The 144,179-nt window shown below is 37.3% G+C and overlaps 2 protein-coding genes and 3 pseudogenes across 2 annotated transcripts; all 5 read right to left on the bottom strand.

Annotated features, from left to right (window-relative positions):
- Positions 1–16,797: 16,797 nt before the first annotated feature.
- LOC116248876 (uncharacterized) lies at positions 16,798–23,109 on the bottom strand. The gene is made up of 4 exons (XM_031621899.2): positions 22,911–23,109; positions 21,583–21,637; positions 17,487–19,025; positions 16,798–16,908 (listed from the first exon to the last, which is right to left on the bottom strand). The coding sequence occupies exons 1-4, from the start codon at positions 23,081–23,083 to the stop codon at positions 16,798–16,800; spliced, it is 1,878 nt and encodes a 625-aa protein (XP_031477759.2). The 5' UTR covers positions 23,084–23,109.
- A 15,189-nt stretch (positions 23,110–38,298) lies between these two features.
- Positions 38,299–40,806, bottom strand: LOC126409762 (uncharacterized; annotated as a pseudogene).
- Positions 40,807–52,562: 11,756 nt separating this feature from the next.
- LOC116247519 (alcohol dehydrogenase 1-like) lies at positions 52,563–87,788 on the bottom strand (annotated as a pseudogene).
- A 5,294-nt stretch (positions 87,789–93,082) lies between these two features.
- Positions 93,083–98,314, bottom strand: LOC116247518 (uncharacterized). Its single transcript, XM_050076140.1, has 3 exons — positions 98,125–98,314; positions 96,985–97,039; positions 93,083–94,764 (listed from the first exon to the last, which is right to left on the bottom strand). The coding sequence occupies exons 1-3, from the start codon at positions 98,301–98,303 to the stop codon at positions 93,205–93,207; spliced, it is 1,794 nt and encodes a 597-aa protein (XP_049932097.1). The 5' UTR covers positions 98,304–98,314; the 3' UTR covers positions 93,083–93,204.
- A 28,828-nt stretch (positions 98,315–127,142) lies between these two features.
- On the bottom strand, positions 127,143–130,000 carry LOC116247517 (uncharacterized; annotated as a pseudogene).
- Positions 130,001–144,179: the final 14,179 nt, after the last annotated feature.

The raw sequence follows: 144,179 nt of genomic DNA, 5'->3' as shown, positions 1-144,179 counted from the left end.
CTGCTTCTGTTGTAGATAGTGAATCTATCGGTTGTTTCTGACTGCACCATGAAATTGCACCACTTCCAAGTCTGAAAGTATATCCAGTGGTCGATCTACGAGTTGATCAGTTTTCAACATAATCCGCATGACAATGACCAACAACTTGACAGTTAGTCTTTTTTCATAAAGTATACCAAAGTTAGAAGTTCCTTTGACATACCTTAATATTCTTTTCACTGCTTCTAAATGTGGTTTTCTTGAAATTTGCATGAATTTGTTCACAATACCAACTGCATAGGCAATGTCTGGTCTTGACAATGTTAAGTAAATTAAACTTCCAACCAATTGTTGATACATAGTGACATCTTTTAGCTTGTCTCCTTCATCAATTCTAAGCTTTGCATTTATCTCAATTGGTGTTGAGATAGGTTTTCAACCGAGCATACCATACTTATGTAGTAGGTCGTGAGCATATTTTGTTTGACTTAAAAATACTCCTTTAGATTCATAATCAATTTCCAATCCAAGAAAGTGTCGTAACTCCCCTAGCTCTTTCAGTTCGAATCTCACCGTGAGATGTTCACAAATGAGATTAATTTCTTCTTTGTCATCTCCAATAATAATTAAATCATCAACATAAATTAATAAAATAGTAAGCTTCATACCTCTTGTCTTGACGAAGAGACTTGAATATGCTGAGGCAACTTGAAATCCACTAAACACAAAAAATTCAGCTATTTTTTCGTACCATGCTCTGGGTGCTTACTTTAATCCATAGAGTGCTTTTCTTATCTTGCAGACGTAGTTTGGCTTGTTTGGAGATTTGAATTCTTCAAGTTGCTTTATATAGATTTCATGATCGAAATCTCCATATAAGAAAACATTTTTCACATTCATTTGCCAAAGCTTCCAAGATTTGCTTGCAGCAATGGCTATCAGAATACCTACAGATGTGATCTTTGCAACAAGACTAAAAGTTTCTTCAAAGTCAATATTATGTTATTGTGAAAATCCTCTCGCGACAATTCGAGCCTTATGTCTATCGACTGAGCCATCTGCCTTTCTTTTTGTTTTGTAAACCCACTTACAAGTAATGAGCTTTACTCCTACAGGTTTTGGTACGAGTTCCCAGGTCTCGTTATGCTCCAATGCCTTCATTTATTCTTTAATTGTAGTTTGTCATTTTTCAACATCTTTTTCTTCTTCAAAAGAAGCTGGCTGGATCTCCTCTATGATGACACAGTTTGCATTTGCATACTTGGGATTTGGTTTTGGTATTCTTGTTGATCTTTTTAATATTATAGATGCTCCTTCTAGCTCTTCAAGTTGTGATGGTCTATCTTCTTCTATGCTTCGTTGTTGAAGAGCACTAACTCCTGTTCTCCATGGATCTGCTCGTTCTACTTGTCTTAGGCTATGTTTAGACATTTGAACTTATTTATTTGATCGTCTTGCTTCTATGTCTTCCAGCTGAGGCTCTCCTTGATTCATCTCAAATTGTATTTTGTTTCGAACATCTCTCTCAAAAATTGGAGAGTCTGGAAGCGCTTCTTTTTTTCTGACAACCATAATGATGCTTCATCAAGGATGACACCACGAGAAACATGAATTTGTCATGTGCTAGGATTAACATATCTTCATCTCTTTCGATATGGATTGTATCCAACAAAGACACACCTCTATGCCTTCTTATTGAATTTAGTTCTGTGTTGTTCGGATAGAAAGACATAACATACACAATCAGATACTCTAAAATAACTCATAGATGACTTCTTTTTTATGGAGCATTTCATATGGTGACTTAAAATTAAATCTCGGCAGTGGTAATCAATTAATTACGTGTACAACAGTGCTGACACACTCGACCCAAAATCTTGGTGGCATGTTCTTTTCATGCATCATGCTTCGGTATATTTCTACTATGTGACAATTCTTCCGTTCTGCCACTCCATTTTACTATGGCATATAGGAACATGTAATTTGCCTTCGAATACCATGTTGCTTCATGTATGTCATAAACAAGTCAAATGTATATTCACCACCAGACATCGAATTCTATACCTAAGTTCTTTTCTCACCATCTGGTGAAATTTCTTAAACATTTCAAGTGCTTCAGACTTTTCTTTCATGAAATAAACCCAAGTATATCTCAAAAAATCATCAATAAATGCGATAAAATACCACTTACCTCCAACTGATGGGTTTAAGACTTTACCGAATACATTTGAATGCACAAGCTCGAATGGTGCTTTAGCTCTATACTTCGATTCTTTGAATGGCCTTTTGTGCGCCTTTCCATATTGACATCATGGGCATACTTTGTTTGTTCGTACTTCAAGCTTTGGTAGGCCAATCAACTGCTCTTTATTAGACATCTCTCGGAGTTTGTTTTATCCAAAATGAAAGAGTCTCTCATGCCAGATATTTGAAGTGTCATGCTTCCTTGTTTTGTCAATATATGCTACTTCTACTGACGAGACATATATTGACTCAACTTTCTTCCTTCAAATATTGGGGTTCCTTGAACATCTACATTTTTATAAACTTTCACATCATTTGGGTCGAATAATACATAGTGACCTAAAGCTGCACGTTGTGGCACAGACAATAAGTTTTTTGTCATTTTTAGAACATGATAAATGTTTCGTAAAATACGGTCTTTACCAAGGTTGGCTACAACCTCTGCTTCTCCAATATGTGCAATTGGGAGCTTTATGTTGTTAGCAGTAACAACAACTCGATTTTCATCATATTCTTTCATACTTAAGAACTTGCTCTCATCACTAATCATATGATTTGAGCATCCAGAATCAATTATCCAATCAGTTTGATAATTGATCTTCTCTTTTTTTTCTTTTATAGGTTTTATGTGAACATCTTTCTTGTTTAATATCCTCCATTGAGTATAGAAACAAACTTTTTTGTACAGTCTCATTACCTCCCCCATGTAGCTTATTTGTTGTGACTGTATTTCCTTCATCAATTTTGATTCTGCAGTCATGAGAAAAATGACCCAATTTTCCACATCTAAAACACATCTTCTTTGGTCTCAACTGATGTGTAGTTTTTGTTGTCTTCTTTTCTATATTTTTCTTTTTCTTTTCGTCAATGCTCCTACTTGGAGTCATAATGACTGGCTTAGCTGGCCATCGTGATCTCTGACCCTTACTAAACAAGGTTTCCTCATTATTTACTTTGAGTGGAAACCCAGCCATTTGCTTCGCTAATGTTTCTTGATTGATCAAAAGATTCTCTAATTCCAACAAAGTTGGTTGAACTGACCAGCCTTGAACACCAATTACAAAACTATAAATTCTAGACGAAGTTCGCAAACAAGAATTCTCCACATACGGGTCTCATTAATCTTAGACTCATGGTCAATTTGAGAAATTTCTCTACAAATATTTTTAACCTTCATAAAATATTCTACTATCATCATGTTTTCCTGAGCTAATGTAGCTAACTCATTTTTCTATCAGTTGTAGGCGGGTGTCATTAGCTCAAGAAAATAGCGTTCTAAAAGCATCCCATGCTTCTTTAGGAGTCTGAACATCATGTGTATGCTCTAGTAAATCCTTCTTAATTGACACCTTAATTGCAAATATAATTTTCCTTGCTTTGATGATCTATTTCTTCTTAGCTTCCTAGTTGACAAAAATATTTGTGTTGATCCCAATACTATATCTAATAATTCCTGCCCTAAAAAATACGACTTCATGCAACATTTTCAATAGCCATAATTGCAATTGTTAAGCTTTTCAATATTATTTAATGCAACCGCTAATGCCGCCATAATTTTAAATTATAATTAGCCCAATTAATCTCATTATTAAATTGGCCCTTAGACTGAACCTTGCTTTGATACCAATTGTAGGGAAAAAATGTGGACCTTAGATAAAACCTAGATCCAAACCTGAATTTATATGGAGAAAAACCGACAGAGTTTCAACGTCCAAAATAATTCTCAATAATAAACTTAACAAAGTATACTTAGTAGGAACTTAATAACAAAACAAAGTTCACAAAATGAACTTAACCAAGCAACAACTTAAAGTATGAACCAACTACACTTCAAACAATACATTTCTATTGTTTGTCAAAATGAAACATATAAAAGTGAGGTACAAGAACTCACCTCAACAAGCTCATGTAGTGAGCTAACATCCAAGCACCCAACGCTCTTGCACTTAAGTACACACTTGAAACTCTCATACACCAGCTCACAAAGTGAGCACACAAACTCATTGCTCAACTCTAGCTCAAAGATTTGAGACTCAACCCAACTCATTGGGTAACACAATGATAGCACCCCTTTTTATAGGGAAGAAGAAGACGGTGGTGGATGCTTCCACCAAATTCTACAATTTTTATTTTATTTTTTTCTTTTCTTTTACTCATTACATGCACCGAATTTTAAAAGAGAGGCTCATTGCCTCTTGAGTCTTCTCGACTCTTCCAAGAGTCGGCGATGACTCTTTACACACCAATCATGCGGCCTTGCTCGATGCACATAGAAGCGCTCATGCAATTTATGACAAGCAGATTGCCATTGCTGTGGCTCAGGCGTACCACCCAGTGGGATCCAGGCATCTGAAGAAGGGAGGATCTAATGCTACGTGGATGTTGATATTAGCAATGCCATCCACCATTACGCTGCGTGCAAAGCAACATACATCAGCAAGCGAGAAGATGCTGCCTTGGATACTTCATTCAAGAAAATGGCCTAACTCGAGAAAGTAGTCAGCAAAGCGACGGACATCACACTTCGTGTTAAGTCCAAGCTTTTGGAGGTAGTGATCTATGGCAGAAGCATTGAGATCCCGTGACAACTCCATCAACTGTTTGTTGAACAGATGGTCTGCTTTGTAAGAAAACTTCCATGGCCGAAACCATGGCACACCTTGACTCTGAAGGTTGTAAACCCATGCCATCAGAATGAGGAAGACGAGACATCGAGTAGAAAAAGGGCCAGCCGAGAGACTACACACACACACACACACACACACACACACACACACACACACATATATATATATATATATATAAAATGTAGAGAGAGAGAGAGAGAGAGAGAGAGAGAGAGAGAGAGATTGACTTATAATCTAAAGTTCATTGTCTAAAATCTGAAATCCAAAAACCAAGACCCCAGATCCACGGTCCGAAATCTAAGTTTTGAGATCCAAATTTGATATCCTTAATCTGAGATCCAAGTTTTAGAATCTGATATCTGAAATCCAAAATCTAAAATTTGAGATCCAAATCTGATATCCAAAATTTGTGATCTAAGATCCATAATTCGAGACCCAAAATCCAAAATTGTAATTCATGAGATCTTAATGCAAACTCTTTGTTTAAGGGCAGATCAAGTGTGATCAAAATTTAATATGTAAATGACTAAGGCTAGGCCGGTCAAAAGGCAAACCTGGTTATATCCTCTACCTTTGTGTATGTAATTTCGTGCATAATTTTAATTATGCCAAAAAAGCACATGATTAATACAAAAAGAAACTTTTTGGAGGGATAAAAATGAAAATCGTAAGAAGAAGATTTGAGAATTCAATAAAGATAAAATTTGTCAGTCCGTATATACATATCGTTATGACCAATATACCCTTTTAAGCAGTTTAAAAAAGATCATTTTTTTTTGTTTCGCTTATACCATTATCTCATTATCTTATAAATATTTTATTATCTCATACTTATGTTTAGTATTATTTCATGCAGAAGGCATTACAATTTATAAACTTCTAGAAAATAATTGAAGAAGAAATCTATAATTCATACTGCAAGTGATCTTTTCTCATACAATATACCATATGGGCTCATTAGCAAGGTTTATGCTCAGCAAGAGATGTAATACTAATTTTTGGATAATATAAAGTTTTAGCATAAGTAGCAATTTCAAACATTTATAGGATTAGCAAACGGAAATGGTAATAATAAGCACCACTATTAAAAAACAATTGCAATGTTATATATCTTAGGAAGAAACTAAAAATCCAAAAAAATGTTTTGATACTTACAACACTTCCAATGCGGTCATACTCCCTAGCTCCTTCAAGATCCTCCCAAGACATGATTCCCCGTCAAGTTTCTAAAATAGTTGAATAGGTAAAGACTAAAATCAGAAGCATGTCAATAACAATGGTGTCTAGAGCTGTTATTGCTCAATTCAGTAACCAATCACGCACACCTTATTCTTTACACCAAATCCGTGTCTTGTTTTTTACAACGAGAAAAGCTCATTTTGTTTCTTGTTTTATACACCAAATTGGTTGAAAGAAACGAGAAGGTGGGTTGGCTAGCAACCAATTACAGGAATAAAAAAAGAAAGGTATAGGACAAGATCAAGAGCCCATACTTGGTTTAGCCCTTCATGGCTGAAGCAGCTATGCATCAATGAAGGAATTGTCCCTTTTTAATGCTTACATGCTTGATATTATCTTTTTCTTCTTGAAAGTAAAAATACTCAACATGTTCCCAGATGAAGGGATAACAAGTAAGATGGTACAATTTTTCATGTGACTAGTGAGATATTTAACCTGGGGATCTTATTTTATAGTGCCAATGGAAGTTAAGCTCTTGTTAGAAGGATTCATTAAGTTCATTTTTGAAATTGTGGATCAAAAGGTGGTCGCTTGAATGGAAATTTAGCTTGTTTAAGTCAAGGAAAACATCCACCATGAATGGTGATGCATTGGTTGGCTTCAAGCAGGTAGAGTTACTTTAGAGCTTTAGGGATGAAAATACACGAGTGTGGCTCAAATTTCTGATTCCTTTTACCTTGACCACATTTTCAAGATGCCTTCAGTTTTTTTATTGTTTTCATTTTAATTTTCTCTGTGCAAGTTGAGTCAAGGATGATCTGTAATTACTGTATGCCTGAATTGCTTTGCAATGAGTAGCTTGTACAAGACTTTAGGGATACTTATTTATTTTTTAAGAATTGTAAAATTAAGCCATTGTTGAACACTGAACAATCATAGTTTGGGTAAACTTGTGTAATGTTGGCTTCAAGGTTATCTACGTTACCTTGAACAATAATAGACATTGAAATGTGTGTTTGCTATTCTATCTGCATCATAATGTTAACTGCAGGTCAACTGATAATTCTTGATGTTCTGTGAAATTTTTTCTCACTTTTTGTTGATACAATACATACTTTTGTGTTTTTAATGCTGGATAAGGGCATGGTACCAATACAATTCTATGCAGATTTGGTTTTATACTATGTCAATGGGGGATGAGATTCTTGTTTCATTTGATGGATATAATGGTCATTAGAGAAATGAGATAAGCTAATGGCATAAGATATCTTAATGGACTTGTTTCATTTGGGGGAACAAAAAATAATGACCCTCTGTTTGTTTCAAATCAAAGAAGAAAAAGTACAAATAATCCAAAGGTGCCCAAATAGTATCAATGTCAGTGTTTGGAGTGTCCGACACAAACATTTGATGCTAATTTGATCAATATCATATTTACACAACCCAAATTTGTTTTCCATATGATATTGGAGAGGTCTAACCAACAAAAGGACTTATATTTTAATCCAATAAAATTTTTATTTATACGGTGCATGTGTGTGTGTGCGGTTGGGGATGGGGTGTGCGGAATGACCAACATCAATTAATATTCTTCTTTAGTATAAGATTATACTTATGAACTCAAATGTAGGCATAAATTAGGACACATATATGGTTTTTTCAGCTACTTCAGTTAAAATGATATGGGATTTGTGATACTTTATCTAATGAATACTTGAAATCTCCTCTCACAAACTTGTCAAATTAAGTTCCCAGACTTTTGAGTTCTCATCTTAGCTTTTCCTCTCCATATATTTATTTGACTGATGTGCTCGCTATGAAATATTATCAGGCTTGAACTCGACAAGTTGCTGGAATCAACAAATGTGACTACTAAGCTCGTGGAGGAGCTCTTGGAGAAAATGCAGATTTGATAAAGCATGATGGCCTGAACTAGATTGCTGATGATTTTGTAAATCATGGATTTGTATTGTAAATCTTGTTACATATTTAGATGTGACAAATTCTTTCATTCAATGATACTGATATTTATATTGCAAGGAATAAAACTTTCTTTTTAGTGTATTTAACACTCTATGCAGTAGTAACTAAAAATATTTAATGACTTTTCTAATTGGCTTTTAATGGTGTTCAAAAGTTATCATAAAATGTCAATAATGACATTTTGTAATTGCCATTGAACACCTTTTAATGACATTGCAACAAAATCATATACCATAGGTGAAGCGCCATAAAAGAAATTTGTAGTGGCATTTTTGGGATAACATAGTAGTCTAATAGCTGAAATCAAAGAACACCACTGAAAGCTCCTCCCTACCTTTACCAACACATTAAAACATCTACTATGGCATAAATGCAATGTCACTGAAACCTCTTCAATGGCATCAAAAAAACACCACAGAATGTGTCCAATTATGATTTCTAACAAAACTTTATGGTCTAATCACCAATTCGTCTACTGCTAAAATATTTAATCATTTACTAAAGCTACCAAACAAAAAATTTATGACGTTCTAAAAAAATTATTAGATCTAATGTCACACTCAGTAAAGATTTATGATACATGTATAGGGTGTACCCAATGCGTACGAGCGTGTCCTACAGATGTCCTAGAAATGACACCCTCGGATGGATGTAAAGCTAAGCAAATTGCTTCTGCACCAAGGACGGAGGACTGTGTAGATTGTAAGAGATGTGAATATGCTTGTCCAATGGATTTCTTAAGTATATGGGTTTATTTATGGGGTGAGACAACCCATAACATGGGTCTATCTTATTAATACGTTACAAAAAACTCCCCTTGAATCCATTTAATTCCTCTTTACCGACAAAAACCCATACTCGATAAAAGAAAAAAAATCCAAGCATGGTTTTTCTGGTCAAATCAAAGTGTATTTTTTCTTTACTATGAGTGATTTTTATTGGTGAACAATTATTGTTGTTTTGCCTATATCCGCGGGTTCCTTAATTGCTCTTTTCTAGACCATGATTATGGTCTAATTATCTCTAAATCTGCAGCTGAAATCATGTTACAGCTTGCAAGAAAAGATAAAAATGAATAAAACAGAACTGAACATTGCACAATTATTTTTCCTTGCTGTTAGCCTGTTACTGCATGATTCTAAGTTTCTAACATAATAAAAGTATAAAACAGAGCTAGCTTACGTCTCAACACCATTGATGCTCGACTAACCAACAAACAAACAAATTATAAATTTAACATAATAAAAGTGTAAACAGAGCTAGCTGAACCATTGATGCTCGACTCCCATCGGCCTCTGGCGACTCCTGTCAATGCTCGACTACCATCAGTCTCCGGCCATTCCTGTCGATGGTTGACTCACATCAACCTCCAGTGACTCCTGTTGACACCTCTCACCATTCGTCCGTCTGGTGACTCCCCTCTCAGCTTCAAAGCCCGTCGGCCTCTGGCGACTCCTGTCAATGCTTGACTACCATCAGTCTCCGGCCATTCTTGTCGATGGTTGACTCACATCAACCTCCAGCGACTCCTGTTGACCCCTCTCACCATTCGTCCGTCTGGTGACTCCCCTCTCAACTTCAAAGTTCACTTTCAAGTTTCAGCCGAATGAGAAAACAAGAACGAGGATTTCCATTTTAACCTAAGCCCTCTTTTTCTACCTAAAAGTACATTTTTGCCAATCAAGTTTAAAATAAACCATATTTTCTTCAATATTACATGTGGTGCCATTATTTTAAAAACACATCTCGCACTTTTAAAAAAAATTGTGCGATATCTTAAAAATGCGAAAGACGGGAATAATACGCGTTTTTCATTTTTTGACGTTTTTTAACAAAAAAGCACGTCTTATTGCCGTTTTATTCGCCAGATTGCTTTTTGGCATATAATACATTTTTTGTGTGATTAGTACACGTTTTCTGTGACACTGATTTTAGCCCACCAAAGCTCCACTTCACACATTCAATGAAGGGCTAAGCAATCTCCTTTCAATTATCTTTCTGCCCTAATTACCTCACCGGGTGTGCCTCTTCAACTTCTTTATCTTTAAAAAGAAATTTACAGGTTCCTGGAGTGAGCGTTTTGATGGCATGGAGTTTGACGAATGTTAGAATCAAAATTCCTATATTTTTGATCAAGTATGAATGATCGAAACAAACACTGAATTTTAATTCCACAATTAATCCTCGTTTCCAAAATCAAAATTCCTGAATCAAAATTCGACCATAAGAGTTGGAATCTAGAATCAAATTCCGTGTCAAAGTGCTGGAGACAAATTTTAGGCCCTTGAAGGAAGAAACAAATTAGAATGAGTCATTTCAATTCCAGTTTGAGATGAAATTTTGATTCCAGAATCAAAATTATGGACCATCAAATGCCTCTTGAAAGAATAGAAACACCTTTTTTTTTTAGATTTTGTTGTTTGGAAAGATATTTGGTAAATCACATATTGGTCCTAACTATTTCCAGAAAATTTGGAAAACATATTAAAAAAGGCATGCATTTTAAAACATGAAAGCATAAAAAATATAAAAAGTACGCTTCGAATTGAAAATTAATTTCCTTTTTCACACTATATAACTCCACAAACACTATTTACGGAGTAGCAGAATTAAGTGATCAACCCATTAACTGAAGGTGGGGATGCACACCTCATCATGATCGGCCTCTTCCTTTGCACGAAACAATTAAACTGTAAAAACACATGAAACAAGTAAAAATAAATTACACAAGTAGAATGTAAATTATGGGGTATTAGTAGACCTCACACACACACACACACATACTCTCCCTCGCTCTCTTTCTATATACACACACACACACACACACACACACACACACACACACACACACACATATATATATATATATATATATATATATATATATATATATATATATATCATAGTTGAAAAACTCAAGACTCGGATTGGCTGGAGGCCGGGTCACCGGGTTAGTGAGTTGACTTGTCAACTCGGTTGAGTTTTAAAATAACCTGAATCGGGCGACTCAGGGTCGAGTTCTGGCCAAGTTAGGAGGAGTCGGGTCCGAGTCAGGAACGAGTCGGACCATCCTTGACTTGTGACCAGGTTTTCTAGTGATTTGAGTTGACTTGGGCAATTCCCGAGCCAACTCGACGAGTCAGCCAATTATATATATATATAGTGGACAAAAACCAGACCCATTAAAACTAATTATTGAAGTATTTTCCTTTAATTTAACCTTATACATATGATTTTAAGAGTGACTAATTTATGCAGAAACATAATTAAATTAGTCATTTTTTTACTTTCATAATGCTTTTACTCTTCAACTGATGGCCCGTTGTGTTTACATTCTTTTGCATGGTCAAGTAGGTGGAAGGGACAGAACATGAATCTGATGTTTTCCTGCTACCTTCTTTTGCTTTTAACATTGCATATTTTTTTCATCATTTGCTTGTTGCCACTGAATTTAATTAATTGAATTATATAGTGTGTATCGACTTTCTTTCCCTTACGTGTGGCTTTTTCATTCTCTATCATATCATTATTCCCGCAGATGAGGAAATGTCTCAGTCTTGACATGAACATATGGTGTTTGACTTCTTGTACAGAGATGTTGAAAGATCTTCCACTGGCTTCCCCATCAACACATGTTATTTGTGCCCATGTTAATTTTTTTTAACCTCTTGAAGGAGTTGTAATTTTTTTCTGTTAGTCCTTGTCTTTGCTAGGGGGAATGAGGGTAGAATTATTGATGAATGAAAATATTTGTAACTCCTAGCAGGCAACTCAGAGTTGTCCTTACCTATGAAGATGAGGAAGTACACTGGAAGCTTGTTGGAGATGCACCAGGGGAATAACGAACTGAATCCAAGATATATATCTCCAATTCAATTAGCAAACTTCATTTATAATCAACATTTGTTGATCATATTGTTTCCTCTCTTTAGTGCAGTATGTTGTAAGTACTATAAGAAAGCCTAAAATCATGAGAACATCATCCCGTATAGTCTGCTTTTAAAGTCGAGCTTCAATGACATTTCATCCTTTCTCTGGTTATGTACCAGCTTGAGTTGGGTTCCTAGCTGCACTAGTCTCCTTGAGTTCATTTACCCAATAGCTTCTGCTATTGTAATTCTAAAGAAAGGAAGACCTTATTCTCTTTGTTACATGTGGAAACACTGGGTACAATAGAGTAAATAAATTGTTTCTTCATTTTGTTAAAGGAGTAAGATTTGAGCCCAACCTAACAAATGAAGATTCTTTTTTATGAGCTTCACTGAATTATTTTAATAGACTAGCTACTTGAAAAGTTGTTTTACTCCTTGGTGTGATCACTCCCATGTCAACCAACTAGGGCTAATAATGATCTAGACTACTAACCAAGAATGCAATTGAACTACCTTGGATGGGTGTTTTATGTTATAAATGGATGATCCAGGCTCTAACATTTTATCTTACATGGGCATGACTAGACATGCTTTGTAACAACCCGACCCACTCCTGGGCTCGAGCCTCTGGTTCGACGGATCCCAACCCGCCCCCCTAGCAGCTTCGGCTCCAACCTCAAAAAGACTAGAAACCAGGACAATCATCTCATTAATGGCCTTCCTTTATAAGTCCTTGAAGATCCCTCACAATCTTTGATACAGGACTAAACTTCTGGGGTGGTACAATCCACCCCCCTTAAGGCACACGCGTCTGCGTGTGTGGGACCCCAAGTCCGAGTGTTGAACCGACTCTGATACCACTGTAACAACCCGACCCACTCCTGGGCTCGAGCCCCTGGTTCGACGGATCCCAACCCGCCTCCTAGCAGCTTCAGCTCCAGCCTCAAAAAGGCTAGGAACTAGGACAATCATCTCATTAATGACATTCCTTTATAAGTCCTTGAAGATCCCTCACAATCTTCGATACAAGACTAAACTTTTGGGGTGTTACATGCTTAGTCATGTATTTTGTTTGTCATTTATGGAACTGATTTGTACGTGCAATATGGTTTTCTTGTGGTCATGCTGATTATATCAGTACATGATGTTGGGTAAGATGCTTTGATTTGGTGTTCTTATACTCATGGTCTTGTCAATAGAAAATTTCGAGGAGGCAATTTTTGTAACTTATTGCAAGGCACTTGATTTATGTACATCCTCCTTGTTTGATTGTTGTTGTCTAATATTATCAAATACCATGGTTGCAACCTTGAGTCTTTTTTTGTTGGTTAGCATATATATCTTGAGAAAGATGATAAAAAGGCCTCTTACATTTGTCAAAAGATAATAAAGAGGCCTCTTAAGTTTGACAACTTTGATGAAATATAGGAAGCCATTGGACCCACTTGTATGTGTTTTTATTAGATGCATATATGTTGGAATCCATGAACCAAAACTCATTAATTGGCTGGCTGTTGGTGGTTATGTCACATAGGCGTGGGGTGCGGGTGCCAGAGTGGCACATGTCAAAAAATTTAGGTGCGGTGGTGCGGCAAGGATAATTTTTATTATTATTGTAATTTATTAAAATATATATATGTATATATACATATATGACAAAAATTGTCTATAAACTAAAAAAATTATCAAATAACAAATTCAAAATTGCAAATCATGATATCAATTATCAATTCAACAAAAAACATACTCTAGTTTGGAGTTCATAGTTTATACTTCCTCCATCATCAATCAGAGTGACGCATTGATGTTCCAGTTCCACCAATATCTTGATTTTCTTCAATGCTTTCAACGGTATTATCATCAAACTCCTCATAAAGAATAACAAGATCAACTAAACCCATGTTAGCATTATATAAATTACATTTTCCATCAAAATCAAATTCATTTAGATTTACATCCCAATATTGAGATGATTCACAACTGCATTTTATTAAAGAGGAAAATTAAACAATAAAAAATATTGGCTAAAAAAATATAACAAATTTAATACAACATAAGAAAATGAGTAAAACAAAACAACATAATAAAGAAATACATGTATTATTTTTCTTTCCTTGAAAGAAAAGGCAAACTAGAATGCAAATAGACCAAGTCCTCTGCATGTTGGCTAGTGAGTTTATTCCTTTTAATGTTATGCATATGACCATATATGTTCCAATTTCTTTCACAACATGATGATGTAAGAGGCTATTGTAGTAATCTCAATGCAAGTTTATGAAGCACATGCATTTCTGATCCATAGGATGCCCACCAATCAAAAGAACTTATGCCATCACCTTCTCTTGTTGCTGCTGCATCTTCAGAACTAAATTATACTAAAGAAAACTTTGAATATTCACAATCAACTTGTCTTCTGGTATAAGAATCTGCAAAAGTCGTTCTATACATGATATTCTATTATTAGACAACTCATTATCTAGATTTGGAGTGATGCGTCAAGGAGCTCCTTCAATCAATTTTTTAGTGTAATATTGAAATTTAAAGAATGAGCTATGCAATGCAAGGGAGTATTGCTCTAATCTCATCTTTCAACTAATATTGTATGTATGCGATCAAAGAAATCTAATTTATCAAGTGCAATGTCTTTCTTCTCTTTCTAAAAAACTATACATTGAATTTGTTCAATCATAGTGACCTACATTTCATAAACTTTATGAAGCATAGGCTCATTCTTGAATCCATGATAATAGCTCATGTCCCAAAATCTGTTTTTGATTTGGAGGATTGCATATTTCCTTCAGTGCTAAAATCAAAATATATGCAACACATGAGGTTCAAAAGATATATGAAAAATCATACATCACACTCAGTCCAGTACTTTTGCATTTAGCAGCATTGTCTGTAATGAGCTCACCACTTTATCAGGACCAACCTCCTTGATGGCTTCTATAAATAATTGCTTTAAATATTTGGTGTCTTTATATTCTTCAGAAGCATCGATTTCTTTCAAACATATTGGTTCATCACATGCAATGGCAATAAAATTAATTAGTGGACGTTTTTGAATGTCTGTCTATCCATCAGAAACAATTGGTATCCAGTTGTGTTCTATTTCATTTTTTTTCTTTCTAAAATTTGCTCAACCTCGATCTTTTCATCCTTAAGAAGTGATGTTTGCAACCTTTCTAAACTGTGATGTACATATATTGATAATTTACCATTTGCAAGCATAGTAATATGCTTCTTCCAATATGGATTTCTAACTACATTGAGAGGAATGTAGCTAGAATAGAAAAACTTAGCAGCCACTTTATCTAATTTTGCTCTTCCATAAGAATCAAAACATGTCTTCATAGTCTTTTTTTTTTGTCAATACTATTAGGAGTCATGCTAGTATTTGTTATAATAGTACTTGTTTTTTTCTTGTTGTGGATTGTATAAGCACGATCTTGCAACTTGCTCAAGTTATGCTCGAATTCCAAACTATAGCAACTTCAACAGATGTGCCTTAACTCTTGTGTAAGATCCCACAAATGTAACTTGACAATGTCCACATACAAAATGCACATTTTCACCACCACTGCCTACATCTTTCGTGACCAGTTTCATTTCTTTGCATAATGGCTGTTCTTCATTTGCATATGCTTCACCAGATTGCGAAGAAGATTTTGAAGCATTAATATCAATAACACTAGATGAAGAACCTGTTGCAGAAGAATCTGAAACACCTTCTTTTCCTTTCCTTCTGTCTACCATCTTTTACCTTCAAAATGAAAATTTTCAAATATAATGTTTAAGAGCTTATAAATTATAACTCTCTTGAATCTGATGTACAAAAAAAGAAAATTTTAAAATGCAATAACAACTACAAAATCTGATGCACAAAACAAAATAATCGTACCAAATCTAAGTTGCATATAGACTATTATGAAGAAAGTAAAACCAAACAAAATGAAATAGTTAAAAATACTAATAAACTAATCAAGTAATACTGCGGAAATGCTAAACAGGTAAAAAAACATGCTAACTAAACAAGTTACACTGTAAAACAGTAAAAGTCTGCAGGCTGCAATAAAAATGAAATCACACACCTACCATCTAGCTGAATCTTGATGACAAAAACCAAAAAAATAGAAATAGAAAACACATGTTGTCTGCCTGAGTCAAGGAGACGATAAATATGACGAAATTTTTGGACTAAGAGTTGGAAAGTACATGCATCAAGAGTGCTTGCGAGAATGGAATTACCTCTTTGATCAAAATTATCAAAATTATTAGCAAAGCTAAGCCCATGGTGTACTTGAGGACAGGTACAAACAAAACCCTCACCTGATTACGGATAAATTAAGAGCATGCGAGCAGCTTCTCTCATCTTAAAGATTATGGAGATTAAGGAGGTCAGTTTTATGGGGTGGAGGAGCTTCCTTGTTGGAGACGAAGGTCATCAAGCATCGAAGTAGACAGATTCTCAGTGACAGTGATGTGATAAATATAAAAGCTACTGCCACCTCTGATTGGGTAGATATAAGCTAATATCTGACAATCACCTAGCTAAAACAGGTCCGTCATCGCATAGCATCCTCTGTAAGTCTAGCTGAGTCTTGACGATAGAAACCAAAAAATATAAACAGAAAATGCCTGCTGTCTGGCTGAGTCTTGACGACAGAAACTCAAAAACGAAATCACACACCTGCTGTTTGGCTGAGTCTTGACAACAGAAACAAAAAAATAGAAACAGAAAACAAACGAATAGAAAGTCCACTTGCCGTCTGCCGTAACATCTAATGAAAAAACAAAGAACAAATGTAGAAATGAAATCAAACACCAGCCGAAGGAACAACACACCTGCCATCTGCCGACCGTATGGTTGTAGTCGCCGCTGGAGGAACAAGCTCTGCCGCCGGCCATCGAAATCACAGGCATCGGTCACCGGTGGGTGCTTCAATCCAAGAGGGAGAAAGCATAGGAAAGTAGAGAGGAGCCGGAAGGGGCATGAGTAGTCGGTGCCGGAGGAACAAGCTCTGCTGCCGGCCATCCAAAACACAAGCGTCAGAGCTTCAATGCAAGAGGGAGAAGGAAGAAGACAGAGGAAGATAGAGAGGAGTAGGAAGGGGCGTGAACACAATCATCTGTAAATCGTTTTTAAGGAAATAAAAATTAAAAAATCAAAAAATGGATAAAAAGGTCCATGACACGGTTTGACCACACCTGACTCACATCAAACGCAAGTTGGGTGCATGTCCAAATATGACAAAAATGGTCGGATGTGGCTGACAGCACCCGACTCTCCTTGGCTGCGGATGAGTGCGAATCTGGGTTGCACCCGCATCCGCACCTGCACCCACCACGCAACGATGCTGGTGCATTAACAAAAATGAAGCGTCCGTGTGACTTATGCTGGTTGCTAAATCTATCTGTACATTTGAAAGCTCAATGACATAGAGGGCTAGTTTGTTGAATGCGTCTGCTCTTATATCGATGATGCACAGTGCGCTGTGTAACTTAGATTAAAGATTTGAAGTAGGGAAAAGAGGACAGTGTATGTGACTTGATTCATTCAAAAAAAAAAGTACAATAAAGTGGAACTTCAGGTATCACATACAACTACAGAATGAAGATGAGAATCAGCTGCTCCACTAATCACAGCACCTCCATCTCTTGCATTTATAAGATAAGAGAGAGCATTTTGAGTTATAACCTCTCCTGGAATCAACGCCGGGATCCCAGGAGGGAAGGTGCATATAAGCTCCCCACATATCTCGCCAAGGCTTTCCTCAACATTAATCCTCCTTTTGTTTGCAAAGAAGGCCTCCCTTGGACTCAGTTTTATGCTAATCTCTCCAAAAGGTGCACACTCATAATGGTTGATCATGGCTCGGCCTGAGTTGTATAATCCATGCACAGCAGCCACATCCTTTATGCCATGCACAACCCTTTGAATATGCTCTCTGCACGTGCCTAAGCTGACTGCAAATGTTAATGATTTCTGTGATCGCAATTCAGGGATGATGTCATATTCCTCACGTAGGATCATATATGCATCATATCCAGGGACTCCTAGTTTCCATGTATCAATTGTCACACGCAATGGATCCTTCTTGGGCATGCCTTCAAAATCAGCTGACTCCAACACTGAAGCATTGGGCATCAATGTTCGAACTTCATCTGCCAATTGGTGAGCCAAATGGATTGCTGTATCGAAAATGGTATATGGGTTCTTACTAAGCTGTGCTCTTGTAGCATCTAGAGAGGCAAGAAGCAGGTAACTGGGACTGGTGCTCTGAAGTGTCTGTAGGCATCTAGATATTCTCTCCCTGTCTACCATGCTACCTGATAAGTGCAACATTGATGACTGTGAAAGGGAGCACAGAACCTTGTGGGTGGATTGGATGACAAGATCTGCCCCTTGCTCTAGTGCAGTGCTCGGAAGTCGGCAGTCGAACTTGAAATGAGCACCATGAGCTTCATCAATGATCACTGGAATCTGTTGCTTGTGACATAGATCAATGATTTTCTCCAAATCACTGCATATCCCATGGTAGGTGGGGGATGTGATCAAAACTGCAGCTGGTTCTTTGCCTTCCTCAAGCAATTCATCAATTGCCTTCATCACCTGATGCAGTTTGATCCGATCTGCAATTCCCCATGAGGTGTTGTACTCAGGAATCATGTACTTCGGCAAAGCACCTGATAAAACCATGCCAGATATTGCTGATATATGGGAATTCCGGGGAAGAATGAGTGTATCCCCCGGCGAACATGTGGACATGATTGACGCTTCCACACCACATGTTGTTCCTCCAACAAGAAACCATGTCTCTGTTGCTCCAAACAGTTCTGCAGCTTTCTTCTGAGCATCAAGGATGGCACCCTCAGGAGAAAAGAAATTATCAAGCTCAGCTAGGTCATGGCGGAAAGGTCCCTTGCCAATAAGTTGTTCAAGCAGAGGTGGTGCGGCCATGCCCCTATTATGGCCTGGAAATGTAAATCCAGCTGCATTCCTTTCAGCATATGCCTTCAATGCACTAACAAAAGGAGTAGTACTTTTGTCTTCCTCAATTGGCGGAAACTGAGAGCATATACTATCAAAACTGTGACTCGCTTGCATGCTTGGGCATTTCCCATTAGATCGGAGACCCTCCTGCATATATATATATGAAATTCACCTTATCAGCATGCTAAGAATTCAGCACATTATAACCATAAAGTTTAATTCTCCAAAAGAATAATAAATTTGAATTCTAAAGGTACCAGGAGATATGATCTTGTTTCAAATTATGATTTGTTTAGCTATTTGCATATATGGGAGATCGAAGTTGCACAGACTTCTTCTCTCACTATTTACCATGTATGCTAAGATAATCGAGAATTGCATGTAAATCTTGAGCTACAAGTCCACGTTCAGTAGATTTTAAATTCTTGCACATGGTAGAGTTCATGAGAAAAAAAAAAAGAAAAGAAAATTTGGATCACCTTGTTTTTAATTTGTGCTAGATGTATCTTTCTTTGATTAATTAAATAAAATTGGCACTTTCATGCTACAATTCCTCCTTGTCTTATTTTATTGATTTTTCCGGGTTGATTCATATGAGGAACTATAGAGGCAGTTTGGCATCACTATGTTAGAATCCTAACAACCTTCCCCATAAAACGGCTACTTTTTTGGGGGCAGATTCATGGGAAGTAACAATACGTTACTGTTGCCAAAATGATCCCATATGACATCTATATAGTTCCAATAAAATGTTTGTTGGAGGGTAGGTCCCTGGCCGGATCTTTTAATTAAGAGCATTTCATTTAATCGACAGGAAAATATCGAGATTTCAAGGTCCATACCACCTCCCTTCCAACACAACGTACTATAATTTTCAAAAATTTTAATTTTATCCTCACAAAAATTTAAAAGGAAAACTCAGCTCCTTAAAAAAAAGAGAAAGCATATAAAAAAAATTTAGAAAATATAGAACTATGGGGTCCTAAAAAAGGTATTGGCCCGGCCCTACACTTATTGATAGTTTTGCAGTTACTCAGGTCTTGTGTGGAGACACAAAGTTTGGCCTTCTAAGTAAGGGGGGATTTTTTTTTTTTTACATTGAAAAAACTAATATTTTTAATTGTGTAATGTATTTTTTGTATTAGAATTCAGTTTGGCCCTACCCGGATTCAGAGGTCAGACTGCCCGCCCGCCCCTAAAGAAAATTCTGGCTCCGCCCCTGCTTCTGGTCACTTTTGACCCGTGGACTGAGGCTGCCCTTACATGTGCAGCGACCTGTGGACGCTGCCTTCATGCCTGCGGCAAGCCGGCGACTGGTGAACTGGAGTTTGCATGAAAGATTGCAATGGTAAAGGAAGAGGTGAACCTATGGTTACTATTCCTATAGATTGTAAATGGTGGACACGTTCTACTCTACTTGATGGTGGTTCCACTTTCTATTTAAGTTTCAAAGCAGTCATAGACACTGAAAGCAGTCATAGACACTAAGTGCGAGAGAAAAAAGAAAGGAGAGTGGGGGTCGTTTCAACCTTTCATAGAATTGCCAAAAGAAGAGATGGATGCGTTAGCAAGTGGATCCATATTCTGTGGCTAATGGGTTACACGCGTTATAGAAAGATGGGAAATGATTCTCGCATGTTTAAGATTGAGCCAGCACTTATATTACTTGGGTCAAATATATTCCCCTCCCCCCCACACACACACACGACTCCTAAAGTCAGATCTTACCTTATGTTTGGCCCAAACTTTTAGATCGATAGACTACAGTTTATATTTCAAAAAGAACGCCTGCCGTTTCATATAATCTGATCTTTGGGTCTTTAAACAGATTTGAGCATTTTCGGTTCATAATTGGTAGAATCATTTTTTTTTGTCAGAAAAGCGAGTGACAATTGGTGTGCCCATTTCACGAGCCCTCATAACTAAAAATAGTTGTTACAAGAGCATTAACGATAGCTTATGGTGCGGAAACAATTCATAGTGTTTTTAGTTAAACACAAGCATAAGAGAATTCAAATGTGCAAGATTCCCAATGTCGTCATATAGTTAAAAGTAATTGTTACAAAAAACCATTAACGACAATTGATGGTGCTTTTAATAATGCCTTGTGGTGCTTTCATAAATTTTTAAATTTACAGGTCTCCGGAGTGGGCGTTTTATGTGGCCTGGAATCCAAGGAACCTTTGAATCGAAAATCCTAATTTTAGTCAAATATGAATGATTGAAACGGGCACTGAACTTTAATTCCAGAATTGATTCTCCGTTCCAAAATCAAAATTCGTTAGATTTTGAATCTAGAATCAAAATTTCCCTCACAAAGTGCCGGAAACAAAGTTTCAAGCTGTCAAAGGAAGAAACAAATCGGAATTGAAAGAGAAAATTCATTCCAATTCCTGTTTGAGATGGAATTTTATGGGCCATCAAACACCCCTCCTGAAAGAGTAGAAACAATTTTTTTTTTCAGATTTTATTTTTGGAAAGATATTGGTAAATCCCAAATTGGTCCTAATTCTTTCAACAAAATTTTCAAAAACATATTAGAAGTCATACATTTGGAAACATAAAAGCATAGAAAATATGAAAAGTAGGCACCAAAATGAAGTTAATTAATTTCCTTTTGCTCACTAAACAACCTCGCAAACACTTTTGTAGGCAGTAGCAGAATTAGATGATCAACCCATTAACAGAAGGGGGAGATCCACACCTCGTTATGATCGGCTTCTTCCTTTGAGCATGAAACAATTAAATTGAAAGAACACCTGGAACAAGTAAAAAATAAATTACACAAGCAGAAAGAAAATTATGTGGTCTTAGTAGACCCCTCTCTCTTTCCACACACACACACACACACACATACATATATAAACTGAAGTTCAATGGCTCCAGCATTTATTTGTCAAATTTGACAATGAACTCAGATTCTGCCTTGTGTTATTATTTTTATATTTTTAACACTTTCTCTCTCCCTGAATTGGCCTCCCTTCCTCTCTCTCCCTCCCTGCCACCTATGCCAATCCATGAATTCTACCAGCTGTATCTCCCGACACTGGCGGACCCGTCGGTCCTCCACTGAGTCCCTGCAAGCCTGCCGGTGAGCACCACCGACACCTTTGCCTGATGCTGGTGAGCCCGGCAGGCCTCTGCCATTCTGACAAAGGCCTAGCGGGCCAGCCAGTATCGGAAAAGGCATCGGCAGCTGCCGGTGCTGGTGGATGAATAAGGGAGTAGGAAGGTCAGAGAGAGAGAGAGAGAGAGAGAGAGAGAGAGAGAGAGAGAAGATGTTAAAAAATATTAAATCAAAGCAAACAAGCCAACATCTGAGCAATCTGATCTAAAGATCAGACAACTCAGATTAGCTATCAATTTGATAAATAAACGCCAAAAACATGGTTCAGAACAAAAACCAAACCCCTTAAAATTAATTATTAAAGTATTTTTTCGCAATCTAACCTTATACATATGTTTTTAATAGTGATTTGTATAGAAACATAATTAAATAGGTCATTTTTTTTCACTTTCATAATGTTTGTTAATAATAAAAAATAAACGCTTCTTATAACATCGAAATTCAGTTTCTCTCTCTCTCTCTCTCTCTCTCTCTCTCTCTCTCTATATATATATATATATATATATATATATATATATATATATATATATATATATATATATATATATATATATATATATATATATATATATATATATATATATATATATATAATGGAGACAAAAGCCAAACCCATTAAAATTAATTATTAAAGTATTTTTCAGCAATCTAACCTTATATATATGATTTGTTTAGAAACCAATTAAATTAGCCATTTTTTACTTTCATAATGTTTTTTTAATAAAAAATGAATGCCTCTTATAATCAAAATCTTAATAGTTGAAAACAACAAATTTTACAAAAAAAACTTGAATTAAAAATGTTCATATTTTGCTTAAAACACTTTTTAACACAAATTTAAGAGGTCTGGTTATATGTGTGTGTGAGAGAGAGAGAGAGAGAGAGAAGCAGAGCAGCTAGCAAACCTTTGGAGAGCTGCGGCATTGGTGGTACGAGAACTTTTGAAGCTTGATTTGGTTGAGAAGGGCTGCACCAAAGGGAAGGGTTGAGAGACACCGGAACATTGACGGTTTCTTCTCCGAGGTGGTGGCAAGGGATGAAGTGGAGGCAGAAAGAGAGTATGAAGGTGAAGAGCCATGCTTGCGATAATTAATCCACTCCTTCTCACCCTTTTCTCTTTTGAAGATGGTTATATGCAAAGACCTATGGACAATATAAAGGTGAAGGTGCACAGTCAATACAAAGGTGCACAGTAGTCTCTTGTTTGCAACTAACGGTCTGTCTTCTGCCCACCTAAAAGTGGGCCATAGGTCCATATGTCATGCAAGGCTGGGTGGTACATAGGCCTGGGCATCGGGTCCGGGTACTTGGTACTCTTCTTGATCCAACCCAAGTTCAGACCTCAAAAAAATCGGCCTCTCTTCTCCATGATTTCTATCCTTAGACACTTTTTTTTTTTGAGGGTTTCTGCATAGATCAGTGTGGAATATGAGTGTGTTCCACAGACACTCGCTATAAAAAAACAAATAAGAGAAAACGAAATCTATCTTCCCTTGTTCCCGTTTCAAGGGTTTTTTACAAAAGAATATTAATGCATATTTTTGTAAACTTAACCACCCGAACACATTGGTGGTTTTCTAAAAAAGAAATATTTACTTTATACTGTATATTTTTTCACTCTTATTTTGTCATTCCAGGGTGGCGCATACGACCGGTTTCATTCTCCAATAACTTTGTCCCACCTACATCATCGGAAATGAAGGGCGCAGCTAAGAATTTCGGATGGAGGGTCAGTATAATTTAAATTTTAGATTTTCAAAAGACCACTTAAATGAAAAAACAAAAAACCTTGGGGGCAAATTATGGTCTCTAGCTTGCACGCAAAGAAGATGGAAAAATCCAATACCGCGCGGATGGAAAAATCCAATAATGGAGAGAGTGGGATTTGAGACTAGCAACCGTGGGTCGCTTACTAACGCCGGTCTGATGTGAGCATTGCATGTGATTGAAGATAGGTCAAGATCCATAGCTCCACTGTAATAATATTTTGAAGGCCTGGTGTGGGCAATGGCCCACACCAGCCACACTATTGCTCTACCACTCTACCTGCCCATTCATGTTGTGAATAACAAACCTTGGGTCGCTAACTAACGCCGGTCTGATGTGAGCATTGCATGTGATTGAAGATAAGTCAAGATCCATAGCTCCACTGTAATAAGATTTTGAAGGCCTGGTGTGGGCAATGGCCCACACCAGCCACACTATTGCTCTACCACTCTACCTGCCCATTCATGTTGTGAATAACATTGTTTTATATTCTATGTTCACAAGCAACCCATTTGGTCATTGAAGATCTGGTAAGAATTAGAACCCCAGCATTGGCAAGAAGTTTTTCTTTCCTGGCTCCATGCCATGGCTACACATACTGCTGCATTGAAGCTTTTGGCAAGTATTGCATTTCGCTCTTCTCATATGCTTGCCTAATTATTGGATTGCGCACAGACTCGACTCCCTGAAACTTGTCCTCAAGGTCTTTTTCTGTACCATGATTGTCATCTAACGAATCCAGGGCTTCCTTCAAGTTGGTCTCTATCTTCTCTGTATCATGTGATTTTACTTCTGCAGCATGATTGTCACCCTGTGGCATTGGCGATGCTCACCGTCCTGTATCACCAGCGAGTCCCAGTGGGCTTTGCCTGCTCTCTGGGGGGAAGCCACCAACGTCCAAGCCATCGGTGACACCCTGCTGGGCTACCGAGGCGGTTTGGTAGCCATTTCCACTGCAGTAATTTTTGTACCGAGGGAGGTCGTCACCTTTCTTGCTGGATGATTTTGAAAAATTCAGTTTTCATATATAACCACATTGCAAATCAAATGTTTCTCCATTCTGTGCTATCAAGCAACCCATTTGGCTTGAAGTTCTAATAAGAATCTGAGCCCTAATAATGGCAAGAAGTTTTTTCTTTTTCCCTCGACGATAGGGACAAAGGCAGGTGTGGGCTATGTGTGAGCAATTGCTCACATGAAAAGTTATTATCTTTTACTTGATATTTTTGAGTAATTTTATTCTTCTTAAAAATTTTAATTTTATTCTTAATGCCTCTTAAACAAAAATTTCTAGCCCGAACCCTGCTCGAGGATATGATGTGTACCCTGCCATGGCTACACATACTACTGCGTTGAAGCTTTTGGCAAGAATTGCCACCTGCTCTTCTCAGATACTTGCCTAGTTAGTGGATGGCACACACACTCGACTTCCTCGAGCTTGAAATCAAGATCTTTTCGTGCACCATGATTGGTAGGTTTCCACTTTGTTGTTGGCGTCAACTGTTCCTTCATTTTCCTATCTCCACCTTTTATTGATGAGGTACACCCAGTCAATGTTTATGTAGGTTTTCATGCTTTAGCCACAATATCAAGATTTGAACTCATAACTAGCTAGCTGTCTGTTGGCTGGAGGCCCTTCTTAACTATGTTAGCTCTTGGTTAATTCATGGATGATTTATTCTTACCAACATACTAGAACAGAATGAGAAACAAGGTTAATCATTTGAGATTCAACTGTAAGATGACCTGCAACGCCACTCAAGTTTTTAGAAGTGAATATATAATAATTTTTCTCAACATATGGAATCATGTTGAAAATCAAGCATGGGTCTTCTCAACGAGTGGCTATATAGTAGTTTTTCTCAACAAACCTGTGTTCCATCTCCCTTTATTTATTTATTTATTTCGCATGTTTTTCACATTTCAATAAAGTTATCCTTTGTGGATGATCTTGGTGGTGGGTAACACTTGAATTTTTATCCTTTTTCTATTTTGTCATCCTTGCTTTTAGATCTTTTGTTTTTAAGGTTTTGAAAAATTTTCGTCATTTTACTGCTCAGCCTTCAAGGAGCCACTTCATTTCCTTTTTGTTTTTCCAACCTTTTTCTCTATAGTAGCCTTCATTTCTCATTTTCCTAGATATGGAAATTTTATACTTCTTTTGTTTTTTCTTCTTTATGATGCATGTTCCTCCTTGCTTTGAGTGAAAATTTGGTTGTGTGGGTTGCTTTGGAGAAATATGTATTCTTGTCACTCATTTTATTTATTTTTCATGATAAAATTAGCTACCAAGCGTTGGGCTGGCCTCTAATCAGAGATTACAGATTGAACAGGCTGGTAAACCCAAGCAGAGTTCCAATTGAAGATGATCGTAACTCAAGGTTACAATTTGTTGGTATAAGTAAATCCTATAGTGGACAAAAGAAAGTAGCACCAGGACATGGAAAATCCATGTTTGTTAAAGTTAACATGACGGAGTTCCCATGGACAGGAAGATGGAAAGTCCATGCTTGTTTGGTTATGCTCTTTAAATGTGACCATCAGTTGTGCTGGGAGATTTTTGACTTTTAGTCTACAATTAACGGCCCCATTGTGTTTAATGTCTTATTTTTTACTTTTTTGCACGGTTAAGTAGGCCAAAGGGACACCGATTGAATCTGATGTTGTTGCCTTGCCTGCGCTCTTCTGTTTTTGATAATGCATATCTTTTTCAACCCATTTGCTTGTTGCTTTTAGTCAATGAATTAAATAAACTGAGTTCTGTAGTGTGGATCAATTTTCTTTCCCTTTTGTGTGCTTTTTCATTCCCTCTCTTATTGTTATTCCTGTAGATGAGGAAATGTCTGTTAGTTTTGACATGAAAATTTGGTGTTTGACTTCTTGTATTAATATTGAAACTTGAAAGATCTTCCACTAGCTTCCCCATCAATACTTATGTTGTATGTGTCTATGTTGAAATGTTTCTAACAACTTGGTGGTGTTGTATTTTTCCCTCTTTGTTAATGTTTTTGCTTTGGGGAATGAGGAATGAGTGATTGGTGAAAGCAAATATTTAGTGCTCCTAGCTGGCAACTCAGAGTTTGTTCATACTTGTGAAGACAAGGAAGGAGACTGGAAGCTAGTTGGAGATGTACCAACTAGCAATGTACTAGCTTGAGTTGGGTTCCTAGTCGCACTAAGCTCCTTGAGTTCATTTATCCTATAGCTTCTGCTATTGTAATTCAAAATAATGGAAGTCCTTCATCTCTTTGTTGCATGTGGAAACACTAGGTACAATAGAGTAAATAGATTAATATATGTTATTTTTCTTGTAGGTGCAAGATTTCAGGCCAAATGTAACAAATGAAAATCCCTTTTTCTGAGCTTTACAAAATTGTTTTAATGGGGCTGGCTACTTGAGAAATTATTTTACTCACTGGTGTGATCACTCCTATGTCAGCCAACTGTCTTGAATACTCACCAAGAATGCTCCAAACTGTTAGCTTACATGGTCATAACTAGACATGCTTAGTCATATATGCTGTTTGTTATTTATGGAAATGGTTTCGATGTTTCAAAAATATGATTTACTTTTAGTGAAGCTGGTTGTAGCAGAAAATGATGTTGCATAACACACTTTTATTTGGTGGTCTTCTCCTTAACATGGTCTTGTCAGTAGAAAATTTCAAAGAGGTACTTTTTATAACTTAGTGCAAGGTGCTTGATTTATGCACCTCCTTGTTTGTTTCCTATTGCCTGACATTATCAAATTTATAAAATGAAATATCATCTCATCTTTTCATGTTTTCGGTGCACTCGAGCATAGTTTTTTTACTCTAAAATAGAGATTGAAAGCTATCTCATATGGCCATGGGGAGATAAAGAGAAGAGGAAAATGAAAGAAGCAAAACAAGACTATATTCAAGAAAAGAGATAACATGATTCAATCATAAAATGAAATATCTCTTTACCCTCTCATGCTCCCGGTGCACTCAAGAATAGCCTCCTGACTCTAAAATAGAGATTTTAGAGCTATCTTGTATGGCCATGGGGAGATAAAGAAGGGAAGAAAATAGAAAGAATGAAGTGGGGTTTTGGTTACATACCAGTTATGAGAATGATTTTGGAGAAAAATAATCACTATTTGCTTGAAATGATTTTGGTCTCACCTTAAATGAATCTCCAAGATGATAAAGAGGAGGCCTCCAAGAGATCTTTTGTGCTCCCTTGAAGAGTTGTAGCTTGATGAAGCTTGATTTCAAGTTGGAGAAGAAGAATGAGAAGGAAAGAAGAAGAGAGAAAATAGAGAAAGATAGCTTAAACCTCTAAGTCCTCAAGTGGGAATGCACTAGAGCTTCTCCAAGGGTTTGCCCAAGAGAAAGGATTGTGGGGATATTTATAGTGATTTTGAAGCCAAAATTCAAAATTCAAATTCAAGATTTGGATTCAAGAGGAAAGAGTTTTGGAACTAAAATTCAAAATTCGAATAAGAGCTTTGGAGCCAAAATTGAAAATTTGAATTCAGGAGAGAAAAGTTTTGGAATTCTCGATTTGGATCTAAACTTGGATTTTGGATCTAATTCGGATTTGATAATTAGATTTTGGATTTGAATCTCGCGTCTAAGGTTGCGTTTTGAATTTGAATTTTGTTTTGGGTTTGGATAATGATTTATAAATCCGTTTTGGATCGAATAGTCGCAATTTCTTTTTTTGGTCTAAAATTTAAATTCAAATAATAAAATAATAGTCTTTTTTGAAAAATTTGGGGTGATAACACTTGGCCAGTTCCGCCTGTTCTTGCCAGTCTTTGATAAACTGGTAAGCAAATGTAGGCATGTCCTTTTTCTTGAGCAGCAAGAGTGTGCGGCATCAGACGTTGTTGTCCCGTAGCTATTTCAAACGGACTATGCTCAGAAGACTCGCTCTTTTGCAAGTTGTAGTAGAATTGGGTGACGTCGAGTAGCTTCACCCAATTTTTCTGGTTTGCACTGACGAAGTGCTGCAAGTACTGTTCCAACCAGGCATTGATACGCTTTGTATGGCCGTCTGTCTGTGGGTGAAAACTGGTGGAAAACAACAAGTCTGAGCCAAGCAAACGAAATACTTCACGTCAACACTTGCCCGTCAAGCGACCATCGCGGTCACTCACAATGCTCTTCGGCACACCCCAATGCTTGACTATGTTCTTCATGAAGAACTCTGCCGTCTTCTCTGCTAGACATTTCTTTGAAGTTGGGATAAACGTAGCATACTTTTAAAACCTATTCACAACAACAAGGATAAAGCTGTAGCCATCTACTTTTAGTAGGCTCATGATGAAGTCCATGGAGAAGCTTTCTCATGGGTGTTCTGGAACATGTGACTACTCTAGTAGGCTGGCAGACTTCTGATTCATCCCCTATCCCCTTATCTTGTTGGCAGATGAGACACGTCTTCACGTAGGCCTCAACATCATCCTGCACCTGTGGTCAATAATATTTGCGTTCAAGTAGTGCTAAGGTCCGCTTTTGGCTAAGATGGCCAGCCCAAAAGGTATCATGGCACTTCTTTAAAAGTTCCCGTCGAAGGTTGCCCCATCATGGCACAAATACATTTTCACCTTTAGTGAAGATGAGTCTATCTCGTAGCTACAACCTTCGAGTCTTCCCTGCTTCAGCTAAAGCCACCAAGTGATGTGCGGTCGGGTCCTGCCTCATCCCTTTGCAAACGTGCTCAAGAACAACACCCTCTAGTCGTACTTCAGAGGACTCTGCCCGAGTTGCCACAAGTTCTGCCTTTCGATTCAACACATCAGCAATGACATTGGTCTTTCCTGCCTTATACTCTAAAGCAAAGTCAAACTCAGCCAAGAATTTTTGCCAATGAGCTTGCTTTGGAGATAGTTTCTTTTGCGTTCAGAAGTAGTTGGTGGCTCTATTATCAGTCTTTACAATGAACTGAGTTTCTAGTAGACAATGTCTCCATATGCGAAGGCAACACATGATTGCAGTCATTTCACGTTCATGCACAATATAGTACCTTTTTGCTTCCTTCAACTTCCAGCTTTCATTAGCAGTTGGATGACCCTCTTGCATCAATACTCTACCGATAGCAAAGTCAAAAGCATCAATATAGACCTCAAAAGGCTTCAAGTAGTCGGACAACTGAAGTACAGGCTCTTTCACATGAGCTCTCTTTAATCCTTCAAAAGCATCCTGAGTAGACTGCGTCCAAGCCCAGGGCATGTTCTTCTTGAGCAAGTCAGGTGAGAGGAGCAGCTCTCAAAGAATACCCGTCGATGAACCGTCTATAATAATTTGCTAAGCCAAAGAAGGACAACAATTCAGACACTATTGTTTGCGACTTCCATTCCTGGATGGCTTTCACCTTCCCCAGATCCATTCGCAACTGGTCGTGCCTTACAACATAACCGAGAAAGCTGATCTCATGTTGCCAAAGAGACACTTCTCCTTTTTCACATAAAGATTATTTTCATTCAATGCTTGGAACACCGTTTGCAGATGACTGACATGTTCCTCCATGCTTTCACTAAAAACTATGATATTATCAAGATAGACCACCACGAACTTGGCAAGGTATGGGTAGAAGATCTTGTTAATCAATATTGATAAGGTCGTTGGGGCATTGGTCAACACGAATGACATGACTAGAAATTCGTAAGCACCATAACGAGTGACACAAGTAGTCTTTGGTTCATCACCTTCAGCTATCCTCACTTGCCAATAGCCCGATCGAAGGTCCAATTTGGAAAAGACTCGTGCATTGCCCAACTGATCAAATACTCAGCAATAAGTAGTAATAGGTACTTGTTCTTCACCGTCGCCTTGTTCAATGCACGGTAGTCTATGCATAGATGCTTTGAGCCATCTTGTTTCATTTGGAATAACACTGGCGTTCCAAATGGTGCCTTTGACGGTTGAATGAGGCCTGCCTCCAACATCACGTCGAGCTATCTTCGCAGCTCCTTCAATTCATCCGGTCCCATACGATAAGGAACCATGGGTGGAGGTTTAGCTCCAGGAACTAGTTTCAATCTGATGATCGACTTCCCGTTTTGGTGGTAATTACCTTGAGAGTTTAGGTGGCGTTATTTCCTGAAACTCTTTCAGCAAAGAAGCTAGGTCTGGTGGGACAAAAATTGGCTTGGCTTCTTCCTCAACACGGATGGACACTAGAAACGTCTGTTTTCCATGTCTTATGCCATTCTTTAGTTGCCTAGCAGGCAACATAGAATATGACTTTTCACTAGCAGAATAGCAACAAATGGTGTGTTTGTAGTTTGGTCCCATCAATGTCAATGAGTTGAACTTTGGCAACATCATAACATTCCTGCCTCGAAGAAACTGTATTCCAAGGATTACTTTGAAGTCATATAGGGAAACAACTGTAAAGTTTGCAGTGCCAGCCCAACTCCCAATTTGGATGGCTACACCCTTTGCGTCACCTGGGATAGGTCTGGCCACATAGTTCACCGTCTTCAAGGTTCCCTATCTCTGCTCAAGCTTTAATCCTAATCTTTCTGCCTCTTCTCTCGAAACGAAGTTATGCGTTGCCCCGAAGTCTACCATGGTCACAGTAGACTTACCCTTTAGAGTAATATCCATGTACATCAGTTCTGTATTCACCATCTTGTCCGATGCTACTAGACTCTGAACAACATTGAGCATCTGAACGGCTTCCATGCGCGACTGCGCTCCCTAAGCATTGGCCTCTGCAACTGCAACATTAACTTGCCTATTTTCTTTTATGAGACACTTTGGACACTGCTTGGCTATATGTCTCTCTCCGCAGAACCAACAAGTTACTACTTTATTTTGGCAATTATTGTTCTTATAAAAGAAATGTTTCTTTTCGACTTGGTGCTGGGTCGATGATCCACCTTTATGGTCCCGTCGACCATCCTTCTTTCCTCCATGGTCAGGCTTTCTTCAATGCTTGAAGGTGTTAGTATAGCTCTTGCGCTGGGCATATTCTCCTTAAAATTTTTAATTGTTATTTTTAATGTCTGTTAGCCAAAAATTTCTAGCTGAGCCCTGCTCAAGGATATGGTGCGGTACCCTGCCATGGCTACACATACTACTGCGTTGAAGCTTTTGGCAAGAATTGCCACCTGCTCTTCTCATATACTTGCCTAGTTAGTGGATGGCACACACACTCGACTTCCTCGAGCTTGACATCATGATCTTTTCCTGCACCGTGATTGCAGTCGTCATATTATATATGTAGGTTTCCACTTTGTTGTTGGCATCAACTGTTCTTTCATTTTCCTATCTCCACCTTTTATTGATAAGGTACACCCAGTCAATGTTTATGTAGGTTTTCATGCTTTAGCCACAATATTAAGATTTGAACTCATAACTAGCTAGCTGTCTATTGGCTGGAGGCCCTTCTCAACTATGTTAACTCTTGGTTAATTCATGGATCATTTATTCTTACCGACATACTAGAACAGAATGAGAAACAAGGTTAATCATTTGAGATTCAAGTGTACGATGATCTGTAATGCCACTAAAGATTTTAAAAGTGAATATATAATAATTTTTCTCAACATATGGAATCATGTTGAAAATCAAGCATGGGTCTTCTCAACGAGTGAATATATAGTAGTTTTTCTCAACAAACCTGGGTTCCATCTCCCTTTGTTTATTTATTTATTTCGCATGTTTTTCTCATTTCAATAGAGTTACCCTTTGTGGATGCTCTTGGTCGTGGGTAACACTTGAATTTTTATCCTTTTTATATTTTGTATTTCATGCTTGCTTTTAGATCCTTTTTTTTGTTTTTCCAACCTTTTTCTCCATAGTAGCCTTCATTTCTCATTTTCTAGATATGGAAATTTTACAGTTCATTTGTTTTTTCTTCTTTATGATGCATGTTCCTCCTTGCTTTGGGTGCAAATTTGGTTGTGTGGGTTGCTTCAGAGAAATATGTATTATTGTCACCCATTTTATTTCTTTTTCATGATAAAATTAGCAACCAAACGTTGGGCTGGCCTCTTATCAGAGATTACAGATTGAACAGGCTGGTAAACCCAAGGAGAGTTCTAATTGTAGATGATCGTAACTCAAGGTTACACTTTGTTGGTATAAGTAAATCGAAGAGTGGACAGAAGAAAGTAGCACCAGGACATGGAAAATCATTGACAGGAAGATGGAAAGTCCATGCTTGTTTGGTTATGCACTTTAAACGAGACCATCAGTTGTGCTGGGAGCTTTTTGAATTTTAGTCTAGAATTCATGGCCCCATTGTGTTTAATGTCTTATTTTTCACTTTTTTGCACGGTTAAGTAGGCCAAAGGGACACAGATTGAATCGGACGTTGCCGTGCCTGCGCTCTTCTGTTTTTGATAATGCATACCTTTTTCCACCCATTTGCTTGTTGCTTTTAGTCACTGAATTAAATCAACTGAGTTCTGTAGTGTGGATCGATTTTCTTTCCCTTTTGTGTGCTTTTCCATTCCTTCTCTTATTTTTATTCCTGTAGATGGGGAAATGTCTGTTAGTTTTGACATGAACATTTGGTGTTTGACTTCTTGTATCAATGTTGAAACTTGAAAGATCTTCCACTAGCTTCCTCATCAATACTTATGTTGTATGTGTCTATGTTGAAATGTTTCTAACAACTTGGTGGTGTTGTCTTTTTTCCTCCTTGTTATTGTTTTTGCTTTGGGGAATGAGGAATGAGTGATTGGTGAAAGAAAATATTTAGTACTCCTAGCTGGCAACTCAGAGTTTGTTATTTAGTACTCCTAGCTGGCAACTCAGAGTTTGTTATTTAGTACTCCTAGCTGGCAACTCAGAGTTTGTTCTTACTTGTGAAGACAAGGAAGGAGACTGGAAGGTGGTTGGAGATGTACCGTGGAGGTGAATGAACTGAAATCTAAGATACATACTCCAATTCAATTAGCAACTTTACTTTTAATCTTCATTTGTTGATCTTATTGTTTCCTCTCTCTTTGTACAGAATGTTCTTAAGCAGTGTAGGAACGCTTAGAATCATGAGAACATCCAAAGTCAATGTCCTCGGTAAACAGTTATTATCCACCAAAATCTGCTTTTAAACTCAAGAGCTTCAATGAGGTTTCATGTTGGTATGCATGTATGGCAAATTTTATATTGTCAAAAATGATAAAATGAGAAAAAAAAACATTAATAGTTCATGCTTATAACCTCAAAAGAAAGTCTCAAACAAAACACAAATAAAAATAAAGAAAAATGGGACAAAAATATAGAATTTTAGTGGAAGGGAGATATAAAAGAAGGGACAAATCAAAATTAAATAAAAAAAATAAGTTTGAAAATATAATGTTAAATGTTTTAGTATGCAGCCGTACCAACGTACCCGTGTCACATAGGGTTTCATCCTATCCCTGGCAATCTACCAGCTTGAGTTGGGTTCCTAGTCGCATTACCCCCTTTGAGTTCATTTATTCTATAGCTTCTGCTATTGTAATTCAAAATAATGGAAGTCCTTCATCTCTTTGTTGCATGTGGAAACGCTAGGTACAATAGAGTAAATAGATTAATATATGTTCTTTTTCTTGCAGGAGCAAGATTTGAGGCCAAATCTGACCAATGAAAATCCTTTCTGAGCTTTTACTGAATTGTTTTACTCACTGGTGCGATCACTTCTATGTCAGCCAACTGGATCCAAGAATGTTCTTGACTACTCACCAAGAATGAAGTTGAACTAGCTTCGATGGGTGTCTTAAGTTCTAAATGGATGATCTAGGCTTCAAAACTTTTATCTTACATAGTCAAAACTAGACCTGCTCATTCATATATGCTCTTTGTTATTTATGGAAATGGTTTCGATGTTTCAAAAATATGATTTTCTTTCAGGGAAGCTGGATGTAGCCGTAAATGATGTTGCATAGCATGCTTTTATTTGGTGGTCTTCTGCTTAGCATGGTCTTGTCAGTAGAAAATTTCAAGGAGGTAATTTTTATAACTTAGTGCAAGGTACTTGATTTACGTACCCCCTTGTTTGTTTCCTGCTGTCTGACGTTATCAAATGCCGTGGTTGCAACCTTGGCCTATTTATCTCAAGTATGCATTCATGAGAGTACTAATTTTATAATCTGCTGTAATTGTATAATGCATAATGGTTGTATTTTTTTAGCTATAATTAACTGCCCTCAGTATTGAGCTGAAAGTGATTTCTAGAGGCTTCATCAATGACCTGCACGTTTTTGTCATCCAAACAAAACCAGGTTTAAAGTGTTAAAACCTGGTTTGGATATTGTCATCCAAACAGACAAACCAGATATTGAAAACTGGTTTAGAAAGCCAAGTGTTCGGCTGGTTAGGTCGACAAAAGTGCACATTGACATTGTTTTGTAAAAACTAAAAAGCCCCTGAAGATAAAACGGGAAAAAGAGAAGGTACCCTTTGTGTTCTCTTATTTGTTTTGTTTTGTTTTTGTTTTTGTTTTTTTTCTTCTTCGTCTCTGCCGAACGCACTCATACTCCACACTGGTCTATGCTGAAATCCTTTAAATCAACGTGTTGAAGTGCAGAAGTCGCAGAGAAGAGAGGACGGTGAGGGGGGTGGATTGATTATCACAAGCGGAGGGATATGGCTCTTCTCATTCATACTCTCTTTTTGCCTCCGCTTCTACTCGCACCACCACCTCCGAGAAAAACGGTCAATCTTCCGGTGTCTCTCAACCCTCCCCTTCGCTGCACCCCTTCTCAACCAAATCAAGCTGCAAAAGTTGTCGTACCACCAATCCCCAGCTCTCCAAAGGTTTGCTAGTTGCTCTCTCTCTCTCTCTCTCTCTCTCTCACAAGACACCTCGGTCAGGAATAAAAAACGAGAATCATTGATTTTTTTTGTTCAAAAACTATTTTAAATACAATATCAAAATCTTAATATATTAAAGACTATTTTGATATAAAACATGCTTTGATTGAAGTTTTTTTAATGAAAAATCTTGATTTTTTTTTTGTCATGCCATGGGGGCCGTTCATTTTTATTATTATAAAAACACCATTAAAGTCTAACAAATGAAGAACTTGGTATATGTTTTGCAACAACCCATTCTGAAGATCATATCAATAAGAATAGATTGCAATATATATATATATATATATATATATCAAAATCAAAAGGTATGGTTTTTATCCCCAACTTAGGTGTCTGGTTTTTTCAAACTTCTATATATAAGACTGTTCATGTTTCACAATTATCCCTACTAAGTAAACGGTTGAATGGAAATTGACCAAGTTAAATTATTACTAAGAAAAAGCCAATTGAAGGCAAGCTAGTCACACACACACACACACACACACATATATATAGAGAGAGAGAGAGAGAGAAGGAGAAAGATACAGTAATTGGTAAATATCATACCACTTGGCTAAGGGATAAAAGTCAACTCTCTTAAATTTCTGTCAAAAACTGTTTTAAACAACATATGAACCTCTTAATGTGTTTATAAATACTAATTTCATATAAATCGTGTTTCAGTTCAAAGTTATTTTGGTAAAATTTGTTCTTTTCTACTATTAAGATTTTGAATCTATAAGAGCCGTTCATTTTTTTATTATTAAAAGATATTATGATAGAAAGAAAAAGAATATATATATATATATATATATATATATATATATATATATATATATTCAGAGAGACAAAGAGAGAGAGATGTCTACTAAAACCCAGTAATTTATTTTTTACTTGTTCCAAGTGTTCTTTCAGTTTAATTGTTTCATTCTCAATAGAAGAGGCTGGTCATGACGTGGTGCACATCTCCCCCTTCTGTTAATAGGTTGATCACTTAAGTTTGCTACTGCCTAAAAAACGTTTACAGGGTTGCATATTAAACTTAAGGAGACTAATTTACACTTTGAGGCCTACTTTTCTTTTTGTTATGCATAATTTTATGCCTTAATTTGTCTGACTTTTTTAATATATTTTTCAAATTTTTGTAGAAATAAGGACCGATATATGTTTTACCAATATCTTTCCAAAATAAAATCTGAAAAAACATAACATTTCTATTGTTTCAGGGGGTGTTTGATGGTCCAGAATTTTGATTCTCCATCTCAAATTGGAACTGGAATGAAAAGTTTTTCATTCCAATTTGGTTTTGTTTCTTCTTCAGATAGCCTGAAACTTTGTTTCCTGGCACTTTGACAGGGAAATTTTGAGTGCAGATTCAGTATCCAACCCTTGTGATCGAATTTCAATTCGGAAATTTTGATTTTGCCATCGAAGATTAATTTTGAAATTGAAATTCACTGTTCGTTTCAATCATTCATACTTGATAAAAAAAATTGTAAATTTTTATTCTAACAATCCTTGGATTTTGGGCCACCAAACGCCCCTGGGGCATATGTATCAATTTCTTTTGCAAATTAAGAAGTTGAACATGCCCACCCAGATCCACAATGGAGTTCCAAAGGGACGTGAGTTATTTAACTAACCAATATCAGAAGTCATGTGGGCAGTGGCTCCCGTATCAATGAACCATTCATTGTCTTGATTGTTGGCTGCATTAACTGAAGCAAGAGCTTGCGGAATGTCATTTGGCTGAAAGGAATGGTTGAAGCGATTGTAACATTTTAAAGTGGAGTGATTTTGCTTGTTGCAAATTTGGCACACAATCTTTGCCTTTCCTTTATTGTCAAAGGAATGATTTCGAATGTTATTGCTCTGCCCAAATCCACGTCCTATAGAATTGAAACGTTGATACCTCGTTGTCGCTTATTTTGATATTGTTTTTGATTGTGTGCAACATAACTCATTTGAGGAGAAGATTCAAAATTGTCATTGCGATGCTTCATAGCTCTGGAGTAGTGGAACTACCTCTTTGTATTGTGACACAGGTGGTCTAAGCATAGTGGTAAGGAACAGTTGATATCCAGATCCCAAACCTTGTAGAAGCCAGAAGACTTTGTCCTTGTCCGAGACCACTCGCCCAATGGCACTCAGTTCATCACATACAGTCTTGAACTTTCCAATGTACTCATTGATAGAGTCTGAACCCTTCCTCAGACTTGTGAGTTTTTGCATAAGATGGAACTCTCTTTCCTGAGAGCCCTGTAAATAGGCATCAAGTAATGACTTCTAGGTGTCCGCTGATGTCTCCAGACTAACAATTAGGCCAAGCACACTTTCTGATAATGTGCTGGTAATCCATCCCCTCAACAAACGATCAGTTTTCTTCCATGTGATATAAGTGGGATTCTGCACCTCCTTTAATCCCTCAGTAAGAGTTCCTGGTGGTGCAGGAATGTCACCAGTGAGAAAACCATAAATTTCTTGGCTTTCCATCATTGCCAAGACTTGAGTTTTCCATAAGAGAAAGTTGTCTTGAGTCAGCTTCAATGATATGAAGTTGGAGATGTTGAGTGTAATAAGGATACAATGGTAAATAAGCATGTGGCGTTAAGGATGAGGATGCCATGAGTACGCACTCAACTCTGTAACTCCAAGTTCTGATACCATAAACAGAAATAAAAAAAAAAAAGAACACCAGATGCTAACGTGGTTCAGTTCAAAGAGAACCTAAGTCCACGAAGAAGGAATCAAGAGTTTTTATTCAGCCACAGCCAGTTTTACACGACTTAAGTTTTCCTTTCATAACACAAGGATTTATAGCAGTTTTCTGATCATAGGAATTAATTTTGAATTCCTTGGTTTCTAAAACGTTTCTCTTGGTTTCTAAAACGCTGTCCTTGACTTCTGAAATGTCTCTCTCTGAAACGTCTTCGTTCTTTGCCTCTTCATAAACTTCTATCTCCAACTTTATAGCCTTGTCACCAAAACTGCATAGTTCGAGATGACGATTCATCTCATCACGTCCCTTAACACCTCTGTTTTTACTAATCTCTCCAAAGGGTGCACACTCATAATGGTTGATGGCTCGGCCTGAGCTGTTTAATCCAGGCATAGCAGCCATATCCTTTATGCCATGCTCAACCCTTCGAGCATGCTCTCTCCATGTGCCTAAGCTGACTGCAGATGTTAATGATTTCTGTGATCACAAATCAGATGTTAATGATTTCGGCGATCGCAAATCCGGGATGATGTTCCTTGCGTAGGATCTTATACATATATTATCCGGGGACTCCTAGTTCCATGTATCAATTGCCACATGCAATGGGTCCTTCTTGGGAATGCCCTCAAAATCCGCTGACTACAACACTCATGCATTGGGCATCAATCTTTGAACTTCATCTGCCAATTGGTGAGCCAAATGGATTGGTGTATCGAAAATGGTATATGGGTTCTCACTAGGCTGTGCTCTTGTAGCATCTAGAGAGTCAAGGAGAAGGTAACTGGTGCTGGTGCTTTGAAGGACCTGCAGACATCTGGATATTCTCTCTCTATCTACCATGCTACCTGATAAAACATTGATGATTGTGAAAGCGAGCACAGAACCTTGTCCGTGGATTGGACCACAAGGTCTACCCCTTGCTCTAGTGCGGTGCTCAGAAGTCAGCAGTCGAACTTGAAATGGGCACCATGAGTTTTCTCAATGATCACCGGAATCTGTCGCTCATGACACAGATCAGTTATCTTCTCCAGATAACTGCATGCCCCATGGTATGTGGTGAGGTGATCAAAACTGTGGCTGCTTCTTTACCTTATTCACTTCGTCAACCGGATCCGACCGGCAATTGCCCATGGGGAATTGTACTGAGGAATGATGTACTTGGGCAAAGCACGAGATAAAACCATGCCAGATATTTTTGATACATGGGAATTCCTGGGAAGAATGAGCATATTCCCCCAGTGAACATGTCGACATGATCGAGACTTCCACTCCACATGTTCCTCCAACAAGAAACCATGTCTCTGTTGCTCCAAACAGTTTTGCAGCTTTCTTCTGCACCTCAAGAATCGGACCCACAGGAGAAAAGAAATTATTAATCTCAGCTAGGTCATGGATGAAACGCCCCTTGCCAATGAGTTGTTCCAGCATAGGTGGTGCGGCCATGCCCCTATTATGTCCTGAAAATGTAAATCCAGCTGCATTCCTTTCCGCATATGCCTTCAATGCACTAACAAAAGGGGGAGTACTTTTGTCTTCGAGAATTCACGGAAACCGGGAGATTTTACTATTAAAACTGAGAATCTCCTGCATACTTGAAACTCAACCTTATTAGGAAGTTAAGAGTAAAGCACATAGCCATAAAATTTTGCTAAAAATAAATTTTGAGGTCAACAAATGCACAAAGATACGGTTTTGTTCCAAAAATGAGCAGCTGTATGTTGCAAATACGGGACATCTAGGTTCCATTGATTCAAACTTTGCATTCTCCCTGAATCATAAGGCAATCAAGAATTGCATATTATTCATAAATTACCAATTACCAATCCACTTATAGGCCAGCTGTTAAATAAAAAAGACTAAGCGATTGAGTTTTTCAGGGACTCTGATCAGTAGTTTTGCAGTTACTTGTGCATGATACTAGGGAAGTTCAATAGTCATGTAAGGCAACAACTAAAAAAGTCATGTAAGACAACAACTAAGCACAAAAAAAACTTCTTATTATTGCCATACTTACACAATGCTGATAAAAATGACAATGACTTAAGAAGCATCTACTTGTTTGAAATGACCTTGTTTTTATTGGAATATTAACACACACCTTAAAGAAATTTTTCAAACATGTGTACGTATTCCAACTTAGTAGAAATGATGCTTTAGATTATGTTGTTCGACAACAAAACGTAAAATTTTTCAAGTCTTAAAACTGATAATTGCAGGGAATTGGTGATTTAAATTATTATCTAAATCCTGATGTTTACATTACAATTACAAGATCTAAAATTTATTTTATATGTATACCATCTTTGTAATGTTGCATCAACAAAGAGGCATATTATTTGTGTAGAAATAAACTTTTGCAACTAGGTGTGGGCATATTTAGGAGTGCTTCCCTCCAGCCAAAATTTCTGGCTCCGCCAGTGCCTAGACCCATGCTTTCAAGGCAGTGGCAGAACCAAGTGAACCAATATAATTAACAAAATTGGTGAAACACGCACCTTGCCGAGGCTGGCCTGTTCCTTTGAGCACGAAACGAGTAAACGAAACGAACATCTGGGAGAAGTAAAAAATAACTCACTGGATTTTAGTAAACTTTTATGGAAATTATATTGAAATACCTGAAATAATTTGCACTCCAGACACCCGTCCTTCACCCTAGCTCCTTTATCATTTTTGAGATTTTCTTTTAATATCTGTAATTATGGTCAATCTTCATTCCTCTATGTGTGTACATAGTTGGGTTAAGTTGTGAAAGCAAGCAGTGACCTACATACGATACACACATGCGTACATATATAGGAGCTAGGATTCCAATATATACATACACCGGATGTTATTGGAAAGATAAAAATAAAGAATCAATCATCGTGATATATATATATAAGAGATGGAGAAAATAGATACTCAAGGTTAAGCTGGTTAGATATGCCACCTTCATGTATGTGATTTTATGTGTCATTTTAACTATGACAAAAAACCCCATGATTAATAAAAAAAGAAACTTTTTATAAGGATAAAAAATGAAACCTCAAAAAGAGGACTTGGGAATTCGATAAAGGTAAAGTTTGTTAGTCCGATTTATGCATAACATGACCATTATACTATTTTAAGTAGTAAAAAAACATTTATGCTTTTTGACTATAACGTTATCTCATATCTCATAAATATTTTACTATCTCATAAACACTATCTTATGCTTATATTTAATGTTATCTCATACATCCATCCATTATCTCATTAACTCATAAATATTTTATTATCTCATTAACATTATCTCATACTTATGTTAAGCGTTATTTTATACATCAGTCTATTATATCATTATTTCACAAATTTATTGTTATCTCATAAACATTATCTCACACTTATATTTGACGTTATCTCTGTCTGTTTGTTATCTCATAATTTTTTGTTATCTCATAATTTTTTTATTACCTCATAAACATTATCTTATATTTATTTGTGATTTCATTTCTATTTGTTATTTCACACACATATATATGCAATGTTTGGGCATAAAAGTAAATGTATATGTTGGATAGTAGAGTCTACCTCCGGCATACTCTTGTTGCGGCATGCATATTCCAAGGTGGCGCGTGTAACTCGGTCTCTTGTTGGACGCAAAACCGCTAGCAGTAGAACAACGTAGAATAATAAAAAAGTAAACAACAACCACACACAACAGTAGAGAAAAAACAATAGAATAAGACCCTTAAGCCACACCCCTGCTTTCCTGTAGGAGAACCACAGTGCCAAACAATATGACCAACTCCAAACTTCCCGTGCTCACAATTCAACCTCTGAAAACCACACTGCTGCTTAGGAGCCACAGTTTTTCAAAGTAAAACCAGCATTTCCTCATTCAGACATCCCCAACGATGACACCATCAAACCTTGAAAGCCTTGGTGTGAGGCACCATTTTGACTGGATGGAGTATGCAACAGCGAAAACTCGCGCACACTCCAGCATCTAATCTTGAAATCGGGCAGAGAAGATTACGGATGCGAGTAGAGCACCTTATCGGAGTCTGGATGTTTGGCTGTTGATTAGGGGAAGAAGAGATCTATCTGGCTGAGGGACTTGCACCTGCGCTATTCAGTGTTCTTCTCCGTCTCCTGGATGAGAGGAGAGTCAAAAGACACACCCCAAACCTTCAGTAAAGCGTGGACCGGAAGTCGTCGTGTGTAGTGGTGGAGGAGCAGTGATGGTGGAAACTGAAAGGCCACCCACTTACGAATCATTTGACCAATGCATGATACCGGGACTGTTGCGATGCCCCCAATATAGCATCATGTTGACGGATGGGCACTTCTACAGAACCAACAAAGAACAACGCCGGAGAGTGCAATGACGCCACACCATCAACAGGTCTAGGAACTAAAGAAAAAAGATGCAATACTAAGATTTTTAAGTGGTTCGGAATAAATTCCTACGTCCACTATCTCTCACACCACTTTAGGCGATGATATGAGGTTCCCTTAATATGAGAATTTATACATGATTGTAGAAAGGATTGATTACAGATTTAAAGCAATCCTTCCTTGATTTTCTTGTTTCTATAATCCTTTCTTTCTCTTTTGATAAAGGGACGTTACTACTTTCCTTTACTCTTGATGATAATTCGTTGCCACTTTTCTTGCCTGGATTTGTGCCTCTGTGATCTTGATAGATTTCCTCAGTTTTAACAGGTATAGTTGCCTTTTTGCTGGATTTGTCACGATCTCCATGATTTCCTTCAATTACCTTGTGATCTTGATTGATTTCGTCCAATCTAGCTGGTATAGTTGCCTTTTTGCTGGATTTGTCATGATCTTCTTCATTCGTTGAATTAGCAACAAGATCGTCATGCGGTGGACAGCTGTAACTACCAGCAGCTTGTGCGTTAACATCCCCCTTCAATCTCGAGCGTAGATTGTAGCGAAGACTGAGATTGTGACTTAGAGCTGTCAACCGAGAATAAGGAAGAGACTTTGTAAACATATCAGCTAGCTGATGAGTGGACGAAATATATTGAGTAACTAAGGATCCAAGAGCCACCTTTTCTCGAACGAAATGAAAATCAAGTTCAATATGCTTCATCCGGGAGTGATGTGCCGTTTTGATGGTGGATTGCAGGGCGGAAACATTGTCACATAATAACAAAGGGGGTTGAGAAAGAAACAGTCCAAGATCTCTAAGAATAAATGTTATCCAAGTGAGCTCTGCTGCAGCCGTTGCAAGGGCACGGTATTCGGCTTCACAAGAGGATCGCGCAACACTTTGTTGTTTTTTTGATGCCCAAGAAATGCAATTGGGGCCTAGAAACGTGCAGTAGCCAGTAGTAGAACGACGAGTGGAGGGGCAGCCAGCCCAATCTGCGTCAGAATAAGCGCAGATTGATAATTTGTTAGGCTTAAAAAATTGCATTCCAAGAGAAATAGTGCCCTGAATATAGCGAAGAATACGTTTCAGCAACTGAAAATGGCGCAAGGAAGGAGCATGCATAAACTGTGACACATAGTTAACAGCATAAGTGATGTCTGGTCGAGTGAAAGTAAGATATTGCAGAGCTCCGACATGACTGCGATACATCGTAGCATTGGGATATGCGTCTTCTTCTACAGTGTTGTTGGTACAGACATTAGTAACTATCGGCGTAACAGTTGAGTGGCATGATTGCATCTGAGCACGTTCTAGGATGTCCATAGCATAGCGTTGCTGATTGAAAAACAGGTCGAAAGCAGTGTGTTGGACTTGAATGCCGAGGAAGTAATGTAAGTCGCCAAGATCAGTCATAGCAAAGGTACGAGATACTTCAGCTTGAAAAGATGCAAGAAAAGTTGGACTGCTGCAAGTGAGAATGATGTCATCCACATATAAGAGAAGTATGGTAACAGTAGATTGTTGGAGTCTCACAAATAACGATGGATCTGCAGAACTGGCTTGAAAATTGTGAGAGAATGAAAATTGAGCAAGGCGATCATACCACGCTCGCGGGGTCTGTTTGAGACCATATAGAGCACGATTCAATTTGCAGACATGTTGAGGGAATCGTGCATCTTTGAAACCTGGAGGTTGCTCAATGAAAACAGTTTCAGTCAAATATCCATGTAAAAAGGCATTTTTGACATCAAGTTGTTTAAGAGACCAGCCATTCATAAGAGCAACAGAAAGAATGATCCGAATAGTTGCTGGTTTAACAACTGGTGAGAAGGTTTCAAGAAAATCCACACCTTCAATTTGAGTATAGCCTTGTGCCACCAGTCTTGCCTTAAGTCTATCAATCTGTCCTTCACTATTCAATTTTGTTTTATAAACCCATCGACTGCCAATGATATGCATGGAGAGATCACGAGGTACCAAGGTCCAAGTATCATTTGCAATCAAAGCTGCCATTTCATCTTCCATAGCATGCCTCCAGCTGGGATGTTTGAGAGCAGTTGAGAAGTGTTTAGGTTTAGCGGGAGCAATGGTGGTTAATATGTATTTGGGATTGGGTTTGACAATACCATGTTGAGAGCATGTGACCATAGGGTGAGATGGTCTGGTCATGGTATTGGGTAAGGCATGAGATGGAATGGGAGAAGAAGGACTCGGTGGTGATGGTGAGAGAAGAGGTGGCGAGCTAGGTAGCGATGGTGAAGGAAGAGGTGGTGATGGTGAAAAAGGAGGTGGTGAGCTAGGTGTTGATGGTGTATTAGAGGTACGAAGAGAGGGATCTGGTTCACTATTATGGAGTCTGGCAACGTCATGAGGGTTCACTTCAATGAGAGCGGGCTGATTAGGTTGAATGGCGACCGGAGAGAAAGACACTAGATCATGAGCAAAATTGTAATTCAGTTGTGTGCTAGCCGATCCTTCCTTGAAGGGAAAACATTTTTCATCAAACACTACGTGTCTTGAAATATATACCCGATTTGTCAAGGGATAAAGGCAGCGATATCCTTTGTGTTGGTCACTATATCCTATGAAGACACATGGTAAGGATTTGGGTTCAAACTTATGTTTGTTGTAGCTCTTGATGTAGGGAAAACATCTACACCCAAAGGTCCTTAGGCAAGAATAGTCGGGAGGTTTATGAAGAAGTCTTTCATATGGACTTAGCATTTGGAGCGTGGACGTTGGCAGCCGGTTTATGAGCCACACAGCAGTAGTAAAGGCTTCTACCCAATGTTTAGCTGGAACATTACTATGAAACAATAGAGTTAATCCAAGTTCAGTAACTGACCTGTGTTTTCGTTCCACTAACCCATTCTGTTACGGTGTTTTAGGACAGGCCTTGAGATGTTTGATTCCACATTCTCTTAGGTAAGAGAGAAAAATATTGCTATTAAATTCGCCGCCTTCATCACTTTGAAAAGTTTTAACAGATCTTCCAAATTGTGTACTTACCATCTTATGAAACTCCATAAACTTTGCAAAAAAATCAGACTTAGCCTTCAATGGGTAGATCCAAGAGTAGCGGGAATGATGATCAACAAAGAGCGCATAATATCGAAACTTTTGACATGAATCAACCGGTGCTGGTCCCCAAAGATCACAATGAATTTTTTCAAAAGATTCATAATATTCATCATCTAAGGGAAGAAACGACAAGCGTGTTGCTTTGCCCAATTGACAACTTTGACAAATGGAAAACATAGACATTTTTGCTACTAAATTTATTCTACCCTTAGATGACAAAAAGTCAATGATCTTAGCTGATGGATGCCCGAGCCGACTGTGCCAAATCTCGGAGGTTGCTGTCCTGAACCGATCAGAAAAAAATACTCCCTTAGGTCTGGTCTTGAGCGCATACAAATCTCCCTTTCTAGCTCCCTTGGCAATCGTCTGGTGGATTTCCTTGTCCTTAATCACAAAAGAATCAGATGTAAACTCAAAGACGTATGACATAGATGATGTAAGTTGGCTCACGGAAATAAGATTTTTCTTTATAGCAGGAACAACCAGCACATTATCAAGAGGAAGAGTCGTATTTCCAAGATCAAGGTTAGTAGATCCAACATGAGTTATTGGTAAATGCTGCCCATTTCCAACCATAACTGAATCAGTTTCATGATATTTAAAAAGATGCCTGAGAGTACCTGGATCATCTGTAACATGAGAAGTTGCGCCAGTATCTGGATACTAGTCTGTATTATTAGGGTCGGCAACTTGAACAGCAGAAAAGATTTGTGGAAGATCTTTGGGTTGATACGCCTGATTGAATCTGTGGTAGCATTTGAAGGCCGTGTGATTACTCAAGCCACAAATTTGACAAGCTGTTTTCATTGAAGGCTGAGTGGTACTCTGATCGGCATTGGTTGGAGTATTGGTGGAACGAGATTGAGAAGCAGGAGGGAAACCACGTCCTCGCGAGTTGAAGCGAGGGTTGCTGTTTTTCCTGGTATACTGCGCACGTCCTCTGTAGTTGTGAGAGTAGGACGGTTGAGCTGGAACTTGCTGGCTTATGAATGCAGCGTTATGATTAAGTTGAAACCCATGGATGTTTTTCATGTTGTCATGGCTTTCAAGCAAAGAGACAACATCAATGTATGCAGGAATAGGAGGCCGAAGTATCGACGTCATAAAAGATTCATAACCTGATCCAAGCCCATTTATGAGCCAATAAACTTTATCCTGATCTGATAGAGGTTTCCCAATGGCAGCCAATTCATCACATATGGTTTTGAAGCCTGTTACATACTCAGTAACAATTTTTTCTTGCTTTTGAAACGTCTGCAATTTTCTGGTTAACAAAAATTCTCGGTCTTTGGATTCTCTAGCAAAGACCTTTAAAAGAGCAGTCCAGACTTCGGAAGAAGTTTGGAGCCCGACCACTAGACCCAACACTTCTTCAGAGAGCGATCCACTGATCCATCCTCTGAGGAGTCGGTCAGATTTTTTCCAGGCTAGAAATTCTGGATTTGGGATGGAACGGGCCTCACCATTTTCAACAATTTCAACGGTGGAGGTCGGTATGAAGGTTTGTCCTTCTATAAATCCCATCATGTCTTGGCTTTCAATGAGTCCAAGCATTTGGGTCTTCCAAAGCAAGTAATTCTGTGGGAGAGTTTGATAGAAACAAAATTCGCAACATTAACGTTGGAAGGATATGGATACTTAGCTGCCATGACAAGCAAGGGAGAAGTTCCGGTTGAGGAGGATGCACTGGAGGCCATGGATACGATGAAAGTCCTTACGGAGATGGCTCTGATACCATAAAGAAAAAAGATGCAATACTAAGATTTTTAAGTGGTTCGGAATAAATTCCTACATCCACTATCTCTCACACCACTTTAGGCGATGATATGAGGTTCCCTTAATATGAGAATTTATACATGATTGTAGAAAGGATTGATTACATATTTAAAGCAATCCTTCCTTGATTTTCTTGTTTCTATAATCCTTTCTTTCTCTTTTGATAAAGGGACGTTACTACTTTCCTTTACTCTTGATGATAATTCGTTGCCACTTTTCTTGCCTGGATTCGTGCCTCTGTGATCTTGATAGATTTCCTCAGTTTTAACAGGTATAGTTGCCTTTTTGCTGGATTTGTCACGATCTCCATGATTTCCTTCAATTACCTTGTGATCTTGATTGATTTCGTCCAATCTAGCTGGTATAGTTGCCTTTTTGCTGGATTTGTCATGATCTTCTTCATTCATTGAATTGGCAACAAGATCCTCATGCAGTGGACAGCTGTAACTACCAGCAGCTTGTGCGTTAACAGGAACATCTCGCTTATGGGAACAAACCACAGATGGGCGAGAGAGTCGCCCAATCCCACACTGGAAGCAAGTGGGCCAGTGCTAGAAGTTCACGGTGGAGCAAGCAGAGCACCACCAATCATGCGGCCTTGCTCGATGCACATGGAAGCGCTCATGCAACTTATGGCAAGCAGATTGCCATTGCTGTGGCTCAGGCGCACCACCCAGCGGATCCAGGCATCTGAAGAAGGGAAGATCTAATGATGCGTGGATGTTGATATTAGCAACGCCATCCGCCATTACTCTGCGTGCAAAGCAACAGACATCGGCAAGCGAGAACATGCTGCCTTGAATACTTCATTCAAGAAAATGGCCCAACTCGAGCAAGTAGTCAGCAGAGAGACTGACATCACACTTCGTGTTAAGTCCAATCCTTCGGAGGCAGTTATCTATGGCAGAAGGTTTGAGATCCCGTGACAACTCCTCCATCGACTGTTTGTTGTACAGATGGTCTGCTTTGTAAGAAAACATCCATGGACGAAACCATGGCACACCTTGACTCTGAAGGTTGTAACCCCACGCCATCAGAATGAGAAAGACGACATATCGAGTAGAAAAAGGGCCAGCTGAGAGGTAACAGTATATATATATATATATATATATATATATATATATATATATATATATATATATAGAGAGAGAGAGAGAGAGACTTATAATCTAAAGTTCATTGTATAAAATATGAAATCCAAAATCCAAGACCCAAGATCCACGGTCCAAAATCTAAGTTTTGAGATCCAAATTTAGTATCCATAATCTGATGTCCAAATTTTAGAATCTGATATCTGAAATCTGAAATCCAAAATCTAAAGTTTGAGATCCAAATCTGATATCCAAAATTTATGATCTAAGATGCATGATTCGAGATCCAAAATCCAACATTGTAATTCTTGAGATCTAAATCCAAACTCTTTGTTTAAGAGCAGATCAAGTGTGATCAAAATTTAATATGTAAATGACTAAGGCTTGGCTGGTCAAAAGATGAAGTTGGTTATATACGCTACCTCTGTATATGTAATTTCATGCGCCATTCTAAGTATGCCAAAAAAGTTCATGATTAATACAAAAAGACAACTTTTGTAGAAATAAAAATGAAAATCGTAAAAAGAGGACTTGAAAATTCGATAAAGGTAAAATTTGTCAATCTATATATGCATGTTGTTATGACCAATATACCGTTTTAAGTAGTAAAAAAATATTTTCATTTTTTTTATTTGGCCTATGGCGTTATCTCATTATCTCATACTTATATTTAGTATTATCTCACGCAGAAGGCATTACAATTTATAAATTTAACTTCTAAAAAATAATTGAACAAGAAATCTATAATTCATATTGCAGCTGATCTTTTCTCATACAATATAACATATGGGCTCAGTAGCAAGGTTTATGCTCTGCAAGAGACGTAACACTAATTTTTGGATAATATAAAGTTTTTACATAAGTAGCAATTTCAAACATTTATTGGATTAGCAAAAGGAAATGGTAATAATAAGCACCACTATTCAGAAACAATTGCAATGTTTTATATCTTAGGAAGAAACTGAAAATCCAAAAAAATGTTTTGATACTTACAACACTTCCAATGCGTCATACTCCCAAGCTCCTTGAAGATCCTCCCAAGACATGATTCCCCGTCAAGTTTCTAAAATAGTTGAATAGGTCAAGACTAAAATGAGAAGCATGTCAATAACATGGTGTCTAGAGTTGTTACTGCTCAATTCAGTACCCCATAGTTCAATACAATCACACACACCTTATTCTTTACACCAAATTGTGTCTTGTTTTTTACAACGAGAAAAGCTCATTTTGTTTCTTGTTTTTTACACCAAATTGGTTGAAAGAAACCACAATAGGGGTCGGCTAGCGACCAATTACAGGAATAAAAACTGAAAGGTATAGGACAAGATCAAGAGCCCATACTTGGAGGACTGATCGTAAAGTGGTAGTTTTCACTCTGACCTATAGCGGTGAAACATTCACCAATATAGGTTTCCTGCTATGAACTTTTCCAAGGCAAGACGTTTTACTGCTGAGGATCCACTACCCGTGAATACAGTAATGCTTTCACTTTACCGACATTCAATTGAAAATGTCAGTAAAAAGGAATTTTTATTGACCCATGTTTTTGCATGCATCAATAAATACATGTTTTTTTGTAGTGACATTAGAGGAGGAGAAAGGGAGTGTCAGGGGAGAGGGGGAATGCTTCTCCTTAAAAAAAAAAAAAAGGATGACACTACTAATACAACAAAAAAATTTCTATGCCTAAAATATAGGCGGGAAGGAGAGAGCAGGAAAATTGAAAAATTGAACCTTTATTAATATGAAATTTCATGTCACTAATGACTATTGTTTAAATTCAAAGAAAAAAATGTGTGGGAAGCTAAAAATTAAACATTTGACCTTTACTGATGTTTCTTAGAAAACGTCAGTAAAGGTTGACATTTTCCCCGTCTCTAAGGCCAATCTTCCACCAATCTTTTAATTTTGCTAAAGCTTTTGGCAGCTTACACTATCTCCGTCTCTATGCCTAAAGACCACATATACTTGCCTTGAAGTCTCAAATGTGTGTTATTGGGCTATGTTGCCAACAAAAAGGCTAAAATAACTTATATGTAGAAACTGGCAAAAGTTTTGTTTCAAAAAATGTACATGGTTTTTTTATACATGAAATACAATTTCCTTTCTCAAAAATACCACGACTACACCTAAGCTTCATGACCCAAGTCCAAACATCTCAACTAGACCCAAATAAAGTGTCTGCAATGACCTCTTCCATACTGGCTTTTCCGCCTTTCATAATGTCATCTTCCCAAAACAAAAAGCAAGAAAAGAAGAATGAAGGTAATGGTAATCATGTCGCCATGGCTACGTGTAATGACTTGGTTGTTGTTTATGATGAACATCTTGTGAACTTGACAAGTCGTGATACGAATTAGGTGATTAATATTGGTGCATCTCTTCATGTTACTTCAAATAAAGAATTCTTTGCTACTTATACTTCTGATGATTATGAAGTATTGAGAATGAGAAATGTTGGTTTGTCATAGGTTGTTGATGTTGGTGATATAAATTTACAGACCAACAATGGAATTGTGTTAAAAATCAAGGATGTCAGATATGTCTCAGACATACGCTTGAATTTGATTTCAGCTGAAAAGTTTGATGATGATGGTTTATGTAGCACCTTCAGTGATCAACAGTGGAAGCACACTAGAGGCTCACTTGTTATGGCTCAAGGCAAAAAGTGTAACATCTTGTATGTTATGCAGGCATCAACTACAAAAGATGCAGCGCATGAGACAGAGAATGATAAATCTACTAAGTTGTGGCACAAGTGGTTGAATCATATGAGTGAGAGAGGAATTGATTGTTTGATTAAATGAATCTACTTCTTGAGGCCAAGAAAGAAAAGCTACAAAGATGTACTCATTGTTTGGTTGGGAAAGAAAGAATAATTTCATTTAAAAATCATTCATCTTCAAGGACAAAAAAATAATTAGAGCTTGTTCACTTAGACTTGTGGTCCACTAAAAGTTAGTACACATGGTTGGGCACTTTATTTTGTAACTTTTCATTGATGATCATTAAAAAAAGGTGTGGACACATGGTTGGGCACCAAGTACTTGATGCATTCAAGCAATTTCACGTTCTTGTTAAGACGGAGACTGAAAGAAGATTTTTAAAGACATACATAGTGACAATGGAGGTGAGTATTTGGTTTCCTTTGATGAGTACTATAGGATGCTTGACATAAGGCATCAAAAGACCCCTCTTAAGGTTCTTCAGTTGAATAGTGTATCTAAAAGGATGAATAGAACTATTATTGAAAGCGTGAGATGTATGTTATCTGGGGCAAAATTGCCAAATTCTTTTTTGGGTAAAGCTCTATACACTGCAGCACATATAGTTAATTTGTCTTCTCATGTTTTTTTGAGGTAGTGTTTGATGGCCTGGAAATCTGGAATTGGAAATATATTTCTGGAAATATATTTCTTGGAATAAAGGAATTGGAAAAAATATTTTCAATTCCTACTTTGATGTATGTGTGATGACTGAGAAATATATTTCCAGAAATATATTTCTGTGTTTGATGATAAAGAAATATATTTCCAGATTTACAGAAAATTATTTCTTAGTTTGATAATAAGGAAACATATTTCCAATTTTACATAATCTTTTGATATAGTTTCTTAAAAACATGGATAAATAATAAACCATCTACCAAACCTCGACCAGCGATGCAATGAACATGATGATCAACTACTAGTTATTCAACAACTATAATCTTAATATGATAACAGCACATTTTAGCCTTTCCATCAGAAATGGACCAAAAACATACATACACTCACGCGCATGATCCAGACAACAAACTGATGAACTCATCAAAAATTTTATAAATACTTGCTTCGTCAATAATGCAACAGAAGATTCAATACAGATTTTCTCTTCTGATCATCCCACCGTGTACAAAAAAACAAGAACTGGACTCACTTCTATGAAGACAAAAAAGAAAGGCACACTGTCAAGCTGCAAGAAAACCAGCAGACAGACGCATCTCCTGTTTTTCTTCATTTCCTTCTTTCCTTCTCAGTTGCTTCATTCAACAATCCATGGTCATCACAAAGCGAATGCCTTGGCCACTCAGCATCAAATCAAAGGCCTTATTGATTTCAGAGAATGGAATTTGGTGAGTGATGAATTTGTCCAACTCCAGCTCCTGTAACCATTTAACCACATTTGTAACGCTCGTTCTTTTATTTCAGGTTTGGATTGGAGCTAATCCGGACCCGGACCCGAAGTCCAGGCGTGAAGGGGAGCCCGACGCTGGCTCTCTCTTCCTCTCTGCCTCTTCTCCCTTACCACAGAACCTCCCTCTTCTTCGTTCTCTCATCTCTCACCGTTCTTGCGACAGAGATGCAGGCAGCGACGACAGAGGTGGAGGGCGACGCTCGGGTAAGCCATCTCGAATCCTCCTTGTTTTCATCTTTCTTCTTTCCTCTTCTTTCTCGTTCTCCCTCCTTTGCTGCATTCTCGACCCTCTGCCCACACCCTTTTCCCTCTCGCACGGCCTCCCCCTTTCCCATCCTTCACTCTCTCGTGCTATCTCCCTCTTCCACCTCTCTCATGCCTTCTCACCCTCCCTGTCTGTCTCTCCTCTCTATTTGAACCCACTCTACCCACGTCTCTCTCTCTTGCCACGCTTCCCCTCTCCTACTCATGCGGTCTCTCTCTCCCTCACCTGAACATTGGGTTTCTCCTCTCTCACTGTCTCCCTCACGTGTGCAGCCTCACTCCCATCCTCTCGTGCCCTCTTTCTCCCATTTGACTTTAGCCTCCTCCCTCGCAGCTTTGGGAGGTCATGCTCAAACGACAGACCCTTCTTTTGACCTCTTTTTCACTAAATCTCACCCTATTTATGATTATGTGATCGAATTTCAGCTTGGAGGACTGGTCTTCCCTCTCATAACAGCGACTTGTAGGCCTTGGTGGTGGCGGCATTGAAGGATTTTAGCCGCTTGGATACCACTTGGACTCGTGAGGTGGCTGCCGGAAGCATCACAGCAGTTTGAGCTCTTGTATTGGGGTGAGCAAGACCTAATCGAGCTTAGATTGTTGAGTAATATTTGTTAGAGCATGTATAATTATTGTTTAAGCATGCTAGACTCATGATTTGATGTTTTGGATAGCTTTTTAGCGATGTTGTTATTTAGGGGAAAGTTTATGACTATTGGTGAGAAGAATAAGAATCCATGCGTATATCTCTCTCTTTAGCATGAGTTATTGATTTTTGAAGCTTTTGGAAAACATGGTAGAGTTAGTGATGTTGTGGAGAAGCATAGGACCGTCTTTGGGAACACTTGGGGCACCTTGGTCGACGTGGGTGGTATTTGTTGGTAGGAAGGGGGTGTATATATTGGGAAGAGGCCTCAACTAAAGGAAAGTTAATGAGAAATGTGTTAAGGATGGATTGATCGAAGCATTGGATTTTGACGTTGGGTGGCAACGGCAAGTAGTTGCGAAGTGGCCTATTGGAGGGCTTGTAGGTCGACACTACCCGTCGACACCTTCTTGAGGCAATGACATGCGCCTCAATGATGTTGTTTTATGTTTGTTTGGATCGTAGGGTATCTGATAGAAATCTTACTTTGTGGTTATGTCTGCAGGTACACTGGGCACGTCCCATCGACCTTGAGCGACCAGATTCAAAGCTCGAGGCATTTTGAAGAGTTTTGAGGCCGCGCGACAGATATGGCGACATTTCAGGCAAATCTTTGCCTGGGTAAATGTGTGAATGTGTGTTCCTAGGGTCATGGGATTCTAGGATTTGTGATGTGAACTGATTGATTGTTTTGAGATTGAATGTGTGTATGCATGTACATGAATTGATATATGATATGAAGGGTTTTGAAAGGCTATTAGTGATTGTTTTGAAAATGTTACGCCTTTGCATGTGCATGCTAGAATTGATAACTGTTTAGGATAGATGAGGTGGGGTATCGAGTCAAGTGTCTCCTCGACCCCAATTATGCATTAGAAAGCATCCTAGAATGATAATTGTCTCGGACCGATACGAGCCAATCACAGATCGAGACTACTCTCCGTGGTTTGGCTATGTTTTGAAAGGTGTGATTGATTGGTTAAGTTTTGAAAGGTGTGATTGATGTGTGTGATTGTGAATGATTTGTCATGTGACATGTTCTGTTTTGGAAAGTTATTAGAAGCTTGTTTTAAAAGCTGTTACGCATTTGCATGTGCATGCTAGAATTGATAACTACTTAGGACAGATGAGGTGGGGTATCGAGTCGAGTGTCTCCTCGACCCCGATTGTGCATTAGAGAGCATCATAGAATGATAATTGCATAAGACTGATACGAGCCATCACGGATCGAGACTACTCTTTGGGATTTGGCCAAGTTTTGAAAGATCTGATTGATGTGTTTGATAAGATATGAATTTTTATGAATGTGAATGTTGTGAATTGTTGCATATGTATTGTCGTGGGTAATAATGCAATTGATTGGAATTGGAGGGTAGTGGTACCCGTATTGTATGACGGCTAGCTATGATGGTTAATGTTATGTGTAGACCTCGTGGGGAGGCAATTGGAGGTGTGGGTGCACTCGTGAAGTGAGCCAACCTCATGAGCTAGCCGGTCATTCTGTGATTGTGCAATTATAATGGTAATAATGAAAGAATAAGAGATGAGAGGCCAGTGGGATGTGGCTATGTGTTGGGAGATGTCCCGTTTTCACCACTGGTCTCGCCTGTTCAGAGCGCAGGTAGTGCAAGGCTCCAGGGTACTGTTGTGTGTTGTGCTTGAAGCATGGGCTCCCGCCTTCCCAACCTGAGTGTCCTAGGGAATGCTGAGTATCTCTCCTTGGAATTCACACATCCATGGATGAGTGCTCTACCGCTGCAGCGGATGAATGAATCCATACTGTTTTCGGCCACCACGGGGGTTGTCTCTTAGCTATGGGCCGCCCGCGGTGTGCACGTGCCTGTGTTTGCATCCACAGGAACTGTCAATTCACTAAAGCTAATGAAAATGAATGTATGTGAATGAAATGTGTGTGAACGAATGTATGTGATTGATGGGCATGTGAATGCTATGACTGAAATGAAATGTTTAAGCATGCCTTGCATATGATTGAGATTGTGTTTCTATGGCCCTTGAGAGGTCTTTTCATGTCGTGGTCTATGTTAGGGGTTTTCTTGGCAAATGATGTGCCTATGCCCTGACACGACGTGACGAGAGATTGTTTTTATGATTTTTCTTAGATTTGAGCCTTACCTAAGAGGGTTTGAGATTTTCCTGGCTTGTTGCTATACTGCGAAGGCTAAGCCTTCAGTTATTTCTTTTTCAGGTTTTGGAGGACCCGGGGCAGTAGGTTGATCAGATGGCTTCACTCACATCGTACTGGGGAGGTTTTGGGTCTTTGGTAGTGCCGGCGCGTTATGGTTTGGTCTTTTTTGATTTCTTATTTGTGTTAGGCATCAAAGTTTTTGTTTGGGGCATTTTTGTCATACAGATAGATGTGACTTTGTATGAATTGAAATTGTTATATAAATGAAAGTTTGCCCCATGGTTTCAAATGACCTAGCTCAATCCTTTTTGGAATTGTTGTGTAGTCGCACCTCAATGCTTTATGTTTATAAAAAAAAAATTTTTTGAGGGTCAAAAGGTTGGGGTGTGACAGTTTGGGTATCAGAGCTATGGCAAAACCCCACTATGGATATGAGTTAAGGACTATCTGTGAAGCCGTGTTGCCCAGGTACGCGTTACTTGATTGAATTGTTATTGTAGTTTTGATTTTTTTTACGGTAAACTATATGTACAGAATGTGATTGATGTTTTGAAATTTTGTGCTGATGCACTTCTGTGCTTTGGTTCGAGAGATTGATCATGGACCATGTTTGAGAATGAGGGTTCTTGTGTGTACAATTGGAGTACCAATGTTGGGGTAGGAAGCGAGCTAAGTTCGGCCCATTCTGATGGGCATGCCCCATTGGATGATAGTCTGTCAAGGCAACAATACGCCCAGACTAGTGTGGGTGCCCAAACTCTGTCAGGGCAGAGGAATGGATTGAAGAGGATGAACGCATCTTTGAGCTCCTTAAGATGCCAGAATGTGACAAAGTTAACTATAGTTGGTATTTGTTGAAAGGTTATGCCAACAGTGAACGTGGAGACCCACTTATTTCACTTACCTGCACAGTTGGTAATTCATAAGTTTTAGTGAGTTTGATGTCATTTTGGGCATGGATTGGCTATGCACACATTGTGCCACTATAGATTGCAGAGAGAAGCAGATACGATTGTGGATGAATGAGATGAAACCAAGGGATTTCCAAGCACGAAAAGCTAGTCGAATTGATAAGCTAATGGTGTCTGTAATGAAGGCCAAACGTTCGATAGAAAAGGGAAGTGTTGTTTTCTTGGTCAATGTGTTGACCAATGAAACTGAACCGGTGAGGTTGCAGGATGTTGCTGTTGTGAGTGAGTATCCCGATGTGTTTCCTAAGGAACTGTCAAGTTTGCCTCCAACGCGAGAAGTAGAATTCAAGATAGAGTTGTTGCCAGGGACAACTCCCATTTCTAAGGCACCCTACCGTATGGCACCGGCAGAGTTAGAAGAATTGAAGAAGCAATTGCAGGAGCTCTTAGACAAGGGCTTCATCCGACCTAGTGTGTTACCGTGGGGAGCACCAGTGTTTTTTGTTAAGAAGAAAGATGGGACAATGCGTTTGTGTATAGATTATCGCATGTTGAATCAAGTCACCATCAAGAATAAATATCCGCTTCCAAGAATCGAAGACTTATTTGATCAGCTTAAGAATGCAAAGGTTTTCTCCAGGATTGATCTGAGGACAGGGTACCATCAAACTCTTGATACGGGAGGAAGATGTTTCTAAGACTGTTTTTCGAACTAGATGTGGGCACTATGAATTCAGGGTCATGCCTTTTGGGTTGACCAATGCTCCCGCAGCATTCATGGACCTCATGAATCGGGTTTTCCAAGAGTTCTTGGATCAATTTGTTATTGTTTTTGTTGATGATATTTTGGTGTACTCAGAGAGTGTGACAGAGCATAGAGATCACTTGAGAAGTGTAGAAGTGTATTGGGTCTTTCGCGCAAACATAAGTTATATGCCAAGTATTCAAAATGTGAATTTTGGCTAGAGAAGGTAAACTTTTTGGGTCATGTAATATCAAAGGATGGTGTATCCGTCGATCCGGCTAAGGTGTCAGCTGTACAGGATTGGAGGATGCCTTGCAGTGTAACTGAGGTTAGAAGCTTTTTGGGATTGGCAAGATACTTTAGGAGGTTCATACAAGACTTTTCAAAAATAGCTACGCCCATGACTAAGCTATTAAGAAAATGAGTGAAGTTTGTTTGGAATGAAGAATGTGAGAAGAGTTTTCCAACTCTGAAGGACAAGCTTACTACTGTTCCTATCTTGACGCTTCCATCAGGTTATTCTGGTTTTGTAGTGTACACCGATGCATCGAGAATCAGTTATGGATGTGTATTGATGCCACATGGCCGTGTAGTGGTTTATGCATCAAGACAGTTAAAGGTACTTCAGCAACACTATCCCACTCATGATTTCGAGTTGGGAGCGATTCTGTTTGCATTGAAAATATGGAGACACTACCTCCATGGTGCAATTTTTGAGGTATTTACAGATCACAAGTCAATGAAGTATATATTCTCCCAAATGGATCTAAATCTGAGGCAATGAAGATGGATTGAATACTTAAAGGATTATGATTTCACGATATCATATCATCCAGGTAAGGCGAATGTGGTGGCAGATGCGTTGAGCAGGCATGTCAAGGCAACAATGTGTAATATGTTGACTCGTTCTTGGACATTGTTGCAAGATGTGATAGCTTGGCAACCTCATCTTTGTGACGAGAACAAGGCAACGATGATGGCCTTGATACGACATCCCTTGATGGAAGAGCTTGTGATGAAGCAAAGGGAAGATCCAGAATTTGCTAAAAACATGGAAGAAAGTAAGAAGACAAATTCTCTTTGGCATCAAGATGAGGGTGGTTCATTGTGATTTCGACAAAGATTATGGGTTCCTAAGGATGAAGGGGTGAAGCATCAGTTGCTTGATGAAGCTCACAAATCTAAGTGTTCTATACACCCTGGTAGTACAAAGATGTTTCAGGATATGAAAAGAAAATTTTGGTGGCCTACAATGAAGCATGAAATTGCAGAATATGTAGCAAAGTGCTTAGGTTGCCAGCGGGTCAAAGCAGAGCATCAACGGCCAGGAGGCTTGTTGCAGAGAATTGATATCTCAGTGTGGAAATGGGAAGACATTCGATGGGTTTTGTGGTTGGTTTGCCTCACACCAGAATAGAACATGATGCCATTGTTGATTGACCTACGAAGTCCGCTCATTTTCTGCCAATAAGAATCAGTCAGTCCTTAGAAAGTCTCGCAGAGTTATATTGGCGAGATAGTGAGATTGCAGGGAGTGCCAAAGTCTATCATCGCGGATCGAGATCCACGTTTTACCTCTAAGTTTTGGGGGCAATTGCAAAATGGCATTGGGTACCAAGCTTAAGCTGAGCACAACATTCCACCCCCAAACTGATGGGCAATCTGTGAGGACCATTCAAACCTTAGAGGGTATGTTGCGTGCATGTGTCTTAGAGTGGAAAGGAGAATGGGACAAACATGTGAAATTGGTAAAATTTGCGTATAATAACAGTTACCATTCTAGTATTGGGATGGCACCTTTTGAGGCTTTGTACGGAAGACCATGCAGATCGCCAACTTATTGGATCGATTTGGGCGATGGCAAGATTGAAAACCCTTTAGTATTACAACACTACACCGACCAAGTGCAATTGATAAGGAAAAAGTTGTTTACTGCTCAGAGTAGACGGAGAAGCTATGCTGACATTCGACATAGAAAGTTGGCTTTTGAGGTTGGTGATCATGTGTTCCTAAAGATTTCCCCTACTAAAGGTGTTTTTCGTTTTGGTGTGAAGGGAAAGTTGAGCCCGAGGTTCGTAGGACCATTTGAGATATTAGAGAAGATTGGAAAGGTGGCCTATAGATTGGCACTACCACCTGACTTGAGTCATATTCATGACGTTTTCTATATTTTCATGCTTTGAAAATATGTACCAGATCCGACACATGTGATTGATTTTCAAGGTATTCAGGTACAAGATGATTTGACAAGGGAAGAAAGGCCTATTAGAATTGTGGATCAAAGAGAGCAAGTGCTTCATACTAAGAGAATTCCTTTAGTGAAAGTGGAATGGCAGTACCATGTATTGAAGGAGAGCACATGGGAACCTGAGGAGGACATGCGAAAGAAGTATCCACACTTGTTCTTACATTGAGGTATGACTTAAATTTTGAGGACAAAATTTTATTTAAGGAGGGTAGCATGTAACGCTCGTTCTTTTATTTCAGGTTTGGATTGGAGCTAATCCGGAGCCGGACCCGAAGTCCAGGCGTGAAGGGGAGCCTGACGCTGGCTCTCTCTTCCTCTTCTCCCTTACCACAGAACCTCCCTCTTCTTCGTTCTCTCATCTCTCACCGTTCTTGCGACAGAGATGCAGGCAGCGACGACAGAGGTGGAGGGCGACGCTCGGGTAAGCCATCTCGAATCCTCCTTGTTTTCATCTTTCTTCTTTCCTCTTCTTTCTCGTTCTCCCTCCTTCGCTGCTTTCTCGACCCTCTGCCTACACCCTTTTCCCTCTCGCACGGCCTCCCCCTTTCCCAGCCCTCACTCTCTCGTGCTATCTCCCTCTTTCGCCTCTCTCATGCCTTCTCACCCTCCCTGTCTGTCTCTCCTCTCTATTTGAACCCTCTTTGCCCATGTCTCTCTTTGTTGCCACGCTTCCCCTCTCCTGCTCATGCGGTCTCTCTCTCCCTCACCCGAACATTGGGTTTCTCCTCTCTCACTGTCTCCCTCACGTGTGTAGCCTCACTCCCATCCTCTCGTACCCTGTTTCTCCCATTTGACTTTAGCTTCCTCCCTAGCAGCTACGGGAGGTCCTGCTCAAACGGCGGACCCTTCTTTTGACCTCTTTTTCACTAAATCTGACCCTATTTACGATTATGTGATCGGATTTCAGTTTGGGGGACTGGTCTTCCCTCTCATAACAGTGACTTGTAGGCCTTGGTGGTGGCGGCATTGAAGGATTTTATCTGCTTGGAGACCACTTGGACTCGTGAGGTGGCTGCCGGAAGCATTGCAGCAGTTTGAGCTCTTGTATTGGGGTGAGCAAGACCTAATCGAGCTTAGATTGTTGAGTAATATTTGTTAGAGCATATATAATTATTGTTTAAGTATGCTAGACTCATGTTTTGATGTTTTCGATAGCTTTTTAGCGATGTTGTTATTTAGGGGGAAGTTTATGACTATTGGTGAGAAGAACAAGAATCCATGCGTATATCACTCTCTTTAGCATGAGTTGTTGATTTTTGAAGCTTTTGGAAAAATGGTAGAGTTAGTGATGTTGTGGAAAGCGTAGGACCGTCTTTGGGAATGCTTGGGGCACCTTGGTCGACGTGGGTGGTATTTGTTGGTAGGAAGGAGGTGTGCATATTGGGAAGACGCCTCAACTAAAGGAAAGTTAATGAGAAATGTGTTAAGGATGGATTGATCGAAGCATTGGGTCGACACCTTCTTGAGGCAATGACATGCGCCTCAATGATGTTGTTTTATGTATGTTTGGATCGTAAGGTATTTGGTAGAAATCTTACTTTGTGGTTACGTCTGCAGGTACACCGGGCACGTCCAGTCGACCTTGAGCGACCAGATTCAAAGCTCGAGGCATTTTGAAGAGTTTTGAGGGTGTGTGATAGGTATGGCGACATTCCAGGAAAATCCCTGCCTGGGCAAATGTGTGAATGTGTGTTCCTAGTGTCATGGGATTCTAGGATTTGTGATGTGAACTGAATGATTGTTTTGAGAATGAATGTGTGTATGCAAGTACATGAATTGATATATGATATGAAGGGTTTTGAAAGGCTATTAGTGATTTTTTTGAAAATGTTACGCCTTTGCATGTGCATGCTAGAATTGATAACTGTTTAGGACAGATGAGGTGGGGTATCAAGTCGAGTGTCTCCTGAACCCCAATTATGCATTAAAAAGCATCCTAGAATGATAATTGTCTAGGACAGATACGAGCCAATCACGGATCGAGACTACTGTCTGTGGTTTGGCTAAGATTTGAAAGGTGTGATTGATTGACTATGTTTTGAAAGGTGTGATTGATGTGTGTGACTGTGAATAATTTGTCATGTGACAAGTTCTGTTTTGGAAAGTTATTAGAAGCTTGTTTTAAAAACTGTTACGCATTTGCATGTGCATGCAAGAATTGATAACTACTTAGGACAGATGAGGTGGGGTATCGTGTCGAGTGTCTCCTCGACCCCGATTGTGCATTAGAGAGCATCATAGAATGATAATTGCATAAGACTGATACGAGCCATCACGGATCGAGACTACTCTTTGGGATTTGGCCAAGTTTTGAAAGATCTGATTGATGTGTTTGATAAGATATGAATTTTTATGAATGTGAATGTTGTGAATTGTTGCATATGTATTGCCGTGGGCAATAATGCAATTGATTGGAATTGGAGGGTAGTGGTACCCGTATTGTATGACGGCTAGCTATGATGGTTAATGTTATGTGTAGACCTCGTGGGGAGGCAATTGGAGGTGTGGGTGCACTCGTGAAGTGAGCCAACCTCATGAGCTAGCCGGTCATTCTGTGATTGTGCAATTATAATGGTAATAATGAAAGAATAAGAGATGAGAGGCCAGTGGGATGTGGCTATGTGTTGGGAGATGTCCCGTTTTCACCACTGGTCTCGCCTGTTCAGAGCGCAGGCAGTGCAAGGCTCCAGGGTACTGTTGTGTGTTGTGCTTGAAGCATGGGCTCCCGCCTTCCCAACCTGGGTGTCCTAGGGAAGGCTGAATATCTCTCCTTGGAATTCACACATTCATGGATGAGTGCTCTACCGCTGCAGCGGATGAATGGATCCATACTGTTCTGAGCCACCACGGGGGTATTTTCTCGGCTACGGACCGCCCGCGGTGTACACGTGCCTGTGTTTGCACCCACAGGATCTGTCAATTCACTAAAGCTAATGAAAATGAATGTATGTGAATGAAATGTGTGTGAACGAATGTATGTGATTGATGGGCATGTGAATGCTATGACTGAAATGAAATGTTTAAGCATGCATTGCATATGATTGAGATTGTGTTTCTGTGGCCCTTGAGTGGTCTTTTCATGTCATGGTCTATGTTAGGGGTTTTCTTGGCAAATGATGTGCCTATGCCCTGACACGACATGACGATAGATTGTTTTTATGATTGTTCTTAGATTTGAGCCTTATCTAAGAGGGTTTGAGATTTTCCTGGCTTGTTACCATACTGCGAAGGATAAACCTTCAGTTATTTCTTTTTCAGGTTTTGGTGGACCCGGGGCAGTAGGTTGATCAGATGGCTTCACTCACATCGTACTGGGGAGGTCTTTTTTGATGTCTTATTTGTATTAGGCATCAAAGTTTTTGCTTGGGGCATTTTTGTCATACAGATAGATGTGACTTTGTATGAATTGAAATTGTTATATAAATGAAAGTTTGCCCAATGGTTTCAAATGACATAGCTCCATCCTTTTTGGAATTGTTGTATAGTCGCATTTCAATGCTTTATGTTTATAAAAAAAATTTGTTTGAGGGTTAAAAGGTTGGGGTGTGACAACATTTCTCAGGCCATCACTAATAAATGCAAGAACACACACACACACACACACACACATATATATATATATATATGTATATATATATATATATCAATCAGAGAGAGGGAGATGATGACCTTCTTCATGTATAACTCAACCACCCCGGGGATGTGAGTGCATGTCTTGTAGTTACCATAGAACATTCCGTTCAGTGTTTTCTCATTCAAGAAGTTGATGGGGTGTGTCTTGAATACTGTGTCTTGACTTTTGAGACACCAACCAGAACGGCAACACCCCATCCCCATAAAAGAGAAAGGACTCGTCAGGAAAGAAGAGACTAAGAAACTTTGAGTTCAGAAAGACTTTAGTGCAGTCAATTCATTTTGATTTGAGGAATCAATCAGATCTCAGAAATCCAAGAATGTGTAGGACACCACTCACATCATGAACACACTCAAAGGTGTCAATGCTTTATGTTTATAAAAAAAATTTGTTTGAGGGTCAAAAGGTTGGGGTGTGACAACATTTCTCAGGCCATCACTAATAAATGCAAGAACACACACACACACACACACACACACACATATATATATATATATATATATATATGTATATATATATATATACATATATATATATATATATATATATATATATATATATATATGTGTGTGTGTGTGTGTGTGTGTGTGTGTGTGTGTGTGTATATATATATATATATATATCAATCATAGAGAGGGAGATGATGACCTTCTTCGTATATAACTCAACCACCTCGGGGATGTGAGTGCGTGTCTTGTAGTTACCATAGAACGTTCCCTTCAGTGTTTTCTCATTCAAGAAGTTGATGGGGTGTGTCTTGAATACTGTGTCTTGACTTTTGAGACACCAACCAGAACGGCAACACCCCATCCCCATAAAAGAGAAAGGACTCGTCAGGAAAGAAGAGACTAAGAAACTTTGAGTTCAGAAAGACTTTAGTGCAGTCAATTCATTTTGATTTGAGGAATCAATCAGATCTCAGAAATGCGAGAATGTGTAGGACACCACTCACATCATGAACACACTCAAATGTTGATATCATGGCATTGATGTTCCCTGTGCACTCAACACTCCTGTCAACCCCACCATTGGTCCTTTCTGCAATTACCAGTGCCAAAACACTTCAATGGGTCAATAACAATTAAGTGGTCTTCTATCAAGTAAGAAGTTAGTATCCAGGAAAGAAGTGTTTTAGTCCAGTTAAAAAGTAATACATTACATAATATGAATAAGAGTAGGAAAATTTATTCACTATAAGTTTCCTCTAAAGCTGGTTTGTCTACAAGCAGACCTCTTGAATGGGTTTATCATAGTCCTTGGGGTTCAGAAACTCTGTGCAACCAAATTTCTTCGCTGAAATAAGGGAAAAGCAAAGAAGAATCACTAATCTGCAAGTAAAATCAGAATGAACTGGATCATGGTCACGCCATCATAAAACACACCTTCTTCTAATATGTTGGGGTTCAGATCAACTCCAATAATTCGTGAAGCTCCGGCGACCCTTGCACCTTCAGCGGCCTAAAAGTTGCAAAAGCGAGGCATATTATATCTAGGACATGTACCTGCAGAGCTTTTAGGAAATCCAAGAACTTACAGCAAGGCCTACAGCACCCAAGCCGAAAACAACCACACTTTGACCCTTCTTTAGCTTAGCCACATTAACAGTGGCTCCAAAACCTGAAACCCATTCCAAGGAACAATCGATTAAGAGAACTTCACTTTCTTAAATTTCTCAGAAAGAAATGGAATGAGAATGATTTAGTAAATAGTTTCCCTTGCCTGTTGAAATTCCATAGCTAAGGACACAAACTTTGTCCAGAGGGGCCTTTGGATTGGCCTTGGCAAGGCAACCCACGTGTACAATGGTGTATTGACTGAAGGTGGAGGTGCCAACAAAGTGATAGATGGGCTGCCCTTTAATGGAGAACCTTGATTTCCCATCAGCAAGCATCACTCCCCTGTCCGTGTTGATCATGAGAAGATCGCACATGTTGCTCTCTCCAAACTTGCAGTGTGCACATTCCCCACATTCCCCAGTGAAGATAGGGAGAACATGGTCACTCATCTGAAGATCAGTCACGCCTTCACTGACACTCAACAATCCTGCAAAATTGAAAATCAGCCATTCTGAGTGTTAGAAAAATAAAAACTCCATTACACTGATGTTTCATAAACTTAAATTATAGGCTACAAACTGCAACTGTGATGTTGAGTAGCAGAAACCCATGTAACCTATGCTGCAGTTATGATTATACAAGTTTGACAAATTTTGTGTGAGTGAAAAAAAAAAATCCCTGATGGATTTGTGAAGTGTTAACAGTTGTGTTTCTCTAGGAAGATTTTCTCACACAAGAAAAAAAGAAGAAAATAGATGCTAAAAGTCCAAAGTTAGAAAAAGACCAAGACAGAAAAACTCACCCGCCAACCTCATGTCCAAAAATTCTGGGGAATAATGGCTTCTGCCCTGCAAGCCAGGAAATTGGAAAAATAAGACACAAGTTAATAACATAACTTATTTTCTAAGTGGTTTTCTGGAAGCGTAGAGTTAATCAATCCAAAAGCCCTATTCTAATTGGACCTATGTGTAAACAACCACATATGTCCAAGCCTTCGAGGAAGTGAAGCCATTTTTTTTTTCAATTGCAAGAGAAACCAAAATAACTTGCATGTCTGATGGCTCTGTTTTCATGGTCCCACCAAGAAGCAGAACACAAAGATCAGGAGAAGGAGATCTGTCAAGTACGTTTTCCCTTTTTCCTGGAAACATTCTAAACTTCCAAACTAACGAGTATGTTGGCAACCGAACAAGGAAAAAAGAAAACAGCAAATTTTGCAACTTTTCATTTACATCTTCCAGAAAGGAAACATGGGTTTTCTGTCAGAATCCCCATGAATTCATGAAATAGCAAACCAACAAAAATTGGATCATCCCTCGACCATCCATCAGCAGAACGGAGTGAGAGAGAGTTGTGGAGACAAAGAAAATGGGATGAAACACTTTCATATGAAATAGCTTCCTGTTACCTTTGCAACCGATGACTTGAGTCAAAGAGTCACCGATACCCACAAGGAGTAAACAACCGAAGGCTTGGTATGCTTCATTTTCAAGTGTTAACAGACATATGAAAGGTATGTCTCTCTCTCTCTCTCTCTCAATCCCTATTTAATAAAAACTTTATTTGAAAAGTTGTTTACAAGTTTATCTCGTAACGGTGAGTGGGCCCCCTTGCAGTTACGAAATGCAAAGATAAGACTCGGGGCCACTATCCAACATCTCCCACTTGGCCATAAAAGCGCCAGTTTGCTTCCACTATATGTGGCTTTCCTCAATTTTTAGTTATGTGACTTCCATAATTGGTTTATCTATTGTTACTTGTACTTTTTGCAAGGTAGCGAGGTTTTCCTTTCAACGGCTGTCCATCGCAACCTTTCAAATATATCTTAGTCTCATATGTGCTACATGCTTGGTAAACATATCTTCAGATATTCCCTTAGTTAAGAGATCAATTACCATATCATTTATAAGTATGTAATCAACTGAGGTTTTATTTTTCTCAATCATTTTGGGAACATAATGGTATTTCACCAATACATGTTTACAATTTGAGATAACAACAATACTTTTCGTAAGAGATATTGCTGTTGATTATCATAGTATAGTTGAACTGGCTCATGATAAAAATCTAACTTCAAGTTTTTAGGAATCGATTTATCCAAACAGTAAAGGTAGTTGCGACATTGCATGCTACATATTCTGCTTCTTGTGTGTGCTGAACAACATATCATTGTTTCTTACATGACCAACTATTGCTCCACCTTCAAAGAGAAAAATATATCCAGATGTAGACTTACTGTCGTCTTTACAACCATCAAAATCTACATCGGAATAGCCAACAAGATTTAATTCATCATCTTGGTAGGACAATGTCAGCCCTTTTGTTTCTTTCATATATGGAAAATTTCTTTTAACTGCTTTCCAATGAGGCCAATCAGGATTACTTTGGTAGCGGCTCAACCAGACCAATAGGAAAGCTTATGTCCAGTCTTATGCACAACATTAGATATATTAACCTGCCAAAAGTCTAAGCATATGGAACACTTAATTTCTATTGTCTTTCACTGGGACAATCACTTCTGCTTAGATTTTTCCTTTAGCAATGAAAGTTCCAATAGGTTTGCAATCTTGCATATAAAACTTATTTAAGATATAATCAAAATATCATTCTTTGCTCAAACTTAGAATTATTGAGTCTCTATCTCGAGTGATCTTTATTCCTAATATATAGGATGCTTCACCCATGTCTTTTATTTCGAAGTTCTCATTGAACCAAGTCATTGTTTTGAGTATCATATTGTTTTTCTTTCTAGTCAATAAAATGTCATTAATATATAGTGACATAATGCAAAAGAGACTCTCACTTTTTTAGATATAGGCACAATGGTCTAGCAGATTTGCTACATATCTGAGCATTGTGATTGCCTTATGAAAGGCAATATAGCACTGTCTTGACAACTGCTTCAAACCGTACAGTGATTTATTAAACTTGTACACGTTATCTTTATTTTCTTTGATGACATATCATTGTGGTTAAGTCATATATATGGTTTCTTTTAACGCATCATTCATAAAAGCAGTCCTCACATCCATCTGACAAATATCCAAGTCATAAAAAGCTACGATAGCTAGAATTATTCTAATTGATGCAAAATTTACAACTGGTGAACATGTTTCTAAGTAATTAATTCATTCCTTTTGGGAAAAACCTTTTGCCACCAGTCTTGCTTTAGAATTTTTTACTGATCTATTAGCTTTATACTTTTTCTTCAGCACCCATTTACACACAATGGATTCTCTATCCTTATAAAATTCTACTAGTTCTCAGACTTTATTCTATTCTATGAATTAAGTTTCCTCATCCATAGTATTTACCCAATCTGATTATTCATGCGAGTTTATTGTTTCATCATATGTCAGATTGTCGGACATTACGTTAATATCTGTTAAATAGCATAGTTCCTCTGCTAGATATACATAATAATCATTCAAATATGGAGGAGAACTGAGTATTTTATGACCTGACAAAATCTGAGAAAATGAGGTACTTGAATCAGTTGGTTCATTACTAAACTGTTATCCAGTCGGTTCCTTGCCAAACTATTCCTTAGAAGGTTCATACACAGTTGATTTATTACCAAACTGTTTCCCAGTCGGTTCATTGCTGGACTATTCTTCTAAATAAATTAGATCATCTAGTAGATTGGTTTAATCTTCTACTATATCATTGTCTTTGTTATAGAGTTCTTCTAGGAACCCTACAACCTTACTTTCAATAAGCCCCATAGTTGAGTGATATAATCTGTAGCTTTTGCATCCTTTCGGATATCCAATAAACACACATCTTATAGATATGTTATTTAGTTTATCCATTTTTGGATCCAGAATTTTCATATGGGTTACAGATCACCATCTCTTCAAATGTCTCAGATCTGGTTTTATATCAGTCTATATCTCATAAGGAGTGGTCATGACGGCTTTGAAGAGCAGTCGATTCATTGTATACATAGCTATTAACACAACATTCACATCAAAATACTTTGAGTAATTGTGCACCTGTCAACATGGATCTCACATTGTTTAAGAGGGTTCTGTTGCACCTCTCAGCGACACCATTTTGTTGTGGCATTCTAGACATTGTTCTTTGCCTAATAATTCCAAGGTCTTTGAGTGTTCAAGGAAGTAATTTTATGTATACTTACCACTTTGATTTAACATTACAACCTTGATATATTTTCCAAGCTGACTTTAGACTTCATTTTTATATTTCTTGAATTTTTCATGTGCTTTAGATTTGTGTTTGATCATATAAAGATATCCAAAACTTGAGATGTCATTAATGAAAGTTATGAAATATGACATGCTACTAAGTGGTAGGTCCTTGAAAGGTCCACAAATATTTGTATGGATGATCTCCAATAGATCAGTGGCATGTATCACTTTGGACGGGAAGGGCTTTCTTGCCATCTTTCTATATAAACAGGATTCAAATTTCATGAAATCATTTATATTTTTATCGAGTATTATAGCTAGAATCTTCATCTAATTGACACTTAAATGGCTTAATCTTTCATTCCATAAGTTCACACTCACAATCAATGCGCATCCAATATAAGTAGAACTTGAAGCTTTATTCATTTTATTGAGTTTAAACATGTCGTGTTTTTTTACATATTTCTCTTCAAACATGGTCCTCCCATATTTTTCCACTGTGACTTTTCCTGGAACAAAATGAACTTCAAAACCATTCTTAGTCAGAGCGAAGACAGACACTAGGTTTCTCTTTATGGAAGGAACATACAAAACTTTATTAAGAATGACACTGGTGCCTCTAACATTTAGTCGATATGACCCGACTCCCATGACATCACAATATGAGTTATTTTTCATTCAGACATTTTGAACTCCCGAACCCAGGTCTTTCAAACGAATCACACCTTCTTTCATTTTTGTTTATGACGGGTAGCCCCTGAATCTACCCACCAACCAGTCAGATCTCTATATCCGAATAAACACTCTCACACAACACAAATGACTTCTCTGTTAAAGTTTCTTTGATTTTTCCTCCTGTTGTTGTCTTGACGATTGTTGTTCTTCTTGTTTGAAAACCTTGTCCTGTGGTTGTTCTTGATGTGCCCAGGGTTTCCGTAGCTGTAACATTTCACTATGGCTTTTTGAGGTCATTGAGTACCTACAAAATTGCCCTCAAACTTGCCATCGTTTCTCTTTTTAAATTGTTTGGGTCTTACAGGCACATGATTGCTAATAGGTTTATTTTGGACTATCATTAGTTCTGCATTTTTTCTCCAGGTATTCTTGCTAAATAGCTAATTGAATGAGGAGTTTCTCTAAAGTTAGAGTGTCAAACTGGAGACTCAAAGCAGTGATTGTCATATCCCAAGAAGGAGGTAGACTATTCAGGATCATACAAATATGCATGTTGTCAAATATCACATTTTCTACTACGGCTAGGTCTTTAGCCATGACCAACATCTTGTTAATATGATCAACCATGCTATCTGACTCCTTCATTTTATATGAATTATACTGTCTTAGAAGTAATTGAACGTGCATCATAATAGTGGTGTTAAGTAATTGAACGTGCATCATAATAGTGGTGTTATACTTTGAGGAGATAGAATCAAACATCTCCTTGACTCTTGAAAAGTCCTCAAACACCCCGATCTACATCTTCCATGAAGGTTAACATGATAGTTTTAACCATTAAGTCATCAGTATCAAAGGTATCATATGCTTTCTTTTCCTCATCTGTGGGCTTGTCTCCTAAATTGGGGAAAAGTTTGTTGATGACATGAATTAGTCTTTCAGAAGTGAAGACTAGCATGATCATATGCTTCCATGCATGAAAGTTGGCTCCATTAAGTTTTTCAGTTTGGTTAGTTCTGAGGCTCCCCCTCTAGAAGTCATTTCTAAGGTTTGAATTATAATTGCAAGTAAAAAAAACAATAAAAAAAAGGCAAACCACCGTTAGAGTACATGCATCATAAAAACATTATGTCTAGAAGTCTCCAACAATATTTTAAAATATCACTTATCAGCAAGGAGATCTCAATTTTAAATTTTATAACGAGATTTTCCTTTTTTATTTTTAAAACTATTTTTGAAACCCTTTTTTAGCAATTTTTAACATGTCTAAGGGTATCACTGTGCAATTTTGAATAAAATTCTGGTTTTAAACTAAATTGAACTTTCGCAAGCCTCTTTTTGAAAAAGTTTTTTGTAAAAACGTCGTAGCATTAATTTTTTGTAAAATTTGACAGTGTTTTTTTTTTTTTAAATATTGATGTGGACTAAATCTATAATTTTCAACTTTCACAAACCTCTCTTTGAAAAAGTTTTTAGCAAAAATGTTGCGGCATTAATTTTTGTGAAATGGTGGACTAAATTTGTAAATTTCATACTTTGACTATAAAGTCGCTCCGACCCGATTCTTTCTGATTTTTTGCTTGATCTTCTCTTTCCTCTCACGAGAACCCTTCTCTAGTAGGGTTTCGTCCATTGTCTTTTGACTCTTCTTCACTCGGCCACCGCTGCAACCAGCATGCCTCTACTACCAGCGTGAGGAAGGCTCTGCTATCAGTGCGAGGAAGACGACCAGTGAGTGCCTCTCTTCTGCCACTGCGAGGAGGATGGCCTGGGATCTCTTCTGCCACTGCGAGGAGGATGGCTTGGGATCTTTACTACCACCGCGAGGCAGAGGGCCAATGAGCACCTCTTTGCTACTACCGTGATAAAAGGACGACAGAGCTGCAGCCAGCAAGCAGCAGGGGCTATGGAACTCTCTTTGTAGGGGTTTGGGTTGTTGCGAGGAGAATGTCTGGAGGTGCGATCAACAAACTCTAAGGCCTTTCAAATCCTTTTTGCTGTCATGGTGATGAAGATGTCCGACTGAGCACCAGACGCTCTCAAACCCTCTATGTAGGGTCTTGGGTCATGACCGGAAAAGAAGCAGCGACAACGACAAAAGGGGGAAGCGGCGAAGGCTTCTCCAGGCGTTCTCAGTAGATCTGTCGGTCTTGGGCTTCTGTCCCTCAGGACTCTCAAACCCTCTCTACTACTTTATGGGTCGTTGCACGAAAAGCGAGAGGATAGAGGGGTTTGTTGGGATTTCCCCATCTGGATAGTTCTGCATCGATACAGGTCCATATCCGTTTCGAACACTTAAGTATAAATACTCGTGTCTTGTGATGGAGTGAGACACATTCAGTTTTTACCGTCTGGGTAATCGGTCCCGATAGTCATACGTGAATTGCCTGTCCCCATCATTGGGCTGCTATGACTGAGGAGAGAAACCCATTGCCGCTGCCGCCGCCACTACCTCCGTTGGACAACGACTCTATGGGGACTGTAGCCGTTCTACCAACAGCCGCCGACATTCAGTCGGCGGTCGCCTCTATAGGTTCTACTTTCGCCCTATGAAACACATGAATCTATGAATGGTTTTCAATTTCTGCATTTTCTTTTGTGCGCTATCTTGATTCCTCGCAGAGCTCCAACAATGGGTTATGGGCCCACTCTATGTTTCCGCTGCGCGTTTTCCCCTTTGCATTCTATCTTCACGCAAAGGGAATAGGGCAGAAGCGTGGAAGAAGTGGAAAGGGAAAGGGAAACGCGTTGGCCTTCCGTTGAAGGGCGTCGTTGGGGAAGGGAGGCCACCGGTGGGTTTCGCCATCGCCGAACGGGGCCGTTCGACCCTCCAGTGCCTACCCCGGTTCTTCTCCCGCCACCGTTAGCAGACGCCCTAATTTGGAGAAAGGGGAAACCGGGAAAAGATGCGGGAGAAAGGGCAAGCGCCCATCTTCGCACAGTTTTTGGTCCATCGGGTTCGCCGGCGCCGGACGGGACTGTGCGACCCTCCGGCGCCCATTCTTAGCCTATTGGAGAAGGATCGCCGTTCGGGGCTTAGCAGGAAGCGGAGGTTTTTCGATGCCTGAAACCGCCTGTTCGGTCGAGCGGGAGGCGGTCGGACCCGGGTCGGGTCATGTTGACCCGACCCGGTTCCATAATGGTGTCCTCACCCACCAGCCATAGGGAGTGGCCAGCAGTGTCGCCAGGTGCCGTACGGCACTCGGCGACCACCGGAAAATGTCCCACGTCCGGTGGGAGGGCCGTTTGAAACGTTTCCCGCCGCCCCATCACCCCTGCCGTTGGGCTAGGGCAGCGGTGGCGGGAGGCATTTCAGTCTCCCGAAACCGCCACGCACGATAGGCCGGGCGGGTCCGGATCGGGTTCTAACGGACCCGTTCTAGGCCCATTAAGATTAAACCGGTTCGATAAGTTATGCAACCGTTCAGAGTTGTTTAAGACCGGTTCTTCCCTTTTTCGGACCGGTTCATCCGGTTTTAGACCGGTTCTAGACTGGTTCTCAAGTTACGGGACCGGTTCTTTCAATTTTCAAACGACTCGGAGCATTTTCTGAGCGGTACAATTTGTTTTTTAACCCGGTTTTACACGTTTCTTGACCGGTTCATCTAGTTTTCCACCGGTTCAGTCCATTTAGGGCTGATACGAGATCAGCTCTAAGCTAGAAGAAGCTGGTATATGTGGTTGTATGTCCATTTAAGGTGTTTAATGAATTGGTTCGATCATTTTAGATCGATACGGGATCGATTCATTATGTTTTATGGTACTTTAATGAATAATTTAGATAGCATTAAGTTGATTATGTAGAAATGATTCATGTGATTCGTGTGTTTAATTCTATATGTATTATTATGACATATTCTTGTATCATGTCTTATTTAGGATTATGCTAAAGTTTATTCTGTTACATGATCATAAAGTTTGTACGATAACGCTAATGTAAAGGGCCTATGATTAGTTAAATCATGTCATACCTCACCAAAGTGACTACGCATGATTTAAAGGCACATTAGTGTTTCATGTTGTACTTACTCTCATTTGAAAGAACATAATTACCCAAAGGTAGTGTGTTATGTTCAAGAGAATAAGTAGAGTAAAATACGAAAATAGATTCTTACATGGTTCTGTCATTTTACACCCAAAGGTATTATGCTTTACTATAGTTTGAATTTACATTTCCTAGTTTTACTAGATAAAATTAAGACGGAATACATGTGCGTATTAGGTATATTACCAAAGTAGTAACCTAATGACCCCTGATATTTGTCTTGGAAATAGTAGACATAAAGAGCCTTTTATTTAGTTTACTGTTCCATATGGTTTGTCTCATATAATGCATGTCATCTTATTGATATCTTTTGTCATCTACAGTGCCTGGTTCTACTTATTTAATGGCTCAAATTCTATCCCTTTACTTGATGATTCAAATTATGCTGAATGGAAAGAAAATGTTGTGTTTACGTTGGCGTATATGAATCTGGATATGGCTTTGAGGCGACCTGAGCCACCACCTCTTACACCACAAAGTACACATAATGAAACAGTGTATTTTAACAAGTGGGAGCATTCTAACCGACTAAGCTTGTTGCTTTTGCAATCAAGGGTCGCTACGAACATACGTGGTGCTATCCCACCATGTAGAAGGTGAGAGAGTTCTTGGATGCAGTTGAGGCTCAGTTTGTCAGCTCTCATAAAGCTAGAGCCAGTACCCTAATGTCAAAGTTAATATCTATGAAATATCAAGGAGGGGGTAACATTCGCCAGCATATGTTAGAAATGAGGAACATTGTTTCTCAATTGAATGACATGAAGTTGACTATTTCTGAATCTTTCTTGGTATTCTTTACTTTGACCTCTTTACCAGCTGAATATACTTCTTTTACGATCAGTTACAACACACATAATACTGAATGGACATTCAATGAATTCATGTCTAAGTGTGTTGAAGAGGAGGAAAGAATGAAGGGTGAGAAGTTGCAAAGCGCACATATGGTTTCTCACTCTAGGGCTGGTAAAGTTGGCATAAAGAAAAGTTCAATGAAAATGAGTGACAAGAAGAAGTCAACAAGTCAAACTGCTTCTCAAACTGTGCAGACTAACTTAGCTCCTATAAAGTGTTTCTTTTGCAAGAAAAAGAGGCATAAGAAGTCAGACTCCATCAAGTACAAGAATTGGTTAGAGAACAAAGGTAACATGTCATTTGTTTCACTTGAAAGTAATATGTTACATGTTCCTATTAATAGCTGGTGGATTGACTCTGGTGCTACTGCGCATATTGCTAATTCTTCACAGGACTTTCTGAGCAAAAGGAAACCAACTCTACATGAGAGGAGCATTTTCTCAGGAAACAAAATGCGCTCACATGTGAAGGCTGTAGCAGAATGCCAGATTAGGCTTGATACTGGCTTTGTTTCGGATCTTAATGATGTTTTTTTTTCATCTTATAGTAGAAACTTAATTTTTGTATCAAGACTGGACAAATTTGATTTCTGCTTAAAGTATGAGAATTCAAAGATGTTCATTTATAAAGATCTTGTTGAAATTGGTTCTGGTGATGGTTTATACAAGTTGAATGTGAAGATCCAATCTCCTGAATCGTTGGTTTCTAGTCATTGTATAAGTGACAATAAGCGTAGTACCATAAAAGAAGATTCGTACATGCTATGGCACTGCCGTTTGGGTCATATCTCTGAAAAGAGAATAAAGTGACTCTTAAATGAAGGGATCTTACGATCTCTTGATTTCACAGATAAAGCCATTTATGTAGATTGCATAAAGGCAAAGCAAACTAACATATATAAAGAAGGTGTCGAGCGATGTACTGAAAGATTGGAAATTGTTTACACAGATGTCTATGGACCTTTCCCTCCTTGTTACATAGGCGAAAGGTATTTTGTCACCTTTATTGATGACTATTCTCGGTATTTGTATCTCTACTTGATCTTTGAAAAATCTGATGTGTGTCAAGTTTTCAAGGACTATAACAAAGAAGTAGAGAAACAAACTGGTGAAGTTATCAAGATAGTCAGATCAGATAGAGGTGGTGAATATTATGGTAGGTTTATTGAGATGAGACAAAGGAAGGGACCATTATGACGATTTCTAAAGGAAAAAGGCATTGTGCCTCAATACACCATGCCAGGCAGTGCCTATCAAAATGGTGTAGTTGAAAGAAGAAATCGTACGCTTAAAGAAATGGTTCGAGCTATGATAAAGCTCGCAGGACAGCAGTGCATATACAGAATAGGGTTCATACTAAAGTTGTTCCCACAACTCCTTTCGAATTGTAGACAGGTAGGAAACCTTCTCTCTCTTATATGCATATATGGGGATGTCCTGCTGAAGCTAAGTTGTACAACCCTTACATAAAAGCCTTTGATCCTAGAACAACCAGTGGTTTCTTTATTGGTTATCCAGAAAGATCAAAAGACTATAGGTTTTATTGTCCATCTCATACACCACATATTGTGGAAACAGATAAGGCTAAATTTCTCGAAGATGGTTCATTTGGACTAGATGCATTACAAAACCTCATTTTTGAGGAAATACAGGATACTGAAAGTAGTCCTGCTAAAGAGAATGCAAGTGTGTATGATTATGTTGTCTCTCATGATGACATGAGTGCAAATCATACAGGTAATGCATCAGATCCAGATGAATTAAATGTAGATCATACTGATGAACATGAACAGGATGTAGACATACAAATTGAAAATGATCAATTACCTGTTCGTAGATCTGCAAGAGCCAGGAGATCTGCCATATCATCAGACTATGTGGTATACCTATAAGAGCCTAGTGATTTCATAGATGTTGATGATGACCCTTTCACATTTATTGAAGCTGTTGAAAGTAAATAATACAGGCACTTGATTAATGCCATGAAAGAAGAGCTTGACTCTATAGCTAAAAACCAGACATGGAGCCTTGTGTCATTGCCAAAAGGAGTTAAACCCGTAGGGTGTAAATGAGTCTATAAGACCAAGAGGGACTCTAAAGGCAACATAGAGAGATACAAGGCAAGATTGGTTGCTAAAGGATTCACACAAATGGAGGACATTGACTATAATGAGACATATTCAACTGTCTCTGCTAAAGAGTCAATGAGGATTGTCCTTGGACTTGTAGCTCATTTTGACTTAGAGCTACATTAGAGGGATGTGAAAATGGCTTTCTTAAATGGTGATTTGAATGAAAAGGTATATATGGATCAACATCAAGAGTTTTCTGAGAGTGGTAAAGATCATTTGGTTTGTAGCTTAATAAAGCGATTTATGGACTTAAACAGGCCTCACGTCAATAGTACATCAAGTTTTCCGAAGTCATTACGACTTTTGGGTTTACAGAAAACATCATTGATCGATGTGTGTATCTTAAGACATGTGGGAATAAGTTCATAATTTTGACTTTATATGTGGATGATATTTTACTTGCTTCAAATGATCTACAATTGCTAACAGAGACCAAACATTTTCTCGCATCTCATTTTGAGATGAAGGACATGGGTGAAGCTTCATATGTTCTCGGCATTGAGATTCGTTGAGACAGATCTAAATGTAATTTAAGTCTCTCCCAATCAACATACATCAATAAAGTACTTAAAAGATATGAGATGGAGAATTGTTCTCCTATTTCGGCACCCATAGCTAAATGTGATAAATTGAGCTTAAATGATTGTCCAAAGGACGAATTTGAAAAGGCACAAATGATCAACATTCCGTATGCATCAACGGTTGGTAGCTTGCAGTATGCGTAGATTTGCACTAGGCCAGACATTTCCTTTGCTGTTGGCATGCTTGGTAGATTTCAATCTAATCCAGGCATGGCACATTGGAAGGCCATAAAGAGAGTCATGCGATACTTGCAAGGGACAAAAGATTAAATGTTGACATATCGCAAGGTGGACAATTTAGAAGTGATTGGCTATTCTGACGCCGATCTTGGATGATGCACTAATAGTAGAAAGTCTACTATTGGTTTTGTTTTCCTTCTATCAGGAGGTGTCATCTCATGGGGGAGCAAAAAACAGACTGTAACTGTTGCTCATACCATGGAAGCAGAATTCATTGCATTATATGAGACTACATCGTAGGCAATTTAGATAAAGAATTTTATTTCACAGCTCAAGATAGTAGATTCTATTGATAGACCACTTAAGGTTCACTGTGATAATGAAGCTGCAGTGTCCTTTTCCAATAACAACAAAAGTACTATTTCTTGTAAGCATATAGAACTTAAGTATTTTGTTGTTAAGGAACGGACAGAGAATCAACTAGTGTGTATTCAACACATTGGGACTACAAATATGGTTGCAGATCCTCTTACTAAAGCGCTAGCATCTGGTATGTTTTTTGAACATGTTAAGAGGATGGGTTTGTGTAGTTCAATGTAAGCACACTATTATACAAACGTTTATGAATGTGATCACATACAGTTTGTTGATTCTCATTAAGTTTGTTGTCTATTTATTTTGTATTCTCATTTGTTAATTGAGAAATTTTGTAAGACAACAAAGGTGAGACCTTGGAATGGATCTTAAAGCTAATCCATTCATTTTGTTTACCCTTGATATCGACTTGGACTAGTGGGAGATTGTTGGGATTTTTCCATCTGGATAGTCTTGCGTTGATACAGGTCCATACCCGTTTCAGACCCTTAAGTATAAATACTCGTGTTTTGTGATAGAGTGAGACACATTCAGTTTTTACCATTTGGGTAATCAGTCCCCTAAGTCATACGTGAATTTGTCCCCATCATTGGGCTGCTATGACTAAGGAGAGAAACCCATTGCCGCTGCCGCTATCTCCATTGGGCAACGACTCTATGGGGACTGTAGCTGTTCTACCAACAGCCGCCGACATTCAGTCGGCGGTCGCCTTTATAAGTTCTACTTCCGCCCTATGAAACACATGAATCTATGAATGGTTTTCGATTTCTGCATTTTCGTTTGTGCGCTATCTTGATTCATCGCAAAGCTCCAACAGGGTTTGGACAGAATGCTCTTGGAAGTCTGCCAAACAAGGGCACAGAGGGTTCTCAGGCTGCATCAGTGGTCTAGTGAAAAATAGCTGGTGTGCAATCGCTCAAACAGCAGTCAGTTATTTCAGCAGAACGACATGAAAATGCTTCGGTCAAACCGGCAAAGGTCATCTCCTCCTCTCACTCTTGCGCGTGCACACTATCTATCCAGAGCCTCGATGAGGGATCTGATTTCTGATTACCCTGGTTTTATAGATGTTGGGCAGAGTAATCTCTGCTATGGACCACCAGCAGTGCTGTTTGTCACCTAAAGCGCTATGGTTGGCAAAGGAGGGTTTCTAGCCTATGGTGCCTTAGTCCAGAAACCCTCGTGAGGAATCGTAAATGCCTCTGTTAACTACAACTACTCATGCAAGCTATACTTTCTAGCATAGTGCCAGTTATTTTTTCTAGCATGCTACAGGTGTCCACGATAAGCTTTCTATCTATACATTGATTTCTAATCATTCTAGAATGCCAATAAGTTTCATCATTTGAAAGTTACTTACTTGTTTCACTCGATTTTAATCTCCTACGCTTTGATACCAATGATGGAGTTGCAGCAGCGGAACCACGTCTGTGTCTCCTCAGCAAGTTTACCAGCGGCATCTCTAGGATGAACAGGCACATGTTAAGAGGTAGCAGCAGTAGTGATAGAGAAAAGAAGACAGAAGCAGTGGATTGGAGATATCTGGGTTTGCGTCTATGAGACTCTGACTAGGGCAATCAACTGATAACCCTTAGTTAGGTCGGCTCATAGGTTTTACGGAAGTCCGTGGGCAGGTAGGGCATGTTAGAGATTGGCGGAGAGAAAACAGGCAATGTAAATCTTTGTTTTTATTTAATAAAAATTTTATTTGAAAAGTTTTTTACAATTTCTTTCATAATTGGGCTCTTTTACAGTTACGAGATGTAGATATAAAGTTCAGGGCCACTATTCAACGAATAACACCATTAACATCTGCAAGCGAGAACATGCTGCCTTGGATACTTCATTCAAGAAAATGGCCCAACTTGAGCAAGTAGTAAGAGAGACAGACATCCCACTTCGTGTTAAGACATCACACTTTGTGTTAAGTTCAAGCCTTCGGAGGTAGTGATCTATGGCAGAGGCAATGAGATCCCATGACAACTCCTCCTTCGACTGTTTGTTGTATAGATGGTCTGCTTTGTAAGAAAACTTCGATGGGCAAAACCTTGGCACACCTTGCCTCTGAGGGTTGTAAGCTTAGGCCGACAAAATGAGAAAAATGACATATCGAGCAGAAAGAGGGCCATATATATATATATATATATATATATAGCAGGAAAGAAAGAGCGACTTAAAATCTAAAGTTCATTGTATAAAATTTGAAATCGAAAATCTAAGACCCAAGATCCACGATCCAAAATCTAAGTTTTGAGATCCAAATCTGATATCCATAATCTGAGGTCCAAGTTTTATAATCCGACATCTGAAATTTGAAATCCAAAACCTAAGATCCATGATTCAAAATCTAAAGTTTGAGATCCAAATCTGATATCCGAAATTTATTATCTAAGATCCATGATTCGAGATCAAAAATTCAACATTGTAATTATTGAGATCCAAATCCAAACTCCTTGTTTAAGAGCAGATCAAGTGTGATCAAAATTTAATATGTAAATGATTAAGGCTAGGCTGGTCAAAAGGAGAAGCTGGTTACATACGCCACCTTTGTGTATGTAATTTCATGGATTATTTTAAGTATGCCAAAAAAAAAACTCATGATTAATACAAAAAAAACTTTTTGTATGGATAAAAACAAAAACAAAAACAGTAAAAAGAAGATTTGAGAATTTGATACATTATCTGATACTTACTTATGTTTAGTGTTATCTTATGCAGAAGGCATTACGATTTGCAAATTTAACTTCTAAACAATAATTAGACAAGAAATCTATAATTCATATTGCAACTGATCTTTTCTCATACAATATACAATATAGGCTTAGTAACAAGGTCTATGCTCTGCAATAGACATAATACTAATTTTTGGATAATATCAAGTTTTAGCATAAGTAGCAATTTCAAACATTTATAGGTTTAGCAAAAGGAAATGATAATACTTACAGCGCTTCCATTGCTGTCATACTCCTAGGCTCCTTCAAGATCCTCCCAGAGACATGATTCCCCATCAAGTTCATAAAATAGTCAAATAGGTAAAAACTAAAATCTAAAACATGTCAATAATGATGGTGTCTAGAGTTGTTACTGCTCAATTCAGTACCCCATAATTCAATACAATCACACACACCTTTTCTTAACACCAAATTGTGTCTTGTTTTTTACAATAAAAAAAGCTCATTTTGTTTCTTGTTTTTTACACCAAATTGGTTGAAAGAAACCAGAAGGAGGGTCTGCTAGCAGACAATTACAGGAATAAAAAAAGAAAGGTATAGGACAAGATCAGGAGCCCATGCCTGGTTTAGCCCTCCATGGCTGAAGTAGCTATGAATCAATGAAGGAATTGTCCTTTTTTATTGCTCACCTGCTTTTTATTATCTTTTCTTCTTGAAAGTGAAAATAATCAACATGTTTCCAGATGAAGGGATAACAAGTAAGATGGTACAATTTTTCATGTGACATGTAAGATATTTTAACATAAGGATATTATTTTATAGTGTCGATGGAAGTGAAGCCCTCATGCGAAGGATTTATTAAGTTCATTTTTGAAATTGTGGATAAAAAATGAGTGGAAATTTAGCTTTGTTTAAGCCAAGAAAAACATCCACCATTAGTGATGATTCATTAGCTGGCTTCAAGTAGGTAGAGTTACTTTAGTGCTTTAGGCATGAAAATGCATGAGCGTGGTTCAAATTTCTGATTCCTTTAACCTTGAACACATTTCCAAGATGCCTTCAGTTTTTTTCTTGCTTTCATTTAATTTTCTATATAAAGTTGACCCAAGGATGATATGTAATTAGTGTATGCCTGAATTTCTCTGAAATGAGTAGCTTGTACAAGATTTTAGGGATATTTATTTATTTTTAAGAATTGTAAAATTAGGCCATTGTTGAACACTGAATAGTCATAGTTTGGTTAAACTTGTGTATGTGTAAAGTTGGCTTCAAGGTTATCTGCATTACATTAAACAGTAATAGACATTGAAATGGGTGTTTGCTATTCTATCTGCATCATAATGTTATCTGCAGGTCAACTGATAATTCTTGATGTTCTGTGAAATTTTTTAATCACTTTTTGTTGATGCAATGCATACTTTTGTGTTTTTATTGTTGGATAAGGGCATGGTACCAATAAAATTCCAAGTAGATTTGGTGTGGTACTGTGTCAATGGAGGATGAGATTCTTGTTCCTTTTGGTGGACATAATGGTCATTAGAGAAATGAGATAAGCCCATGGCACAAGTTATCTTAATGGACTTGTTTCATTTGGGGGAACCAAAAATAATGACCTTCCTTTTGTTTCAAATCAAAGAAGAAAAGCACAAATAATCCAAAGGTGCCCAAATAGTATCAATGTCAGTGTCTAGAGTGTCTTGCACAAATATTTGATGCTAACATATCAATATCATATTTACACAACCCAAATTTGTTTTCCATATGATATTGGTAAGGTCTAACCAACAAAAAAACTTATAATTTAATCCAATAAAATTTTTACTTATAGGGTGCATGTGTGTGGTGGGGGTTGGGGGGGAGGGTGGGGGAGGTGTGCAGAATGACCAACATCAATTTCTCTTCTTTAGTTTAAGGTTATATTTATGATCTCAAATGTAGGCATAAATTAGGACCCTTTTGTGGTTCGTTCAGCTACTTCAGTTAAAATGATATGGGATTTGTGATACTTTATCTAATGAATACTTGAAATCTCATCTCACAAACTTGCCAAATTAAGTTCTCTAACTTTTGAGTCCTCATCTTTGTTTTTTTTTTTTCAATATATTTATTTATGTGTTTGCTACAAAATATTATCAGGCTTCAACTCAACAAGCTGCTGGAATCAACAAATGTGACTACTAAGTGCGTGGAGGAGCTCTTGGAGAAGATGCAAAACGATTTGATAAAACATGATGACCTGACCCAGATTGCTGATGATTTTGTAAATCGTAGATTTGTATTACAAATCTTATGATTTTTGTGTTGTATTTACATATTTGGATGTTCCAAATTCTTTCATTATATTGCGAGGAAAAAAACCTTCTTTTTAGTGTATCTAACACTATGCAATAGTAACTAAAAATCTTTAATGGCTTTTCTAATTGACTTTTAGTGGCATTCAAAAGTTATCATAAAATGTCAACAATGACATTTAATAGTTGTCATTGAAAGCCTTTCAATGACATGGTAACAAAGTCATATATCATAGACGAAGCACCATACAAGAAATTTATACTGGTGCTTTTGGGCTGCCATAGTAGTCTAATAGCTGAAATTAAAGAACACCACTGAAAGCTCCTTCCATGCCTTTAGAACCACATTAAAACATCTACCATGGCATCACTCAAACCTAGTCAATCGCAATTAAAAAACGCTGCAGAATGTGTCCAATTATGGCTTTACATTATCGTGCCATGGAATAATATAAGTGTCATGACATTCATTGGCATTTCAAGTGGCGTTCATTATGCCCCACAAAAGGCATTCAGTGACACTTTCTAAATGATGTTGAAAATTGTGTATCTTGCAGTGATGGTAAAAAACAATTGTTACAAGACCATCAATGGCAGTTTATGGTGCAACGACAATTCATGGTGCTTTTAATAACGCCTTGTGGTGCTTTCACAAATGGATTTTAAAATTTTTAACCATCTAGCAACATATGACATCGAGTAATTTCAATCGTGTCAATATCGCAACGAAAATGTGCATTGTTCAAGTAAAATAATGTTTCCTAAGGGACACATACGCCAACTCAAATTTCAGTTGGTAATTTGATCTGAATTATTTTATTGGATTCCACTGGTCACATCAAAGACTTGTATGCAGCTAATTGAAATGTCTAGTGAAAGTCACCTACAATTCGGCTCATCAAAGCTCCATTTCACACATTCAATGAAGGGTTAAGCAATCTCCTTTCAATTATCTTTCTGTCCTAATTACCTCACTGTGTGTGCCTCTTCAACTTCTTTATCCTCAAAAAGATATTTACAGGTTCCTGGAATGAGTGTTTGATGGCCTGGAATCTGATGAATGTTAGAATCAAAATTCCTATATTTTTATCAAATATGAATGATTGAAACAAACAATGAATTTTAATTCCACAATTAATACTTGATTCTAAAAACAAAATTCCTGAATAAAAATTAGATCATAAGAGTTGGATTTTGAATCCAGAATCAAAATTGCCATGTCAAAGTGCTGGAAACAAAGTTTTAGGCCATCAAAGGAAGAAACAAATCAGAATCAATCATTTCAATTCCAGTTTGAGATGGAATTTTGATCCCATAATCAAAATTATCAACCATCAAATGCCTCCTAATAAACACTTTTTTTTTTTTTAGATTTTGTTTTTTGGAAAGATATTTGGTAAATCCCATATTGGTCCTAAATATTTCCACAAAATTTTGAAAAACATATTAAAATTCATATATTTTAAAACATAAAAGCATAAAAAATATGAAAGTTACGCTTTGAATTGAAAATTAAAATTTCCTTTTTCACGCTATACAACCCCGCAAACACTTTTTAGGCAGTAGCAGAATTAAGTTATCAACCCATTCACAAAAGGGGGATGCACACCTCATCACGATCGGCCTCTTCCTTTGCATGAAACAATTAAACAAAAAAACTAATGGAACAAGTAAAAATAAATTACACAAGTAGAAAGTAAATTAAGGGGTTTTAGTAGACCTCACACACACTCTCTCTCTCTCTATATATATATATATATATATATATCATAGTTGGCAAACTAAAGACTTGGATCGGCTGGTGACTAGGTCACCAGGTAAGTGAGTTGACTTGTCAACTCGGTTGAGTTTTAAAATAACCTGAATCGGGCGAGTCAGGGTCAAGTTAGTACCACTTTAGGAGGAGTCAGGGCTGAGTCAAGAGAGAGTCAGGCCAACCTTGACTCATGGCCAGTTTTTCTAGTGATTTGAGTTGACTCAATTCCCGAGCCAACTCGATGAGTCAACCAACAATGATTATATATAATTATATATATACATATATGTATATATATGTGTGTGTATATATATATATGTGTGTGTGTATATATATATATATATATATGTGTGTGTGTGTGTGTGTGTGTATATTATATATATATATATATGTGTGTATGTGTATATTATATATATATATATATATATATATATATATATATATATATATATATATACCAGACCCATTAAAATTAATTATTGAAGTATTTGTCAGTGATCTAACCTTATACTTATGATTTATATGATTTTAAGAGTGATTAATTTTTGTAGAAACATAATTAAATTAGTCATTTTTTTTTTACTTTCATAATGCTTTTACTCTTCAACTGATGGCCCACTGTGTTTACACTTTTTTGCATGGTTAAGTAGGCCAAAGGGACACAGCATGAATCCGACGTTTTCCTGCTACCTTCTTTTGCTTTTGATAATGCATATTTTTTTCATCATTTGCTTGTTGCCACTGAATTAAATTAACTGAGTTATGTAGTGTGTATCGACTTTCTTTCCCTTATGTGTGCTTTTCTCATTCTCTCTCATATATTTATTCCTGCAGATGAGGAAATGTCTATTCGTTTTGACATGAACATATGGTCTTTGACTTCTGGTATAGATGTTGAAAGATCTCCAACTAGCTTCCCTACCAACACATGTTATCTGTGTCTATGTTGAAATTTTCGTAACCTCTTGATGGTGTTGTATTTTTTCTGTTAGTTCTTATTTTCACTTTGGGCAATGAGCATGGAATTGTTGTTGAGCAGAAATATTTAGAACTCCTAGCCGGCAACTCAGAGTAGTCCTTACCTATGAAGACGAGGAAGTAGACTGGAAGGTAGTTGGATATGCACCAGGGGAATGATGAAATAAATTCGAGATACATACTCCAATTCAATTAGCAAACTTCATTTCTAATCAATATTTGTTGATCATATTGTTTGTGCAGTATGTTCTTGAGCACTATAAGGAGGCTTAAAATCGGTAAACAGCTGTTATCCACTAAAGTCTTCTTTTAAAGTCAAGAGCTTCAATGGAATTTCATCCTACCTCTGGCTATGTACAAGTTTGAGTTGGCTTCCTAGCTGCACTACCCCCCTTGAGTTCATTTACCCTATAGCTTCTGATATTGTAACACTAAATAATGGAAGAGCTTCATCTCTTTGTTACATGTGGAAACACTAGGTACAACAGAGTAAATAAATTATCTTCTTTTTGTTAAAGGTGTTTTGAGCCCAATATAACAAAAGAAGATTTTTTTTTTCTGAGCTTCACTAAATTATTTTAATAGAGCTAGCTACTTGAAAAATTATTTTACTCCTTGGTGTGATCACTCCTATGTCAGCCAACTGGGGCTAATAATGTTCTAGACTACTGACCAAGAATGAATTTGAACTAGCTTCGATGGGTGTTTTAAGTTATAAATGGATGATCTAGGCTCCAAACTTTTATCTTACATGGTCATGACTAGACATGCTTAGTCATGCATGCTGTTTGTCATTTATGGAAATGGTTTCTATGCTGCAAAAATATGGTTTTCTTGTGGTCATGCTGATTATATCAGTATATGATGTTGTGTAACATGCTTTTATTTGGTGGTCTACTACTCATGGCCTTGTCAATAGAAAATTTAGAGGAGGCAATTTTTGTAAATTAAGGCAAGGTACTTGATTTATGTACCTCCTCCTTGTTTGATTGTTGTTGTCTGATATTATCAAATACCATGGTTGCAACCTTGAGTCTGTTTATCTCGAGTTTGGCATTCCTGAGCATACTATTTCCATAATCTGTTAAAAATGTGTTTTGCGTAATGGTTATATTTGTTGAACTATAATTAATTGCACTCAATGTTAAGCTCAAATTAACTTCTAGAGGCTTCATCAAAGACATGGTTTTTGTCATCCAAATGTTTAAAGAGTTAAAACCTGGTTTGGATATTGTCATCTAAACAGACAAACCAGGTTTTGAAACCTTGTTTAGAAAGTCAGGATCAAACTTTGAAAGAACTAAGATAATGAAATTAATACAAAAATTATTACAAACTCACACTTAAATTCTTTTTCTTTTTATTGTTAGCATATATTATTAGAAAACACAAGAAAGAAGCGACACAAAAGGGAGCAACTGCAAATTTACGTGGTTCGGCACTTGGGCCTACATTCACAGAGGAAGATGAGGCTGCTATTTCATTATCCTTGCTTGCTTACAATCAAGAAGAGAAAGGGGGTTTTATACATTTTGAAAGGGACGAAAATCATGGAACGGTTAATTGATCTTTCCAAAGAATAAATAAGTTTTCCTTCCTTCTCATCGCAACTTTCCTTCTTTCTCACCGTAACAGCAAAATATTGCTGATCTTGATTGTTTTTGGCAACACCAATCCTCTTCCACAAATCTCGCAACAATCTCCCCCTCAAGTTGGAGGACAGATATTAATCTGTCCCAACTTGTTTGCAATGCTTTGATGCTGCTCACATGCAAGACTCTTGGTGAAAATAACAGCCAACTGATTTTCTCTTTTAACATGACAAGTTTCGATAGTCCCATCTTGAATTTTTTCTCTAACGAAGTGACAGTCAACTTCAATGTGTTTGGTCCTTTCATGAAAGACTGGATTTGTCCCGATATAGATTGCAGCCATATTGTCGCATATAAGCTTTATAGGGTCTTGCACATCAATATTCATATCCTTGAGAAGGGCTTTAATCCACACAAGCTCACATGTACATCCAGCCATAGCTTTGTATTCTCCTTCAGCACTTGATCGAGCAATTACAGATTGTTTTTTGCTTCTCCAAGTTACAAGATTTTCTCCAACGAAGGTACAGAAACTAGATGTGGATCTTCGATCATTTGGATCCCCTACCCAGTCTGCATCAGCATAACCCACGACATCTAGTGGCAGATCGCGTTTCATTAAAATCCCTTTTCCAGGGCATCTTTTCAAATACCTCAAGATTCTATGGGCAGCTTCAATATGAGTTGATCTAGGAGAATGCATAAACTGGCTAATGAGGCTTACAACATATGATATGTCAGGTCTTGTAACAGTTAGATATATGACCTTACCAACGAGTTTCTGAAAGCTTTGAATATTTTCGACTAGTTTTCCTTCATCTTTGTTTAATTTACAATTAGCTTCAAGTGGTGTCTCTGCTGGTTTAGCTCCCAAGCATCATGTTTTTTTCAACAGATCTAACATATATTTCCTTTGGCAAAGAAATACTCCTTTGTTTGAGTGTGCAACTTCAATCCCTAAAAAGAGTCATAGTATTCTCAAATCTTTGTTTTCAAATAGTTGATTTAGATAGTCTTTAATGCGTGGCATAAGATCAATATCATCACCTGTCATTATTATGTCATCCACATAGACTAGGAGAATGCAAATTTTAGAATTCCTCAAAGACGTAAACATAGTATGATCAGCACTGCTTCTTTTGAAGCCCATTTTTGAAAGTGTATCACTGAGACGAGAGAACCAAGCTCGCGGTGACGGCTTCAAACCATATAGAGTCTTTTTCAACATACATATGTACCTATGCTCATTCTTTATGTCTTTTGGTGCCTCCATATAGACTTCTTCGTTGAGTTCACCGTGAAAAAAAGCATTTTTCACATCAAGTTGAGTCAGAGGTCATTTCTTGTTTACTGCTACTGAGATTAATGTTCGCACAGAACTGATCTTTGCAACAGGAGGAAAGCTTTCAGTATAGTCAATACCTTCGGTTTGAGTGAATCCTTTGGCGACCAAGTGAGCTTTGTAGCGCTCTACTCTTCCATCGCTGTTATATTTGATTCGATAGATCCACTTGTATCCAATCAGCTTCTGGCCATCAGGTAGAGGAACTAGATCCCACATCTAATTTTTTTTCAGTGTCGCAGGCTCCTTCCATTGCATTACGCCACTTTGGATCAGATTTTGAGTCCTCATAAGCTTTTGGCTCATGTTGGGAGTATGAGTTTAGGATAGGATTTATAGTGAATGGGCAGATTTTCGAAAGATAGGTCTTGGTCTATGGAATGGTTTTTATTTGCTGTAAGATAGGTGTAATGGTCACTAAATTTTGTTGGTGCTCTAGTAGGTCGGGTGGATCATCTGGTGGAATTTTCTGGTTGGCTTGAGTTGCTAAAGTTGGAATTTGGTTCAGTGGAAAGAGTGCTAGGATTGATATTGGTATCGGGTTGTTGAGTTGTTAGTGGTGGAAGTATATCATTTGAGACGGTTTTGTAAGGTTCAAAGTGGGGCTCAACCATCGGCAATACAGATTGCTTGCTAACATTAGGAGTTTCATAGCTTGCTTCAACTGTTGGCAGTGTGAGCTGCTTGATGGGATTAGCAACATTCATCTCCCCCTGTCTTAGATGATCAAAGAAGGATTCCTATTCAAAAAATTTCACATCACGAGATATAAGTAACTTTCTAGTGACTAGATCATATCATTTATACTCATTCTTTCTGCTAGAATAGCCGAGGAAGATGCTTTTGATGGCATATTTTTCAAATTTGTTCCTTAATTTCTTTTGTATATGAACGTAACACTTGCATCCAAAAACTTTAAGATCCTTTTTAGAAACTTTTCTATTGAGAAGAAGTTCTATAGGAACTTGATTTTCAATGCTGGAACTTGGTGTCCTGTTGACAATATAACAAGCTGTAGCAATTGCGTCATTCCAGAAATGAAAAGGAACATGCATGTGAGTCGTAAGAGATCGAACAATATTCAACAATTGCATATTTTTCGTTCAGCCACCCCGTTCTGTTGTGGGGTACCTGCACAAGAATACTGAGGTTGTATTCCTTCTCTTTCTAGAAAGGTTTCAAGAGCATCATTCACATATTCTCCTCCATTGCCGGAGCGAAGTTTTTAAATTTTAACTCCATATTGAGTAGGCACCATATTGAAAAAATCTTTGAATGCACTAAAACCTTCACTCTTATATTTAAGAAAAAACAACCAAGTCATCCGAGTCTTATCATGAATAAAGGAGACATAATATCTAAATCCAGAGTATGACGCTTCTGGGGCTGGTCCTCAAACATCAAAATGAACTAAATCAAAAATATCCTTTGATTTTTTGGCAGAAGATTGAAAAGGTAATCTCATCGACTTATAAAATTCACAAGCATCACATGATTTATTTTCAACTGTAAGATTTGGAATAAGACGAGTTAAACTTTGATCAGAGATGTGACCAAGTCTGGCGTGCCAGGTCCAGTAGTGAGAGATATGACCAAGTCTGGCATGCCAGGTCCAGTAGTGAGAATGTCGATCTTGCTGATCATTCACCATGAGGCTGCAACAATTTTCGTCCATCACGTACAACCCATTCTGTTGATGTCCTCTACCAATCTCTCGTTTTGTCACACAATCCTGAAATATCACATCCTTTGAGGAAAAAACAACCAAACAGTTATGAGACTTGGTTAATTTGCTTATTGGCATGAGATTTGCTGACAATTTTGGAATATATAAAACTTGATATTTCTACCCTTTCTTAAAGAGTATTGTTTCTCTGTGTCCTTTAGCAGTAATGGGTGATCCATCAACTGTAAAGACTGGTCGTTGTCTTGTTTTGTCAAGATTAGTCAGTTGTGTTAAATCACTAGACATATGATGAGTGGCCTCTGTATCAACGATCCAAGTAGGACAATTTAAAGTAGCGGCCAAAGCAAAGTTATTACCTTCTGAATTGCTGATGGACTGAGATAATATTAAATTGGTCTTTGCGAACTTTTGAAAAAATTTCTCAAGATCGTTCTTGGTGACAAAGTTGGCTGAATCAAGATTGGTGGAAGACACAGAATTGGTGGAGGACGTCGCTTTGTCTCTTGTTGGTCCCCCAACTAGCTCCCAGCATTTTTGACGAGTGTGACCAGACTGCTTGCAGTGGGTGCATCTAAATTTATTTCTTCCTTTTTGATAGCTGAAGTTGGTGTTGGGAGGTTTGTTGGTGTTTAGAATTTTTTGATCCCCTTTGACAAAATCGGCTTGAGCAATGCACGTCATTTTTTCATGGCTTTCTTCAGAAATTTCAGTGTTGGAGTTCATAACCTGTCTTCGTGTAGCCTCTTTTTGTAACATTTGATAGACATTGTTGAAGTTAAGCAGCGGAGTGGTAATGAGGATTTGACTCCTAATACCTTCATAATCTGCTCCTAAACCTGCCAACAACTTAAAGATTTTGTCTTCCTCAAATTAGATCTTGTATGTATCGGGATCAGTTGTAGCAGGCCTATATTGTAGAAGTTCATCAAATCGGCTTTTGAGTTCTCCTATGTAGAGATTCAATGGCTTGTCACCCTTTATAAGATTTGCAATCTCAACTTGAATTTGATAGACCCGTGCAAGGTTATTTTGTTCGGAAAAGAGTTGTTTTAACTCATCCCAAATCTACTTGGCAGTTTCTTGATACATATATAAATTTGAAATAGAGGGTTCCCAAATCTACTTGGCAGTTTCTTGATACATAAACAAATTTGAAATAGAGGGTTCCATAGAATTAATGAGCCATGACATCACCATATCATTTTCAGATTGCCAATCGTCAAATTTAGATTCTAACTTGTCAAGAGGATTGATCTTCCCGTTTATATATCCAACCTTGGATCAGCCGCTTGAAAACAATCGACCCGCCTTAGTCCAACTTAAGTAGTTGGTGCCATTCAAGAGAGTATTGGTGATTTTCAGAAGCTGGCTGCTTTGCTCGTTGTGCTGAGGCATCTTAAATTTTCTATAGTCTATTGCTGATTGTTTGCCATGGAATAATAGAAAAACAAGGAACCAAACACAGCTCACAAAGTTGCAAAATAAGATTGCCGATAATACAGCAATCAGCAAACATGGGAAGACGTAGATAAGTAGCAGCCAATCAATCCCTTGTTTCAGAATTCATAGGAATGGATATCCACGATCCATCATGCTCACAATAATCTCAAAGCAAGGGAGATGAGAAGAAAAATCACCCGATAATGAAGGAATTGAAGTTCCTTTTAGAAAACCAAGATGGCGATGAAGACCTCTCCCCGGATCCCAACAGCAGCAGCCGACACTTAGTTTGAAGTCCCTAGAAAGTGTCCTCGATTTCAAAGAAGGAGAGGTACTCCGAGCACGTCGGCTCCAGCACCCCTGTCTACCTCACCGCGGTCCTCGAGTACCTCGCAGCTGAGGTGCTCGAGCTTGCTGGAAACACAGACAGGGAAGAGAGGAGGTGCGAGGAAGAAGTCTCTGTGCCAGTTGGTGAAGGCGAGCCTTCAGTTCCCCATCGGCAGGATTGGGAGGCCAAGACCTTAATGGGAAGGCGGCAAGAAAAAAATCGACTAAGAGAACAGGTGGTGGTCGACAACATTTATGGCAGTAGTTAGAAAACAGGGGAGGCACGAACAGGTGAAGTGTTGTTTGCTGCCTTCTTCCTCCTCCTGCTTGTCACTGCCAATGCCTGGATCCCCAGCATCTACACCGGTAGGCAGAGGGAGAGCGCTCGCCCACGCTTCCTTCTACGGTGGCAGCGTCAAAAAATAGGCTGCATTAGAAAACAGTTAAGGCGGTGGTTTGGTATCTCCCTTTTACAGGACTCACGACCTGCCTCCAAGCTGCAGAAGAAATATAGTAACAACTTCACATGACCTGCTCTGATACCATATTAGAAAACACAAGAAAAAAGCAACACAGAAGGGAGCAACTGCAAATTTACGTGGTTCGGCACTTGGGCCTACGTCCACGGAGGAAGAAGAGGCTGCTATTTCATTATCCTTGCTTGCTTACAATCAAGAAGAGAAAGGGGTTTTATACATTTTGAAAGGGACGAAAATTAGGGAACGGTTAATTGATCTTTCCAAAAAATAAATAAGATTTTCTTCCATTCTCATTGCAACTTTCCTTCTTTCTCACCGTAACAGCAAAATATTGCTGATGTTGATTGTTTTTGGCAACACCAATCCTCTTCCACAAATCTCGCGACATATATATCTTGAGAAAGTTGATAAGAAGGCCTCTTACATTTGACAAAAGATGATAAAGAGGCCTCTTAATTTTCACAACTTTGATGACATATAGGAAGCCATCGGACCCACTTGTCTGTGTTTTGATTAGGTGCATATATGCTGGAATTCATGAACCAAAACTCACTAATTGGATGGCTATGTGGACTAAATGTATCTGTACATTTGAAAGTTCAAGGACATGGAGGGCTAGTTTGTTGAAAGTCTCTGCTGTAATATCGATGATGCACACTGTACTGCATAAGTTAGATTAAGGATTTGAAGTAGAGAAAAAGAGGATAGTGTATGTGACTTGATTATTCGTTCAAAAAAGAAAGTACAATAAAGTGGAACTTCATATATCACACACAACTATAGAATGAAGATGACAGTCAGTTGCTCCACAAATCACAGCACCCCCATCTCTTGCGTTTAGAAAATAAGAGAGAGCATTTTGAGTTATAACCTCTCCTGGAATCAACACTGGGATCCCTGGAGGGAATGTGCATATAAGCTCCCCACATATCTCACCAAGGCTTTCCTCAACATTGATCCTCCTTTTGTTTGCAAAAAAGGCCTCCCTTGGACTCAGTTTTAGGGTAATCTCTCCAAAAGGAGAACACTCATAATGGTTGATCATGGCTTGGGCTGAGTTGTCTAATCCATGCACAGCAGTCATATCCTTTATGCCATTCACAACCCTTTGAATATGCTCTCTCCATGTGCCTAAGCTGACTACAAATGTTAATGATTTCTGTGATCGCAATTCGGGAATGATGTCATATTCCTCACGTAGGATCTTATATGCATCATATCCAGTGACTCCTACTTTCCATGTAGAAATTGTCACACGCAATGGATCCTTCTTGGGCATGCCTTCAAAATCAGCTGACTCCAACACTGATGAATTGGGTATCAATGTTTGAACTTCATCTGCCAATTGGTGAGCCAAATGGATTGATGTATCCAAAATGGTATATGGGTTCTTACTAAGCTGTGCTCTTGTAGCATCTAGAGAGGCAAGAAGCAGGTAACTGGGACTGGTGCTCTGAAGGGTCTGTATGCATCTGGATATTCTCTCCCTGTCTACGATGCTACCTGATAAGTGCAACATTGATGACTGTGAAAGGGAGCACAGAACCTTGTGGGTGGATTGGATAACAAGATCTGCCCCTTGCTCTAGTGCAGTGCTCGGAAGTCGGCAGTCGAACTTGAAATGAGCACCATGAGCTTCATCAATAATCACTGGAATATGCTGCTTGTGACATAGTTCAATGATCTTCTCCAGATCACTACATATCCCATGGTAGGTGGGGGATGTGATCAAAACTGCAGCTGGTTCTTTGCCTTCCTCATGCAATTCATCAATTGCCTTCACCACCTGATGCAGTTTGATCCCATCTGCAATTCCCCATGAGGTGTTGTACTCCGGAATCATGTACTTAGGCAAAGCACCTGATAAAACCATGCCAGATATTGCTGATATATGAGAATTCCTGGGAAGAATGAGTGTATCCTCCGGCGAACATGTTGACATGATTGACGCTTCTACTCCACATGTTGTTCCTCCAACAAGAAACCATGTTTCTGTTGCTCCAAACAACAGTTCTGCAGCTTTCTTCTGGGCATCAACGATCGCACCCTCGGGAGAAATGAAATTATCAATCTCAGCTAGGTCGTGGAGGAAAGGTCCCTTGCCAATAAGTTGTTCCAGCAGAGGTGGTGCGGCCATACCCCTATTATGGCCTGGAAATGTAAATCCAGCTGCATTCCTTTCGGCACGTGCCTTCAATGCACTAACAAATGGAGCGGTACTTTTGTCTTCCTCAATTGGCTGAAACTGAGAGTTTTCACTATCCAAAGAGTGAATCGCTTGTTTGATTGGGCATTTACCATTAGATCGGAGACCCTCCTGCTATATATGTGAAAGTCACCAAATCAGCATGCTAACAATTCAGCACATATAACCATAAAGTTTAATTCTCCAAAAGAATAATAAATTTGAATTCTAAAGGTACCAGGAGATATGATCTTGTTTCAAATTATGATTTGTTTGGCTATTTTCATATATGGGAGATCGAAGTTCCACAGACTTCATCTCTCACGATTTACCATGTATGCTACGATAATAGGGAATTGCATGTAATTCTTAAACTACAAGTCCACGTTCAGTAGATTTTAAATTCTTGCACATGTTAGAGTTCATGAGAAAAAAAAAAGAAAAAAGAAAATTTGGATCACCTTGTTTTTAATTTGTGGTAGATGTATCTTTCTTTGATTGATTAAATAAAATCGGCACTTTCATGCCATAATTCCTTCTTGCCTTATTCTATCGATTTTTCCGGGTTGATTCATATGAAAAACTATAGAGGCAGTTTGGCATCACTAACATTAGAATCCTATCAACCTTCCCCATAAAACGGGATAAATTCATCGAACACCATCATAAGTTTTCCAGCTCTACTTTTTGAGGGCAGATTCATGGGAAATGACAATATGTTACTGTTGCTAAAATGATCCTATATCACATCTACATAGTTCTAATAAAATGTTTGTTGGAGGGTAGGTCACTGGCCTTTATTAACAAAAAGTTTATCAGAATGTGCATCAAAAATCGATCCCAACATGCCGGATCTTTTATTAAGAGCGTTTCATTTAATCGAAAGTAAAATATCGAGATTTCAAGGGCCTTACCACCTCCCTTCCAACACCACGTATTATAGTTTTCAAAAATTTTAATTTTATCTTCACAAAAATTTAAAAGGAAAACTCAGCTCCTTTAAAAAAAAGAGAAAACCTATAAAAAATTAAAAAAATATAGAACTATGGGTTCAAAAAAAAATCTTGGCCCCGCCCTATACTTATTGATGGTTTTGCAGTTGCTCAGGTCTTGTTGGAGGCACAAAGTTTGGTCTTCTAACAATCATCTAGTCACTTTTGACCCATGGACTGAGGCTGCCCTAACATGTGTTGCAACCTGTGGACTGAGGCTGTCGTCCGACCCCCAACTGGTAAAGGAAGAGGTGAACCTATGGTTACCATTCCTCTAACTGTAGATGGTGGATACACTGCACTCTACTTGATGGGTGTTTCACTTTCTACCTTAGTTTCAAAGCAGTCATAGACCCTCACTGCGAGGGAAAAAAGAAAGGAGGGTGGGGGTAGTTTCAACCTTTCATAGAATTGTCAAAGGAAGAGCAGAATATGTCAGCAAGTGGATCCATATTCTGTGACTAATCGGTTACACGCATTACAGAAAGATGGGAGATGATTCTCATGTTTAAGATTGAGCCTGCACTTATATTACTTGGGTCAAATATATTCCCTGAGTTTAGGAATGGAAATTTGTAAACTTTAGTCAAGTTTAAATTCGACCCCTACCCACATGACTCCTAAAGTCAGATCACAGTTTATGTTAGTCCAATAAAGTTTGGGAAAAGCTAGATCTTACCTTATATTTCAAAAAGAACGCCTGTCGTTTCATATAATCTGGTCTTTGGGTCTTTACACAGATTTGAGCATTTTCGGTTCATAATTGGTAGAATCGAATTTTTTTTGTCAGAAAAGCGAGTGACAATTGGTGTAGCCATTTCACGAGCCCTCGTGCACTCACACACACACACACACCCCTATTTCACGAACACAAGACCAACAGAATTCAAACATGCTGGATGCCCAATATTGTCACATAACTAAAAATAGTTGTTACAAGAACATTAACGAAAGCTTATGGTGCGGAAACAATTCATAATGTTTTTAGTTAAACACAAGCATAAGAGAATTCAAATATGCCACATTCCCAACCTTGTCATATAGTTAAAAGTAATTGTTACAAACATGGAATTTTATGGACTATAGAGCACCCCCCTCCTCCCCGCGCGCAAAGAGTAGAACACTTTTTTTGTTTTCAGATTTTATTTTTTGAAAGATATTGGTAAACCCCATATTGGTCCTAATTCTTAAACATATTAGAAGTCATACATTTGAAAACATAAAAGCATAGAAAATATGAAAAGTAGGCATCAAAATAAAATTGATTAATTTCCTTTTGCTCACTAAACAACCCTGGAAACGCTTTTTTAGACAGTAGCAGAATGAAGTGATCAACCCATTTACAAAAGGGGGAGATGCACACCTCGTTATGATCGGCTTCTTCCTTTGAGCATGAAACAATTAAATTGAAAGAACACCTGGAACAAGTAAAAAATAAATTACACAAGCAGAAAGTAAGTTATGTGGTTTTAGTAGACCACCCCCCCCCCCCACCCCTCTCTCTTTATTCAATGACTCAGCATTTATTTGTCAAATTGACAATATGCTGCCTCGTTTTGTTATTTTAATATTTTTAACACTTTATCTCTCACTGATTTGCCTCCCTTCCTCTCCCTCCTATGCCAATCCATGGATGCTACCAGCCTACCAGCTGTATCTCCCAACACTGGCGGACCCGTCGGTCCTCCACTGATTCCCTGCATGCCTGCCGGTGAGGCATCACCGACACCTTTGCCTGATGCCGGTGGGCCCGGCAGGCCTCTGCCATAGGGCCAGCCGCCATCGGAAAAGGCACCGGCAGCTGCCAGTGCTGGTGGATGAATAAGGGAGGGAGGGCAGAACTTGAGAAAATCATGAAGAGTGGGAAGGTCGGAGAGAGAGAATATGTTAAAAAATATTAAAACATAAGCAAACAAGCCAGCAGCATCTGTGCCGTCATTCATATTATATTATATATACATACATATTATATATATACATATACATGAGACAAAAACCAAACCCACTAAAATTAATTATTAAAGTATTTTTCTGCAATCTAACCTTATACCTATGTTTTTAAGAATGATTTGTTTAGAGACATAATTAAATTGGTCATTTTTTTACTTTCATAATGTTTTTTTTAATAACAAAAAATGAACACCTCTTATAACATCGAAATTCAGTCTCTCTCTCTCTCTCTTTATATATATATATACAAAAACCAAACCCATTATAATTAATTATTAAAGTATTTTCCACAATCTAACCTTATACATATGATTTTAAAAGTGATTTGTTTAGAAACATAATTAAATTAGTCATTATTTACTTTGATAATTTTTTTAAAATAAAAAGTGAACACCTCTTGTAACATCAAAATCTTAATAGTAGAAAACAACAATTTTATACAAAAATAACTTGAATTAAAAATGTTCATATTTTGCTTAATACACTTTTTAACACAACGCTAAGAGGTCTGGTTGTGTGAGAGAGAGAGAGAGAAGCAGAGCACGTCGCAAACCTTTGGAGACCTGGGGCATTAGTGGTACGAGAACTTTTGGGGCTTGATTTGGTTGAGAAGGGCTGCAGCGAAGGGTTGGGTTCAAAGACACCGGAAGATTGACTGTTTCTTCGGATTCTCCGATAAGGTGGCGCGAGGTGAAGTGGAGGCAGAAAGAGACTATGAAGGAGAAGAGCCATATCTCTTTGCTTGTGATAATTAATCCACTCCTCCTCACCCTCCCCTATGTTGAAGGTGACCCATATAAACGTGCACAATCAATGCAAAGGTGCACGGTTGTGTCGGCGATGAAGGGCGCAGCAAAAATTTTCGGACGTATATTGCATGTGATTGAAGGTACTTTTAGATTTCAAAGGACCACAATATCTAAATAAATAAATGAAAAGCTTGGGGACAACAAATTATGGTCTCCACAGATTCCCTAGCTTGGACGCAGCGCAGATGGAAAAGACTGGCCTGCCTGCTCAGTGACCCAGGTAAGATTTTTTTGACTGAGGGGTACTATGAGTCACTAATTAACGTACTATGAGTCGCTAATTAACGCCAGTCTGCTGTGGGCATTGCATGTGATTGAAGGTAGAAGGTAGGACAACATTCATAGCTCCACTGTAATAAGATTTTGAAGGCCTGGTGTGACCACTGGCCCACACCACTGTACTGCCCATTCATGTTGTGAATCACATTGTTTTATATTCTGTGTTCACAAGCAACCCATTTGGTCATTGAAGATCTGGTAAGAATCTGAACCCCAGCAATGGCAAGAAGTTTTTCTTTTCCCTCAAGGATAAGGGCCGGCCCCTTGCCATGGCTACACATAATGCTGCATTGATGCTTTTGGCAAGTATTGCCTCTGGCTCTTCTCATATGCTTGCTGGCCTAATTATTGGATTGCACAGACTCGAATTCCTGAAGCTTGTCCTCAAGATCTTTTTCTGCACCAATCAAATTGTCATCTAACCAGTCCAGGGCTTCCTATATCTTCTCTTTATCATGTGACTATTTCTGCACCATGATTGTCACCCTGCGGGATTGGAGATGCTCACCGTCCTGTATGACCAGCGAGTCCCGGCTGGGCTTTGACTGCTTCATGGGGGGGGGGCCACCAAGGTGGGGGGGCCACCAAGGTGTCGCCAGCAGTCCAAGCCATCGGTGACACCCTGCTATCCGAGGAGGTTCGGTTGCCTTTTCCACTGTTGTACCGAGGGAATCGTCACCTCTCTTGGTGGATGATTTTGAAAAATTCAGTTTTCATATATATATATATAAAAGAGAGAGACGGTAAGACTTTGTCTCACAAACTTGAAATATTCCGATAGAGGAACCCACGGGAGACAGAGGCGGGTCCTGACCGTGCAGAAAAGATCTCATAAGATTTATTGGGACAGCAGGGTCAGGTACCCCAGTGATTGGACTCACGCTCGCGGGGGGAGACGAAACGTGTAGCGAGGCGTTTGGTGGACTCACCTACCACGAGTCCCGGATACGAAGAATATCGCTGCGGGCCCCACCAGCTGCGATATTGTTGCAAAGACAAGCTGGATGCTGCAGTGAGTGAAAACCAGCAGTGACAATGACAGCAAGACCAGGAGTAATGAAGGTTCAGGCTCAAGCAAAACGACGCCACAAGAAAGTGAGATATGGTTGTCCCAACCGGGTGGGGGGGAACGTTTGGACCAATCTCTTTACGTTACCAACGACCTGCGTCTGCTGGTGATGCTAATCGCCTATTTAAAATCTTGCTTAGTGAATTAATTTTGGACAACTTGGTTGACTAGCATATGATTAGTTAAGTTAATTTTCTTGACTTTTTTTTAGTTTCCCTTCAGTTTTCCATAAATTGGTAGTATATGAGTAGGTTAATTATTGTTGTTATAATAATATTGTGTCATGATGAAAAGGGAGCCACTTATTATACATGCTCAATTTCCAAGAGAAAATAAGAATGGAAGTCTTGTTCGCTTTTGGCATCAGGGTGAGGGAGCTAGTCACATTGCTGTGCAGCTCTGTCACATGGATATGTGGGTTTAGCTCACATACCCATAACAGATACCTAGACACGCATATTCGGATAGGAGACATGGGTGAGATACGTTAAAAAAAAATTATTAATTTAATTTTTTTTTTCATTTTATCATTTTTTTTGTGATGCATCCAATTATTTTCATGAACAATCCTTTCAAATACTTAGCACTTTTGTGATAAAAAAAACTTTCTTATAAGAGTGAACTATTAATTTAATGTTTTTCTTATTTTTATTCTTTTAAGAATATAAAATTTACCGTATCCTCGTATCCAAAATTTTCAAAATTGTCGTGCTTATACTCATATCTCCGTACCTGTATCATACCCACACCCATATGACATAGCTGTGCAGAAATAAACAAATATTAGTAAACAAGTTTTAAATGCAGAGACGGTATAAAAAGTTTAAAGAAAAGTGTGTCAATATTAGGTTACTATTAAATGGGGATAGAAAAGAATATGTCATGGCACTTCTTTTGTTTTTTGTTTTTTTTTTTGTTAGCATATATACCTTGCGAAAGATGATAAGGAGGCCTCTTAAGTTTGTCTACTTCCATGAAGTAGGACGCCATTGGACCACTGCACCTTGACTATGTTTTTATTGGATGCATATATGTTGGAATGCATGAACCAAAACTCATTAATTAGCTAGCTCTTGGTGGAATAAGTGTATTAGTACATTAGAAAGCTCAATGACATAGGGTGCTAGTTTGTTGAATGTCTCTGCTGTAATATCGATGATGCATAGTGTGTTGTGTAAGTTAGATTAAAGATTTGTAATAGAAAAAAGATGATAGTGTACGTGACTTGATAGTGTACGTGACTTGATTACTCATTCAAAATAAATGTACAATAAAATGCAACTCCAATATCATACAGAACTATAGAATGGAGATGAGAGTCAGCTGCTCCACTAATCACAACACCTTCATCTCTTGCATTTAGAAGATAAGAAAGAGCACTTTCAGTTATAACCTCTTCTGAAATCAACAGTGGGATCCTAGGAGCTAGGGAAGGTGCATATGGGCTCCCCACATATCTCACCAAGGCTTTTCTCAACATTGATCCTCCTCTTGTTTGCAAAGAAGGTCTTCCTTGGACTCAATTTTATGCAAATCTCTCCAAAAGGTGCACACTTATAATGGTTGATCATGGCTTAGCCTGAGTTGTCTAATCCATGCATAGCAGCCATATCCTTTATGTGATGCACAACCCTTTGAACATGTTCTCTGCATGTGCCTAAGCCCTGTGATCTCAATTTGGTGATGATGTCATATTCCTCACGTAGGATCTTATACGCATCATATCTGGGGACTCCTACCTTCCATGTATCAATTGTCACGCAATGCTACATTACCATCAAAATCGAGGTCCTCTTGCATATGTGAAACTCATCCTAGCACAGTACCACAAAGTTATCTCCAAAAAAATTTGAGCAGATACCAGGAGATATGAACTTGTTCCAAACCATGATTGGTTTAGCTATTTGCAAATATAGGAGATCAAATTTCCACATACATGATTTACCCAGCATCCTAAGATAATCTAGAATTGAATGTGATTCTTGAACTGCAGACGTAAAGTAGCTTTTAAATACTTTGACATTGCAGAATTCATTGAAAAAAAAAATTGGAACACTTTGTCTTAGTTTGTGGTAGGTGCATATTTCTTTGATTAATCATATAAATTAAATTTCACTTTTATGCTATAAAATCCTACTTGTCATATTTTTTCGAACTTTCACGTTTGATTCATGTGGCAAACTATAGAAGCTGTTTGGCAATGCTAACACTCTGTCAAAAAATGGGGTCATTTCATCGAACATCGTTGCAATTGTTTCATAAATGTGCTCTTTTTTTTTTTGATTCATTGGACAGTAACAGTATGTCATTGTTTCCAAATGAACCTATAAAGCAGTGTTCCGACCATTTTAAAGAATTCCAATAAAATGTTTGCAGGAGGGTAGGTCTCCGACCTTTATTAACAAAAGCTTTAGCAGCATGTAAATCAAAAATCGATCCCAACCTAGATCCTTTAACTAAGAGCATCTCACTTAATCAAAAGACTAAAATAATGAGATTTCAAGGGCGATACCACCCCCGTCCCAACACAGCCTATTATAGTTTTCAAGAAGTTTAATTTTACCCTCATAAAAATTTAAAAGGAAAACTCAGCTCCTTAAAAAATTTAGAAAACCTATAAAAAAAGTTAAAATATTGAACTATGCGGTTCCAAAAACAAAAGTCTTGGCCCTGCCCTGCAGTTATGAATAGGTTTGCAGTTGCTCAAATCTTGTGTGGAGACACAAAGTTTGGCCTTCTGACAGTCATCTGGTCACTTTTGACCTGTGGACTGAGGCTGCCGTCACGTCTGTGGCCACGCCACCGGAGGACTGGAGTCTGCATGAAAAGGAACGATGGTGAAAGGAGGAGGTGAACCCATGGGAGCTACTCCTAGGGCTGTACACTAGCTGAACCGAGCCCGAGCTCTCATGCTCGAGTCGAGCTTCTTAAAACAACCTCGAGCTCAACTCAACTACACAAAGTCAAACTCGAGCTCGACTCGATTAACCCATTTAACTCGTTAACTTGTTTAACATTTACTCGTTTAACTTTAACTCTTTTAGCTCGTTTAGGCAATGACTAGTTTTGCTCAATATAGACGTTAACTTGTTCATCTTAATATAAGGAGCTGAACATGTCAGCAAGTGGCTATACATATCATGTGACTTATCAGTTATATGCGTTACAGAAAGATGGGAGACAATTGTCACCTCATCACTTCAACAATTAAACACAAATATGCTTATCTCCATTTTATCCTTAGTCTCAAACTTTTAGATAGGCACGTTTTAAGATTGAGCCTGCACTTACATTTCCTGGGTCAATTATATTCCCTCAGTTTAGAACCGGAAATTTGGAAATTTTAACTCGTTTAAATTTGTAAATATTGTCACATAACTAAACATAGTTGTTACAAGAGCATTAACGATAGCTTATGGTGCAGCAACAATTCATAGTGCTTTTAGTTAAACACAAGTATAAGAGAAATCAAATATGTCAGATTTCTATTTCTTGTCCTATGGCTAAAAACAGTTGTTACAAGACCATGGTGCTTTTAGTAACGGCTTATGGTACTTCTACAGATGAATTTTTAAATTTTTAACTATCTGGCAATATATGGCATCCGGTAATTTGAATTCTCCTTATATATAGGATGTCGAAGGTAGGACTAGTGAGTGAAGTGAATGTGACAAATAAATTTGTTACCTATTTTACTGATAACTTTAGATTTTTTGGTACATCATATTCATGCATTAATTTACGACCCATTTCTTTCCAGATATTGTATCCAACTGTGGGAATAGAGGAAACTTTGCAAAAAGTTTCATTACAACTAATGTGTGGCTACCACATTTTTATGGGCAAAGTCGTTCCAAGTAATTCAGTCTTACATGATTATATATATAAGAGGATTCAAATATGTTGGATGATGAGGGGCGGAGCCAGGATTTTCTTCAGGGGTGGGCCGGACAGTCCAACCTCTGGATTTGGGTAGGGCCAAATTGAATTCAAATCCAAAAAATAAATGACATAATTAAAAAATTATATTTTTTTCAATAATTTTTTTTTCATTGGCCAGAGTGAGGCCATGGCCTAGACGCCCCCCTCCCTCCACCGTGATGATGAATATTGGCACATGGCTAAAAATATATAGATCACGGCTGAAAGTACTATAAATTACTTTTAAAAAGCACTATGAACCATTGTTGTACCATTAAAACCATTACAAATGCTCCTATGACTACTTTTTTTTTAACAACCACAAATTTTTTATTTATAGTCATCTAGCCATATCCAATATATATATAAAAGATATTTTTTTCCAATCATATCAATATCTCAACAAAAACATGCACTTTTCTCGAGGAACTCTATGTTTTTTTTGCACGTACACCAAATGTGTAGTTCGATCATTATTTTTCATTATTTTGTCAGATTCCACTGGTCACATCAAGGTTAATTGAAATGTCTAATCATTTGTCTATGTTTTTGCCCACAATGTCCTTTTAATTATCTTACTGTCCTAATTACCTCACTGGGTCCGTCCCTTCAACTTCTTAATTTTACAAAAGAAATTTGATACAGGTGCTCTTACGAGGCGTTTGATGGCATGAAATTTGAGGAATGTTCGAATCAAAATTCCTTATTTTGACCAAATATAAATGATTGAAACGAACGCTGAGTTTTAATTCTTCCAAAATCAAAATTGAACCATAACGGAATTTGAATCTGGAATCAAATTTTCTCTGTCGAAGTCCCAAAACAAAGTTTCAGGCCATCAAACAAAGAAACAAACCAGAATTGGAATGAAACATTTTCATTCCAATTCATGTTTGAGATGGGTTAAAATTCTGGACCATCAAACGCCTCCTGAAAGAATGAAAACATTATTTTCTTTCAGATTTTGTTTTTGGAAAGATATTGGTAAAATCCCATACTGGTCCTTAATTATTTCCACAAAATTTTGAAAACATATTGAAAAATGAAAGTCATGCATTTTAAAACATGAAAGCATAAAAATAATGAAAATAAGCCTCAAAGTGAAAATTAATTTCCTTTAGCATACTATATAGGCAGTAGCAGAATTAAATGATCAACCCATTAACAGAATGGGGAAATGAGCTGGCCATTTCCTTTGAGCATGAGACAATTAAACTGAAAGAACACCTGGAACAAGTAAAAAATAAATTACACAACTATAAAGTAAATTATGGGATTTTAGTAGACATCTCTCTCTCTCTCTCTCTCTATATATATATATATATATATATATATATATATATATATATATATATTTATTTATTTATTTATTTCAAAGGGACAAAAACCAGACCCATTAAAATTAATTATTCAAAGAATTGTTTTGCAATCTAACCTTATACATTTGATTTTAAGAATGATTTCTTTAGAAACATATATTCAATTACTCATTTTTTCTTCCATATTGTCCTTTTAATAATAATAAAATGAACACTTCTTATAACAACAAAAACTTAATAGTACAAAACATCAATTTTTTTTACAAAAATAACTTAAACTAAAACATGATTTATATAAGTTACTGTTTATAAACACATTAAGTGGTTCATATTTTGTTTAAAGCACTTACACTTTTTAAAACAAATTTAAGAGGTCTGGTTTTTATCACTTACCCAGTGGTCTGTTATTTACCAATTACTTTCTCTCTCTCTCCCTCTCATGACTATCTTGCCTTCAATTGGCTTTTTTCTTGGTAATAATTCAATTTGGCCAATCTCCATTCAGCTATTTACTTAGTACTAGGGCTCGTTAAAGGTGGACAGGCTTATATATATATATAAAAGAGAGAGACAGAGAGGAGGAGAGAGAGAGAGACGCAGAGCAGCTACCAAACCTTTGTTGGACGGAACACTTTTGCAGCTTGGTTTGGTTTAGAAAGGCTGAAGCAAAGGAGAGGCCGGTTGAGAGACATGGAAGATTGGCAGTTTCTTTAGGAGGCGGTGTCGCGCTGTGAAGCAAGGCCAGAAAGAGAATATGAAGGAGAAGAGCCATATCACTCTGCTTGTGATAATTAATTCACTCCTCCTCACCCCTCTTCTCCATGATTTCTATTGTGAGAGAGTTTCTGCATGGACCGGTGTGAAATATGAGGTGCATGTTCGTGAGAGACTCGCGACTATCTACTTTAAAGGAGAAGAGGAATGGGCAATGGTGGTCTTTTAAAGAAGGAAATGCTTATTCTAGTTGTTCTATTTTTTTGCTTATTTTGTCATTGCAGGGATGCCGCTCAAAATTTCTGGTGGACGTATCTAAATTTTAGATTTTTAAAGGACAAAAATATTTAAATGAAAAAAAAAAACCTTGAGGTATCAACATAGGAACAAACATTTTTGGTAGGCTCATGAAAAGACTATTTTACAACGTTGTTTGCTGACACTGATCGACCATAAATTATTGTTCTGAAATGGCCAGCAAGTAGGGATGGAAATGGGACACCCAACGACAAGACCGGTTCAGGCCGGGCTACAGCCCCTGACTGCAGTACGGGACTGTCCACAACTGAAGCCGGAGACCTGGCTTGACCTAGCATGATTAGAATAAAAATATATTTTTAATATATAGATATAATTAACCATAACAAACCATACAAAATTATATGTATAATAAAATAAAGTTATAAATAAGTTATTTGGGTATCATAATATATTCTCAATTTTTTTTCATCTAACTCCCTATCTTGCATGCAGACCAGGTGGTCAATTAAAGAAAATGAAACTCAAAGAAGTTTCTACAACATCCTCCCCATGTTGGGGATTGTTTCTTCAAGGTTTCCATAATTGCACCAGTTATGAACCTGTCCCATTGAACTAATTGCATCTTTGTATTGATTTAAGAGTCTCATTGCTCTGAACCCCAAGAAACCAAATTAACATGACAATGTTCTTATTACTGCCAAAACAACATCAAACAAAAATTGAGCTATGTGTGAGCAATTGCTCACATGGATTCCATAAAATTTATTAATTTTAATGTGATACTTTTGAGTAATTTTATTCCCCTTAAAAATTTTAAATTTTATTCCTAATGCCTCTTAGCCAAAATTTTCTGGCTCGGACCTTCCTTGAGGATATGGTGTGGTCCCCTGCCAAGGCTACACATACTACTGCGTTGAAGCTTTTGGCAAGAATTGCCACCCGCACTTGCCACCTGCTCTTCTCATCTACTTGCCTAGTTAGTGGATGGCACACACACTCACTTCCTGGAGCTTGACATCAAGATGTTTTTCTGCACCTTGAATGTAGTCTTCATATTATATATGTAGGTTTCCACTTTGTTGTTGGCGTCAACTGTTTCTTCATTTTCCTATCTCCACTTTTTGTTGATAAGGCACGCCCAATCAATGTTTATGCAAGTTTTCATGCTTTAGCCACAATATTAAGATTTGAACTCATAATTAGCTAGCTGTCTATTGGCTGCAGGCCCTCCTTAACTATCTCAACTCTTGGTTAATTCATGGATGATTGATTCTTACCGAGATACTAGAATAGAATGAGAAACAAATTTAATCATTTGAGATTTTCTAGAAAATCAAGCATGGGTTTTCAAGTGTAAGATGCTCTGCAATGCCACTAAAGACTTTAGAAGTGAATATATAATATTTCTCAACATATGGAATCATGTTGAAAATCAAGCATGGGTCTTCTCAACAAGTGGATACATAATAGTTTTTCTCAACAAACCTGGGTTCCATCTCCCTTCATTTATTTATTTATTTGGCATGTTTTTCTCATTTCAATAGAATTACTCTTTGTGCATGCTCTTGGTGGTGGGTAACACTTGAATTTTTATCCTTTTTCCTTTTTTCTACTTCATCCTTGCTTTTAGATCTTTTGTTTTTAAGATTTTGAAATTTTCGTCAATTTACTGCTCAGCCTTCAAGGAGCCTTCATTTTTCATTTTCCTGGTTATGGAAATTTTATACTTTTGTTTTTTCTTCTTTCTGATGCATGTTCCTCCTTGCTTTGAGTGCAATTTTGGTTGTGTGGGTTGCTTTGGATAAATATGTACTCTTGTCACTCATTTTATTTCCTTTTTCATGGTAAATTTAGCAACCAAGCAGTGGGCTGGACTCTTATCAGAGATTACAGATTGAACAGGCTGGCAAACCCAAGCAGAGTTCCAATTGTAGATTATGCTAACAATGATATGACTCAAGGTTACGCTTTGTTGGTATAAGTAAATCCAAGAGTGGACAGAAGAAAGTAGCACCAGGACATGGAAAATCCATGTTTGTTAAAGTTAACGTGACAGAGTTCCCATTGACAGGAAGAAGGAAAATCCATGCTTGTTTGGTTATGCCCTTTAAATGTGACCATCAGTTGTCTTGGGAGCTTTTTTGGCTTTTAGTCTACAACTGATGGCCCCATTGTGTTTAATGTCTTATTTAAACTTTTTTGCACGGTTAAGTTGGCCCAAAGGGACGCAAAATGAATCTGACGTTGCCTTGCCTGCCCTCTTCTGTTTTTTATAATGCATTTCTTTTAAAACCCATTTGCTTATTGTTTTTAGTCACTGAATTAAATCAACTGAGTTCTGTACTGTGGATTGATTTTGTTTCCCTTATGTTTGCTTTTTTCATTCCCTCTCTTACCTTTATTCCTGCAGGTGAGGAAATGTCTGTTAGTTTTGACATGAACATTTGGTGTTCGACTTCTTGTATCCATGTTGAAACTTGAAAGATCTTCCACTAGCTTCCCCATCAACACTTATGTTATATGGGTCTATGTTGAAATGTTTGTAACCACTTGATGGTGTTGTCTTTTTTTCTGTTCGTTAATGTTTTTGCTTTGGGGAATGAGCAATGAGTGATTGGTGAAAAAAAAATATTTATAACTCCTAGCTGGCAACTCAGAGTTTGTCCTTGCCTGTGAAGACAGGGAAGGAGAGTGGAAGCTAGTTGGAGATATACCATGGGAGTGAATGAACTGAAATCCAAGATGCATACTCCAATTCAATTAGCAACTTCACTTTTAATCATCATTTGTTGATCTTATTGTTTCCTCTCTTTTGTACAGCATGTTCTTAAGCAATGTAAGAAGGATTAGATTCATGGGAACATCGAAAGTCAATGGCCTCGGTGAACAGTTATTATCCACCAAAATCTGCTTTTAAACTCAAGAGCTTCAATGAGGTTTCATATATGTCACATGGGTGCGGGTATGGTGGTATGAGGTTCAAACACGTCAATTTTGAAAATTGTGGGTACGCGGGTATGACAAATTTTATATTTCTCAAAAACGATAAAATGAGAAAAAAAAGCATTAATAGTTGACACTTATAATTTCATTAGAAAGTTTCAAACAAAACACAAACAAAATTAAAGAAAAATGGGAGGAAAATATAGAATCTTAGTGGAAGGGAGATATAAAAGAAGGGAAAAATCAAAATTAAAGAAAAAATTAAGTTTGAAAATATAATTTTAAATGGATGATCTCCAGCTTGAGTTGGGTACCCATGTCACATTGGGTTTCATCCTATCTCTGTCAATGTATCAGCTTGAGTTGGGTTCCTAGTCGCACTACCCCCTTGAGTTCATTTATCATATAGTTTCCGCTATTGTAATTCAAAATAATGGAAGTCTTTCATATCTTTGTTGCATGTGAAAACACTTGATACAATAGAGTAAATAGTTTAATATATGTTCTTTTCCTTTCAGGAGAAAGATTTGACTCCAAATCTAACAAATGAAGATCCTTTTTTCTGAGCTTTACTGAATTGTTTTAATGGAGCTGGCTACTTGAAAAATTATTTTACTCACTGGCCTGATCACTCCTATGTCAGCCAACTGGAGCCAAGAACTCACCAAGAATGAAGTTGAACTAGCTGGGATGGGTGCCTCATCTTTTAAACGGATGATCTAGGCTCCAAACTTTCTTACATGGTCATAACTAAACATGCTTAGTCATATATGCTCTCTGTTATTTATGAAAATGGTTTCGATGTTTCAAAAATGTAGATTTTCTTTTAGTGAAACTCGTTGTAGCAGAAAATGATCTTGCATAAGATACTATAATTTGGTGGTCTTCTGCTTAACATGGTATTGTCAGTAGAAATTTTCAAGGAGGTAATTTTTGTAACTTAGTGCAAGGTACTTGATTTATGCACCCCTTGTCTGTTTCCTGTTGTCTGACGTTCTTAAATGCTATGGTTGCAACCTTGATCTATTTATCTCAAGTTTGGCATTCATGAGAGTACTACTTTTATAATCCGCTGTAATTGTATAATGCATAATGGTTGTATTTGTTCAGCTATAATTAACTGCACTCAATGTTGAGCTGAAAGTGATTTACAGGACTTCATCAACAACCTGCACGTTTCTGTCATCCCAACAAGACCAGGTTTAAAGAGTTAAAACCTGGTTTGAATATTGTCATCCAAACAGACAACCAGTTACTCAAAACTGGTTTAGAAAGCCAAAGTTTTCACAAAACCTGGTTTCCTCATAACCAGATTTTAAGAAGGTGTCATCTCAATGGTTCCTTAAACTTTTAAAGAAAAGCTAATAAAAATAATACAAAAATTAATGTGCAAATACAAAAATGTTCACCAAACTTACTTGTCTTGATGGCTCTTCAATTTTTGAAATTTATTGGATTGCACATAAACAGCTATGCAAATGAATAATAGAGAGGTAGATACTTGTGCAAGTGAAAGCATCGTGACAGGTGAGATCTATGCCTGCCTGTTTAGATCCACATCTATACTCATGCTTTAATGGAAACTTAGATAATGATTTAACTATATGATCATTTGGATTTATACCAGTGAATTGTCACTGCTATAGAGTTTATAAAACAATGCCCCCCCAATGACATGGCCTCTCATGTGGGAAACTAAAAATTAAACATTCAACCTTTACTCATGTTTCTTAGAAAACACCAGTAAAGGTTGATATTTTCCCCATCTCTAAGCCTAATCTACCACCAATCCTTTAATTTTGCTAAAGCTTTTGGCAGCTTACATTATCTCCGTCGCTAAGCCTAAAAACCACATATACTTGCCTTGAAGTCTCAAATGTCTGTGTTATTGGGCTATGTTACCCATTATCTCTAGAAACTGGCAAAAGTTTTGTTTCCCAAAACATACATGGTTTTTTCATTTCCTTTCTCAAAAAAACCACGACTGCACCTAAGCCTCATGACCCAAGTCCAAACATCTCAGCTAGACTCAAATAAAGTGTCTACAATGACCTCTTCCATAATGGCTTTTCCACCTTTCGTAATGTCATCTTCACAAAACGAAAAGCAATGAAAGAAGAATGAAGGTAATGGTAATCGTGTCACCACGGCTACGTGTAGTAACTTGGTTGTTGTCTATGATTAAGATCCTGTGAACTTGACAAGTCATGATATGAATTAGGTGATTGATATTGGTGCATCTCTTCATGTTACTTCGAATAAAGAATTCTTTGTTACTTATACTTCTGATGATTATGAAGTATTGAGAATGAGAAACGATTGTTTGTCATAGGTTGTTGATGTTTGTGATATAAATTTACAGACCAACAATGGAACTGTGTTAAAGCTCAAGGATGTCAGATATGTGCTAGACATACGCTTGAATTTGATTTCAGCTGAAAAGTTTGTATATGATGGCTTATGTAGCACCTTCAGTGATTAACAGTGGAAGCACACTAGAGGCTCACTTATTATTGGCTCGAAGCAAAAAGTGTAACAACTTGTATGTTATGCAGGCATCAACTACAAAAGATGTCACACATGTGACAGAGAATGAGAAATTACTAAGTTGTGGCACAAGTTGTTGAATCATATGAGTGAGAAAAGTATTGATTGTTTGATTAAATGAATTTACTTCTTGAGGAGAAGAAAGAAAAGGTACAAGATGTACTCATTGTTTGGTTGGGAAACAAAGAAAAATTTCATTTAAAAATCATCCATCTTCAAGGAAGAAGAAATCGTTAGAGCATGTTCACTAAGATGTTTGTGATCCACTGAAGGTTAGTACACATGGTTGGGCACTTTATTTTGTAACTTTCATTGATGATCATTCAAGAAAGGTGTGGATCTTTATTTTGAAGACGAAAGACCAAGTAATTGATACATTCAAGCAATTTCACAATCTTTTTGAGAGACAGACTGAAAGAAGATTTTTAAATACATACATAGTGACAATGGAAGTGAGTATTTGTGTGCCTTTGATGAGTACTGTAGGATGCATGACATAAGGTATCAAAAGACCCCTCTTAAGACTCTTTAGTTGAATAGTGTAGCTAAAAGGATGAATAGAACTCTTATTGAAAGAGTGAGATGTATGTTATCTGAGGCACAATTGCCTAATTCTTTTTGGGGTAAAGCTTTATACACTATTGCATATATAGTTAATTTGTCTCCTCATGTTTCTTTGAATGGTGATGTACCAAATAGACTTTGGTAGAGTAAGAAGGTGTCATATGATTATTTACGTGTTTTTAGATGCAAAGAATTAATACATGTTTCAAAAGATGAATGATCTAAGTTGGAAGCAAAGACACATCAGTGTGTATTTTGGGGATATGGTGAAGATGACTTTGGCTACAAATTGTATGATCTTATTAAAAAGAAACTTGTTAGAATCAGAGATGCAGTTTCTTGTTGAGAACCAGAATATTGAAGATATTGATAAAACAATTGATAAGACATCTCAATGTAGATGCAAGATAGTTTATATGGATCATGTTCTTTTGTATTCATTCTCAAGTCCATTGAAAATGACACACATAAGGATGTTGAATATTCACAACATAATGTTGACCAATGATGTTCATGATACTAGACAGTTTGAAGTTGATTCTTCTTCAAATACATAGTCACTTCGTACATCAACTAGAGAAAGAAGACCATCTACTCGGTATCTTATACGTGAGTATGTTTGTTTGACAAATGGTGGAGAACCAGAGAGCTATAAAGAAACTATGCAGGATGTGCAAAAAGAGAAATGGATTGAAGTCATGGAAGACAAGATGCAATCTTCATATGGCAATCATACCTTTAAGCTTGTGCAGTTGCCTAAAGGTAAAAAAGCTTTGAAAAATCATTGGGTTTTTAATGTAAAACATGATAAAAACTCTTCTCACCTACAATATAAAGCTAGGTTGGTTGTGGAAGGTTTTTATCAACAGAAATGTGTTGATTTTGAAGAAATATTTTAACGTGTTGTTAAAATGTCTTCCATTAGAGTTTTCTTAAGTTTGCAACCAACTCTAAATCTAAAAGTTGAACAGATGGATGTGAATATAGCATTTTTTCATGGTAATCTTGAAGAAGAAAAATATATAATACAACCTGAAGGGTTTTAAAAGAAATGAAAAGAAGACTATGTTTGTAATTGAGAAAGAGCTTGTATGGTTTAAAACAAGCTCCAAGATAGTAGTATAAAAAGTTTTAGTCTTTTATGGGAGAGCATGGTTACAAGAAGACTACTTCAAACCACTGTGTTTTTGTTAAAAAATTTTTCAGATAATGACGTTGTTATCTTGTTGCTTCATGTTGATGACATGCTCATTGTTGGTAAGAATACTACGATAATTGCTAACTTGAAGAAAGAATCAGGCAAAGAATTTGCCATGATAGATTTGATACCTGCAAATCAGATTTTGGGCACAAAGATTGTTCATGATAGAAAAGCAAAGAAGTTGTGGTTATCACAAGAGAAGTACATCGAAAAGGTGCTTTAAATGTTCAATATGGACAAGGATAAAATAGTGAATATCCCACTTGGAGAATAGTTTAAGCTGAGTATGAGCAGAGTCCTTCCACAAATGAAGAGAAAGAAGGAATGTATATGATTTCATATGTTTCAGTTGTTGGTAGTTTAATGTATGCTATGATGTATACGAGGTCTGACATTGTTCATGCAGTTGGGATTGTTAGTATGTTTCTTTCAATTTGATGCAGTAGTAATATTTGTCTATGATTTGTGGATAGAAACCTACTTTGATAGGTTACACAAGTTTAGATATGGCATGTGATGTTGATTCTTAAAAGTCCATATCTGGTTATTTGATTACTTCAGCTGGTGGTGCGGTTTCATGACAATCTACTCTTCAAAAGTCTGTGGCACTTTCTACTACAAATATAGAGTTTATTGTAGTGACAAATGCTAGTAAAGAATTGTTATATGAAAAAGTTTTTGCAGGAACTTAGTTTTGTTCAAGAAAAGTATCTTTTATTTTGTTACAGTCAGAGTGCACTTCATCTTGGCAAGGATTGTACCTTTCATGCAAGATTGAAACACATTGGTGTGAGGTATCATTGCATACATGATGTGTTAGAAGCAAAATAACGTGCGCTTGAGAAAATTCATACAAATAACAATGGTATTGATATGATGACTAAATAATTGCTTCGTTCAGAGCTTGAAGTGTATTGTTCTCTCACTAGTTTGGCGAGATCCTCCACATAGTTGGTGAGGGGGAAATGTGTTGGATTGGATCACCTCCTTGTGTAGGATCCAGATCCAAGCCAAAAAGAAAAAGGAAAGCACCTGTACTTGACAAAAATGAAAAGAAAAGATTTCGATAAATTTGGTGGACTAAAACTGATTTTTTTAAAGGTGAGGGCTGAAAGAGAAAGATGATCGAGTTTTTTGTGTGGGTAGGGCTCCTGGGCATTCCTCTTTTTTTGTGAGTTGTTCTTGAGGAGAGAGAAAGAAAGAAAGGGATTTCTTGTTCTCCATTGGTCCTTGAAGCCATTAGAGAGATTCTAACAAGCAAGACAGAGAAATTGTGAAAGGAAAAGATTCCATTATCATTTGGGTTTTTCTTCCATTCCTTTTCTCTTTGATTATTGAAGATTAGGGCAAAAGAAAGGGTTTTTTGTTGTGGGAAGGTCATCACTATCAATTAGGTGTTATTCTTCCACTTCCTCCTCTTTATTTGCATGATTGCTTTTCCATTTTGGTGATTCTTACGCTTTTTGGAGTGTAGGCATTATATATTGCCCTCTTGTAGCCGTTTCCATATTACATAGTGGATTTGTTGTTGGGTTGCTCTCAACCTTGTGGTTTTTACCTCTCATTTTGAGAGGTTTTTCATGTTAAAATTGATGTGTCACTCTTATCTTCTTGAGATTATATTTTTGTTGCTTGTTTAATTACGCATCAAAATATATATATTTGTGAGATTCCTTGGATGATAAGGGTTTTATTTTTGGAGCACGGGTGGTAGAAGTATTTTGCTTTGCTTTGTGCATGAGATAGAAGTGCTTATTTACAGGATGTTGTGAGCCATCCTCTTATTGTGAAGTACAATTATTTGGCTTGTGTCTGTTTTTCTCAACACCGAGTCTACAAACCAAGGGTCATCTTCACCACCTGATTTGAAGATCGGATGTTGGAACATGTGTGAATTGAACGCTCAAGACAAGCAGCAGTTTCTCTCAAGTTGGATCTGCTACCTTGCTCGTGTCAGGTTTTGCTGGTGGTGTTGTACTATTGTGGGATGATTCTTTGGAGGCATTTACTGTGGACCTGGGGAATTTGTTGCTGGCATGTTGTGAATTTATTGAGGATCTTTCCCTTGCATGGTCATGCAGTTGTGGCTCTTAAGAAATAAGGTGGTCTTTGGTGGCAGTCATGTGTTAACTTTGGAGCTGGGTTTATGCTTTGGCGTTGCGTTGCCTGTGCTTGTGAATGATTAGGACTCTGGTTAAGGGTTTCACTTTTTTGTTTCACCGTAAGTATGTATGGTCATGCTTTCTGTTTTTGTCTTCTATTTTGGATTATGTTTTGCCCTGGGTATGTGGCTGTTTTTGTCTTCTATTTGGCTTGATGTTTGACCGCTGGTTTGTGGCTTCCTATCTTCTTGCCTCCAACATCCTGTTGGTGTCATTAGTTCCCTCACTTAATTTAAAACTTATGAAAGTGTGTCTCTTGTATAAGTTGAAAAAAATATCCTAAGAAAGAATTATCATGTTGCAATTCAAATTGTAGCTAGTTTTCATAAGGAATTAGGTCACAAGTTCTTACTTTGTAAGAAATTAACTTTTGAATTTTGAACAAATTAATACTTCCTTACGAGCATGTTTTATTAGTAGGATGTCCTTTTATAGTTTAAGAGCATCTTTCACCTGTGACACCATCTCAAATAATGGAAGATTTGCCATAAAGATTCACCATGTTCTCTTGTTTATATGTGAGAAGGCACCGAAGAAAAAACACAAAGCTTAAATTAAGGTTAACTCAAGTCCAATTACATGATTTTGGACTAGAATTAAGAAAAGTCTATACTCTATAATTCTGTCTTGTTTTTTACAACAAGAAAAGCTCATTTTGTTTCTTGCTTTATACACCAAATTGCTTGAAAGAAACCAGAAGGTGGGGCCAGCTAACAGCCAATTACAGGAATCCAAAAAGAAAGGTATAGGACAAGATCAAAAGCCCATACTTGGTTTAGCCCTCCATGGCTGAACCAGCTATGAATCAATGAAGGAATTGTCCTTTTTTAATGCTCACCTGCTTGATATTATCTTTTTCTTCTTGAAAGTGAAAATACTCAACATGTTACCAGATGAAGGGATAACAAGTAAGATGGTACAATTTTTCATGTGACTGGTGAGATACTTAACTTGGGGATTTGATTTTATAGTGCCGATGGAAGATAAGCTCTTGTTAGAAGGATTCATTAAGTTCATTTTTGAAATTCTGGATCAAAAGGTGGTCGCCTGAATGGAAATTTAGCTTGTTTAAGCCAAGGAAAACATCCACCATGAATTCTGATGCATTGGCTGGCTTCAAGCAGGTAGAGTTACTTTAGAGCTTTAGGGATGAAAATACACAAGTGTGGTTGAAATTTCTAATTCCTTTAACCTTGACCACATTTCCAAGATGCCTTCAGTTTTTTATTGTTTTCATTTTAATTTTCTCTGGGCAAGTTGAGTCAAGGATTATCTGTAATTACTGTATGTCTCATTTCCTTTGAAATGAGTAGCTTGTACAAGACTTTAGGGATACTTATTTATTTTTTAAGAATTATAAAATTATGCCACTGTTGAACACTGAACAATCATAGTTTGGGTAAACTTGTGTAATGTTGGCTTCAAGGTTATGTACATTACCTTGATCAGTAATAGACATTGAAATGTGTATTTGCTATTCTATCTACATCATAATGTTAACTACAGGTCAACTGATAATTCTTGATGTTACGTGAAAATTTTAATCACTTTTTGTTGATATAATACATATTTTTGTGTTTTTATTTCTGGATAAGAGCATGGTACCAATACAATTCTGCACAGATTTGGTGTTATACTATGTCAATGGGTGATGAGATTCTTGTTCCTTTTGGTGGATATAATGGTCACTAGAGAAATGAGATAAGCCCATGGCATAAGATATCTTAATGGACTTGTTTCATTTGGGGAAACAAAAAATAATGACCCTCCATTTGATTCAAATCAAAGAAGAAAAGGTACAAATAATCCAAAGGTGCCCAAATAGTATCAATGTGAGTTTTTAGAGTGTCCTGCAGAAACATTTGATGCTAATTAGATCAATATCATATTTACACAACCCAAAAAAACCATATTATATTGGGGAGGTGTAAACAACAAAAGGACTTATAATTTAACCCAATTTTTATTCATAGGGTGCATGTGTGTGTGCGCGGTTGGGGGAGAGGGTGTGCAGAATGACCAACATCAATTTATATTCTTCTTTAGTATATGGTTATACTTATGAACTCAAATGTAGGCATGAATTAGGACAATTATGTGGTTTGTTCAACTACTTCAGTTAAAATGATATGAGATTTGTGATAGTTTATCTAATGAATACTTGAAATCTCCTCTCACAAACTTGCCAAAGTTCCCTGACTTTTGAGTTCTCATCTTAGCACAGAAGTCAATTAAATATATTTGACTTCTGTGCTCGCTATGAAATATTATCAGGCTTGAACTTGACAAGCTGCTGGAATCAACAAATGTGACTACTAAGCTCGTGGAGGAGCTCTTGGAGAAAATGAGAACGATTTGATAAAGCATGATGGCCTGAACTAGATTGCTGATGATTTTGTAAATCATGGATTTGTATTGTAAATTTTGTCTACATATGTGTATGTGACAAATTCTTTCATTCAATGATATTGATATTTTGCAAGGAAAAAAACTTTTTTTAGTGTATTTAACACTCTATGCAATAGTAACTAAAAATATTTAATGACTTTTCTAATTGGCTTTTAATGGTGTTAAAAAATTATCATAAAATATCAACAATGACATTTTATAATTGGCATTGAATGCATTTTTAATGACGTCATAACAAAGTCATATACCATAGGTGAAGTGCCATAAAAGAAATTTATAGTGGCATTTTTGGGATAACATAGTAGTCTAATAGCTGAAATAAAAGAACACCACTGAAAGATCCTCCCATGCCTTTACAACCACATGCGTATGAGCGTGTCCTACTGATGTCCTGGAAATGATACCCTGGGAGGATGTAAAGCTAAGCAAATTGCTTCCACACCAAGAACGGAAGACTGTGTAGGTTGTAAGAGATGTGAATCTGCTTGTCCAACGGATTTCTTAAGTAAACGCGTTTATTTATGGCATTAGACAACCCGTAGCATGGGTCTAGCTTATTAATACATTACACAAAAGTCCCCTTGAATCCATTTGATTCCTCTTTACTGGCAAAAACCTGTACTCGATAAATAAAAAAATCTGAGTGCGGGTTTTTCTGGTCAAATCAAAGTGTATTTTATCTTCACTATGAGTGATTTTTATTGGTTAACAATCATTGTTGTTTTGCCCATATCCGTGGTTTCCTTAATTTCTCTTTTCCAGACCATGATTGTGGTCTAATTATCTATAATTCTGCAGCTGAAATCATGTTACAGCTTGCAAAAAAAGATAAAGATGAATAAAACAGTGTTGAACATTGCAACAATTATTTCTCCTAGCTATTAGCCTGTTACTGTACGAATCTAAGTTTCTAATATAATAAAAGTATCAAAACAGAGCTACCTTATGGCCCAACACCATTGATGCTCGACTAACCAACAAACAAACAGATTATAAATTTAACTTAATAAAAGTGTAAGACAGAGTTAGCCGAACCGTTGATGCTCGACATCCGTCAGCCTCCAGCGACTCCTGTCAGCCTCCAGTGATTCCCGTCGATGGTTGACTCGCGTCAACTCCGGCGACTCCCATCGACCCCTATCACCATTCGTCCGTCCGGTAACTCCCCTGTCAACATCAAAGTTCATTTTCAAGTTTCACCCGAATGAGAAAATGAGAACGAGGATTTCGATTTTAACCTAAGCTCTCAATTTCTACCTAAAAGTACATTTTTTCCATTAAAAGGGTGATCAAGTTTAAAATAAACGAACTTTTCTTCAATATTACATGTGGTGCCATTATTTTAAAAACACATCTCGCACTTTTAAAAAAAAATGTGCGATAGTTTAAAAAACACAAAAGATGGGTATAATACGTGTTTTTCATTTTTTGATGTTTTTCTAAAAAAACACATCTTATTGCCGTTTTATTCACCAGATTGCTTTTTGGCGTATAATATGTTTTTTTGTGATTAATACGTGTTTTTTGTGACACCGACTTTCACCCCACCAAAACTCCTCTTCACACATTCAATGAAGGGTTATGCAATCTCCTTTCAATTATCTTTCTGCTCTAATTACATCACCAGGTGCGCCTCTTCAATTTCTTTGTCTTAAAAAAGAAATTTACAGGTTCTTGGAGTGAGCGTTTTGATGGCACGGAGTCTGACGAATGTTAGAATCAAAATTCCTATATTTTTTATCAAATATGAATGATTGAAACAAACACTGAATTTTAATTCCACAATTAATCCTGGATTCCAAAATCAAAATTCCTGAATCAAAATTTGACCATAAGAGTTGGATTTTGAATCCTGAATCAAAATTTCCTTGTCAAAGTGCTGGAAACAAAGTTTTAGGCCATTGAAGGAAGAAACAAATCGGAATGAGTCATTTCAATTCCAGTTTGAGATGGAACTTTGATTCCAGAATCAAAATTATGGACCATCAAATGCCTCCTGAAATAATAGAAACACTTTTTTTTTAGATTTTGTTGTTTGGAAAGATATTTGGTAAATCCCATATTGGTCCTAATTATTTCCCAAAAATTTTGGAAAACATATTAAAAGTCATGCATTTTAAAACATTAAAGCATAAAAAATATGAAAAGTACGCTTCAAATTGAAAATTAATTTCCTTTTTCACACTATATAACTTCGCAAACACTTTTTAGGCAGTAGCAGAATTAAGTGATCAACCCATTAACTAAAGGTGGGGATGCACGTCTCATCATGATCGTTCTCTTCCTTTGCATGAAACAATTACACTGTAAAAACACATGAAACAAGTAAAAGTAAATTACACAAGTAGAATGTAAGTTATGGGGTTTTAGTAGACCTCTCACACACATGCATACTCTCCCTCTCTCTCTCTCTCTATATATATATATATATCTATATATATATATATATATATATATATATATATATATATATATGTGTGTGTGTGTGTGTGTGTGTGTGTGTGTGTGTGTGTGTGTATCATAGTTGGAAAACTCAAGACTTGGATTGGCTGGAGGCCAGGTCATCGGGTTAGTGAGTTGACTTGTCGACTCGGTTGTGTTTTAAAAAAACCTAAATCGGGCGAGTCAAGGTCGAGTCCGGGCCAAGTTAGGAGGAGTAGGGGCCGAGTCAGGAATGAATCGGGCCATCCTTGGCTTGTGGCCAGGTCTTCTAGTGATTTGAGTGGACTCGGGCAATTCCCGAGCCAACTCAACCAGTCAACCAATTGTATATTATATAGTTGGACGAAACCAAACCCATTAAAACTAATTATTGAAGTATTTTTCTGTAATCTAACCTTATACATCTGATTTTAAGAGTGACTAATTTGTGCAGAAACATAATTAAATTAATTTTTTTTTACTTTCATCATGCTTTTAGTCTTCAACTGATGGCCCGTTGTGTTTACATTTTTTTTGTGTGGTTAAGTAGGTCAAAGAGACACAACATGAATCTGATGTTTTCCTGCTACCTTCTTTTGCTTCTAACAGTGCATATTTTTTTCATCATTTGCTTGTTGCCATTGAATTTAATCAATTGAGCTCTACAGTGTGTATCGACTTTCTTTCCCTTATGTGTGCTTTTTTCTGTATCGACTTTCTTTCCCTTATGTGTGCTTTTTCATTCTCTCTCATATCTTTATTCCTGCAGATGAGGAAATGTCTCTCAATCTTGACATGAACATATGGTGTTTGACTTCTTGTGATGTTGAAAGATCTTCCACTAGCTTTCCCATCAACACATGTTATCTGCGTCCATGTTCAAATTTTTTTAACCTCTTGATGGAGTTGTATTTTTTTCCTTAGTCCTTGTTTTTGCTACGGGGAATGAGCATAGAGTTATTGGTGAATGAAAATATTTGTAACTCCTAGTGGGCAACTCAGAGTTGTCCTTACCTATGAAGATGAGGAAGTAGACTGGTAGCTTGTTGGAGAATCACCAGGGGAATAATGAGCTAAATCCAAGATATATACTCCAATTCAATTAGCAAACTTCATTTCTAATCAACATTTGTTGATCATATTGTTTCCTCTCTTTAGTGCAGTATGTATTAAGCACTATAAGAAAGCCTAAATTCATGAGAACATCATCCTGTAAAGTCTGCTTTTAAAGTTGAGCTTCAATGACATTTCATCCTTTCTCTGGTTATGTACCAGCTTGAGTTAGGTTCCTAGCTGCACTAGTCTCCTTGAGTTCATTTACCCAATAGCTTCTGCTATTGTAATTCTAAATAAAGGAAGACCTTCTTCTCTTTGTTACATGTGGAAACACTAGGTACAGCAGAGTAAATAAACTGTTTCTTCATTTTGTTAAAGGAGTAAGATTTGAGCCCAACCTAACAAATGAAGATTCTTTTTATGAACTTCACTGAATTATTTTAATAGATTAGCTACTTGAAAAGTTATTTTAATCCTTGGTGTGATCATTCCCGTGTCAGCCAACTGGGGCTAATAATGATCTGGACTACTGACCAAGAATGAAATTGAACTACCTTGGATGGGTGTTTTAAGTTATAAATGGATGATCGAGTCTTTTGTTTGCCATTTATGGAACTGGTTTCTATGCTGCAATATGGTTTTCTAGAGGTCATGCTGATTATATCAGTGTATGATGTTGGGTAACATGCTTTTACTTGGTGGTCTTATACTCATGGCCTTGTCAATAGAAAATTTAGAGGAGGCAATTTTTTTAACTTATTGCAAGGTACTTCATTTATGTACATCCTCCTTGTTTGATTGTTGTTGTCTGATATTATCAAATACCATGGTTGCAACCTTGAGCCTATTTATCTCAAGTTTGGCATTCATGAGCATACTAATTCCATAATTTATTAAAAATACATTTTGCATAATGGTTATATTTGTTCAACTATAATTAATTGCCCTCAATGTTCAGCCCAAAGTGATTGGTAGAGGCTTCATCAAAAACATGGTTTTTTTCATAAAGAGTTAATACCTGGTATGGATATTGTCATCCAAACTGACAAACCAGGTTTTGAAAACCTGGTTTAGAAAGTCAGGTTTTTACAAAACATGGTTCCCTCGTAACCAGGTTTCAAGGGGGTGTCGTCTAAACACCCCCCTTAAACTTTTAAATAACTAAGATAATGAAATTAATACAAAAATGAGAGTGCAAATATAAAAATGATTACCAAACTCACTCTTAAATTCCTTTTCTTTTTCTTGGTTAGTATATATATCTTGAGAAAAATGATAAAAAGGCCTCTTACATTTGTCAAAAGATAATAAAGAGGCCTCTTAAGTTTGACAACTTTGATGAAATATAGGAAGCCATTGGACCCACTTGTCTGCGTTTTTATTAGATGCATATATGTTGGAATACATTAATCAAAACTCATTAATTGGATGGCTGTTGGTGGTTGTGTCACATAGGCACTGGCTGCGGGTGCGGTTGTAGTGCCAGCGCGGCACATGGCAAAAAATTTAGGTGCGGGGGTGCGGCAATGATATTTTTTATTATTATTATAATTTATTATTATTATAATATATATATATATATATATGACACAATTTGTCTATCAACTATAAAATTATCAAATAACAAATTCAAAATTGCAAAATATGATATCAATTGAATGTTCAAGAAGAAATATACACTAGTTTTGAGTTCACAGTTCATACTTTATCCATCATCAATCAGAGTGACGTATTGATGTTCTAGTTCCACCAATATCTTGATTTTCTTCAATGCTTTCAATTGTATCATCATCAAACTCCTCATAAAGAATAACAAGATCAACTAAACTCATGTTAGCAGTATATAAATTGCATTCTCCATCGAAATCAAATTCATCTGGATTTACATCTCAATATTGAGATGATTCACAACTGCAGTTTATTAAAGACGAAAATTAAACAATAAAAAAAATTGACTACAAAAATATAACAAATTTAATACAACATAAGAAAATGAGTAAAGCAAAACAACATAATAAAGACATACATGTATTATTTTTCTTTCCTTGAAAGAAGACAAATTAGAATGTACATAGACCAACTCCTTTGCACATTGGCTAGTGAGTTTATTCCTTTTAATGTTATGCATATCACCACATATGCTCCAATTTCTTTCACAACACGATGATGTAATAGGTATTATAGTAATCTCAATGCAAGTTTCTGAAGCACATGGATTTCTGATCCATTGGATGCCCCACAAATCAAAAGAACTTATGTCATCACCTTCTCTTGTTGCTGCTGCATATTCAAAACTAAAATCTACTAAAGAAAACTTTGAACATTCACAAACAGCTTGTCTTCTGGTACAAGAATCTGCAAAAGTCTTTCTATACATGATATTCTATTCTTAGACAACTCATTATCTAGAATTGGAGTGATGTGCCAAGGACCTCCTTCAATCTATTTTTTAGTGTAATATTGAGATTTAAAGAATGAGCCATGCAATTCAAGGGAGTATTGCTCTTATCTCAGCTTCCAACTAATATTGTATGTATGTGATCAAAGAAATCTAAATTATCAAGTGCAATGTCTTTCTTCTCTTTCTTAAAAACTATACATTGAATTTGTTCAATCATAGTGTCCCACATTTCATAAACTTTATGAATCATAGGCTCATTTTTATCAATAGTTCTCAACATGTATCAAATTGGCTGTGTAAAATTCAAAAAATATGCAAATTTATCCCAACATTTATCATCCACAATAATGTTTTTTATAATTGAGCTTTAGCCTCGTCTTTGACCCAATAAAAGCTCCACTCTTTGCTAGCCACTATCTGAATCGGTGCATCCCGCACTCTTTGAATTATTTTCAATATGACAATTATTGAAGCAAATCGTGTCTCTGGAACTTTTAACAATCTCAAATATAATAGCTACCAAAAAGAGACAATGCATGTTGGTGACTGACAATGAAATTTCTAATATTTTTTGCATCTTTTGAAACCATGAGAATAGCTCATGTCACAAGATCTACTTCTTGTCTTGGAGGATTGCATATGTCCTTCAGTGCCAAAATCAAAGTATATGCAACACATGAGGTCCAAAAGATATGTGAAAAATCATACCTCAAACTCAGTCCAATACTTTTGCATATAGGAGCATTGTCTGTAACGAACTGCACCAATTTATCAGGACCAACCTCCTTGAAGGCTTCTATAAATAATTGCTTTAAATATTTTGCATCTTTATATTCTCCAGATGCATCAATTGCCTTCAAACATATTGATTCATGATATGCAATGACAATAAAATTAATTAGTGGATGTTTTTGAATGTCTGTCCTCCCATCAGATACAATTGGTACCCAGTCATGTTCTCCTTAAGTTTTTTTCTTTCTAAAATTTGCTCAACCTCACTCTTTTCATCATTAAAAAGTGATTTTCACAACCTTTCCAAACTGTGATGTATATATCCTGATAATTTACCATTTGCAAGCAGAGCATATACTTCTTCCAATATGGATTTCTAGCTACATTGAAAGGAATGCAGCTAGAATAGAAAAACTTAACGGCCACTTTATCTAATTTTGCACTTCTATAAGAATGAAAACATGTCTCTATAGTCTTTCTTTTTTTTTCGGTCAATACTCTTAAGAGGCATGCTAGTATTTGTTATAATAGTACTTGTTTTTTTGTTGTTGTGGATTGCATCAACACGATCTTCCAACTTCTTCAATTCTCAAATTTTTTTCTGTATAAATGGTTCTACAAGCTCAAATTCCAAACCGTAGCAACTTCAACGGATGTGCCTGAACTCTTGTGTAAGATCCTACAAATGTAACTTGACAATGTCCACATATAAAAGACACATTTCCACCACCACTGCCAACATTTTTCTTGACCACTTTGATTTTTTTCCATAATGGTTGTTCTTCATTTGCATATGCTTCACCAGGTTGTGAACAAGATCTTGAAGCATTGATATCAATCACACTAGATGAAGAACCTGTTGCAGAAGAATCTGAAACACCGTTTTCTTTCCTTCTGTCAGTCATCATTTACCTTCAAAATGAAAATTTTCAAAAATGTTTAATAGCTTATAAATTATAACTGTTTTGAATCTGATGTACAAAAACGAAATAATCATACTCAATCTAAGTTGCACATAGACTATTTTGAAGATAGTACAACCAAACAAAATGAAATAGTTAAAAATTATAAAGTATCTCATATTGCCCACAAGAATGAAAAAACATAATACATTATCATCAAAGTACTAATTAACTAATCAAGTAATACTGTGGAAATGCTAAACAGGTAAAAAAACATGCTAACTAAACAAGTTAAACTGTAAAACAGTAAAAGTTGGTGCAGGCTGCAATGAAAATGAAATCACACACCTGGCGTCTAGCTGAGTCTTGACGACAAAAACCAAAAAATAGAAATAGAAAACACATGTTGTCTGCCTCAGTCAAGAAGATGATAAATACGACGAAATTTTTGGACTAAGAGATGGGAAGTGCACGAATCAAGAGTGCTTGCAAGAATGGAATTACCTCTTTGATCAAAATTATCAAAGTCATGAGCAAAGCTAAGCCCATGGTGTAGTTGAGGACATGTACAAACAAAACCCTCACATGATTGGGGATAAATTAAGAACATGCGAGCAGCTTCTCTCATCTTAAAGATTATGGGGATTAAGGAGGTCAGTTTTATGGGGTGGAAAAGCTTCCTTGTTGGAGACGAAGGTCATCAAGCATCGAATTAGACAGATTCTCAGTGACACGATAAAAATAAAACCTGCTGCCACCTCTGATTGGGTAGATATCCAAGAGCTGCTATCTAAGAATCACCTAGCTAAAACAGATCTGTCATTGCATAGCATCCTCTGTAATCATAACTCAGTCCAATGCTGGCCCTAGTCTAGCTGAGTCTTGATGATAGAAACCAAAAAATATAAACAGAAAATGCTTGCTGTGTGGCTGAGTTTTGACTACAGAAACTTAGAAATGAAATCACACACCTACTGTTTGGCTGAGTTTTGACAACAGAAACAAGAAAAAATAGAAAACACAAAGAAAACGAACAAAAAGTCCATTTGTTGTCTGCCATAACATCTAATGAAAAAACAACGAACAAATGTAAAAACGAAATCAAACACTGGCCGGAGGAGCAACACACCTACCGTCTGCAGACCGTATGGTTGTAGTCGCCGCTGGAGGAACAAGTTCTGCCGCCGGCCATTGAAATCACAAGCATCGGTCACCGGTGGGTGCTTCAATCCAAGAGGCAGAAGGCAGAGGGAAGTAGAGAGGAGCCGGAAGAGGCACGAGTAGTCGGCGTCGGAGGAACAAGCCCTAATGCCGGCCATCGAAAACACAAGCGTCAATGCTTCAATGCAAGAGGGAGAAGGGAGAAGATCGAGGAAGATAGAGAGGAGCGGGAAGGGGCATGAACTCAATCGTGCCTAAATCATTTCTAAGGAAATAAAAATTAAAAACTCAAAAAATGGATAAAAAAGTCCATGACACGGTTTGACCGCACTTGACTCACATCAAACGCGAGTTGGGTGCATGTCCAAATATGACAAAAATGGTCAGATGCTGGTTACCGCATCCGACTCTCCTTAACTGCGGATGAGGGTGAATCTAGTCGCACCCGCATCCACCTAGCATCGACACTGGTGCATTAACAAAAATGAAGCGTTCGTGTGACTTAGGTTGGTTGACTAAATCTATATGTACATTTGAAAACTCGATGACATAGAGGGCTAGTTTGTTGAATGTGTCTGCTGTAATATTGATGATGCACAGTGCACTGTGTAACTGATATTAAAGATTTGAAGTAGCGGAAAGAGGATAGTGCATGTGACTTGATTATTTGTTAAAAGAAAATGTACGATAAAGTGGAACTTCACCTATCACATACAACTATAGAATGAAGATGAGAGTAAGCTGCTCCACTAATCACAGCACCTCTATCTCTTGCATTTATAAGATAGGAGAGAGCATTTTGAGTTATAACCTCTCCTGGAATCAACACCGGGATCCCATGAGGGAAGCTGCATATAGGTTCCCCACATATCTCATCAAGGCTTTCCTCAACATTAATCCTCCTTTTGTTTGCAAAGAAGGCCTCCCTTGGACTCAGTTTTATGCTAATCTCTCCAAAAGGTGCACACTCATAATGGTTGACCATGGCTCGGCCTGAGTTGTGTAATCCATCCACAGCAGCCACATCCTTTATGCCATGCGCAACCCTTTGAATATGCTCTCTGCACGTGCCTATGCTGACTGCAAATGTCAATGATTTCTGTTATCGCAATTCGGGGATGATGTCATATTCCTCAAGTAGGATCTTATGCGCATCATATCCAGGGACTCCTACTTTCCATGTATCAATTGTCATATGCAATGGATCCTTCTTGGGCATGCCTTCAAAATCAGTTGACTCCAACACTGATGCATTGGGTATCAATGTTTGAATTTCATCTGCCAGTTGGTGAGCCAATTGGATTGGTGTATCGAAAATGGTATACGGGTTCTTACTAAGCTGTGCTCTTGTAGCATCTAGAGACGCAAGAAGCAAGTAACTGGGACTGGTGCTCTGAAGGGTCTGTAGGCATCTGGATATTCGCTCCCTGTCTACCATGGTACCTGATAAGTGCAACATTGATGACTGTGAATGGGAGCACAGAACCTTGTGGGTGGACAGGATGACAAGATCTGCCCCTTGCTCTAGTGTTGTGCTCGGAAGTGAGCAATCGAACTTGAAATGAGCACCTTGAGCTTCATCAATGATCACTGGAATCTATTGATGGTGACATAGATCAATGATCTTCTCCTGATCACTGCATATCCCATGGTAGGTGGGGGATGTGATCAAAACCGCATCTGGTTCTTTGCCTTCCACATGCAATTCATCAATCGCCTTCACCACCTGATGCAGTTTGATCCGATCGACAATTCCCCACGAGCTGTTGTACCCAGGAATCATGTACTTGGGCAAAGCACCTGATAAAACCATGTCAGATATTGCTGATATATGGGAATTTCTGGGAAGAATGAGTGTATCTCGCAGCGAACAGGTCGACATGATTGACGCTTCCACTCCACATGTTGTTCCTCCAACAAGAAACCATGTCTCTATTGCTCCAAATAGTTCTGCAGCTTTCTTGGATTGCACCATTGGGAGAAAAGAAATTATCAAGCTCAGCAAGGTCATGGTGGAAAGGCCCCTTGCCAATAAGTTGTTCCAGCAGAGGTGGTGCAGCCATGCGCTATTATGGCCTGGAAATGTAAATCCAGCTGCATTCCTTTCAGCATATGCGTTCAATGCACAAACAAAAGGAGTGGTACTTTTGTCTTCCTCAATTGGCGGAAACTAAGAGCTTTTACTATCAAAATTGTGACTCGCTTGCTTGCTTGGGCATTTACCATTAGATCGGAGACCCTTGTTAACACCCCAAATTTTTTCACATCAAAACTGAAGCGATATCAAAATTTTACAAAAGAAACAGTGAAAAATTGCAATTTCAAAGCCAATTTCGAATCTAAAGAACAATTTAGATTCAAATCATGAATTTAACCCATGACATGAATCCCAATACAGGATTACGAGTCCAAAGTATGTCCAAATTGTCATTTGACATCCAAATCCAACTACAAATGTCATTTGACATCCAAATCCAACTACAAATGACATTTGACATCCAAATTCAAGTGCAAATGTCATTTGAAATCCATATCCAATTGAAAAATTCAAATTTTGATTCAAATCCAAGAATTTGTTCTAATTCGGTCTAGAATGTTATGTGGGACTCACGTGTGGGCCCCACCCAACTTGTGTGGTCAAGAGCCACCCCAGGGGTCACGCACCGACTTTTTTTTAAATATATATATATATATATATATATTCTTCTCTCAATTAAATGGAAAAAATCATTTCAAGAGACAATTAATAAGGGTTCATAGGAAAAGAGACATTAATCTCTCCCTCTCCCCCTTAGTTAAAGAAAAATCAAATTCTAAAGAAGCAATAAGTGTTAGAATTAAACTCACCTAACCTACTTAATCCAAGTAGGTTTGACCTGGGTGCACTCAAATGTGGTGTCAGTTTCAGCTAGGTTCGGTCAACATGGACTCAACTCAGTCCAAAGGGTAGGTATGTCCCGCGACCCAATCAGTGGATGAAAATAGACTTTGACCAAATTGAACCCACTTTGACTAAGCTCAGTGAAAGTACAATTTAGCTCAATTAAGAGCTTTCTTAGCTTAAATTCATCAAATTACCTCAAACAAAGTCAAACTACTCTCAAATGAGCTTTGACTTTGGTCAATTGGTTGAAATTGACCAATTTGGATAATTTTGCCCTTCTATGATCAAATTGAGATTACAGAGCCTAAATTGGTTTATGAAGGTAAATATACATTTGGATTTGTCAAATACATAAATCAAATACCAAATTAAAATTCAGTATTTCAAGCCAAAGTTTGATTCAGTTGAAATCCGTCTTTAATCAAGTTATGGACGAAAATACCCTTTTTGAACCAAATTTGATAGAATTTTCAAAATCTATTCAAATTTTAATTAAATTGTCATAATTCAATAACATTTAGAGATTAAAAACTAGGTTTTAACTTAACAAGCTTAATTTCAAACCAAGAAAAAAATAAATAGAGTAAAATAAAGCAAAATTCGGTGCAAGGGTATTTTCATCCAAATTTTTGGTCAAAGTTGGTCAGCTAGGTCTGAACCAAGGCTGACCACATCTAGCCCAGTAAATGGGCTAAGAATGGTCAATTAGAGCCATTAAACCATATTTAACTCATTTTACAAGTCCCCAAGGTCTTAAGTGAGTTCCCAAGGTGAGTTAAATATGGTTTAATGGCTTGTTAAGTTAAGGGACACAAAGATTAGGGTTTTTGAAATGTGATCTTATATCATTTTTGAGACTCAATCAATCACATGTAAGTCTGAAAATTGGTGAATAAAATCAGAAATTTCTAAAAGGCTTTTAGAGAGCCAATTAGGTAGGACTAAAACATTTTTATTGTTCTTCAAAACCTAGACACTTTGTAGCTGAAAATTGGCATCTCAAAATGTAACATTTGACATTCTTGAGCTAATTTCTATAAAGTATGGTCTATTTCAGCCACTTGCATATATTTTACGTATGGATTGCTGAAATTAAACAAATTTTAAAATGAAATGGAAGTGACTTCATAACCTTGTACTATGAAATTCAACAAAATGATCTCCTTTCTTAAAAACCAGTTTGGAAACATGTTCCAACCTGATTTCAAAACAGGAAAATGATTTTTAACAAGAGATTGCACGTCTATATATATAACAATATATATATACGTATCCTACTCTTTAAAATTGAATTTAAGCAAGAGACCACATAACTCATATGATCCATGGCTGGGTTCTTTTATATAAGAAGATTGAAAACTTGGTGGATCACATTAAATTGAAAGACATGAATCCAAATGCCTCAAATGACAAGGAAAACAAAACAATGCTCAAACTAATTCATTCATAATTTTGTCATGTGATGGTGGATCACATTCATGACAATGCATCCATCCTTAATATGATTTTTAATAATATATATTGCAGCAAAATCACTCTCTCACGGTAGGATTCTCTCATGGTGGGGAGTTCAAGATGGTTTTTAAGTTGGTTGTTTTGAAAGGAACGTGGCCTTAGGGCCCTTTTCAAAATTTGATTCATGGGTTCGTCTTTTAGAAAAACTGCCTCATGCATGCATTATGCATTAACATGTACGTTTGATCGTAGCTTCTCCCTAACTGGACATCTTTCCCAGCTATAAAATAAATGAAAATAAACCCCTTCCACGAATTGCTGAAATTAAAATGAACCAACAAAAATCTAAAGTAAATGAGAAATGAGTTAAAATCACCTACCTTGCGGTCGGTCTTGATGTTTAATCTTCTTCTTCACTTGTTTTCTAAATCGAGCAATCCTAAGCAAGAATCTAAGCTTGGATTCAAGCTTAGCAAAGCTAGAATAAGAATAGCTTGCTTACTAAAATTTGCAGAGAGAAAGAGAGAATTTATCTCCATGAAAATCCTAAGGGTTCACTTAAGCACCCTCATTTAGCAAACTCGATAAAGAGAATAGAGGAAATGAAGAAGAAAATGAGATAGAGCGGGAAAGAAGGCTTGGACAAATCTTCTTTCTCCTTCTTGGCTTCTCCCTCCTAGCTCATTGGCTGCAGCAACTTGGTGAAATACTCAAAAAAAAATTCGTCCCCCTCCTTGGTGGTCAAGGGGAGGTTTATATAGAGGAGGAGGTGGGTTGAACCCTAATCTTACATGTGATTGATTGAGTCTCAAAAACGATGTAAGATCACATTTCAAAAACCCTAATCTTTGTGTCCCTTAATGAACAAGATCAAAAGTGTTTTCATAGTTCAAGAAATGAATGGATCTTCTAGGATAAGAATCTGAAATTTTGTTTGATCTTGGGAAGAAAGAAAGGTTCTTAGAACTCCATGACATGAATGAGAACATATGACACATGATTTTTGACAATTTGGATGTTTAGTTCATATGACAAGTGTCAAACACTTTTAGAATCAATATATTAATTTTAATCCATTTAAATCAGAATAAAATTTGATATTTATAACAATTTTGAGGAAAAATGATGATATCTAAGTTTTCTCTATATTTTAAAGTTTGATTTCATCTTCGTTTGCTTAATTCTTAATTGTTTTCAGTTTCTCATCCATGACTCAAACTTATCGACTGCTTCTCTAATTCATGTGCTTAATAATATAATAATCACATTTAGAGAAAGTCATACATTTTAATTAAAATCAATCTTTATGTGTAGATTGTATGACATGTAATGAATGAACTTGGAGAGATTATGAGAGAGTGAAGAATGAATGTTTCATATGAATGAATTTTGAGAGATTATGGGAGAGGAAATGATGAATGTCGCATGTAGTTTTCCTTCTTATTCCATGCATTCACTTTCACCAAAGTCAATAGCACCACATGCACATTCTCAAGAAATTAACTGATTCAAATTTGAGTTGCCAAAAGTGACCAAGTCATATTGCAACAAGAATTTGTAAACTTCACTTAACTTCAAAAGAAAACACAAGCAATGCATTCAAAATCTTGGCTAAACTACGTTTAGAGAACAACATGTTCTCTAACAATTTGGAGCCTATGTTCCATAATAAGAATGAACTCTACCTAACCAAATCTCAAGTTTCTCAATATCTTAGACCAAATCACAAGATTTGGCAAAAGAAGAATTCAAAATCAATTTTGATCATAAGTTGGTCACAATTTCAATTCATGAATCATATTGAGTTCACAATTAAAGAACTCAATTTCAATCTTCAAAATTCCCAAGAATTGTGGATTTCAAATCAAATAGCACCAAAACAAAAGTTTTTAAATCAACTTGAAAACCTTCCAATCTTCAAATTCATTCAAATCAGTTATTTAAAATGAATTTTGGTTCTTGAATCTAAAACCTCAATGCACAAGCATATAGGATTTGCATCAATAACTCGTACATGGTTCAAATGATCCTTAGTCTTTGGTCCAATTACCCATGTTAAAGGCGGCAGGAACGGTTGGACCTCTACCAACGGGCGGATCACTTTCTCTTAAATTTTTTTTCTCTAAACCCCAATTTTGAAAGAATTTTACTTATTCGCATTTCGACCCCCTTTGAAAAAAGGGTGGGTTGTGAACAACCCTCCTGCATATATATGTGAAATTCACCTTATCAGCATGCTAAGAATTCAGCACATTATAACCATAAAGTTTAATTCTCCAAAAGAATAATGAATTTGAATTCTAAAGGTACCAGGACATATGATCTTGTTTCAAATTATGATTTGTTTGGCTATTTGCATATATGGGAGATCAAAGTTCCACAGACTCCATCTCTCACTGTTTGCCATGAATGCTAAGATAATCGGGAATTGCAGGTAATTCTTAAACTACAAGTCCACGTTCAGTAGATTTTAAATTCTTGCACATGGTAGAGTTCACGAAGAAAAAAAAAAAAAAGAAAATTTGGATCACCTTGTTTCTAATTTGTGGTAGATGAATTTTTCTTTGATTAATTAAATAAAATTGGCACTTTCATGCCATAATTTCTCCTTGTCTTATTCTATCAATTTTTCCGGGTTGATTCATATAAAAAACTATAGAGGAAGTTTGGCATCACTAACACTATAATCTTATCAACGTTCCCCATAAAACGGGATATAAATTGATCGAACACCAGATTTAGTATTCTTGCTCTACTTTTTTGGGGCAGATTCATGAGAAGTAACAATATGTTACTGTTGCCAAAATGATCCCATATCACATCTACATAGTTCCAATAAAATGTTTGTTGGAGGGTAGGTCCCTGGCCTTTATTAACAAAAAGTTTATCAGATTGTACATCAAAAATCGATCCTAACTGGCCGGATCTTTTAATTAAGAGCATTTCATTTAATTGAAAGTAAAATATCGAGATTTCAAGGGCCATACCACCTCCCTTCCAACACAACATATTATAATTTTCAAAAATTTTAATTTTATCGTCATGAAAATTTAAAAGGAAAACTCGGCTCCTTAAAAAAAAAGAGAGAAAGTCTATAAAAAAAATTTCAAAAATATAGAACTATGGGGTCCAAAAAAAAGTCTTGGCCCCACCCTAGACTTATTGATAGTTTTGCAGTTGTTCACGTCTTGTGTGGAGACACAAAGTTTGGCCTTCTAACAGTCATCTGGTCACTTTTGTCCCATGGATTGATGCTTCCCTCACACGTGTGGCAACCTATGGATGCTGCCGTCATGCGTGTGGCAACCTATGGATGCTGCCATCACACGTGCGGCAAGCCGGAGACCGCCAACCGGCGACCTATGTTTTGCATGAAACATTGCAATGGTAAAGAAAGAGGTGAACCTATGGTTACTATTCCTATATTCTATAAATGGTAGATACGCTGCACTCTACTTGGTGGTGGTTCCACTTCCTACCTAAGTCTCAAAGCAGTCATAGGCACTGAGTGCGAGGGAAAAAAGAAAGGAGAGTTGGGGTGGTTTCAACCTCTCATAGAATTGCCAAAGGAAGAGATGAACGTGTCAGCAAGTGGATCCATATTCTGTGACTAATCGGTCACACGCGTTACAGAAAAATGGGAGATGATTCTCGCATGTTTAAGATTGAGCCTGCGCTTATATTACTTTGGTCAAATATATTCCCTGAGTTTAGGAACAAAAATTTATAAACTTTAAGTCAAGTTTAAATTTGACCCCCACCCACATGACTCCTAAAATCAGATCACAGTTTCGGTGAGCCTAATAAAGTTTGGAAAAAGGTAGATCTTACGTTATGTTAGCCCCAAACTTTTAGATCGATAGACTACAATTTATATAATCCGATCTTTGGTTCTATGCACAGATTTGAGCATTTTCAGTTCATAATTGCTAGAATTAAATTTTTTGTTAAATTTTTAAATTTTTAATCATCCGACAACATATAACATCTAAGGTAGAGATAGTGACTAGAGTGAATGAATGAGACAAAATAGATTTGTTTTTTCCAAACATATCAATATCCTCAACAAAAACATGTATTGTTCAAGTAAAAAAAATGTTTCCAGAGGGACACGTATACCAACTCCTAATTTCAGTTAGTAATTAGATGGGAATTATTTTGTCGGATTCTCACACCAAGACTTGCGTGCAGCTAATTGAAATGTCTAGTCACAATGGTTTATGTTTCTGCTCATGAAAGCTTCACTTCACACATTCAACGTCCATTCAGTTGTCTTCAACTTCTTAACCTTACAAAAGAAATTTAGGGGTCCCCGAGTGGGCGTTTGATATGGCCCGGAATCCAAGGAATGTCTGAATCGAAGTTCTTAATTTTAATCAAATATGAATGACTGAAATGGACACTGAACTTTATTTCCAGAATCGATTCTCGATTCCAAAATCAAAATTCATTGGATTTTTAATCTAAATCGAAATTTCCCTGACAAAGGGCCGGAAACAAAGTTCCAAGCTATGAAAGGAAGAAACAAATAGAATTGGAATGAGAAAATTCATTCCAATTCCAGTTTGAGATGGAATTTTATGGACCATCAAACGCCTCCTGAAAGAGTAGCAACACTTTTTTTTTTTAATAAATTATTTTTGAAAAGATATTCGTAAATCCCATATTGGTCCTAATTATTTCCACAAAATTTTCAAAAACATATGATAAGTCATACAGTTATAAACATAAAAGCATAGAAAATATGAAAAGTAGGCTTCAAAATGAAATTAATTAATTTCCTTTTGCTCACTGTACAATTCCGCAAACACTTTTTTAGGTAGTAGCTGAATTAAGTGATCAACCCATTAACAGAAGGGGGAGATGCACACCTCCTCATGATTGACTTCTTCATTTGAACATGAAACAATTAAATTGAAAGAACACCTGGAACAACTAAAAAATAAATTACACAAGCAGAAATTAAATTATGTGGTTTTAGTAGACCTCTCTCTCTCTATATATATATATATATATATATTAACTGAACAATCACTCTTGCATTTATTTGTCAAATTGAAAATGGATTTAAGCCGTCCGATCTTTAGATCAGAAAATGCTGCCTTGTGTTATTATTTTAATATTTTTTAACACTTTCTCTCTCCCCAATTTGACCTCCCTTCCTCTCCTTCCCTCCCACCAGCTGCATCTCCCGACTGCGGCGGACACATTTGACCAACTAACTGATTCCCGATTTCATATCTTCACCAAACACGGGCATTTGGATCTGAAAGAGAAATTATTTTGAATAAATTGGAAAAAATTGAACACAGGATGACCCGCGCCTCAATTAAAACAATTTCTTTTCAATAAAATATACTTTTAGACAAAATTTGTCATATTTTGATGACTATTGATGTAGTCATTGATCTCAAGTCTTGGAATGAAAACTTGTCCATACAATTTCTGGCAGCATTAAAATATATATATATATATATATATATATATATATATATATATATATATCCATATATATATATATATATATATATATATAATGAAATCGTTATCAAATGGGCAGAGCAGCATGCTTTAACCGTTGAATCACCTGTCAATCATTTAAAACAAATTATTATACTTATTTTTTAAAATAAATGAAGAAATATATAACGCGATTACAAAACAAAAAACCTTAAAATATTGAAAAGTACTACAGAAAAATGTGAACCTCGTACATTGGTCACCGAATGAAATCAGTTTTCCACCAATTGGATTGCAATCAGCGGATTTAAGCAGATTTTTATAAATTATAATACTGGTGATATGTTCGAAACCCGGTGGTACCCACGTGAATGGTAAGAGCTTGGAAGGTAAATAACATTGGTCTTTGATAATGAGATCTTGACAGAGGCCCGGCAGGCCCGCCGGCATCGGAAAAGGCTGCGGCATCTGGCGGTGCTCGTGAGAAAATCATGAAGAGTGGGAAGGTCGGAGACAGAGAAGATGTTAAGAAATATTAAAACAAAGCAAAGAAGACAACGTCTGAGCCATCTGATCTAAATATCAAACAACTCACATTAACTATCAAATTGATAAATAAATGCCAGAGTCAGTCATGGTTTAGTTTCTCTCTTTTATATATATATATATATATATATATATATATATATATATATATATGAGACAAAAACCAGACTCATTAAAATTAATTATTAAAGTAATTTTCTGCAATCTAACCTTATACATATGTTTTTAAGAGTGATTTATTTAGAAACATAATTAAATTGGTCTTTTTTTTTTACTTTCATAATGTGTTTTAATAATAAAAAATGAACACCTCTTATAATATGGAAATTCAGTTTCTCTCTCTCTCTCTCTCTCTCTCTATATATATATATATATATATATATATATATATATATATATATATATATATAGACACACACACGCACACAAACCAGACCCATTAAAATTAATTATTTAAAGTATTTTTCCACAATCTAACCTTATACATATGATTTTAAAACTGATTTGTTTAGAAACATAATTAAAATAGTCATTTTTTACTTTCATAATGTTTTTTAAAATAAAAAAATGAATGCTTCTTGTAACATCAAAATCTTAATAGTAGAAAACAACAATTTTTTACAAAAATAACTTGAATTAAAAATGTTCATATTTTGCTTAAAACACTTTTTAACACAAACTTAAGAGGTCTGGTTTTGTGTGTGTGTGTGTGTGTAAGAGAGAGAGAAGCAGAGCAGCTAGCAAACTTTTTGAGAGCTAGGGCATTGGTGGTACGAGAACTTTTGCGGCTTGATTTGGTTGACATGGGGTGCAGCGAAGGGGAGGGTTGAGAGACACTGGAAGATTGACGGTTTCTTCTTAATCCACTCCTCCTCACCCACCTCTTTTTTGAAGGTGGTTATATGTAAAGACCATGCACAATATAAAGGTGCAAAATCAAGACAAAGGTGGCAGTCCTGTCACTTGCGCTGGAGCTATACACGGTGGGCCTCCTAACAATGCTCCCTTTCATCTCCATGATTTCTATTTTTAGACACTTTTTTTTAGGGTTTCTGCATCGATCAGTGTGGATTCGACAAAGACTCGCTATAAAGAACAAATAAGAGAAAACGAAATCTACCTTTCTCTTTCCCCGTTTCAAGGACATTTTACAAAACAATATTAATGCGTAGTTTTTTGTAAACTTAACCACCTGAAAACATTGGTGGTTTCCTAAAAAAAAATGTTTACTTTATACAACAATATTTAGAAGAAAAGGAAAACCTTGGGGGCATCTACGTAGAAACCAACAACAAATTATGGTCTCCACAGAGTCCCTAGCTTGCACGCAGCGCAGATGGAGACAGTGTGATTTGAGACTAGGCAACCATGATTGGCCTACCTGCTCAGTGACGGAGGTAGGATTTTTTTGGCTGAAGCACTTTGAGTCGCTAATTAACTCCGGTCTGATGTGGGTATGCATGTGATTTAAGACAGGTGAAGAACCATAGCTCCACTGTAATAAGATTTTGAAAGGCTGGTGTGGGCACTGGCCCACACCAGCCACACTATTTTTCTGCCACTGTACCTGCCCATTCATGTTGTGAATCAAATTGTTTTCTATTCTGTGTTCACAAGCAACCCATTTGGTCATTGAAGATCTGGTAAGAATCTGAACCCCAGCAATGGCAAGAAGTTTTTCCTTCCCCTCAAGGATGTGGGCAGGTCCCTTGCCATGGCTTCACATACTGCTGCATTGATGCTTTTGGCAAGTATTGCCTCTCGCTCTTCTCTTAGGCTTGCCTAATTATTGGATTGCACAAAGACTCGAAGTCCTGAAGCTTGTCCTTTGTTGGACAGTGGCCAAGAGCCCTACCCATTCTTCTTGTCCTCTGTTGGATAGTGGTCAAGACTACCCATTCTTACTGCAAGGGGTCCACTTGCAGTTACGAGTATTGATTCACACCATCAATCTCTCTTTCTCATAACTGCCCCCTAGGATACGAGAAAACCTATGAGGTGAGCGTCATACTATTTATGCCCAGCAATACTTTGACTTTGGTTTTATCACTTGATTACTTGATTGGCACCTCATAGAAGCAAACCCGTAAACACATCACCTGGCTTCTGTTTATCTCTTCCTTTCTATTTGTTCACAGGTGCTGCCTCTTTACGCCCAGAGGCTATGGTTGACACATTGCTGGTGGTGAACCTGCTGCACAGAAGAGAGCAGATCGGCAGACGCCAAACACCATTCCGCTGCTTAAGATCCAAGAGCCACGGTTCTTCGAATCCAAGTAAGTCTGTTAAGGCTTCGTTGGTGCTGTGATGTTTTAGTGATCACAACCTTGTGCACGCATGAATGTCGTTAGCTTATCATGATATTTTTCGATCATGCCTGCTGAGTATGAGGCAGACTAGATAATATTGAAGCATGCTAGACAGATCAGATGATTTTTTTTTTACTCGATTAGAGTTTTCATGTTGTGCTCTGTTTTCTGTATGTCTGAGAAAGACGGAGAACAGAGTCGAAAAGAGTCGACCTTCTATCGAAGCTTCTAGTTGAACATGATCGGTATCACCTCGAAGAGGGGAAGAAATACCCCTGTCGAGGATTCTATTGAAAAGTTCGGAAAGAAAGATCAAAATAAACAACAAAATTATGATCAATGGTTTAGTTTCATAGCACGCTCTGGGAGGGAGATTACCTCTGCTGGTTATCCTCTGTAATTGTTGAGAGAGTGCAGGCCATTGTGCATTTTTCGGTGAGCCATGCACAGGTCGACGGAGTTAGAAGCTGCTCTCGGCCTCTTTTCTTTTTTCTTTTTACCCCTATTGTTCGATGGTCGATTTTTTTTTTTTAGTACCATTTGGGTACAGTAAATGATTGAAGGGGGTGGTTCTGTCAGAGGAGTTGTGTCTGCAGTGATTGGTTTCTTCCGCCACAAGGGAATGCCTTGAAATTCTTCGAGGGGAGCGAAAAACTCTTGCAGAAATCATGTTCTCTTTGAGATTGTGTAGTCTTCATCTGCAAGAAACGGCAAGCTAAAGCGTTCGACTGTAAGAAGGTTTTTTTTTTTGGCGTTTCTTGAAAACGCTTTGCGAGGGAATCAAAATTAAATGCACCGTACAAGTCCCATGAACTGATGAGCTGCTCTTTTTCCGGCTCATCAGCTGCCCATTCAAACTTTAGAGATCGCCGGCTCTGTTTCTCACTGGCGGCAGGGACAACCGTCTCGCTTCTTCCCCTTGTTGAAGTTGTAGACCATCTTCCACGGCCGGGGTTGTGGAGAGAGGTCGAGAAGAGGCAACAGGAACGGGAGAAAACCAGGCGGTGGATGAAATCCTAGCGGAGAAAGTTCGAGAGAAGAAAGAGAAATCGTGCGAACAAAACGAAAAAGAAAAATGGTCGGACTGAATTTATACACAAAAACTAAAAATTACGAAAGCAGTCCATCTTTTTCGTCAGTTTTCAAAAAAGTGTGTCAAATTATTGATAATTAAAGCCGAAACACTTTTGCTGAAAACATTTTCAAAAAGACGCTTGCGGAAGTTAATTTCAGCAGAAACCGGGAGCTTTACACGAAATTGCGTGGTAATATCCTCAGATTTATTATTACTTGCTGAAAGAGGATTCTAGGAAAATTTTTGCAATTTTTGTGGAAAACCAAAGATTTATGTACAATTACGTACTGGTACCCTTAGACTTATTAAATTGCCAAAAAAAAAAGAGTTCTGAAAATATATTTGAAAGCAAAGGGAAATTGAGGTTCTAAGTTTAAGTTTAAATTTGAGATTTCTATGCATGCTTTAGAATATTATTGGAGATCTATATGTTGTTCTCCCATTATTATTTTTTACTTGCCATGAAATTAATTTAGAATGACTTCAAGAGTGGGAGCCTCAAAACGGGGCAAGACCAAAAGACTAAATGGTTAGCAACATGTATGTATGCTTATGCAATTTTATTATTTTCTGCATGAATGACCTAATGAAGGTATAAGCCTTGTGTTTCTACACTAACTAAAATCTCAATTGGATATGGATATTATGTTGTACCATGTTCATATTACTTTTGAATATGGATCCTCTTTCTTTGTTTAAGTACATATTGATTCTAGTGATGATATCATTGTGTGTGGATCCACTTCAATATGATTTGAATCGAGATAATCATTTAGATTTTTGCTTTGGATCTAACTGTACTTAAGATCTATATTTGTGTTAAGTTGAAATCATGACATATTCTGATCTCAATTGGTTTGGATATTGGTTAAGAATCCATATCCTGTTTATGTTTGTTCAAATATATGTTATTATACTTGTTTTATGAATATTCATCATCATTTTGGGTCCATGCTGATATTAGGTATGACCAAAACTTTGTTTTATATATCTATTTAGTTGTTGAATCTCGATGTCACACAAAATGTTGCACTTTTCTGAGCATGATTTGATTTGACTTGTTCAAGATCTATATCTTGTTTATATTAGATCTAAACATATTATGATGAGCATTGATTTTTAGATCTAATGGTTTTACGAGTTGTACATTTTCAATGTGAGTAGCACTAGAGTGCTAAAAGATGAATTTCTTTTGCTCCTTATGAAAGAATATTCTTGGGATAAAGATTACATTACTATGTGTTTATCCTATTTAAAATGAATGATTATATTATTGCACATTGGTATGCTAAGAGGTGTAAATCAACACTCTTAGACATGGTGAGATCCATATGGCATTGTAGTGGGTTCATGATAAATTTAGATCCAGATTAACGTAGTTGGATCATTGGCTCCAAATACTCATACTGACATTGAATACAATATATCATCATTTTTGTCTTTTGTAAGGTAACACTCCTAAGCATGGTGAAAGTCATATTAATGAAATATTTTATTTGAAGATTTGTTGTACTATAAGTTCTAGTACATGAAATTTTATTTGCCCTTATCAAAGATGGCTAGCAGATATGAATTCAAATCATTCTAAAGTGCTATTGAAAAAAACTTTATTTACTTCATTGCTGAGGTGAACTTGTTTTAAATGTATGTTCAAGAGGTGTAATGTAACACTCTTGAATTGAAACCCATATGAAGTTTGAATGTCTTTATTTGGAGAATTGCTTTATTTGCTCTTAAGGGTGATGGATCAGTATGGATACAGACATACATCATTTGAAGGTAAAGCAACTTTTCTTGTTTCACATTGTTCAAGAATTGGGCTATTGTTTGGATCCAAACATGGTTGTTGAAATCATGTCGTACAATATTTCATATGGATCATTTGTATTTTTTAAATTCAGATTAGTTGTATTGTGGATATTGCTGGTTTGATTCGAATTTCTATATTTGAACTGATCCACATTACATAAAGTCTAGCTTCAGTTCCAAACTGACTTGTTTGGATATGTGAGAAAAAAAAAACATATCTTGATTGCTTTGGTTCCAGTAAATGTTATCATGTTTACATTTGGATATGATCATCTTGTAGTATGTGTTGTCATTTTGCATTCAAAGGTTATTCTGGAGAATTATTGAATAAAGCTTCATTTGCTTCTCTTTCTTGGGAAAATGAATTTTCCTTTTAATACATGGTAAAGAGATGTAATGTAACACTCTTGGACCAAAATTCATATTGACAAGAATGTATTTATTTGAAGCTTTATAACACTAAAGTGCTAGTACATGATAACTTGTTTTTCTCAAAAGAGAGATAGGTTAGCATTGATCCAAATATGATTGTTGAATCATATTGTATAATATTTCAATGAGGATCATGTGTTTTAAAATTCATATTAGTGGTATTGTTTATATTACTAGTTTGGATTTGTGCTAATATAATCTGAATCTTTATATTCATGTGGCTTTTGGAACTAGATCTATTTATTCTTTGAGATCAACCTTCCATACAGCTTTGATTCAAATTTGAATATACATATTTGGATATACGGTTAAACATCCATATCCTGTTTATATTAAATGCAAACATAATATGTTATTTGCTCATTTGTGGATCAAATTGCTAACATGCTATTAAGCGAATTCTTGTTTGAGAATGAATTTTATTTCAATATTTGTCATGAGGTGTAAGATAACACTCATGAATATAATGAGATGTTAAGTGTATATCTAGAAATTAAAGAACATGTTTTTAAATGCATATGTATTGAATACCCAAATGAAGGCAGAGTATATGAAATTTTATGCATGAGATTGAGGTGTTCAAATAATAATACCAATGACAATGATCCAGTGGGAGACCATATCGATCTACTGGATGATCTGATTTATTCAGAGGATCAGTCTGGTAATGAACTGATTGAGGATCAGTTTGGTAATGAACCAACTGAGCATGAATTATCTGAGGAACAGTCTGGTAATGAACCGACTGAGGAACAGTTTGATAATGAACCAACTGAGCAAGATTTATTTGAATATCAGTCTGGTAATGAACCGACTGGGCAAAGAGTTCATTGAGCACCTTGTGGATAGATTTATGGATTGGTTAGGGAAATAACCAATTGAGTCCAAATTCTTCAGACATTGTTAATAGTCACGAAAGTCAAGAGATCCATGGCTATATTTGAATCACTGTTGCATGCACAAGAACCGACTATTCATTTGATGATCAAGTTTGGTCGATTGAATATGCTAATAAATGGTTAGGTAATGAACCGACAAAGAAACAGTTTGGTAATAAACCGATTAAATCATATTAGTGATCTCAATGATCATCTTGTGGAATACTTGAATAGAGATATTTGAATTATTGATGCATGCATTTGTTAGCGAAGCTATATATTGACCTTGATGAATTAAATGAAATTCTTTCCATGAGAGGGTATATTGATGAAAACTATACAAGATGAAAAGTGCTTGTATGATAGACTATGCGTTAATTGTTCATTCTATTAAATAGTCATAATAAAGATTAGGCGTTGCTAATCAAATTGATGACCATGTAAATATTTGATAAGTGGGAGCACACTTGAATATGCCATTTGCTATGTTGGAAAACTAATATGAGTTTTGTCATATGTTTATGTATTGCATGAATACTTTGGAACTCCCGTTGTGAAAGGAGTTAAGTAATTTTGGAAAACAATAAAAAGAACATATATCATTTGATTTTGATGTATTTTAGTTTGTGTACTGGACTTGATACAAGATTTTAATTTGGCTTGTCAATATAAATTAAGAAAGCCCAGGTTGGCCTTGTTTTAAGGCAGTTAAATGGTTTTAGATATATGAATGAAACAAAGATATATTTATATAGTTGCTAGCATCTGTTAACAAAAGGAATTCATAATGATTGTTTTTTCCAAGCATGTAGCCCGTATGGGCCAAAAAACATCCTGGTCTGCCTCCTTGTGAGGTGGTTGAAAAGTATCCAAGTTGATTTCATTGTTG

This window comes from Nymphaea colorata, chromosome 2, assembly GCF_008831285.2.
Source record: "Nymphaea colorata isolate Beijing-Zhang1983 chromosome 2, ASM883128v2, whole genome shotgun sequence".
In the NCBI taxonomy this organism is placed as follows: Eukaryota; Viridiplantae; Streptophyta; class Magnoliopsida; order Nymphaeales; family Nymphaeaceae; genus Nymphaea; species Nymphaea colorata.
Note: the sequence above shows the minus strand (reverse complement) of the source record. Positions and strands in the feature narration are given on the sequence as shown.

Bases quoted from the DNA above. Each gene is read 5' to 3' on its own strand.
- LOC116248876 (XM_031621899.2), bottom strand. From the start codon at position 23,083: ATGGCTCTTCACCTTCATACTCTCTTTCTGCCTCCACTTCATCCCTTG. The intron at 21,638-22,910 runs GTTTGCTAGCTG...TACTTGTTCCAG, and splicing joins AATGCCGCAGCTCTCCAAAG to GTGTTCTTTCAATTTAATTG. The intron at 19,026-21,582 runs GTGTGGATCTCC...ATATATATGCAG, and splicing joins AAGAAGCCGATCATAACGAG to GAGGGTCTCCGATCTAATGG.
- LOC116247518 (XM_050076140.1), bottom strand. From the start codon at position 98,303: ATGGCTCTTCTCCTTCATAGTCTCTTTCTGCCTCCACTTCACCTCGCG. The intron at 97,040-98,124 runs GTTTGCGACGTG...TACTTGTTCCAG, and splicing joins AATGCCCCAGGTCTCCAAAG to GTGTTCTTTCAATTTAATTG. The intron at 94,765-96,984 runs GTGTGCATCTCC...TCACATATATAG, and splicing joins AAGAAGCCGATCATAACGAG to CAGGAGGGTCTCCGATCTAA.